Consider the following 144,179-nt stretch of genomic DNA (forward strand, 5'->3'; position numbering starts at 1 on the left):
AATACAACACACCATCATTAAAAGCCCATGAGACTTATCTCTTTTATGAAACATGTCTGTTTTCTGGTGAATTCTTTTGAGAGATTTGCTTCATTGCCAGTAGAAAATAAGTATTCAAGGAGAGAAAAAAAGAGTGTTCTTAATGAATTAGACTGATTACTTTAATTACATTTACAATCTGTTTCTTTTAGTGCATGCTTTCAAAAAATTGCTTATTTGATGAAGGATTGTGCTCTGCTGTTGAGTGTGGATAGAAGAGTCTGATAGAAAAAACCTATAAGCAGTGTGTTTGTGCAAACATATCGGTTGTATATGTATGCACATATTGCTCATTGTCAATTCATTAAAATTGTCAGTTTTACTCCATGAATTAGAGTCCCTGAAATCATCTTTTAGCTGCTAAGATTCAAATAAAATGGTAGTTGTCACCGGAGACAGATAACGTTTTCAGAAACATAACAATGAAGCATGTAATATGGTAAGATATAAGGCAATACAGTTTATATATATATTTATATATATATATATAAATCCTTTATATATAAAGGATTTATATATAGAGCACAGTCCAGCTACTGAAAAATTGTGAAAAGCTGTTATTAACTTTGTTGAATCAGATTCTTTCTTTATTTTTGTTTTGATTTTTGTTGGCATCATTGGTTACCAAAACTATTCTATTATTGGAAGGAAGTGATGCTTCTGAAGCGTTGCCTGCTTTAGGCATGCCCTGGTGCTATTACAGACACACAGAGAAGAGCCACCCTCTGCCCTGCCGCTCTGGCTGGGAGCAGAGCCTTGCGCAGGCATGGGGCTCAGGGCTCGCGGGCTCAGAGTGCAGGTAAAAGCCCAGCTCTTCTGCTTGGCATTAACTCCTGACAATTCCTGGGAAATCTGCCAGGTTTATGCTTAGGCATCACTGGTTTTTCCATAGAGACTGTGAGGAAAACACAGTCCTCTGTGGATGAAACAAAGGCAAACCCACAAGGGGATCCTGAGAATGAAAACTCAGAGACTTTGCATCCATCTTCCTTACAGCAGAGGTGGTTCAAGGCTCATTCTGTATTCCGGTTGGAATACCAATGAATTCATTATTTTAGCATGGTGGTTTGTGGGGTTTTATTTTTGTGTTGGTTTTGGTTTTTGTTTTTTTTTTTTAATAATCCTTTTAATTTTTATGAATGTATGCTTCCAATGAAAAGTTTGAAGTAACATCTTTTTACTCTAGAGAATCCCTGGAAGTTGTTCTGCACTACTGGTGCTAGGAATATTTACCTGGGGAACATAGAGCCTGGGTTAGCTCAAGGCATGTGATGTGTAGTAACAGGAGCCCACAATGGGCTCTGCTTCCCTGCTTAGGAGCTGAGAGATATGTTGTATGCCCCTTCCAGCCAGCATGATTCCCTTCCCATGGGAACCAAGTTTTGGAAGAGAGATGACAAGTTTGCAAATATCTGTGTCTCATCCCAACCTAAAGTCTTGAAAAACAGTTTTTCATCCAGGATCTGGAAAGTTTTCCCAGCTCCTGCTGTGTAGACAAAACCACCAGAAGCTACTGACTCAGGCAGATAAACACCATAACGTTGCAGGGGTTCCCTAGGTGTGTTTCTTCTTATCTACCCTACACGTTCAAGGTGGCCTTGTGAAAACTTCTAGTGTAAATATTCTAGGCACACACACACCCGAAAATATCTTTCATGCCTTCTTTCCATGAATATCTCTGTGAATGAAACATCACTGCAGCAAATACTCACAAAAACAAAACAGAAGTGTTCATAGTCATTGTCTGAGTGAAGTCTCTGATGCTAAAGCAAACTTTAACTAGCACTGGTTGGCTCTTCACCCCAAGGTCTGTGAGTCTATAGGGGTTTTGTTTGTACATGGACTACTGAATTTGGCCCATAACTCTCCCTCCAGGAATTCCAGATTAATCCAAAACTCTAAACCAACTTATTTTAGCTGTGACATATGCTTATTTCATTAAAATTTCCAAAGAGGTCACTTTGCAGAAGAAGAAAAAAGGCTTTGAAAAGGTACTGCCTGAAAGGTTAAAATTTACATAAGTCTAGCATTATTATCATTATTAATATCTACACATACCCCTCACAAGCCTCAAGGTGCTTCATAGAATTAAATTATACCCATTTTCAAGGAACTGGGAAAAGTCCCATCACCTACATTATCTGAGATGCGATTTTTCACATCCCTTAGAAACATTCAGATGGAAACATTATTGCTCTACTGCAGGCACAGAGAAGAGGAACTCATCTTTTTTATCAACCTTCAGCTTCCCTGCCTGTGCTCTGGAGAGACCCAAGCTAGCTGTACTCATTCTTGTTCACTTTTACTTATGCTCCCCTCAGAGATGAGGTTCCAGATAAACTGATTTGGGTGACAACATTTATGGTGCAGGGTCTGGTGTCCTACATTCTGGGAGCAGGTCAAGCATAGATGGACTTTTTGAAGGTGGTTTACAACACTGTCTCTTGGTATCTGATAGTCAATCTTTGACTTCTTAGTAACCCCCATTTCTCTCTTTTGGAAGTGTGGTTGGGGACAGATCCTTTTTTTTTCCATGGCTGGATTTTTGCGAATGTATGAATTCCCAATGTCTAAATTCTGAATTTGGTTGGATTCTTAATCTAGTGTAATGCTGTTAAAAGAGATCAGACTAAATAAGATCACTAGCAAGAGCATTCTCTGAATAAAAATGGTGAAAACAGAAGGGTCTGGATTCTCTGAATCAATAAATACTTTAAATGCAATGTTGAAAGCTATCCGTGCTATCACACAGAGCTATCAGTTAGCGGAGATGAACTTTCTGTGGAACCAGCAAACATGTTTAACCGAATTGTAGCCCATGCAAATCACTTTACATAGCTTTGAACTTAACTCCCCTTTATTCCTTACCCTGGTTTCCAAGGAATTTTCTTTCTCTCCTTTCTTATTTGCTTTTGTTTGGTTTTATTCCATATCATGGCATGATCTCTGCTGTAAGAAGGGGCAAGTTCCACATCAGACAGCGGTTCCAAACAAAAAAAAGCCAACCCCAGATAAACGAGTCTCTAATCTGGAGGCATATGAAAGTTCTCCAGACAAGGTCTGCTCCCTACTTGGGGTTCGTTTTGCTTTCTGGTTCTCATATACAGAGGCCTGCTTGGGAAAATCAGACAGACTGTGTCTGCTTTGAATTTATCAGGCGAACACACACAGAAAACAAGAGTGTTTAGACTCCAGGCTGCTGGTGAATGCTCAGAATTCCCCACTGTCCCAATGACTGTAGAGCTAGTTGGCACATCTTCAATAAAAAATTACATCAGTGATGCTCTGGAAACTCAATCGAGTTATAGGAATGACAAGAAAATAAGCAAATCCTCAGTGAAAGATTTGGCAAAAATTCTCTACTCCATTTCAACTGTAATAGCAATCCTTGTCTCTAATTTCTATTTTATTTTTAGTGACAAATGAATTACTAGTACAGCTTCTCATAATCTATTTCTTTCCATTTCTCAGACTCTTTTGGGGAGTGGTATAATTTTAGACTATAAAAATATAAGCCATCTGGTTTATATATAATTGAGCCACTCATACACACATTTTTTAGATGTAAAGCCATGCCTTAGACAAAACTTGAGACAGACTGTGAGAAGTTATGAGTTGTTGAGATCCATTCTGACTCCACTTTTTTGTCTCCCTAGACATGCCTCCCAGCTGACCATGGTGTAGACTCACTGCATAGTGTCACCTTGGGTAAGAAGTGACATAGAGGCAGAGGGGACATCCATGCTGTGCATGGAAATTACTATGGTGTCAAGACAGGCACTTAAAGAAGCCCTCTTTGGGCTACCAGCCAACATCTGAGACTAAGCATTTGAGAAGAACTGCTGATTTGATTGTGCCCTAAGTGGTCCAAAGCAGAAAGAAAGGTAATATCCTGATTCTTTTCTGCCCCATCAATTCATGGTCAGTAATCTGGTCAGTATGACCAGTATTTGGGATTGGTAAGGATTGTGATATACAGGATGAAATGGAAGAGCCAACAGCCCATTCTTCCTGCTGCCTTCCCCCATTTGCACAGCTCAGTGCAAAGGTTCTTTCTGCTTACGGGTGACAATGCAGCGGTATCATGTACCCTTTTGGGTTTACATCTCTGGCTCAGCATTCCCATAAAATACAGTGGGAGGTATTCCGTGAATAAAGCATCCATTCCATACATTTGTTTCCCTGCACACCTGGAAGGGAGTAATATCAAAGGTATTTACTTTTCCTCAGCCGATACCCTAATGATGTTATTTGCTGTGCTACTATCAGTAGCAAAGGACAAAGCTGTGAAGTTTGGACTGAGTTCCCAGTTTGATCCCAAAGATCATAGCAAGCAAGTGATCAAGGCAGGAACAAACAGCACAGTCAAAACAATGAGCAAACGTGCTGAGTGCTAGTAGTTAATGAAATACAGTTGGCTGCCACTGCCATTGGGCAAACACAGATTGGAGGCTTTCAGCACAGCAATACTATATTTGTTCTAAATGGCTTTACAACAATAATTGAAACACAATATGCAATTAAAGCATATTTACTGCATCCACTTGAAACTTGTGAAACCAATGAGGAACACATTCATTCAGTAAACCTATCTCACTCTGTTTGCACTGCTAGCTGGGCTGGAAGAGACACAGACAGGCAAATTGCTCTGAAGAAAACAACTCTGCCACTGAAAAATGCATATTCCATCATCCTAAAATGCCTACTAATCCAATCACCAGGACAGGATCCAATGAAACATCAAACAGATACTGGCTTCACACAGGTTTTTACATCTGCTACCAATCTGTTGTCCATTTATGCCATGTTTATGGCCCAAGGGAGCAATTTCTGCATGCAGGCTTTCCTCTCAATACTACTGCTTTAGAGAATGGCACTCTAAGGGTGCATATTACTTGGCACAGGATTTTTTACCTTGTATTCTGCTCAGAAACAATCTAATTCACTGAAAGGTTTATCAAGCATTAGAACAAGCTGCCCAGGGAAGAGGTTGAGTTGCCATCCCTGGGAGTATTTAAAATATGTGTAGTTGTGGCACTTAGGGACATGGTTCACCGATGGACTTGGTAGTGTTAGATTTACAGCTGGACTTAATGATCTTAAAGGTCTTTTCCAAACTAAATGATTCAATGATTCTAATTCAAGGCTCTGGAAGGATAGCTACTGACATAAATGTGCATTTGACCAAACCCTAGCCAGCCTACATAATGCCTAGGTGCTGGCAAATAACTGGGAGAACTCCTGCAACTGTTTTCAGAATTTGTAATCTCTTAATCTCACAGATGATCATGCACTTCATCTTAATAGTTGGAATGTATCTAGAAAGGCGACTTGGAGTTGGAGTGCTCACACTTGCTGATAATATGCGCAGCATGCTTTCCATGGACATTTGTGACAGATCTCTGAGGATTACAGGCATGCATTCCTCACCTAATCAGGAACAGGCACATAACCAATAAGGGAGACACTTGAGAAAATTTAGGCCTGCTCATGGCTCCAGAGATATATGAAGCATGAAATAGAGAAACTTCTTTGTTAGCACAGTGCTCTCTGTTCTGCCTCTCTCTAGCACTGTTTCTCAGGAGCCTGGCAAGAGATCTTTGTGGAATAACAGAGCCTGGGAACTTCCTGTCTAGATGTCCATCCCTGGTGCTCCCCAGGCCCCAGTCACTACAAAGCATAGGAGCTGAGGTCAGAAGACGTCACAGAACATTTAATGTACAATGCCACCACATGCCTGATGGCCAGGGATGTTTAAAACGCCTCCCTGGTGGAAGGTTCCCAAATGTTAAATCCTTGGATGATGGAATTATTTATTCCACCTTTTCCCATCATTGTCCACAGACAATTACAGACTGAATAATGACTTAATCAACTACAGAACAAATCAATATGGCAAGAAGTCCTGACACTTATCAAGTTACATTGCAATACAAAAGAATGGGAATGTCACCTCCACACTTCTGGCCAACTTAGAGGGATGCAGAGACATATACATAAGCTCCACAATCTTAGGGACAATTTTGATTATGCACCATCTCTACTAAGCACACCCCCATCAGTTGCGAAGTAAAATCGACAACTTACAAAACCCTTACATAAACCTATTCCTCCTTCAGGTCTGATACAAAATTCCTCCCACTGTAATATTGGACTAAGCGCTATGATAAATATCATTAATTATATTGGTTTTTAATGGCTCAGGAGGTGAACTCTGTAAAGAGGATAGAAGGGACAGAAACTTGGATTTAGAGAATAAAAGAAGGATTGATTTCTACTCATTTTAACCATCTAAAAGAAGAACATCTGGTCGAAGCTCATAATTTTTGTTTCTATCAGCCCTTTTCAAACAAAGGAGAGAAGCAGATGCTTTCAGAAGATAAAGTTAGATTACCTTAAGTGAGAAGTGATTTTGAAACACTTAAATATGACAAGACAAGGACACACTGTAAGAAGTATGTGGAAAGCAAGGAAATGTAATTTTTCCCTTTACGGAAACCAAAGTGAGAACAAAACAACTTCTCAAGGCTCCTGCCTTCCTCGGGGTCTTGTTTGCCAGAATTCGAAGACGACTCCAACAGTTGCAGATATTACGTGGAGTACACTGAAAGCTGGAAATAATAAGACACACTTCTTTATTCTAATCTGAAGAAAGAGCTCACATAGACATTTGTTCCTGGAAGCTAGGAGCAGAACTGATGTTCTGCTTAGTAAGCAGAACTAAAAAATGGGCCTAACACGGCAGAGGAGAAGCCACAACATAATACTATGGTCCAGGAATGGAGAGACCCTTTGGGGTCTGGACCTCATACAGCTGGGACTCATACAATTGCTTCTGTCTTACTTGGCTGAGCTTTACATCCGTTCACCCAAAAGATCACTTGTTAAAACTCTCTTATCAAGTCTGTGTGATGCTCTTTATTAATTCCTGCCAGGACTTGAGTGCATTTTTAAATCACCTCTGAAAGTCTTCTGGAAACAAGAATTTCCCTGACATCATAACCTGTGGTCAATTTATTAAATGGTGGGCTGAGAAACATTACAGAATGTGAAAAGAGCAATTTAGCTAATAAGCAAGAGTTTAGACTATAAGATATGAATTAACAGATCATCCAAAATGCATAGGTATGTGATGATTTCGGCACTAATGCGATTTTTATTTGAAAAATGATTCTCTAGCAGTCTGGGAAAAGAAATTATAGAAGTCTTTATGACTGGTGTATCTTCCTGCCCACATACCAGCTGCTTCTGTGACATCTAATAGAGGGAGGGTGAACACGCTCTTTAAACCCACCTTCCATTAGCATATCTCACTGTGTACTTGCTTATTCACAAATACAGCAACGTGACGGGGCCTGTGGAACCACTAAGAGGAGAGATGTCTGGCAAAACTGCCAAAAGCGTAATAAGAGCAGACAATCTAAAAGATAACTAAGAAGCAGTAGGGGAATGACCAGGAGTGTGTATTGCTGCTGCTGTGAGCCTGAAATAAAGCATTTTCCCTGAATGTAGGAAATACTCCATTGTTTGTTTAAACCCTTTATGCCTTTGCATAAGATCTTTTGAAGCAGTAAATAAAAAGCATTCCTGCTTACATTAAGAGGTCTGCTAGCTGGGAGGCAGGAACAAAGTCAAAACCTTTCATGTGGTCGAGTCAGTAGAGGTGGAAACATGGTTCCATCCTTTGTTAATATTAGTGTTAAGAAAAAAATATCTCTCTTCAACTTCTTTCTACAGTTATAGCTTTTCATTTGTGATGTGGAATAAGACTTGAAATTATTATGCAAAAGAAGGAGTTCAAGAGGAAGAATTCATGAAAGAGAAGGAGCCCAAGCAATAGGATCCTTGGGATACTCAAGCTCCTCCTTAAACAGGAAACCTGGGTTCAAAGCCCTGACACAAATTTACATCTCCCTAACTATCAAGGATGGAAGTCTGTCCTCTCCCTTCATCTCATCAATACCTGAAACTTTACGGGGGACCCCAAAACTCCTATAAATTACATTTATGCCAATTCTCATACTCCCCTGTAAAGCATTATGTTATTTACAAAGCAGTGTTTTTCAATAAAAAAGGTCAGTTTGGAGAAAAAAAATGGGGTTATTTTATACTTCTTTGGAAGGGCCTTTCCAGGATTCCTTACAGATCATTTTCTCAGCTGAAATGGATGGCCCCTCTGATCTCATCAGAGACGTGGTGAATAACAAAACTCTCCTTAGGTTGCCCAGTGGAAAGAGGAATGCCTAGAGGTAGAAAGAGAGAGTTAGGACTTGCAGTTCCTTTCTCAGCTTGGGATGAACTGGCTGCATCTTTATTTCAACACACCTGGACTCACCTTTCCATAGGTTCCTTGTTTTGTCTGCATGTTATGAGACTCCGTTCTTCAAGGTTTGTAGTGCAGGCTCCTTTGCCCTATGGAAAAATGAAGCATTATATATTGTGACTTTGTTTTCCAGTGGAAATAGTTTGGCAGGCATCTCTTCAAGGACAGCGACGATGTCTGTGTTAAATTACTATTCTTTATCTTTAACTTGTCCTGTCAGTTTTCTGGCAGACCACAGTAAATCTAAAACATTTGGAGTCACACAAATTATTTTCCAGACTGTCCTGTCGCAGTTCAGGGCTGGAGCATAGTAAGTAAATAGATGTGATTTGGAACTAGAGTTGTACTGTCAGACCAGCAACATGAGATTTACCATTCATAAGTATGCTTATATGCACTTGCTTTGTAATTTTGTCCTCAAGCTGTGTACGAGCCAAGGCGGCAGTGTGCTGGCCTGTGAAGGTACTACTTAAGTGAATAGAAGGGCCCTTATTTACAGCGTCTGATCAATGTGCCTTGTGCAATTGCTTTCTTATCCAAATAAACAAAGATGTTTAATCAAATGTTCTACAGGTTTGCTTCTGAAGATTATTTGGCATCATCAAATCAGCAAGATTACAATAAATAAAACAGGAATCTGAAGCAATGAGAAACAACAATTTCTTTTCCCAATGGAAGGAAATTATAAAGAGGGAGTTAGGATTATTTTATCATTCATAAACTGTAACAAAATGGTGTACTGTCTCTAGGGAGGCCCTGTGGATTTTAAGTATAATCAGGCATTAAGTAGGTCACTTGTTATTTCTTTTGTTGTCTCTCTAGTTAAGTTATTAGAGAGTAGTAACTCATTCCTAGTGAATATAAAATGACAATGTATTGAAGACTGGTGATTCTCTGATTTAAGGAGTGACTATCCTCCCATTTTGTAGCATTAAAAAGAAAAGAAAAAAAGAGAGGACACATTCAGTTGTGGGGTTTTGCCTTAAAAAATGAAATGTCTGGGGGAAAAAAATCACATTTCCATTTAGTATATCCTCTGCTACACTCCTAAGAAAGTAAAAAAAAAAGGGAGTAGTTCAGCTTAAAACAAAACAAAACAAAAAAAAAGCAGTGGTCTGGGTGAGTAACCATCAAGGAGTTTTAATTTTGAATCAACTAGAAGGGAAAAATTGAAATTAGGAGCATGTAGCTGAAGAGCTGAGCTGCCTTTGAGCAGGACACAAGTTCCCCTGTGAAAACCAAGAGCAAAAAGCTCTGTGGCACTTTGTCTAAGATTCGCTTGGGAACTCTTTTCTGCTATTAGCCCCTTCCCACTGCTTCAGAACGAAATTCTGGAAGAAACTGATGGAGGTTATGAAGGCATGATGCTGAGAAAGAGATTATATAGGATACACAGTGAGTTTCTGGAGGCTTTTGGTTTCTCTGCATAGGCAGGCAGCTGGATGACCCTCAGTCAAGTTAATTAAGTTCTGCATGAAATAATCAATACACCAAATATAATGGATCATCATATAAGTTGGATGTAAGTCTCTGCACTCCATGGCTATGTCTGGGACCATTCTTGAGCACCAAGCCCTTCTGATATGGGGGACTGTGTGTCCGTACTGTTAAATTCCCTCCCATACCAATATATGGTGGTTACAGGCAAATAATCTGTTGGGAATGACCCCTGGCCTGTGCTAACATCCAGACTATGTTTGGGAGTTGGCACTTTTGGAGCAGATCATGCCAGGGGCCATTCTAACAATTTAGCAGTAACAATAAAGTTCTAATGGCCAGAAAACACCCTTAGGCACTGAATTTAAGGGTGGGGCTATACACCATGAAAATCAGATTATTCTGTTCTTTTCAAAACCATAAATCCCTGCTGTAGTCCTCACCCTTCCTAATCCCAAGATTTCTGTGGGAGATTTTTCTCCACTCACTCACCTGGTCTGAGCATGCTCCAGTATTCTTGAACTGGTCAGCACCTACAACAAGATAAGGAGTAAAAACACTGGGAAAAAAATAGAAAAGAGGGCATGATGCCAGTATAGCACAGCAAGAATCACAGGATTTTTTCCTCAGTAGGGCTTCAGCCTTTGTTCCATGAGTCAAAAACAGTAAACACCTCAACACTTACCCTCATGAAGAGACAGGGGAATGGGATCCTCAGCATAGTGAAGATTCATCCTCTCTCTTTCTCCTAATGTTGCCCGCTGCAGGTGGCTATAAGCCAGAGTGCTGCACCTGATTGCTGTCTAATGCTGCCACTCCGGTCCAATTCCAGCACAACCTGCAATAATAATCCACAGTATACACCAGATGTTATAGCAGAGCTATCCATCAAAATGTTAGAACACACAGATGGCAACAAAATACTTTTGATATCTTTCTACCAACATTCAAAATAATTTGGAACCTTTCATGAATTTAAGGAAAGTTACGGAAGTCTTGCTCCATGTCCTTTATGTTTTCCTAGTCTTTTATTTTTTTTCCTTTAGTTGATGGAGTTCATCTATGTTTTTATAAATGCAGTGCTGCTTTAGGAATAAGTTTTCTTACACTTAATAACTTAGTAATGAGGTTTCTATAAAAGCCTGAACTTTCTCCTTACAAAGAAAAAATTGTATGTAACTGATGGACAAAGCAAATGGAAAAAAAGAAAAATGCCCACTCCAGCAACAACTGTTTCTAGGATTAGTCTTTTTCCTAACAGCTTGAGGTCAAGGTAGGAAAACAAATACATTTCTAAAAGCCAACTATTCAGCTGGTACACGCTGCCACAACTTGGCTAACATTGGCAGAGCTACGTCAGAGTTAACAGAAGTGGAAAAGCTGACCTATACCAACAACTTTGACCAATGAGCAGGCTTATTTCTTAATAAAACCCGAAAATATTAATAATCTTAGAATAGTGTTTAACTATTTATGTGCGTATATTACAGTTTGCTTGTCTGGCTTTCTGAAGTAATGCAAGAGCTATGTCTCTCATTGCATATTGGCCCCTCTAATGTAGCTAGAACAGAAATCCCTACAAATATGTGTACATGAATGTGTATAACACATATATAACATGCAAAATTATGGATAGAGAGAGAGACTTAACAATTCAACCCCTATCTGTAGCACAAAAAAAGTCCACTTAAGACCCTGAGAGACAACTTCACCAGTTTTGTGTTTTTTGTAATGTTACAAGTAACATTGTTACTCTCATGCAAATCATTAACTATTTGGGAATTTTCCTCCTGTGAAAACCCCCAACAGTAAAAGCAGGCTAAAATGAACCAGTTGTTTCTTTGCCCCATGCTCTGCTGATGCTCTGCAGAGGCATTTCAGTGGAGGACAACTATGTTGAGGTTGACGTAATCCAGAGAGTTTACTGTGAGTGAGGTCAGAGAGTGCAGGACACACTTTGGCCAGAAATGAGCTTGAGTTAAATTTTTGCCACATTTTGGGCAGGTTAGGAGACTTGCCGGTTATGTTTCCCAGAAGTGGTAGTTCTAGACAAGTTTCTTTGCATGTGAGCTGCAAGGATTTGCTCACAACAAAGCAGTAGTGTGTTGAGGTGTGTCTCTGCGCGTCTTTCCAGGTAAGTGTGTATATATATATGTATGTGTATATTCAAATATATAGAAAACTCTTAACATACTGAATTACTCCTCGGAATGCTGCTATTAATACAGCAAATATTTACATTGACCTACATAATCATATTTTTCTAAGAAGGGACCTAAGCAGATCACCTAGTCCCTCCCCAAGCTTTGAATTGGGATCAAGTAAACTTTGAGAGATATTTCGTATATATGATCTTAAATATCTGCAAAAGCAGAGATTCTGCAGTCATTCTTACAATCATTTCTAGAGTCTAAGGTCATAAAAATCTCATTCCTGAATGTGTAAGAACCTCACAGCGCACAGTTCAAATTATTCCTTCTAGAGTACATTAACTTTGCATTTGCTAAAGAACAGAAACTCTTTGGCCATAGTAACAACCATTCACTTGGTTTTATTACATCCCTGTAAAGCTCTTGGTTCTAGCTAGTAATGCAACTTATGCAAATCCTTGCATAACCTTCCAGATTTTGCACTTTATTGATCACTACCAGCTTCTTTCAAATTTCTAATACACCTAACAAATATCATGAGTGTAATGGAGTCCTTTTGGCTACCTAGTGCTTAACTTTGTCCTGCACTGGAAAAAATAAGTCTTTATTCTTTGTTTCCAACACTTTTGACAGTTCGACATTAATGAAAGAACCGGACATCTCATGCATGACTATTTCAATTCTTTGAAAAGTCTCCTGCAAAGATTCCTCTGAGACCTTTAGAAAGTCTGATAAATTGTAACTACTACTGTTTCTTTACCCACTCTTTAGCTGGTATGTTCAAAAGATGTACTTGTCACTATTTCCTCTTGCAGAAACTGCTTGTATTAATCTAGATCATATGAACTCCATGCAGGTGCTTGAAATACAATTTTTCATTTTTTGTCTCAACCAGTTCTTTCCCCAGTCATTTTTTGATCAACTTGTAAAAATAGTGACCTCTGAAGGAACATAAATAGCTTCAAGTTCTATTCTGCTTTCTTAAAAAAACCTAAACATGAAAACAAATTAAAATGTTGGTTTTCTTTTTGAACATATGTGCTTCATTTTAAATCATGTATCTTGACTAGATGATGATTATAAACTTGTCTACACAGCATTTCATAAAAGATTCAGGAACAGAAAAACAAATAAAAAAGACCTGTTCCAGTGTTTATTAATTCACGTAAGAGTATTCATGTTTAATTCAGATACCTGACCAAGGACTGGGAAAAGGGAATTCTGTGAAACAGAATCCACACCTTAGCAACTGAAAACTCAGGAATCGTCATCCATTGCTTAACTAAGACATGTTATCATAGACAAATAAAAGAAAGAAGAAAAGTCCCCCGAATACAAGAATTCTTAAAGGGGAAAAAAATGGAGAATGGTGACTTTTAGGCCTCCTGGTAATGAAGTGAAAAACAACAATTGCCTTCATTTGCCTCTTTCCAGGTCACCTCCAGCATTCCTCTTGTGCGGGCAAGGTACAAATGTTTTACCCAGAGTGTGGAGCTGCAGTTTGGCACTGTGAGAGATATGCAAAATATCTCAGGGGCTGCAGGCCTTCGGAAGTTCACTCAGTGCTGTTCACGTGGTAAATCACTGGCTTGTGCATGTCAGAGGAATTGCCTGACAGCCGGTGTTTCTCCCCTCCAGGCTGCTGCCGGAATTCTTCTGCTTGCTTACGAGAACATATGCTTAGAAAAAAAACAAAAACCAGAACACCCTTCACTGCTATTTGGCACCTAAAGCTGTATTTTAATTTCTGGGTGCAGCTTTTTCTCTGAACATATTGTGAAATACCAGCACATTACCCATCTGTTCCAACTTGGTGTCTTCAGGGCTGAGTCCTGTAGAGGAAAGGTTATCATTAACTTCCTTTAAAAAACTTGATTTGCTTACAAAAACAATAAATGGGGAAATTCATTGTATTCTACTCACAATGCAGGTTATTATTCCATGTTTTAACAAAAAGGGCTCAGGGACAAAATCCTCACTGCAGCCAGATGAGTTTGAGCAATCCAAACCAAATCTGAGAAATCTTTCCTTCCATTTTGGTTCAGGTTTATCTTTAATGCGGGCTCTGAGGAACTCTAAAAGCCACAGAAAGACCTGGGTTTTGCAGAGTGATTATATGCACACAAGCTGACTGAGGAGTCTTTGACATCAGTAAGCCTAACATAACCTAGAGTGAGCTTGTAAGACTGGTGACCTCCAAACCAAATCAGCGCAACAAAAGATGCTCAGAACAACTCCTGATACAGCTAATCCTGAGAAAGATCTAGTCATAGTGAATGGGCCAAATGAGTTTCTGTTGTTTAGCTCACATCTCAGTGGAAGCTCTCTGGGATATTAAGTTTCTACTTTTTCTACAGGCATGTCTGATTTGGGGTCTGCAAATCTTATCCTGTTATTTTTTCTGCCCTGTATGAACTTGCACAGCCTCAATGAGGCATATGACATTGCCCTGGGCTACTCCTTGCTGCTGGTGAATCACTTGACAGTGTAGAGCTCTTTGCCCAGGGATGTACAGGGGCAGACACCACCTGCACCACCCAGACCAGGTGCTTGGATCCACCAGGGACCCTGACACAGGTGCTTAGCCCAAAAGGATTCACAGCAATGGCTCCTCCAGCTCCAAACAGCACAAAACAAGACTCCTACATCTTACAGCCAGTCAGGGGACCAAGATTTTCAGTGTGTCCCAGCAATGTCTGGGATAATTAAAAAAATTGTTAAATAGAAAAGTCTGTGTGATCCTAGGAAATAAACCTCATGTCCTACTTTAAAAAAGGGCAAAACTTCCCCTGAAATACTGTCAATCACTGCCCTTGGGACTTGGGAAATTCTTTCTCAACCACATAAGTACAGGGAGATGTGATAAGATTTTGTAAGTTTTTGCAAGACTTTACAGTAAAGAAATGACATTTACATGTTCCAATTCCTTAAATGCATGTATAAGTTTAAGTATGTGCATGTATATCTATATATGCACGCATATGTTACATGTGTACGGGTATATGCATGTGTTGATGGGTAGGTGCTTAGGGATGTGGGTGCACATCTTCCTACCAGACAGTTCAATCCAATATAATGAAAACAGGGTAATTTTAAAGACACTATATTCCCACAAGTGTTATGAAAATCAGAAACTGGGTGGAGCAAAAATAGGCTATGGCTACATCTACAGTAGTGAATTAAACATGCCTTGCACTGTTCTCTGCTCCTGAAGCCAATTGGCACAGAACAGACAGTTTCCATACTATTAAACCCTCTTACCTTCCGAAAAAGTTGACCATGTGCAAGTGCCTATTTTGGTGGACCACCACCTTTTCTACCTCCTAAGCAGTTCCTGGGAATTGTTTAAAAGGGATCTAGTTTTCTCTGGTCAAAACTATGCCACCCAATATTCTCACAATTTAACAGCACAGTTGGTCAAGTTCCAGTGCTTGGGAACATTCCCTAGTATTGTTTATTTTATTAGTATAGATGCAGCTTATGTGTGTACCCAACTGAGAAGCAGGCTGTTCTGTTAATTCAGGCTTTATTAGACACTAGATTATGCCCAGAACAGCAATGTTGTGAGTGCCCCAGCAGCAGGGACCAGCTAGGATCTAAGCTCAGACTTTGCTAGATGTCAGAGGAGACAACCAGGTGGCACAAATTGGTGGGAAACTCTGCTGTAATAGTTCCACTGCTCACAGACCTGCTTGTTCCTTTATGTAACCAGGCACTGCATTTGCTACAGGGAAGACATGCAGTCAGGGTTGAGAGAGGTTATCAGATGGGCTCTGAGAAGTGCACACACTGAAATGGCTTGTGATTTCCCAGGAATAAGAGAACCCCATTCTCTGTGCAGAGATTGCCTAGAAGTTGGCAGCACAGACACCTGGCTCATTTGGGTGCCATGGCTTCTTTCTCAAGGACTGTTACAGGTAGTGCTACAGAGTACCCAAAAGTGCCTGTTGTGGAGCACTATGCACAGAGCAGTCAAACAGATATGTACAGAAAAAGCTAAATGACAGGCCTGGTTAGAAGCTGGGAAAATAGTGGGTTGGCAGGGATGCGACAAGAGGGACAAAAACCTATGACCTCAGGGAATGAGGACGCCCCTGTTGTCCCATCGGTTCTGAGAGCAGTACCTCTCCTTGTAGTTCTCTAGCACTTTCTGCATGTGGGAGCTGATGTTTGCAGGTCAAAATGGGGAAAAATTAAGAAAAAGCTTATGCTATCATCTAAAAAATATAATGAGAATCTTAAAGCGGAGTGAGAACAGAGACAAGAGCTGCAAGGAGCAGAACACTGGGAAAAGATCAGTCAAAATGCGTATAGTTATTTGTAGGACAACGGTGGTGAGAGGCCAAAACAAGACTAGTCCCCATCTATAGGCCAGGAACCTACTGGGCAGCAAAGGAAAGGTCCCGCTGCTGAGCTTGAGGTCTAAATAAACAGCTGTTTTAATGGTTTGAAGGAAAAAGAGTGACAGCCAAAATTACATGGCAAGTCAGTGACAAAACCAGAACTTTGGTTTCCTGAGTGCCTAACTAATGACTAACCCACTTGTTTAGAATGCCTATCAAATGGACAGAGCTAGACACAGAGGCAGAAAGATAGAGGCAAATATGAGTGTACCTACAAAGGAAATATTGCTGTACATGAGCTGGACACTGAACTTACTGCCACTGACGCTAATGGAAAACTTTCTGAAAGAAGAGATTTCCATGGTAGAATGATCCACAAGATCAGGATTTTCTGGGAAAATATCGACTTATTTCAAATGTGATAGGAAGTCATAAAAAGGTGGTGCTTCAACTTTTTAACCTCCTTTTCTCTCACAGGTTTTAACTTTTAGGGTGGTAGTGATAAATCTGAACAGTCAGAACATTGCACTGAAATAGTTTCAGAACATTTAATTTGGGGAAAATTTCATGAAACCTTCTCCATCTGAGTCAGGACAACAACAAAGCTCCAGGGATGTCTTGGGATTTTTTTCTTCAGTCAACTCCAGTACAACAAGGGGAAATGTACAGCCAGTGTGCACCAATAAATCAAACGATCAAAAGAGCTGCACAGGGATATGTGGCCATACCCTTTGCAAACAAGGCCATGCATGTACATACCAACACAATTGCTTTGCTTGGATTTGCCAGGAGAAAATGGAATGTAAAGTAGTCTGTAAATAGCCAATAAATCTTGCTCCCACTGTTTTATGTGTTTCTACCTTAGTCAGGAAGGAACTTGGGTTTTTTAAAACCTGAAGTTAATGCAACTAGCTCAAATGTGGTGTTTTAGTGGAAGAGAGAATGGAAAAGGCTTTGATTGTTCTGCCATTCCCTAGAGGGGGTCTTATCTCCAAATAAACCTTTTTAAGAGCTTCAATGTGATTTCTAAAGAAAAACAAATAACATCCAGAAACTTAGACCGGCTCTTTCCTGTTTAGTACAGCAGCACGCCCATCATTCCAACGCTAACATCAACAGTAAAAAGGACTGTGGCAGGTGATTGAAACAATCAGTCCTACACTCCTGTCTCTAACTCCACACACTGAGCAAGCTAGAGAATAACCCTCTGTACACCTACAATGAACCACTTGGTGTTAGGACTAATTGTTATTTTTAAAGAAAAAGAGACTACAGTTAGACTGTACATTCTTCAAGGTTTGGGGCTAATTTGGGGATAAGACATCCTTCCTCAGCTTACAATATGAGAAAAAACTTCTTCCCTGTGAGGGTGCCAGAGCAGTGGCACAGGCTGCCCAGGGAGGTTGTGGAGTCCCTTCCCTGGAGACATTCAAACCCCACCTGGACGCGCGTTCCTGTGCCCCCTGCTCGGGGTGTGCCTGCTCAAGCAGGGGGGTTGGACAAGATGATCTCCAGAGGTCCCTTCCAACCCCTGCCATTCTGTGATTCTGTGATCCTTATCCGCTGCAAAATAGCTCCTGGGTTTTCACTGAGACATGTAGCACGGTGTCCAGATATGTCAGAAATCTGGTGAATATGCTGTCTGCTCAGAACAGTTTGTTCAGCTCTGGGTCTAATTCTGTGTTGCAGTGTGCAGCACAGTCAAAAATTGCCACAGTGGTTTATAGAGAAACTCTGCTAATATTGAAAGGCTTTTTTTCCCCTTTCCTTGTGAGGGGAAAATTTGACTTTCCTAGAAGAATGATTCCACTATGCAGCGTTAAAGGCTGAATTGACTGTAACATATAGTTGACTTCAGAAGCCTAAACAGTTGGTGCTTCATCTTTCTGCCAGGACATTCGTCTTCTCCAAAAACACTATCAGTCTCTGTTGGAATGTGTGCACAGCTGTAACGCTTGAAGACTCTGAGTGAACTATCGTGTATTAAACATTTGTAATTGTTTTTCACTGGACTGTGACCTGAATTTAGGAACATCTGACTGATGGCTACTACCAACAGGATATCCCAATGAGTGAGAGAAGATCCTGTGTCAGTGCATTTGCTGGAGTTAGACCAGCTGGATTTCTCTTTTGTTTAATATGTTCAGAAGTCTGCAAGGAAATCATCTGCAATGGGGAGAGTTCTAGAGCTTATCAGAGAGATAAGAAAGCTGCCTAAATTTCCTGGACATCTTTGTACTTGGGAACACTCGTTGAGAGATTATGGCATACACTGGAAGAGTTGGGACAGTAAAAGCAACTGAGTCTTCAAATATGACTTGTCGGACACTGTGCAGTCCATGTTTCCTACTTTTCTGGCACCACTGACCCTTCAGTCAGAATCAAGATACAATATGAAGTGAAATTCCTGTGTTATTTTTATCTCTGTTCCTTTTCTCCAAGGTGACTTGTCTTTGTAGAGAATCCTGCTACTATCAGGCAGTATTCTCTAAGACTCATTCTTATTTTCTGATGAGCTGAGAACTGGAATGTAATAGCCATTTATTAGTCTTTTTCTTCAAAGTTCTAATGGTCAACTCTGTTGGCCATTACTCTACCACAATGATCTCAGAGAAATGTAATATTACAGGGAATACAAAGAACTTATGCTTCATCTTGACCTGAGAAGTTTGGAAAATACTTCAGGAAAGATACACAGTGTGACTGTTCGCAATAGCAAGAGACAGAACTCATGACCCAAAAGGCACTGTCCTGTTTCATATTCCTAAAAAAGCAAGAGCAGATCTGCCCCAGTTGGAAACCTTCTTTGGTGACAACACTGATGTCTTCCTACAAGGCCTCCAGCCATGTGAGGGCAAAACAATTGCAACAGGACTGTGTGAAAGTGAAGGACCTCTTAATGAACTCTTGTTTTTGGACTCTGCACAGGGCTTGATTCACATCCATGTATTAAAAAAGGTCACAACATTTGTTAGGAAAGAAATGAAATGTACATCTGTGCTCTGCTTAATTGTAAAGCCAAGAGCTGTTGAAAGGGACAAAGTTACATCAATTTACTATTTTGTCAGACTGGTGAATTAACAGTGCAGACTCAAACATAGTAAGAAAAAGAAATGGATCCTCCAAAATATAATTATTTCATTGGTATGATTACCCCAATTCCACCAAGAAAGTTTTGACAGGTTAAAGAACCCCCCAAAATGAACAAAATGTTTCCTATCCTGAAATGTTTTGTTCTACCTGAATTCCTTTTCTTACTGTTTTCAGAGCAGTCACCACACCAAAAAATGGTGAAACACACCACACTTTTCTTGTCGTTGACTTCCTTCATGTGTTTGCTTGAAGTATTCTTACAGCATTGCTCTTCCTTCTTCTAATCGATGAGCTTTTAGTGAGAAACAAAGAAATACCTTGCCCAAAGTGCACTCAGATCAAGGAACAACATAGTCAATCAGTCAGATGGCAGGTCCAGAAATAAGCACTAGACACAAGACAAGGTGATACAATGTCTGTAGTAGAAGATATATTTTGTGCTTAGAGATGACATTTTAGTTTACAGCAGCAATGCACTTCCAAAATGCATCTTCCAATTGTTTCCAGTTGATGCATTTCAGTTTAGCATTGCAGAGTGGTCTGAGAACGTGTTCTGCATTTCTTTTGGCCAAAACAAAATCAGAAGATTCAGTCTGTAAGTGTATCTCTTGTTCTCCAACTGGAAATGGTTGTTCAACCAACAGGGCAAGAAAAGGGCTAGATAAGACCTGTGAAGTGTATATGGATACAGGCTTTGGGAATTCAGCACCCAGTGTTTCTCTCTACAAATCTGCTGAATCTCGCCTGAATCTGCACTGGTCCCACTAAGCTCTCTTGGTAGTCAGAGGAAAGAAATAGGAACTTCTAGGACGTGAGTCATCTGACCTGATTTTTTTTGTCATCTCACATTTACATATTAAATGAATTGTGCCACAGAAGCACTCGTTTCTCTCCACTGAATCTAGACAACAGGCTCTGAGGTAGCTATTCTTGGTCAGATTAAACCCCCTTTAGAGAGTGTGGAAGTCCTAGTGCACTAGAAGCATTGTATAGGCTTAAAACCTGCTAACTTATTTATCAAATACCTTCTTAAATTCACTTGACTGATCCTCTCAGTGACTAATTTTATTTGTGTGCCCCATACGATAGTCATTTGTCATTCAACTAACTGAGGTATCTGGCTCGCTAGCCCTCTTTTCACTGTCTTGTAACCTTCTCATGATAGCAGATCAATTCAGAATTATGTCAATGCTAGCAATGACTTAAAATGCATCAAAGGCTTTTCTGAAGATTTCAGAAGCCTTAAGAGCAAAACTGGTTTTAGTTTTGGGAGACATGCTACTCCTTCTTGGAAGACTCAGTGGGAAAATGTTGAGGGGGTTGTTCTAGTCTTCCCTAGCACAATTAAAACATGTATAAAACTGTATTGTCCTACTGGTGTTGATCCTTGCCTCCTCTAGGAGAACTTGTCCTCCCTTTTATCAAACTCTCTTCCCACCTCACTCTCCCATCATCCATTTATTCCATACTGCTGCCCTTCACCAGTCAGATGGTGTCACTGTTGAGCAACGCAAAGCTTCCTTTCTGCGAGAGGAGCACACTGATAACCAAAGTGATTTACTCTTAGCACAGGAAGTAAAAGACTAAAACCCGTAATGTCATATCTGTGTTGGTAGCGCCAAGGCACTATCCCACTGATATGGCCTGCTTCTTTTTCAGCAGTGATTGATACTGAGAAGTTAGATCCGTCTCAAACAAGGACTGCAGAACACCTGTTAATATTTCAGGAACTGATTTGACTGTAGGCCAGAGCTACAGAAGGACACTTCTCCAGTTGAGGTCAAATAAGTTCCCTTCTCTGTGGACAAATGGCCCATCACCATGACTACCACAAAAGAATAACTGAAAGGCGTGCTTCAAAAATGGTTTTAGATGAATTAGTACGTTTTAGAATCAGAGGTACAGTTTTATGCACAGCAGTATGGGCAGAAGGAACTTGCCCAGGTTGACCATGTCAAACCTCTACTAGGGGCTCTGCCTTCCACAAACACACTTTAGTGTCAGGTCTTAACCACAGGTGAGTCCAGGAGAGAACTCTGTTTAATGAGATAATAGTGACCAATTATAAAACAGGCTATTAAGGACAGGTGGGCGATTGCTAGATTGTCTTACCTGGCATCTCTGACTCTCATCTCCCTCATTACATACCTTTCCATTCTAGGCAAAACATCTGGCCAGGATCATTGCCTTCTACCACAGCACTGAACGTGAAGTGCCTTAATGGACTCTAGCCACCTTCTGTATGGTACTAAACTTCACCTTTCAACACCGATGCCTGTGGCTTCACAATTACATTTCTATCCCCACCAATTTCTATCACATATCAGCTAACCTTGTTACAGCTCCACCACGTTGTACTTTTTTGATGCCTCTGCCGGTGTCTGGCATTTTCCTCAGATGCCTCCTGTTCCTCAAGCTTGCTTTAATTTTTCAGACTGTTTCCATGGTAGTCCTCCATTTTGGGTACTTTTTTGTCTGAAAGTGAAATATGACAGGAGCATCAAAATCTGCCTCTCAAAACCACATATTTCCAGTTATTGCCTTACTTTTGTCATAGCTAATTTGGACAGGTGTTTTAGGGTAAGAACTGCACATTTTATGTTCATATTCAAGGAAACATATCTTTGGAGTCAGGGAGATGAGGTACTGCAGATCTGATAAAAACGCCCATGAGCTTCATCATGACAATTCCTAATTAAAGAGTGAAATGCCTCATTCGCTTTAATTAACCTAAGAGGTTTTTACATGCCCATACAATCTGCACTGGCCCTCCTCATTGACAGTATAGTTACAGCAAGAGGGATTCACTGTTGTCACCATTTGACACAGGGACTGACCAGGACTCAATGAAGAGTGAGTCAAAACGTGGACAGCCCTGTGCCAAGAACAGGGGCCTTTTTCACCCTGAAGAAGTACAGCCAGATAGACTTGGTCTCAACAGTTTCTGGGGTTAAAGCCAAACTGATTCACAGGTTAAGTTCAGGTGGAGGAGGAAAAGTGAGAAAGGAAGAGAGAGACTAATGTTGAGTGACAGGCCAGTGCTTAGGGCGCTCACTTCAGCTGGAGAAGACCACAGTTCACATCCCTTCTTCAAATCACTGACTCTGCTGTCATAGCTGAATGCCCCAATGAATGCTTATGCCTAGTCTTGGTTCTTATCTTTATGACCATTTGGGGGGAAAAGAATGTAGGGTTTTGTTTCTTTTTCTTACCTTCAATGCAGAACAAAAACTGCTTTTGAAGCCTTGTCCTTTTTTATTATTTTTTTTTTTCTTCCTCTCTGTTTTGTGAAAGAGAATTCTTGCTTTTGGGCCAACCCCACCTCCAGTTCACTCCAGTTAGCACCATAGACCATTTGACTTCCGATGGAGTGGAACTGATTGCATCCCATAGAAAGCAGCATTGCACAGACACACTAGCCTGCTCCTGCTTATAGGATCCAGGGGGCTGATCCTCTATGTGATAAAGGCCATTTCTTTCTCAAACTTCCCTTTCCTCTCTGCTGAGTGAAACAGTGCTGTCCTTGAAGGAAGTGAAGCCTCATATTACCACTTAGTAGCATCTGATCCCTGCCCAAAAAAACACCGTTATATATTTTCTTGTGGCATTACTATTGCCCAAGCCTCTAATTAGCTGTACCCCTGGACTCTTTTGTTGGTTATTCTGCTGTAATGGGCCTTAGCTGAGGCCACAGGTCTATTGAAACAGACACTGTACAAACAGATCGCAAATTACATGTTCTCTGTCCCAAACAGTGACTTGCCAAAGGTCATGCAAGAAATTACAGCCAAAGGACAGAACCCAAATCTCCTGCATCCTCACTCCACTCCATTAACCAAAAGACCTTCTCCCTCTCACAGTAATTCCAATGGCTCAGTGACAGTTTTTCCAAAACACTAGATGCAATAAATTACATGTGAGATGGAAAATGTGCATTAGCAAGGAACAGAGCTAGCTGGGAGTACAACCACGTGTGTTGGTAGGAAGGTTGTTTTTGTTTTTTGCTGACACAGATGAAATGCAAAATAGGAGAAATCTGGTTAGCCTAAGATGTCATCTGATACACTGAGAGAAGCAGATCAATAAAAAGCTTTATGTTAGACCTTGCAAACCAAGACAGTAGCTATGAAAAGACAATGGGGTATCATGAGGAAAATAAACACATGGTTAAGTGGGTGACTGGAAAAAAGAACTTCATGAAGGTTACTGGAAAACTGAGGAGGATTTTACTGCGAGATGGAAAAGAAATACATTCCAAAGTAAAATAATTTTGAGATGGTTTTACTGAAATAAGAAAGAAAGCCTTCAAACAAAAACCTTCATTTCTGCCCAGAGAAAGAATCAGCTTCATATTCTCAGGCAGAAACAGACAAGGATAAAGTATTTAGATCAATTAAGTCTTCATCAGCCAAAAGGTTAGTAAAGGTGATATCCTTTTAAATTCATCTCTGGGCCTTGCACAGGTGGGAGATAGTAAATTCTAGACCATCTCAATGGTGTTTGCATATACACTTCTTCAGACCAAAAGGGGTTTCCCCCTCCACCAGGAAAAGTATTTGTGAATCACACACATGAGATTCTGAAACGTCAATCCCATGAACAGTCAAGGGCAAGATTAACACAGCGATCATAGATATCATATATAGGTTCCTGTTGATAAAACTGGCTTGAAAACCATAGAGAAGATAGAGAAAGTGGCACCTTTCAAGCAGCAATCCAAATTAGAGGAGAAGAGTTTGAGACAGTATTTTCAAGAAAAAAGTTACCATTACCCCACGAGAAGTTCCTGTAGGATAATAACAGCAGTATTTTGTCCCAGCCTACATTCAAAGCACATTTTGTCTCTCCATGCTGCTCAGAGATGTAGAAGTGCTAGTATTCCTCTTCAGTAGATGAAGCACCCAAGACAGAGACTACATGAGCTGTGCAAAGTCATACAGGAAGTGTGACCATGCCAGGAATAGCAGAAGGACTGCAGGACTCCTGAGCCTCCATCCAGAGGTTAAAACCAGGGGTGTTATTTAACCAAGGTTCATTTTTAGGGTTGCAGGAGCAGATCCCCCATTGTCCACCAGCATCAAATTACGAGGCTTCTAGTGTAGGCTAACAGTGTGGGCTAACAGCATATTGGCACTGTCAAATGTACATTTACAGCTGGGAGCTAGAGCATCCACCAGCACTCACTAGGCAGACCATGCTTTTATACCACGCAATGCATTGCTTCCTTTCGGCTGTGCAGACAACTATGGGGACAGGGCTGCATCCACCCCAGCTTGTTATGGTGTATGACACCAAACGTTATCCCCCCTCTATCAACCTCATTCACTCTGTCTGTCTAATCAGGGAAGCACTGCACATCTGTACTGACAGGAATATCATTATGTTTATAGTTTTAAGGCTGACTTGGTGTGTTCCCTGTAGCATCACTTAGTCCCTTTCTATTCCTTAGGAAAACAAAGGCCATAAAGGAATGCATGAAGCAATGCTGAAGACGTGTTAACATAAACCAGCAAGGACTAATCAGAAGGGGAAAGACTGAGCTGAATGCTGCTCCAGAATCATATTCTGCTAACAGTCTCTTTCAATATCTTGCACTGTCTCTTTCAAAAGCCTGACCTGGGAAAACTGCTTTTTTACTCTCCCTGAGGCTGGATTATAACTTTGCATCAATTCCTTAGGATAAAAGGATACAAATCTCTCAGATATCTACCTAAGCTATCTTTATATTGGTACCCACCACCAGTGGAAGTAACTTAGTGGATGCTGCACAATCTTTTGCCATTTGTCTATGCTCCAAAACAAGGGAGGGAGGAGAAGAAGGAATGACAGTCAGACCCTTGGCTCCAGTGGTTTCCTGTGCCTCGTCAAGGTCAGAAGGGCACTGGTCCCTCCCAAGTGGAGGGGAAAAGATATACAGCTTCACAGAACTGCTCTTGGAAATGGCATTTCATGCTCAAGGGCATGAATGAACCTGCAGAACAACACTCTTCCCTTCTGCAATGTGCCCATGGGCTTCAGTCAGTTTCTACCAGCAGCCCCTTTATCTTTCTTCCTTTTCTTTGAGCAAGAGTGACAGAACAGTGTTTCACACACACACACACACACACACACCCCCCAGCATCAGGGCTGCTACTGGTGATGGTCAAAACTATTGATTTCAACTACTCTTCAGAGCTCTTCGGCCAACAAGGAGTTTTACTCATTTCACAGGGTGGCAGGACCACAAAAGAACAAAGAGGAAAATGGGTTTCCATGTAATTGTAGAAGGAATGGGGAATGCAGAGTTTGAAAAGCAAAATTACAGCCCAAGGCTGTTGTAAGCATTGTTATGCAAATCGGCATGAAGGCAGCTAGGATTTCTCCTCCAAGTTGCTAGCAATGCCCACAGGCACCAATTTTTAATTAGAAATTATCTGAAATGTTCAACATGCCTGTACGTGCACTGGAATACCTGTGAGAGTCCCCATTCCTCCACTGGGTGTGACAATACACAGACCAGTGCCCAGTTCCGACCTGGAGATACTCAGTGAAAAGTCCTGCTGTGGTGAGCAACAGAAGGGTTTGGAGGAGTAGAAGTCACTTGATGAGGGAGTGTTGGACAACACATGGAGAACAGATTTGTTTCCAGCAGAACTCTTTGCACATGCTGAGCCTGAAAGGAATTTTTTGTTCAAGAAAGCAACAGTGACATCAATGCCTTAAAAATGCTCCAAGAATGTTATTCATGAAAATGGTTGATGTAAATTTATCTTCAACCATTTTGTGCAGGTATTGGCCAGGCTGAAGGCAGGATGGTCAGTTGTGCTGCTCCTTGCAGCTTCTGCTCCACTGAAGTTCAGTTCTTGTGATTCATCTCACAGGCGGATATTCCCACACCTTATATCTACCAGCATTTTCATCCCTATCATGTACTGGAGCATTTAAGGCATGCTGAAACCTGATGGTGCAGACAAATCTAGCAAAGCTGTAAGCATCTATATGCTTTCAGCTTATCTTTTAATACTAGTGGAGTATTTCACCTAAAAACTCTACCAGGTGAACTCACTCTCTCCCTGATATTAAATTTGGCACTTCAAACATAGTTCTTTCTTGTTCATTCTCACAGGAACCCTGGGCCCATCCTGGAGGCATAACAGAAGGGTTGCACCCACAGGCAAAGAAATGACGCTTCAGCTCTTTTTTCCCTACAAGATGCTTCCATCTGGAGATTTTTCTGGAACTGATCATGCACTGGTCCTGCTGTACCTTGTAGAAGGATTCCCACGTGAATATCCCATGTGCTTCTGAAGCACAGGAAAATTATGGTTGTCATGCACAAATAGTTTAACCAGCTTTGGATGCATATAGTCCATTCATCCCCAAATACAACAAAACAATCAGATGGCAGGTACAGGATTCAAAGTTAGCCAGTTGGTAGAGAAGCATAAATTGAATCAGGCTGAAGTTATCCTGTATTCACAGTGAGTTTTACCTGGCTTGCACTGGCAGGAACGCATCATACATGGAGTAAAATAGGTGATTAGGGAAAACAGAAAGGGCGGAAGCTGACTGTGAATTTGGATCAAGGTATAGGTTTCTGTATGACATTCCCAATTCCAAAGCTCTTTCTAGATACCTAAGCAATTACTGGACTTCATTATTATGAATTTTATCTCCATTACATCCCTCTAGGGTAAGAAGTATTCAGTTTCCTCTCCCAGATGGCAAATAACTATATTAGATATGTAGTAAGTGACCCGAATACAGGGACATAAAAAATCCATGGGTCTAGGCATCCTGCAGGTCCTTGTGCTGTCCTTCCCTCTACTCCTTGCTTGTTCCCAAGCAGAGTCAGAGCTGCAGCCTGAGCTGCCCCTATCAAAACATCACAGGTGTGTTTGCAGACTCAGCTGCACAGTGATACTGCTAGGCAAGGAAGGCAACATGCAGCTCGCTATCTGCCACACTGAGAAGCAACTTCTAGTGCAAGACAGTGATGGCTGCCTGCAGAGAAGTAGCCCTGTCAGCTCCTTCTCTGACTGCCCTGATAAACTCAGTCAATTACACTAATGGAAAAATTGCATCAAAATTCTGCCAGTTCTTCTGCTTTCCTGTGCTTTGCACCCTTTCAATTCGAAAATAAATGCTTGGAGGTCACCCTAGCTTGATTAAATCACAGTAATATACAGCGTCTGTTTTCAAAATTCTGTGACTACTAATTAATTTATGTCATCAAACAATTATTTTCTACCTCATTAGCCCATGAAATGTGAAGATTGTGTCAGCACTTTTGCTGGCAGTCTTGCTCTCATTAGTTTGTAACCTTGGCCAAAAAGAGAGGGAGAGTGTGCTATTCAACAACTTGCAATGTGTGTTTGAAGCAACAGGTGCTGCAAATTGGAGTTATTTTCACATTCCCCTTGGTGCTAGATGTCTGAAATACTGCAACATGGAAATTTCTTTCACTCATGATTTGATGACTAATATACCATGAAAGGGAAGAGTGGGGAAGTGGAGCAAAGAACAGTGAGGAGAGCTGTTCTAGTGCATACCACAACCAAGTGTCATCATGTGCTCCTCCTGGCCTTATTTCTCAACATGAACAACAGAACTCACACAAGGTATTTGGGTCAGGTGATGGGGGTTTCACTTCTCAGATTATATGACAAGGATCTGAAACAACTCTTCGCATGGGAAATTGTGGGACACCACAGTCAGGGTAGCGAGTAGAAGTGGAAAGGAAGGTAAATTTGAGCTACCTGGCCCAGCAAGGCCCTGCCAACAACCACATACTTCCAAGGAAGTTTCCCACACTAAGTATATATAAAAAGTAGCAAACAGTCATGGTGGTCAGTTAATGTTCCTGAATAAGAGTCAATATCCTTTGTTCTTGACTTTGCTGACTTTCAATATGTTAGTTGCTCACCTGATTTATTTTTTTATGTTTCCCTCTCCAATTTTTTAGTTAATCTCTGTTATAATTAATGTTTCTTAACATTTTAATTTTGAATAAGCATTGCTCAGTAGTAACAGGGCAGTGCAGTGAAGAATGTTGCGTGGACGGTTGGACTTGATGATCCTAGAGGTCTTTTCCAACCTTAATGATTATATGATTCTATGAAAATACTTTCATTAGAAAACATTTTTCTTTAAAAAAAAATCTGTGAGGGACATCTGTTTGTCAAGCAAATTGAAACATTTGGTCCAGGACAAAATTTTTCTCCTTGCTGCTGTGCTTGGGATCAATTGTTGGAGTCTGAGTTCCCATCACCCTATTTAGGATGATCATTCTTGCTGGACTGAATCATTACCCTGTTCAGGAGCCCTCAGTCATGGAAGATAAAGCCTACCCAAGAAAGGAATGCCAAAGTACAATGTACACAAGCTACATTTCTTATTGATCCTTTCAGACCAAACGATACTTCTGACAACAAAGTTTTTCCAGTCTTAGCTACAAAGCTGTAACTGGCCTGCTTTTGTGCTGGTGACAGTCCTGCTTCAAGCCGAAGGCCAGACAGATGACTTCCAGAGTTGCCTCCAACAAAGCATTTATGGTCATATAAATATCTTAGTGGTACTGAAGTGGAGTTTCACCATAGTTCATGCCATTTGCTGTTTTGTTTTACTCTAATTTGGAACAAAAATAAATATTGACTTATTAGAATTCCCAGAGAGCAGAATTTCTGAGCTTCTGTCACAATTGCTCAGGTTGTAAACAGAAATTTGGCTTGTTCTTAACTACCTTGTAATGGTTATGCCTAGTGGATAAAAATTCCAGTAAATATAGAGATTTGAGGGGAAAGAAGGTCATGAGTTCAAGGTAGCAGATGAGGCCCCAGGAGAACTGCCTTTGCCACAATCTGGGCAATCCTGACAGCTTTACTCATACTTTATTTATACCCTATGCCCAACCAAAATGAAAAAGGACAGTAGCCAAATAACATAATTAAATGCCTAAGGTCAGTAACATGAACACTATTCACCGTGACATTAAAAGACACTGGAACATTTTCAGTCAAATGAAATTTCTTCCAGATACTCATTGAAGACGAAACACTGCAGAAGGGTTTCCAGTATATGTGTATAAGGCTATTATTAAGGATCAGGACATTCTGGCCATGTCTGATGTGAGGGAGGAAAAGGCAAATTTTTTTCCCAATATTTTTTGGGACTTTTCCATTCTGTAAAATTCTCCAGGCTTTTTGTCCTAAAATCAGTGACAAATAAATACAAGTTTTGAGGCTTGATAACTGGCACATAATAGAATGGACAGTGTCAAAAAATAATTCTGAAGTTGAAATATCAAGTTTTCTTAATTACCTACATAGGAAAATTCCCCGGTTTAGTAGCTTAAATTCTAGAGAGATGTGAAACTCAGCAGTTTCAGTTCACAGAACGTGATGAAAACATTCTTAGATTTTGATTTGCATGGGGTCACATTTACTAAGCTTCTTTAGAGTTTCATATTCAAAGAAATTAGACATTCAGGTATCAAAACCAGGGTAAAGTATTGGCTCCACTTAACCTAGTGGTAGCTTTGAAACTCATTGTTTGGTTGGCTGAAATTTGCTGAGACTGGTAAGTTCACGTTGGTGAATTTCCCTGCAAGTCTTTTGATGTTACTGCTGAAATGTCAAATGATCCACCTCACAGAGAAGTCCAATAGACTTTAACTATAGTTAAATTAATGGTTAAAACAAGAAATAAAACAGCCTCTGGTAAAAATGACATAAAATCTAAAGGACTGTAATAGAGAATTATAACATGTCTCCACATTTTATGAGTTTGCTCATTAAGCTCCACAGCAGAGATAAACTTCTCTATTAAATTCTATTGCAGGACTTTAAAGAAAATCTATATTATTTTATCACACCAGTGGTTGGATGTTCATGGCAAGATCAGGATACATTGTGCTAACTACTGTATAAGCATATATTATACAGCTCAATATCTGAAAGTTAGACTTAACAAAAAATATCCCACCCTATTTAAAACATTTGAACAACTGAAATTTTTACTCAGCTCTACAATGCTCATATTTGCTTTAGCACAGAAGTTACTGAAAACCATATTTTTATAAAAACATGTACTTTTAAAAAGTATCTGTTCATGTTTTTTTAAAGCGTTCTACCTTCTTGAAACCTCTTGCCCTCTCAGGTTGAACAGCATGCCACAAAACCGTTACAGGAACAAAACTCGCCTTGGGGATGACAATAAACAATATCACTCCAAAGAATACTTTTGGTGGCATCATAAAAACATCAGAAAATATGGAGTTAATAAATCAGTATCTCTTTGACCACAATATGGTGTCATTTCTCCTCTACAGTAGGTGCTTTCTTCTTGTGGAAAAGCAGTCCATTTTCTTAAGCAGTGGTATGCTTTGAGGAGTCTGTGGGTGCTGTATTAAAAGCCCACAGGTTGGTTTTTCTGTTTCTTCCATAAATATTTATTTCCAGTAAATAGGCAGAATTTCCCAAATAGTAATGGCAAACTGATGAGTTTTGGCAAGGATTGACGTCTTCAGCACTGGAAAACCAGCCAGCATGACAAGGAGATCCCCTTGTTTTAAATTATGAAAAACAAGAGAGTTAACGAGGTTGGTGGCCCCTCCTCCACCATGTCCCATGCTCCCCCCACACCTCATTTAGTAAAAGCAGCGGTAAAGAATAGAAGCAGAAGTTCTGTTTTCTACCAACAGACTTTGAACCCACTTCAATCCTCCTTCCTGTGTATATTTTCTGATGCTTATTCTGAGCTTTGTACTTCCTGAACCATAGAAGTGCCTACACATTCAGTTTCCTGTGATTAAGATGTGAATATAATCTTTTACATAATCTGAGTGATCAGGCCTCTAATAGCCTAATTGTCCTCTCTCTCACACCAGATCTATCACACTATTATTGTTCAGATACTGTTGAGTTTTACCAGAGTAACTAGCATGAGAGTTAGACCTAAAGACCTCAGGTGAACAGCCTACATAAATTATGTTGTTTATAGCTATTCTTACTTCCGACATGCATGTAAATGCATGTGATGTGGTTTGGGGTGAGGAGATAAGTACACAGCATGACGTCCCTGTTGGAGGAGTATTATTTTAAGTTTATTGCTATGACCGATTTTTCCCCTACAGCTGTGAATTTACCAAAAGGTGCTCCAACCCATGAGAATTGTTTCAAGGCCGGTTCCACACAAAAAGAAAGCTGAATTACACAACTGTTCTGAATGAACTGGGGCTGGAGGTGGAAAATATTTCCCTCTGAGTCTTCCTACTGCACATGTAATGGGATTTTCTGTGTCAGGTTGGTCTGTATGAGATTACTCGGCAAGAGCAGCGATCAGTGCTTGCTGCGATTCTGAGATCTTCACCCACCTGACTCACAGAAATAAACAAGATCTCAACAGCTGCAAATATTTACTTTGAAGATAGGACCTTCATGGGTGTAAAGCAACGTAGCTCTCTGCTTGCTTCAGTACAGCTATGGCGTTTCAGTATGAAAGCCACTTTGTGACCGGAGGTGCATGGTTCAAGGAGAAGGCCAGACCACAGCCTCCTCTTTTCACTCTCCTCCCTCCATCACTTGCTTGTGGGACAGGTTTGCTCAGGGTGATGTGGGATGGTGCAGCTCTGGCCCACAACCCTTGAGTTGTGACCCAGTTACACCTCGTGCTGTGCACACTGCTGCAAACGTGGTATTTTCACCTGAACTTCAATAAATCTGGAAGTGTGCAGTAGGTGTCACCACTGAGACACCGCCCTTTTTTGGGCAGAACTAACCCTTGTCCTAAGCCTAAACTCTATTTCTTTTCCCAGCTCTAACCTGGGGCTTAGCCGGGGGACATGGGAATTATGGTGGCCTTCTGCACAGGCTAAATCCCAGCTTTGGTGAGGACAGAGGCAGGGCAATTTGGTGACCACTCTCTACCCGTAGAGAGCAATTTGTAATTATGATAACATGTGCCCAGAGGGGTTCTTAGCAGGATAAAATTGAAGATCAGGAAATAACCAAACAAAACTAGAGCAAGATGGCTCAGATAAACACTGAAATCTGCACAAAACCCACAAAAATTCCAACATCCTTCCTTTTGTAGTCCCCTGTAATAAACAAAACACAAAGACCTCAGAAGCCCAAAGTTCAGTGAGGTTGAAAGTGGACCAAAAGCCAGTACTGACAGAGACAGAGAATTCAGACCCAGTTCATGTACTGGGTTGTGGACAGAGGGGTTATATACTGGAAAAACGGCTCGAAAATGCTAGGTAGTATTGCAGTATATCTATATCTATCATGGTTCCTTCAAAAGGTTTATAACCACATTAATGTGTGAAATACTAAAATTAAATCTTCCAGCACACTTTCCTGAGCAACAGGAAAAATTAAGCACTGATTACCATCTACATTTTATCTGCCCACTCACCTGCAGTCACAGATCTTTGTAAAAGAGCAGGTAGAATATCATTAGGGATTTTTAACTTCTTTTTAATGGTGGTGAAGGACAGGTGAGCAGACAATGCTCATGAAAAAGTTTAATGCCTATTGTTCAAGAAATTTGGAGAGGTTACATAAATAGGTCCTGTCATGCACAGAAACACTCCCTACTGCACACGCAAAGAGCAGCGATGTGGTACCAGATGTGAGCTGTGGGAAGGCTGAGCAGGGATGTCACTCTTCTGTGGCATTTGTGTTTCAGTGCTTGCTTGAGTGCTTGGGTGCAGGATGTTGTTGGAACTGCTTGGCTGGATATGTTATATAGATAGAGCTATAGATGCAGTTGATGTTAATAGGGTTCAACAGATTCTCTCATCTTTGAAAAATTTTGTCATTATTGGCAGTGACTGTAGCTAGACTTCCACCAGAAAGTTCTGGAACCTTTGTTCTGCTGACAATGAAGGGGAAGTTAATTCTTATGTGGTATCTACTGTTTTGTCCCCCGTGTCTTTGTAGAGGCAACTTCATTAGCAGAATGGATACAGTATTGCACCAGACAGGGACTAGAACTACAGAGAAAGGAATGTATCTAACCCATGCAAATGGGTGTGCTTTTATAAGTTTTCCTGCTCTGCAGTAAGACACAGGGAACTGAAAAATCTTTCACACATAGGTAGAATAATAAGTCACCCCACAGCATTTCAGTGGTGAGAAAATCTGCCTGTGCTGTGGAAATTCCAGTTTCAAGGCCTTACTCTACCTGGTTGAGAGCAGGAACTTAAATTTTACTCTCATCCACTACAGGCAATCGCTCTAACCACTGAGTAATTTCTAGTGCAACAAATGTTTATTTAAACAAAGTTGGAAAAGTCCTGAAAAGAGGCCTGAGAAAGATGCATCTCAGAAAAGCCTCACGGCTGGAGTACACATCTAAGGCAGAAAAAAATCAAGTTTACATTCTGTTTTGAAGTGGGTAGAGCAGGAAATTGGACTGAACTGCAGGTTTAGGGGGTACATGCTGTTTCCCAGTGGAAGTCATAGAAAAGTTTCAGCCACAATGAATCATCACATTCTACAGGGAAAAAAAAATAAAAAAGGACAAAAACCCCACCACTTCCTTGGAAGGTTTCCCATCAATTCTAGTATGTGCCTGATCCACACAGTCTGCTGAATACTGTGGGCATATTTCCATTGACCTCAGAAAGATTTTTCGTCAGACTCGGGTTAATCAAATATGGTTATTTCAAGACAATTACACGAGGGGGAGAGATAGAGAAGGAGAAAATCATTGATTCTTAAAATGAGGGGGAATAAGAACTGTGGTCAATCACTCAGACAACATTTGAGTCAGGAAATATGCATCGTGTGTGGAGAAAACAGAGATCACTGGACTCCAGAGCACACTTAAATTTCCAGAGATACAGGAGGCAACATTCTGAAAATGGTATAACTTTGAGTCATTGTGTTCCAGCTCTTGGAAAGGAGTGAAGAGTAGATGATGAGGAGTAAAACAAATGGCTCTTTGCCTCAAAACTATCCCATCCTTCCCTCACAGTGAAGGCATGCATGACTAACAACATAAAGGAGATGAGGGTTTAATATGTAACATTTAAAAAGCTAACCTTTCACATAGATTGGGCATGACAGTGGAAAGCTCAGTGCACTTCATTCATCAAAGCTGATCGCAAGATAAATACTCAGGACTGACTCTTACAACGAAAGTATTTCCTTTTTATTCGCAGCAGGCAATGGCATTACAGAGGAATCTCTCCGGCCTTATCCTTCATATTTGTGGTCAAAGCAGCATTTACCATCTGTGGCATCTGTGAGGATGAAGTTTACTGAGTCATCTTTATGGCTACTGGGTCCATGAGAGAGTAGAGAGCCTAGCCATGGCGGGCAGCGTGTCTCCAAATCAGGTAGTAAAAGCTGGCTTATTCATTAAGAAAAATTTAAAAAGTCAGATATGAGTAACAGGTCAACCATGACATATCTGAGACATTGGTCCTAAAGAAAGCTTGAGAATGGAGACATACCAAAAGCTTGGGAACACTTCAAAGTCAGCTTACAAGGCTTACACTTGCTGTTGCCAAAAGCACTGATTCATTGGAGGTAAAATGCTTTGAGAAAGCATTTCCAGAAATATTTGCATTGTTTTCCTATCAGTTCAAGCCAGTTTCATGCCAGTTCTCAGGCTTCTAGCTTTCCAGCTTTGCAAAGCAGGGGACCCCTATACGCTATTCATTACAAAAATGTTATCACCCAGAAGAGGAGCTGGAAGGCTCAAGGACCAGTCAGGCTTTCACAGGTAACTGATAAAGAATGACATTTTCCAAAGTATTCACAAGTCAAGTACTTACAAATACTTCACGAATGAAGACAAAACTTGTGTTATTAAAAATGAATGGGGTGCAGCCAGCTGAAGAACTCTAGAACTGACTTTTATTGAAATCATTGCATAATATAATGAAACTTATATCTCCTCTGTTGTGCTTACACCACAAACACTGATCATAAAAAGTGAAAAATACACTTCTGCTTAATAACAAAGAGAAAGCCCTATGAAAAGTCCATCAAGGATTCTAATTTTCACTTCAGCCTGCTACTGCTGCACCAGGAGTCTAAAGTCTTAAAAGACCAAACTATCAAAGAGTTTCAAGAGAGAACTAATGGGAAAGTGATACTAGGACTGTTCCAATCCCATGTTATTGATGTAAAGAAACAGAAGCAGCAGAGTTTAAGTGACCAGCATCTGTTTTCACAAGAAGCTTGTGATAGAACAGAAAATTCTACCCATTTCCTGAGTCAGACACTCGTGTCTCACCCACAAGACCAACATTCTTCCCTATAGATACTTTCCCTTTAGCTCCTGAGGCTTGGTTATGTTTAAGTGGACAGAATTACATTTTTACTGTTCTGCTTTTTCAGATGCTCCCTATGAAGCAAGATAACCATGTGTTAGAGGAAGCATCATATTGTGTGATGAAGTCAACAGCAGAACTTCTGATGATTTTGGTGATGCTCTATCACACACAATACTACCAATCAAATACTTTTGCACAATATATGGAGAAATAATTTCTCCCCTTCACCTCAATTTTCCACCCGATACCTTGAGAGGAAGCAGTGTTTCCTTATAAAGAACATTCAGATTCTAGGAAGAAAATATTAGAAATAGATCATGCATTTGAATTTGGGATAATTATTCCTATGGGTTTGTTACCATGAGACCTGGGGAGAGAAAGATTTGAATGGAATGGTTGTTATTACATTGATATGTGGGGCAGTTCTACTGAAAAGGGCTGAAATTGACTGCAGCCTCATGAGGTACTGATTTCTGTTGAGGGAGAACCATGTCTTGGCTCTGGGTCTCTCCTAGGAAAAGCACAGAGGATTGAAAAGGGCATAGGCCCCATAGAAGGAAGGACGTTCAACTTGTGTCTTCTCCTTCTCTCCTCCCAAAATGTGTGTAGTATATTCTATGCAATTACAAAAATAATTCCTATGTAGCTAAACATAGCTAGCCTAGCCTCAACAGGATTGCCAAAAGATTGTGAGTTGTGAGCTCGTGAATGGCCCTAACCAGTGGATTAACAGAAACCAAGAACTTAGGGTGTGTATAGGGAAATCACTCCACAAAATCCTCCACGTTTTGGATTTGTTTGGTGAAATGGGAGTCTCGTTCTGTAGCCACCCCAGCTGAGAGTGCCATTTCCCTCTGCTCCACACGCTCAGGCAAATACCCACACCTGTAAGCTAGGCATTGAATGCCAAGAACACTTTTATTGGACAGGTTCCAACAAAAGGATTAAAAACTTTAAAAGAAAAAAAAAGTTTTTTCTCTTTCCCACACTCCGCTCCTGATTTCTGGGGAAGGCAGGAGATAGATAACTTTGACCTATACTTGTGCTGCTGCCAGTTTCTTCGACACATTAGTTCATGTTTGCTCTGTCTTTGTTCCAGTGATGTGTTGTGTAACGTGAGCAAGCAGAAAGCCAACTATGCACCAGCAGGAAGGCTTGGAGTACTCTGATTTTTTGGCACAATGTGATGTATTGTGAGCTGGGTTTTAAGTATCTGACAGTTAGTCCTTGGAATTGGCAGCCATACACTAGAGACCAGTACCCTGAATAACCTAACTCACAGAGTATAGCTGGGACGAAACCGCGACTTCATTCATCCCCTGTGCACATGTGCTCAGTGCAGTGAGCATTCAGGACTCGCCTGAGTGCTTGTCCTGTACTCAAGGGCAGCACCACACTCTGCCCTTAGCACATGCTGCAGGCCTAAGACAGGTAGCTCCACACAGAAAGATGTTATGCCACATGAACATTAAGAATGACTGACAGATAACAAGGGCTTAATTGTATCTTCACCCTGCTCCAGAAGGACACACCCCCACCCCTCTCTGACCTGGACACTGAAAGCTAAGCACTCCAGTGATGGAAATATTCAAGGTAAAAAAGATTAAAAGAACAAAAATGTGAATAAAAAGATCTGAGACCTCTCTTGAATCTGCTAACCAATCATAGTGATAGTACCCCAAAGTTGTAATATTGCTGTTTTCTGACCAGGCATCTGCAGCTTTGCTCCTGTATGTTTACTTCACGTCCACTGTGACCCTGCTGCCCTATCCTCAGTTACAGACCAAAAGGCTGTGAGGAAGGAAGAGCTTGTGACCCCATTTCCTACATGGGGGAAGAATGTATTTAAGGGTATTTACCAGCTTAAACAAACCAGCCTAGCAGACAGCTATGAGAATCGCACTGTGTGTTTCTCTGCAACATTAGAAGTCAAGATGTCAGTTCCTCATCAATAGCAGGGACAAGTAGGATTTCCTTACTTTCCAGGAACCTAGTGAGGAGCTCAGAGGTTGTGGTAACAGGGCATCTTAGATGACAGATTGACCTATTGTCTCTGGTGGGAAGAGCACAGGGCAGCTTTGAGCCATAGGGTTTGTTTCTCAGCTGATTTACTGCCTTTCTATTAATGCAGTTCTGCTGAGGTCCCTGCCATGACTCAACCAACCAGCCATGAAACAGAACTTTGTTCCATGGGATTTCACCAGTTACCTTTCCACAGAGTCAGGGATAACAGCCACTGAACTCTGGGAGGTGCTCAGGGCATGCCTTTTCCTTCTTGTGTCAAGGAAACAGTCCTGCACAGAAAACACTGTTGAGTCTAAAGGCTCAGGTATGTTATTTTACATGGTATGGAGAGAGAAGGGCTCCTGAAGTCAAAAGCTGGCAGTGCTGTCCAAATGAGAGCTCAAGTACCTGCTGCAAGATCCCTAAAGGGAGTTCATCCCTTCAGATACCTGGTCCTGGACTGTAAAATCCTCCATACAATTGAAAGGCCTTGTGCAGCTGTCGCTCTCACCCAGTTGAGTGTCCAAAAGCACATGTGCTGTCCAGGACATGGTCCACCCAGACACAGCAGCTCACCCAGCTCTGGATGACTGCATACCCCCGTCCTTCCTAACTGAAGAACCAGACTGTGTTTATACAACTGCATCCTCATTGCACCAAAAGAGATAGCTTAGTGCAACAAACTGGAAAATTTGGTCTTTTAAGTCCATTTCATCCATCCAAAGGCATGTTGCAACATAGTCATTGTAACATAACTGAGAATGGAGCTGAATTATAGTCAGAGGTTCACTACTTGCATTTTAAATGCTCCACAGCCAGTAACTTGCCTGATGTGCTCAGTGCAGGCTCTGGGCTCTGGGTTTGGTTTTTTTTTTTTTGGAAGTTTTGCAACCTTATTTAACATGGAGAAGCTCTGTCAGTTCCTGCAGGGACTCCTGATGATGTCTGCTTGCCACTGGCAGAGCCCTGTGTAACTGCATTAAGCTGGTTTCCTTTTCAAGTAGCTGTCAGTCTGCAACCAGCAGAAGTCTTGAAAGAATCAATTGAAAGCCTCACAGTCAAATGGTATCAATATGGAACCAAGGAGGAGATATTTTAATCCAAAACCCACAGAAAAATAGATCGGAATGGAAAAAGAAAATCCAGGACCACAAGTTAAAAGTAACTGAAAATGATGTTAAGCTTTGATAAATGGATTCAAGCAACAGGATCTGTGGTTGCAGTTTACCACGTTTCTTTCCTGCCAGAAGGCAGAAGGGTGAACTCATCTATTAGAAGTACATATGGCATGGTGTATACAGTAACCAATTTTGCATTTCTTAAGAGAAAATAAACTTCCCAAGATACATGTTATTTAAAGAAAACTATTGAAAAATACTAAAGGACATAATAAAGTCTTTATTAATAGTTAACAAGGGACAGACTCAAGGCTAAAACTTGCATCCATTTCCCCCTCACTGCTGTAGTCTGGCAATCTTTGATGTTGTTACACAACCACCCCATGAGGAAGAAAAGAAAGACTATTCCTCATTTTGTTCATGCACAGAAGAAGTGACTCCTGTTCAGAGAAGGTGAAGCTCTGTGCTATAGATCTTGCTCTTCTCTCTTCCAAAACTCTCTTCCTTTCCTTTGTCAGATCTGATGATCATCAGACCCTTTCCTGAACCAATTCAGCTCATGAAAACAGCAGAAACAAACCTGGAAAAAATAACATTTCTGCTGGTTTTGTGAGTTGAACTGGCTCAGCCAAATGTCATCTGAGTACCAAAGCATAGAAAGAAAGGAGGAAAGCACCATGTGCAGGGAGTGGAGTTAAGAGGGAATGGGTCTTCCATTTTTTGGCAGCAGTGAGCTGCTGGACCTGCTCAGCTGTAGTAAGTCAGTAACTTCACTCAGACACCATAACAGAGGAAGGAACTGAATCTGGTTCACGCCCTCAGCATGCAGCCATCCTACATTTCATATTAGTTATGGCCAAGGCTTAACCTCCTATGGTCTGAGAAGGATGTTTTATGGTCTGAACTCACAGGCTTTGACTTGCAGCTGGAAGATTCATAGGCACTATTCCTTCATGTGTGTGGGAAGATGTGTGCATGAGAGAAGATCCTACACAGTCCTGAGCAAAAGGGAAGTATGCATTTATGAGAAGAACAGGGAAATTTAGTCAAACACTAAAAGTTACTCAGTAGCTTACATGCTGTCAATGGCTATTTTAGACCCTAGAGGGAAAGGAGGCCTTTTTGAAAAAGCCCAGCTTCTTCATTAAGGTGTTAGAGTGGAAATATTCCAAGGGTCTGATTACCTGACACATGGAGATGCTTAACATTTTTTTTTACGCATTATTCCAGCGAGGAACATTATTGTGTGATCCCCCCAAATCAGGTTTGTTGCCACAAGTATCATGGTGTTAAACAAGCAGCCACCAGCCAGCCTCTTAATCTGACTTTTCCAAAGTAGCCAATATAACTTGTAATAACACACAAATAAAATCACATAGAAAATCAAAGACATCCCAAACAAAGTCAAGCAAAGCTAAGAGGAAACTGAACTTTGCAATCCTACTGTTTAACTTAATAAAATTTGGGGAAACATTATCAAATTGTTCAAGTACTTTTAAAAGTTTACATAGCAGAAAAAGAAAAAAAATGTCACAACCCACTGTTATCCATCCAAATAACTTTTAAAAAGGCCAGTCTGTTGAATGCAATTTTCCTGCCCAAAACTGCACAGTGAAGGGGTTGTTTCAGTTTTCCCCACTTTACCAGGCTTATGTCTTGGAGCCTGGTTTTCTAGCTTTTGTGTCATGCATGTAGCATAACAGCACTTGGTAACACCATCGCATACACCATGTTATTACAATCATTAGCCCTTTCAATTAAGCCACAATGGCTTTAAAGGAGAAACTACTTGCTTGCTTCACTGCTTTCTATTATATTTCCTCCTAGTTTCGGCATCAAAATAGCTGTACATTGCAGCTTCAAAATTGCTGGTCTTCTGCCCTTTCAGACTTCCCTTTCCTGTTCCGCAATGTTGTGCACAGTTCCCCCAAAGCACCTGCCTTGCTGTGGGATTTGAGTGCATGGTCCTGGGCTGTGGTTTAGCAGCACTCAGAGAAGCTGGGGAGGAAGATGGAGTAGCAGGAAGATACAAGGTTCAAAAATCTCCTGCATTGCCAGGGTCTTCTAGTCATTGTAAAGCACTTCCCAGTCTATATCTGCACTAAACAGAGCTGGACATGGCAGCCAGATGCCTTCCTCATCAACCAGGCATTGCTAGAATGCACACCATGATGCTCAGGTGAGTATTTGCCAGCTGTATGCAATCTAGGATATCTTACACCCTTTCAGGGACTCATCTAATCTACTGAAACAAAACTTCATCTCCTTGCTGACTGCAAATGATCACAAAGGAGGTGTAACCAACGTCTGGCTCTGAAACCTTTTGGATAGTCTTACTAGAGTCCTCTTTACTACTGTGTAACAGCTACTTGCTTGGATGAAAAGCAGAGGCTGCATTTTCTTTTTTGCCCACTGATAGAAGCCTAGGCACTATGTTCCATTAAGATCTATTCATTTTCATCTTGACCTGAATCATGAGGATTGAGTCTCATCTCACATGGAGTCCTATAAACCAAAAACAACTTCAGTAAGGTCAGTAGGATATCATTACATGGCCAAGTGCTCTTCCTTCTGACAAGGCAACAGGGAGTCATCTCACAAGGAGACAATACTCAGCCATACTTAAATGGATTTTTATACCTTTTTCACCAATGGAGTCATACAAAACAGTCATAATGAGGCATAGTATTACCCTGCACTTCTCAGGCTATTTCTTAAATAAAAGATGACAGGGAACATTCTGGCATTGTGTGGTCAAGCAGCACGGAGCGACCACAGCTGTACTATACAGCACTTTGCCCTCTGTGGCCCTAAAATGTAAATGTTATTTTGGGTTGCTTTTTCACCAACTCACAGTGCATGAACTAAAGTAACATTTTCATAACATGAAACTAAGAATATGTGTTACCTTCTTCAGTGCAACATGATGGTTCGCAGGTACAAAGGTAATGGTGGTAGTCCTCAAGGGTATAGGGGGCCAAACTCATGGCAGTCTTGTCTGTGTTGCCTGTTAGAAAATTTGCAGCATATTTTATACCCCAGCCATCACCTGAGATTGTGCTATTTGGCACATTCCCAAATCATACCACACAGCATGCTAGCGCTTAAACAACACTGATCAAGTGTCCCATGCTGTCCCTTCCCTAGCCATTTTTTATTCACTAGTAGCCCAGGCCTACTTGATTTTACAGAGGTATTAAACTAGTAACGGAGCACAGCTTGACCATCTGTACTTTACTTGCTGACTGAAGTACAATTGGTGAAGAGCTTTGAGAGTCATAAAGGAAAGATGCTCTGCATGGAGAAAATGACATGAGTGTACTTTTTTCATCAGGCTTTGACAAGCTATAACTCAAATACACACGTCAAATGCTGAATTGAATGAAAAGATGCTTTCTCTTTCTCAGGTTTTCTTTTCCCTTCTGATAAATTATAGCCACACTTCACTGTCTAAAGTGCTTATAGCACTGTTCAAAATTAAAACCACAGTAGCAGCTGAAGGACTTAATGTGGTAATATAAATGTCCCTACTTTTTGCAGTCTATGTTCCCCTCCTGTGCAGAATATAACCTAGAAGGAGGTGAACATTTTAGGCCTTATTATGATGGTAGACAGGTGCAACATCACCGTGTCTTGCTTACAAGTGAGAGCAGCAAAACAGGGAAGAGAAACAGAACAAAAGGCAAAATTAGATCATAAACATAACCTAAAAATTTCTAAGACAGGAAATAAAAAAACGTGATTTGCTTGAAAGATGTTGATAAATTCCATACCATCTATTAAAATATGCCTCTTCCTCCCCTTTCTTCCCACCATACAGAAGGTACTGCAGCCACCCAGCCCGATAGCAATGCAATTTAGACAGAAGTAACCTTTATGACCCGCTTGACTGCAACCCCCCAACATGGGCAGTTCAGAAGCACTGAATGAATCATTTCCCATAGATGAGAGACAAGAAATCAGTTCAGATGGATGGACTGAGCAGGACCAAAGTGATATCAGCCTGACAAGCAAAAGTAGCAGTATATCACATATCAAATTGCTTTTGAAAGTTCTGTAGGTGTTATAGGGGAGATTTTATGCTGTCTCTTCGTACTGGCTGTTGTGTGACATTTTAAAGAGAGGGACTTAAAGCTGTAATCCCTTTCTCAGAGCAACAGGGCATGTTTTAGCAGAAAGAGCTGTCTGCTACCTGCCATCTCCAACTGCCAGCCTCCTGGGCTAGATTCAGCCATCAGTTCACTTAAGGGTCTTATCCCTGTTTCTCACAATATCTTTAGTAGGTGATTCTCTCTTCTTAGCAAACACCTCTTTGTCCCAAGAACCCAGATCACTACAGAACTTTATCAACCTTGCAGGAAATCAGTGAGGGAGGTCACAGACTTTCTGAGCCTTTTTCATGTTTATATGGAAAATTTATGGGGTTTTATTATTATTATTAATTTTTGTTTGGATAGAATTTATTTCATCTTTATTTATTTGTGAGAAAAAAAATAATTATTTTTTCCATATTTGGAGAAATAGTACCGATCCCATCACCTGATTTAGGAAGCAAACATTCCCTTGGCCTTTTTGTCACATATCGATTCATCCTTTTAGAAGTATACTGCACGGAACATGACTCTACGGAGCTTTCTGGGTCCTAATATCTCCACATCTCCTGAGAGGGTCTTGGGAAGGTGCCATCTGTTCAGCCATTTCTCAGGACTCTTAACACCATCCATTATAATGGTTCAATGAGAAATATCCCTATCTCCTTTTTATTCCCCTTTGGACATAGGTAAGAGGGAAGGTAAAAGCTGGTGCTTTTCACACACTGTGACTTTTATGGTAATTGCACAAGGAAGGACTCAAAGGCCTTGCTAAGACACTGTGGCTTTGATTCCTTACTTTCCAGTCTAATTTCAGAATACTCAATAGTGACCCCAAGAGGCACTCCACCTCTGAACATCCCTTTTCTGTCCCTACTTAGCTCTTTTAACACCACATGTATTTCAAAAATATCCTGTGTTTGTCTTGAGCAGCAAGAGTTTCTTCCCCAGCAGGTGATAAATTTATGTCGCCACTGAATTTAACCCAGTATATCTGACCACTTTATTAACTACTTGGTCATCTTTCTCACCTTCTGATGAATTCATTCCACTAATTGTGAAAGGGTCACTTCCCTAATTATACCATTTTACCCTTGTTGCCCACACCACAGCTCCAGAGTTTAGCAATTAGTACAAACTGGAGAGTACAGATGAATCACCAAAAGGTTCGATAACTGCCTGACTTGCAAGAGAGGCTTTTTCCTTCTCATACCACACTACCAGACCTGCAAACTGCTCTTCAGCACGAACACTGCTCTACCAACGCTCAGTTTCACTGTCAGACCGCGGGTAGTGGAGTCTCATTCGTGAAGGCTGTCCCCATTTTCACCTTGGGTTGCATGCTGCACTAGAATAGAAAACATGAGTCAGAAAGGTTAAGGGTTAAACTGTTAAAAAAAAGGAGAAAATTCATTCAGAAAACTGTGGTTTGTAATGGGTGAGAGGAAGTTATGTACAATTTCTTGTAAAGTCACAATGGCCAGCTCATCAAAGGAAACCCCTCCTATCAGAGGCTTGCATAATGCCTCCTGAAGTCTGAACAGCTGCCAAGCCATGACCACGCAGTTAAGGGAGTGCAGCAAAGAACCTCAAATCAGAAGCATATTTCCATCTTCCTGTCCAGCTAACTCTTAATCTTCCTTTTTTGTTTCTTCCCCTTGCATTAATTATTTTATAACAATATAAGCTTTTTTAGTGATTCTCCTCTTTTTTGCATTATTCCTCTGGCTTTCTTACAAGCTGGAATGAGAGCTTCTCTACATGGAAGCAAAGCCATGGTTTTCACGAGACATGCCGAGCCAACCTAATCACTCACTGGTTTGGAAAAAGGGGTCCTGCAGCAGCTGTCCCATTCACTCAGCTTGGCTGCATGCTCTTACCGCTTACTTTGAGGCTGACACTCACCAGACCCCCGCCCTGTGACCTCATTGACTCAGGAGTCTGCTCAAAAATATCCCAGCATAAACCCAGCAGCTTTCTGCTGGGTCAGCCCACAGAGATGACACTGAACATAAGAACCAACACAGGGCTGGTCTGGGACCATGAGGCCGGAGGCCAGAGATGGATGGCCACAAAATTTCTCCCTTTTGGTTGTGAGAAACCAGTAATTCGGCTCAGCTCTTTAGGAAACCACAGCTTCAGCATATCTGTGATAGATGCTCATCCTAGATTACAGTGTGCTAAGGTCAGCACACTGTTTACATACATACATTTAGTGAAAGGCTGACTTTGTAGGCTCTGAGATAGGGACTTTCCTGGGATTTCTATCCTGGTAGAATTTGTGGAATAATAATTTTAAATTGGTTCTTCAGACCTCTCATTTCTTCCCTTTCAGCTTCCCCTTAAAAGCATTTTCTACCACAGACCTCCCAAAAAAAGCCAGTGTTGATCTCTGTGAACTGCAATTTGCCCTAAATGACCGGAGTTGCCCATCCTTGCCTGATCTAACCCATGTTGGCTCCTCATTGCCTTTTTTTACTACTGTAAACTCTTTGAAATAAGAATGATTGATTCCAACTGATATGCTTGGTATCCCATGATTTACTATTTTAACATGAAAAATCAAGACCCAGAAAGGAAGTTACATGGCAAAGTGTCCTCTCCACACCTTTCTCCAAAGCTTGTATTAGTCTAGGCATAAGTTTTCCTTACCTGATTTTTTAAATATGTTCAGAGATGAAGTTGCCATAGCCTCTACTACTTATCCATTCCAAGCCTTCACTCTTCTGACCATGAGACTGCCCCAACATCCGGTGTTCACCTTAATTCTCTGTTGCTGAATTTATGCCCATCACTTCTTGTGCTGTCTTCCACAGACATGGTAAATATGATTTCTTTCCTCCTTGTAGCAGTCTCTACATAACCGAAGACTAATACGTTTCACCTCCGTTTTCTCTTCTTTAGGGCTAAAGCCCCAGTTGTCTCAAAATTCCCTTGCAAGTCCATGTTGTCTAGGTCTTTGTCTGGGAAAAATGAAATTTTTTCACAGCTTTTCTCTGGAAGCTTGTCGATTAGTCTACCACTTTCTTAAAGTCCTGTCAAGGTGGACACAGCACTTCCACAGTTACCTGAAGGTTCAGTAGGTAGAACAGTTATCATAGATCCTAATGAGAAATATGAACCTTACCTTTCCTTTTTTCCCCCAACAACAGGACATTGTTATTTCATATATGGTTGAGGATGTAGTCTAGTTCCAAGACATTTTTTGCAGAATTGCTGCCTGATTAGTTATTACCCTCAGTGTATGTACATATTTCTTTATGTATGCAGTACACTTCCTGAAGGATGTCTCCAAAGTGCAAAACTCAGCACTTCTCCATTTTAAATAGTACCATATTTATTTGGGCAAGATCCTTTCAGACTTTATTCTTGCACTCCATCACACCTGTAGCCTCTTCTAGATCCTGCGATTGGAGATTTAGTGAGTATATTTTATTGCAGAAGATATTCATGTCAGGAGTACAAGATTGAGAATAACCCCTTGTAGAAACCACACTTAGTACAGCCTTCCATTTAGAAATGAATTGCATTTTCTGAAGTTTTCCAGATAGTTTTGCTTACACCTTATTATAGTTCTATCTTGAACTATCCATATAGTATCTATTTTCTATTTTCTTGTCGTCTTTCATTTATAGAAAAGACATGAGTCAGAATAAAAAGTGTTACTAGAAAATTAGAGTATTTTTTGTTTTACCCCTCCTCCCAAAGTGCCTTACTCTGACATGGAAGAAATTCAAAAGGGTTTGATAAGTTTTGTCCAGTTTTATTTTCCTTTCAGCTCCTGCAAGATACAGCACAGTTAATTCCCAAAAGGAAGTATAAGTGTCCCCAAATTGCTTGAAAGATGTACAGCAATATCAATACACTCAATGAGTGCTTTTCATGAGACTGTTTCACACACTTCACAAACATATCCAAATGAAGTAGAAAGCCATGTAACTTGGATGCTGACAATAGTCCCAGGCTTTTCCATGGCTCATTCTAAAGCTAACTTACTGGGCAGCCCTCTGCTGAGTTATTTTTAGCTTTTATCAACTCATGCAATTTCTTCCTGCAAGCTGAGCAAATTTCCACACAGTCTTCACAGAGCAGAGGTTGCAAATATAAAGACCAAAAAAAAAAAAAAGGAAGTGTCAAAGATTGCATGGCAGATACTCTTTAGCAACAGAGAATGGTGTGGGGGTGTCAAGAGATTCCATGTGTGATATGTTATTACTACTGGTTATGGTTTTAGGTGTAATAGCTCAATTGCTGAGCTTTGCTTTATTTATTTATTTATTTATTTATTTATTTATTTATTTATTTATTTATTTCCAATGCAGATCAGTGAGATTTGGGTGATAGTTCAATGGCAGGCAACAGCCTAAATGAATGCATCAGAGTCTGGCCTTCATTTAAAAAATAAAAATACAATCCTGATTAGATTCTGGGCATCTTTTGCAATAAAATAATTTTCACTGTCTTCACTTATTTGAATTATGATGATTGGTATGCAATTATTCTTGCATGCTATCAAGGAGCAGTTGCTAGGAAGTAAAGTAGAACAATGATTGAAACAGTTCAGATTCTTTTCTAGGCCTTGATAGATTTCCTTTATGGCACTGGATAAATACCTTTGTCTCTTGGGCTTCCCATTGTGATGCAGATACTCCTTTCCTTGCGGCTTTAGGCTATTTCACTTCTAAGAACTTTTTGAAGTGGGGATTATATCTCTCTGTCAGAATAGACTAGTTCAGTTGGAAGGGACCTACAGTGATCACCTGGTCCAACTGCCTGACCACTTCAGGGCTGACAAAAAGTTAAATCATATTATTAAGGGCATTATCCAAATGATTCTTAAACACTGACATGACTAGGGCATTGACCACCTCTCTAGGGAGCCTGTTCCAGTGTTTGACCAGTGTTCAGTAAAGAAACGCTTCCTAATGTCAAGTCTGAACTGTCCCTGATGCAGCTTTGAGCCATTCCCACATGTCCTATCATGGAATACCAGGGTGTGGCAGGTTGACCCTGGCTGGATGCCAGGTGCCTACCAAAGCTGCTCTACCACTCCCCCTCCTCAGCTGCACAGGAGAGAGAAAATATGACAAAAGGTTCATGGGCTGAGATAAGGACAGGGACATCACTCACCAAGTACCATTACAGGCAAAATATACTTGATTCAGGGAAATTGATTTAATTTACTACTGATCAAATCAGTGTAGGGTAATAAGAAATAAAACCAAATCTTAAAACACCTTCCCCCCACCCCTTCCTTCTTCCCAGGCTCAACTTCACTCCCAATTTCTCTACCTCCTCCCCCTGAGCAATGCAGGGGGTTGGGGAATAGGGGTTGCGATCAGTTCATCACACATGGTCTCTGCCACTCCTTCCTCCTCATACTCTTCCCCTGCTCCAGAGTGGGGTCCTTCCCATGGGAGACAGTCCTCCACGAACTTCAACATGGATCCTTCACACGAGCTGCAGTTCTTCAAGAATGCTCCAGCGTGGGTCTTTTCCATGTGTCCTTTCCACAGGCTGCAGTCCTTCAGGAACAGGCTGCTCCAGCATGGGCTCCTCTCTCCACAGGGCCACAGGTCCTGCCAGGAGCCTGCTCCAGTGCGGGCTTCCCATGGGTTCAAAGCCTCCTTTGGGCATCCACCCGCTCTGGTGTGGGGTCCTCCACAGGCTGCAGATGGATATCTGCTGCACCATGGACCTCCATGGTCTGCAGGGCACAGCCTGCCTCACCACGGTCTTCACCACAGGCTGCAGGGGAATCTCTGCTCTGGTGCCAGGAGCACCTCCTCCCCCTCCTTCTTCACTGACCTTGGTGTCTGCAGGGCTGTTCCTCTCACATATTCTCACTCCTCTCTCTGGCTGCAGGTTGTTGCACAGGTTTTTTTTCCCCTTCTCCAAAATATTAACCCAGAGGCACTACCAGTATCACTGATGGGCTCAGCCTTGTCCAGCGGCAGGTCCGTCTTGGATCTGGCTGGCATTGGTTCTGTCAGATATGGGGGAAGCTTCTAGCAGTTTTTCATAGAAGCCACCCCTGTAGCTCCCCCCCAACCTTGTCATGCCAACCCAATACACAGGGAGAAGAGATCAGCACCTCCCCCTCCACTTTCCCACCTCAGGGAGCTGTAGAGAGCAATGAAGTCACCCCTCAGCCTCCTTTTCTCCAAACTAGGCAAACACAAAGTCCTTAGTCACTCCTCATAGGACATGCCTTCCAGCCCTACCACCAGCTTTGTTGCCCTCCTCTGGATGCATACAAGGGCTTTAACATCCTTCTTAAATTGTGGGGCCCAGAACTGCACACAGTATTGCAATTGAGGCCGCACCAATGCTGGATACAGTGGGATAATCACCTCTTTTGACTGGCTGCTTATGCTGTGTTTGATGCCCCCCAGACTGCAGTTTGCCCTCTTGGCCGCCAGGGCACATGACTGACCCATACTGAGCCTGCTGTCATCCAGCATCCACAGATCCCTTTCTGCAGGGTTGCTCTCCAGCCACTCTTCTCCCAATCTATACTTGTGGACAATGTTACTCCATCCTAGGTGCAGAATCCAGCGTTTGATCTGGTTAAATTTCAAGCCATTGCATATGCCATTTATTCATACACTATCACAGAAGGTTCATACTGTTAGCATTTCTGTAGTATAACTGTTCGACAGAGGTCTAGGCACACATCAGATTTGGGACGGCCAAGACCTGAATGAAGGTGAGCTCTGCAGCCACACAGATGGCTGCTGGCAGTGCAGGGGAGCAGGATGCACCCACAGGATGTCAAAAGAGGAACAGCATCTGCATTATTTACTATCCTCACAATGGCTGCAGGTGATGCAAGATCAGTTTTAAGTGTCTCACACGAAACACACCCCTTCCACTTAAGCTGTACACTTGTGGAGGTGTGCTCTGAGGTGGGATCTTTGCAGGGTGCCTATGAGTGATTGTGCTGGTTTTGGCTGGGGTAGACTTTATTTTCTTCATAGTAGCTCGTATGGGGCTATGTTTTGGATTTGAGCTGGAAACAGTGTTAATCATACAGATATGTTTTCATTATTGATGAGCAGGGCTTATACAGAGTCAAGGCCTTGTCTGCCTCTCACACCACCCCACCAGTGAGTGGGCTGGGGGTGCACAAGAATTTTGGAGGTGACACAGGTGGGACAGCTGACCCCAATTGACCAAAGGGATATTTTACCATATGACATCGTGCTCAGCATATTACAGAATCACAGACTGGTGGGGGTTGGAAAGGATCTCTGGAGATCATCTTGTCCAGACCCCCTTGCTTGAGCAGATAACCCTACAGCAGGGTGCACAGGACTGTGTCTAGGCGAGTTTTGAATTTCTCCAGCGAAGGAGACACCACAGCCTCCCTGGGCAGCCTGTTCCACTGCTCTGGCACCCGCACAGGAAAGAAATTTTTTCACATATTCAGGTGGAACTTCTTGTGTTCGAACTTGTGCCCATTGCCCCTTGTCCTGTTGTTGGGCACCACTGAAAAGAGTCCAGTTCCATCCTCTTGATACCCACCCTTCAGATATTTATAAGCATTGATAAGATCCCCCTGCAGTCTTCTCTTGTTCAAGCTGAACAAACCCAAGTCTCTCAGCCTTTCCTCATAAGGGAGATGCTCCACTCCCCTGATCATCTTAATAGCTCTCAGCTGGACTTGCTCAAGCAGTTCCCTGTCCTTCTTAAAGTGGGGGGCCCAAAACTGGACACAGCACTCCAAATGTGGCCTCACTAGGGCAGAGTAGAGGAGGAGGACAATCTCTCTCGACCTGCTGGCCACACTCCTTTTAATGCAGCCCAGGATACCATTGGCGTTCTTGGCCACAAGGCCACAGTGCTGGCTCATGGTCTGCCTGCTGCCCACCAACACTCCCAGGTCCTTCTCAACAGAGCCGCCTTCCAGCAGGTCAGCCCCCAGCCTGGGGTTGTTCCTCCCCAGGGGCAGGACCCTACACATGCTCATGTTGAATTTCATGAGGTTCCTCTCGGCCCAGCTCTCCAGCCTGCCCAGGTCTCGCTGGATGGCAGCACAGCCTTCTAGTATATCAGCCACTCCTCCCAGCTCAGTATCATCAGCAAACTTGCTGAGGTTACACTCTGTCCCATCATCCAGGTCACTGATGAATATGATGAACAGGACTGGACCCAGCACAGACCCCTGCGGAACACCACTGGTTACAGGCCTCCAGCCAGACTCTCCCCGTTGATCACAACTCTCTGAGTTCTGTTGTTGAGCCAGTTCTCTGTCCACCGCACTGTCCTCTCATCCAGCCCACACTTCCTTAGCTTGCCTGTGAGGATGCTATGGGACACAGTGTCGAATGCGTTACTGAAGCAGAGATAAACAACCTCCACTGCTCTCCCTTTGTCAACCCAGCCAGTCACGCCATCATAGAAGACTATCAGGTTGGTCAAGCATGGTCTTCCCTTGGTGAATCCATGTTGACTACTTCTGATATAAAGCTGGGGGAAGAAGAAGGAAGCGAGGGGACATTCAGAGTGATGGTGTTTGCCTTCCCAAGAATCCATTACGCTTGATGGGGCCCTCCTTTCCTGGAGATGGCTGAACACCTGCCTGCCCATGGGAACTAGTGAAAGAATTCCTTGTTTTGCTTTCCTTGAGTGCACAGCTTTTGCTTTACTTAAACTGTCTTTACCTCAACCTACAAGTTTTCTCACTTTTACTCTTCTGATTCTCTCCCCCGTCCCACAGGGAGGGAGTGAGCCAGGGCTGTGTGGGTCTGAGTTGCCAGCTGAGGTTAAACCACGACAGTGATATGGATAGTAAATACAAGCCCAAGTAAAATGCAGCTACAGCAAAAACTAGGTCCCACGCTCATCTTCTCAGAGTTTAGTTGTGTCAGGGAAGGAGGAAGTGGTGCTGGTGTTATTGATGCAAAGGTATGAGCCAATACTTGCTTACTTGCCAGAGTTACTCAGTGAAAAGTTTCCCAGCAGTCCCACAGTTTCAGCCTTTTAGCTTCAGGACTCTGCTGCATTACCTCTAAAACCAAGCTGTTTTAAGTACAGCCCATGACCTTCATCACCCAACACCTTCTCTCTGAGCATCTCATTTTGTCAAGAGGGATCATCCCTAGATTCACATCAGGACTGCTTTACTCCCTTGTCCCCAGTTCATATATCAGGTCAACTCTTTGATGGGCTAATCATGGAGAATTAGTGAACCACTTCCCTATGTACAGAAACCTAGGATCTAAGGAAAGCTGAGGTGGTCTCTCCAGGGTTTCTTCCATACAGGTAGAATAAATTCAAGCTAGCTCATATCAAATTTCCTATGAGCAGGGCTCATTCCCTAGTGCAGCACACAAAGGTGATATGAGGGCATCTTCTCTTCTGGTTTTCCTACCCACAGTCTTTCCTTACAACCCCAGCAGACAGTGTCTGGGGAAGGAGACTGAGCTGGGCATATGTTAAAGGCAAGTCGCAATCCTCTCAAAGCACCAGACCTCCAATCATGAAGGGGTTAATACCCAACATTAGTACCACACTTAACATCTGGAAATCAGATTGTTCTGTAACTGGCTGCTGAGCACTGAAAAATGAGGGACTTAACACAGATGATAGAATCTTTTGAAAAGTGTATTTCATGTCATTTACTTTGACTAAACTTATTCTGACACTGGAACACAGGAACTGAAAGAAAAAGAAGCATATGGATCAATATTTGCTTACACAGTCTAACCAACTACTGTGTATTTGAGAGGTTAATTTTTCTGTCTTATAAGTTAATTAACTCGGAGAAGAAAAAATAGCTAGATTCATTGACCCAGTCACACTCCTGCTGAAAACAATACATGTTTTATATTGGACAGAAACAATATTTGGGTCTAAAAACTTTAACTGTAAAGTAAGAAACCCATCTTTTACCTCTTCTTGGGCAATGTAGTACAGAGTGCCTGATGTCTTCACTTACAATTCAAGAGAGGCATAAGGACCATCATGTAAACCTCTCTCTGTCATGACTAGAGTGTGGTTTTGGCATGATTTTGGGAAATGATGGACATTGGCTTGTTTTCGTTACTAGAAGCTAATGGAACTTCTCCTGGATAATGTAAGTGCATGCTACTGTTTAATATAATTTTGGTGGGGGAAGGTTGCTTGTTTTGTTGGTTGGGTTTTTTTAATGAAAATACTCACTGATGCTTCTGCTCTTAACAACTGACCCAAAAACCTGAGCTCCACAGGTGGTTATGGTGCATAGTACATGGTTATGAACAGGTGAAGGAGACCATTGCTTGGGTAAGCAGTTATGCCTGTGGAAGCAACAGAACTACTTGAGCGCTTAATGCCTTGCATTTGCTTAGGTGAAACAAGTACCAAAGCGCCTGCATGAATTTAGCTCATGGATTGTTCCACTTACTGAGACAATACTATTGAATATGTTGATAAAAGGTATTCTAGAAACTCTTCCTTTGCATTGATTTGATTCTTCACTGCTTTGATATTAAGGTGGCTGTGTGGAAAGATGTGAAGATGGGTATTAACATCTGTTTTCTCTGGATTTTACAAGAGATAGTGATTACTAGGCTAAGTTGATGGGTTTAGTGTTCAGAGACTTCTGACCAGCCCAGCCTGGGGTTGGGATTTAAGGGGAGTGCCAGCATGCTCCTGACCACACTTGGAGTTTAAATTGACCCCAACACAATCAGGGTGTTCCCACAGCAGGCTAACCTTGACTGAAGAGGAATTGATCCAGGATGGGCCAATAGATGTGGGGTAAATCCAAGTCTAACTGTCAAATGGTAGGATTTCCAGCAGTAATGTGGTTGGTTATGACTTGGGAAGCCTGCTCGTGGTGTCACTAAGAAGTCACAGTCACAAGTACTGGGATCTAAGGTAGCCTGGAGAAGAAATTAAAAGAAAACCAAGGACAACTGGATGTCAAGGGAACATTCATCTGAGAAATAAAGAATCAGCTCCTGTACTTAATCTCTTACTTTCATGTATATGACTAAAACACTTCAGTAATATTAAAAATGGTGTTCAGTGTGAGGTATAGCTGAATAGTATCTTAGTTCATGGATTATTGCTGGACCATGTAAGTTGAAAAGATAGGTTTTCTGCTGCCAAGATTTGTGACTCATCCAAAGCCAGCAGAACAGATAAATTGATGTATGCCTTAACTACAACAAAGAAAGCAATTGGGATGAATTCCCAAACAGGTGGCTATGTGAACAGTGCAAAAGCCAAGATGTATGTACACAGTGAAGGAAGAGCAGGTTGAGTTTGGCCCAGATTCCGCAAAGGCCCTCCCACAAGTAAAAAGTAGTTACTATGAAACAGATGCAGTGACGGGAAAATACAGTAGTTACCTGGGATTCAGCCCAATTAGTTTCTGTACATTCTCATATTCTCATATTCTACATGACCCAGGAACGTAATGGAAGCAACACACATGTGATAACACTTTATCTCAGCCTCAGTCAGCTGGGGCCCGTGCACACAAATAAGGAGCGGAAAAGGGTGAAGCAAGAATATTTTTATTCTCTTTTTTAGATCAACCACAGAAGTCTGTAGGTGTCAAACCTCATGGTTTTTCAAACAACCTGATATTCTCATTAATTCTTTTTTTTTTCCATTTGAGAATAGAAACACTGTTAGTTTCAAAAGGCAAATGTACTCATTTGCATTGTTTAAGCAGCATGTACTACTAAGTATTTTCAGTACATTTTCATAGAAAACAGAAACTTACTATGAAGAGAAAAAGAATCCTTTCCCATCGTAGACTAATTTATTAATACTTTGTTTAAATAGTATCAAAACAAGCGAACCTGTTATGGCCAGATTCTGAAATGGCTTATATCACATTCAGTTTAGGCAATTTATACTAAAGGGTTTTTGCATGTAATTACATGCAGATATTACTTAACTTCAGTGCTTATACAAGAGGGTTAAGGTGAGGCTGCAAACCCTAACATTTCTCACAATGAAGGGGAAATAATGAATTTGAATTTGTAAAAAAATAACCAAACAAATTGAGTCCTAAATGGAGCTGGCTCTCGTTGGACCAGTGGGAACTAATGGAGAATGCATCAAAAGGGAGGGTCCTGATCTGTGTCATTTCTTGTAACGGCCAATCCTTATTAAAAGTGCCTTGCTTGCTTACATCACCCTGTAATTTGTACCATACAACCTGAGTTTTCACAGGATGCCAAGCAGCAGATTTCCCCACAGACCTTGGCAATCCTTCAAGGGTACTCCGCCAAAATGTAGTTCTCCTCTCCAAATAAAAGTTTGTTGGTAACAACTCATTGTCCGTCAAAGCGATATTATCCAATTAGTCCCGTCAACATGACATTGTCTCTACAAGAAGCAGCAGGTCCCAGCCTTGGCTGGGGATGCAGAACTACACAGCGGGCAGAACCGGAAACTTGCTGCCTGTTTTTGCAACGTTGCCACTGCAAACTCCTAACCTGTCGTGCAAGAGCTTCCTTCACATCCTCCATTGTAGGTTTTTGGCTCTGCTTCTAGCTTTCCAGAGGAGCACTGCCCTGGAGCATGCTCTTGGGTGGGTCAGGAAGCTGCAAGGAGGGACACAGAGGCAAAACAGTACAATTCAGCACTTCTTGTGGCCTCGCCAAGGAAGGCAGCACATTCCTACTGAGTCTGCATTTGCTGCACGCATGTCATGACTCTCCATGTCACCCTTCCAAACTCCTAAGGGGAGGGTTTCTACAGCTCGTATCAAAACACATCCTCCTGGAACCTCCTAGTCTTCTACTGCAGCTACACTAACCTGGACCAGTTAAGCCAGGGAATGCGCCCCACCTGCACACCTGCTGCTGAAGCTGGTACAATTTGAGGCCTCTTGCTGGTCCTTGCATGCAATATCTTCCTTGTAATTCACCCTGATGGAGGATTCCGGCTATTAAAATAACAGATGTGAATGGGACAGCAAGGCCAGGACAAGGAAAGACTGAGTTGTTGCTAGATTTAAATGCAAATTATTATAATTTAAATGCATTTTCTTTGCAGGACATTGCACTGCTTCTTACTGTGTTTTATAGGAAACAGTTTAAAGTAAACCTCACAACTAAGATTCTAGCAATTGCAGAAAAAAGGTATACAAGGAAGCTGGTTATATCTGAATAGTATAAACGTACTTGATCTTCAATAACTCATTAACAGCTTGGTTGTACTGTTTATTTTTTCCTGCAGTTGGGATTTTTAGGATTAGGCCTATCAATATTTATTCATGTTTAACAGAAGGCAAACATCCGGTCAGTCCTGGCAAATGCTATTCACTGAACAACTTCGTTACGCTTAGGCACAGAACAAACAAAGGTTCAGTTTCTAATAGGAAGGTGAAAGTACAACAGAGGGAGAGTTGGTAACAAGTGTGACTAATGCCATAATAATTCATCTATTGCAAAAGACATATGAAGTTCTTAGAGAACCCAGTTATCTCCTGTCAATATCAGGGGCAAAATGTCTGTTCCTTGCATGGAGTCAGATGGAGCTTTTACTAGAAATGGGGACTGGGTGTGGGACTGTTTTTTCATAGATCGGGCAAAAACATCCATAGAAACCGAGGGAGATTACTCTACAAACTGCAGTTTCTAGGTGAGGTTCCTCTTTAAGATAACTGGTCTTGGTGTTGCTCAATAAGGTTGAATTGCAGAGAAGTAATTTTGTTCTTTTCAGGTGCATTTCTCTGGAAGTCTGTTCAGGAGAGACCCTGAAAGTCTCTTGCACTTTTCTGTCTACTGCCATGTCTGCTCAGGACTGCTCAATATCCAGTGCTAAGCACCTTTGACCTAATCAGAAGCTCTAAATACGACTACATATTTTAAAATAACAAAGCCAAACAACATATATACCAGGTGGAGCCTGCTGAACATGAGATAGATTTGCCAGAATAAACTCAGGGAAGATTCAAGGGGTGCTGTTCGGACTTAGCAGTATGTGCAATTCTTTGTAGTTACATAGCTTCATAGTATTTGAGAGATTGCCAGTGAATTTATCCTTACAGCACCCCAGGATGTGCAAAGTGCTACAAGCCTCCGGGGGAGACTGGGGAAAGGGAGGAGGTTAAACAACCCGGCCAAAGGAGCTGCAGGGTTATGCAGCCCAGAAGCACATGCTGCCCACACATTTCTGCATTCTTGGTAGCACTGCACCTTAGCATCCGTACTCACAGGCCTTTCGTAACTCGCCTCCATCACAGATAAACGCAACGTAAGTTATCCTTGTCTGAAATATTTAGAGATAGGTGATTTAATGTAAATGATTGAAAAAAAAACCTAAAAGGGTTTCTAGGAAAACCTTTCCTGCCAGGAGACACAAGCATATGTCACAGTGAGGCGAGTCTGACTTCAGGGGTTTGGAGAGGCTTAATATGGTAGAATTTCATAAATAGTAGTACATGAAGTACAAACCACTAATAAAATTTTAAAAAAAATCATTAATTCATTTTTGTCATTTCCCAAAACTGTTTCTCTGTCTAATATAAACTGCATGCTACTCAGGACAGACACTGCTTAGAGTCCGTTGCAATGAAAAAGAAAATTTTGTGTCTCCATTTACTATTCTGACTATCAAAAATACTCAGGGAAGACACAATAATGTGAGAACTAATATTAAAGTGAGGAAAAAATACAGCATATTTTACACATTTATTTTCATCTTGGGATGATTTTGACCACAGGAAGGTATTTGCCTATAATAGATGAACTGCATTGTCACTCATGTTAATATACTGTTTAATGATTTTTTTTTTAGTATTCATTTTAACACTGTTACTGTTTATTTATCAGGACATTAATAACACCAGGATATTTATCATATAGGAAATGGCTAATGAAATCTGCTTCATCTGTCAGTGGATGTTTATGTTTCAAAGCCACACTGGATTGTTTATGCAGGATTTAGGGGAGAATGGTAGTGTTTTGTTAGTGACTAATAATAAGAGGGAAGTTAAATGGCAATTAGTATGGATTTTTATTATTATCATTATTGTTTATATTACATTAGGACTCCCTTGGGCTTCAGATCAATGCTTGAAGCAGCTCAACTGTTGCTGAAAGACTTAAGAGTGAGATAAAAATATGCTTGATAGTGACGGGGACACAGGACTGGGAGCCGGAATTGTCCAGCTCTGCAAATAAGCTGACTCACTGCCTACTGCTTCTGTGGTGAACCCTCCTGCAAACAGAACTTAGGCTCTGACACATCTGTTTTAAATGAATGGAGTTTACATGATTTCTCTATATTCTTATATTCAACGGTTAATCAGGGCAAACTGCGACTCCTAGTTTAATGTTTCTACAAGTGCTTATTCTTAATGAGCTTTCTCCCAATGGCTGCTTCAAATTGGATACAGATGTGACAATTTTTAAGCATAACTTATACAGCTTCTGGGGAGTTTTGCAGATCTCTGCCACCTAAGAACTGGACCCCATGGTTTGAACACCAGTGGATTTGAGGTATTTCCTTTTGAAAAGCACAAACGCCTTTGCAATTTATAAAACAGGTCATGCATTTGAAAATTATATTTTCCTTCTTCCTTTGCAAGTCTGAGTTCATTATTTGAGGTTTTCCTTCCTTTCTTGCAAAAAGCTCAAAGTGGTACAACCTTGTTGCAAGGACACGTGAGAGCTGCCAGATTGCATCACAACAGGGACAGGCAGGAGTGTGGAAGTAAGATTCCAGAAGAGCTGGGGAGCTGCACTGGTCTTTGGCCATCCTTCACCAACCCTATGCTTGTTCTTCCTGAACAAGGACAAGTATTAATGCGTCCCAGTGATAAAGTGCATAGGTTTTGGTCAGGATGCATGTATGTATGTGTGGAATCTGGCATGCCACTGACCAATGTACGGTGATCTACCCTTTTTTCTTTTTATATGGTTAAAAAAAAAATCAGATTGAAATCACCGGATAATTGAGTCACTGTAGGTATGTTAATTTCACGCAAAGGAAAGTGTATAGTCATAGCAAAATATTTCCTTTGTTAGTTATTGCTAAAGAATGAAATGCAAATTCCAAAGGCAGTTCCCTTCTTCCTTTTTCCCTTCCCCAGAAATCCCTGGGAGTGCAGAATAACATTCAGAAATGCCAAATCCAGCCTCCACTGCACCCCTGCAACTACCTCCAAAGTCAATAGGAGTCATGGGTGCACAAGGAACTGAGTGCCCCGTCAACATATTACAATTTTTAACCATTATTAAATGTAAATCTCCCTCGCATCAATATTTATTCTTGCTAAATATGAAGAATGCTTGGGCTTATGAGTCACCAGTTCTTTTCCAGTTAGCGCTTGCTTTACCATTTCCACCCTTGAATGGAACTAGAGATTTATACATGATATCAGCACACAAAGTCAACTGTTAGGAGGAGGCAACCACAGAATAACAACTGGGGAGATAACAACATGCATGTGTCAGAGCCAGTGCACTCCACTGTTGTCTTTTCTCTGCTGTTGGTTTTGCAGCAGGCTTGAGTGTCAAATCACAAGAACATGAATAAGTACAGCAGGATTTGCTCACAATTTGTTCCATGCAAGCTCGAGGTTGCCATGGGAGACAGGAAGCATTTTTTGGGCACTTCCACAGTAGTAAACTATTGCCACTTTATTCACATGTAGCAGCACACTGTGTTTTGTTCAACAGCAGGCTTATGAGCTGACCAGTAAAACTGCTGGAGGTGGATAGAAAGCTTTTTTTCCCCCACTTTCACTTCTTAGTTGGGATGCAACTCAAGGTCCTGCTAAAAAGGGCAATCAGCTGTTTGCTGTAAGGCAGTAGGCTTAGTCTAGTTTCTGGTTGATGCAAGGTCTGCATAATAAAAACCCACATTGCAGTGTGCCACAATAGTCCTGAAGCAGTAAAGGTGTTAAGAAGACACTTTAGAGGATGCAAAAATCCAAAAGCCAGTTTGTATTCTTCACATATGTTATTTAGTGAGAGATTGCACACAGAAAAAACATAATGTTGTCAATCTGATTGTAGCACAGATCAGTGGCTGCCAGCCAAAGGCAAAGATCTGCTGTGCTAAAAGGTCTCCTTCAGTTTGGGAAATGGGAATGAATGGTCCCTGGAGATGTGGTAGTGTTCCTGTAACTCTGGGTGGTGACTGCACCAAGGTGCTGAGAACCTCTCCTCGATCAGGCGATACCTGAACAAGGGATACCTCATTTTAGAAGGCACCACTGTAACCCTGTTCTTCTGGGATAACAGGGTGAGAAGTGACTAATCACTGACTGAAAATGTAAAACAGAAGCAGGTAACAGGAGTTGTTGGCTGTCTTTACTGAAGCACTGAGAAACAGAGTTGAAGAACTGCACAGAGGAAACAAGAGAGAGGCACACTTCTAGATAGCTTCAGAAGCCTGGCTTCTTATCTTAAAGATCAGACCTTGTAAAAGCACTGTGAAATCTGAGTGGAGAGGTACAGTTCTCCAAGCCAGAGGGACAGAAATAGAAGTCCTATGGCTGCCATGAATCTCTGACTTCCTAAAGTGGTCCCCAAAGGTAGGAATAAATGCTCACAAGCAGGAAGTCTCATATTGCTATTGTCTTTATACAGACAGACATCACTTTCCCCGGTCAAGATAATACACCTTGAAGAAATAAAATATATTCTTTTACGTTATCCTTTTATAGTCCTCTTCCTTTTCTGTACCCCTCCCTGGATTACCAGACAGTTTTCTTGCCTGATAGTTTGGCTTGAGGGGCCATATATTCTCACATGTCCTCTGCTGATAAAACAGGGTATACCTGCCCCAACACAATGGTCTTACCTGGTTATACAAATACATGGAAAATGTTATTTCAGGCAACAGTTTAACAAAATTTATTGCTCAGCCCTAACTAAGTTGCTCCATAATGAGTAAATGCAGAACTCTGCTTTTAAGAATATGTCTGGTTTGAGTGGTATTTCCACAAAACTGTGAGGAGATCCTAGGCTAACTGTATCCTTCACCTGCAGGACAGAATCAGACAGCAATATAGGAAAGGAGAGGAATACCAGGTATTTATTTTTTAGAATCTACCAATCCTAGAAATTAACCAGAACACAGTTTGATTTACACCTGGATACTTTAAATCAATTAATCTTCTCCTGGTGAAAAGACTTAATGAATGAAAACTTCCTTAGAGCTAATTAACATGTCAAAGGCAACATCAGAATAACAGCAGAACAGCCCCCTGGAGACAACACATCTAGTTACAGCACACAGCTACAAAATTAAATGAAAAGTATTGTCCTTTGCATCCTATTCCTTATTCACACCTACACGCCAACAGGCACTGCATTGCCTTTTCCCAGCTGATATATTCCCAGAAGGTAACAGCAGCAAGATCCCAAGTTCTGCTTCTACTTATAAGTGCGGTCACAGCAGCTCTGGATTTCAGGGAGACCCCTGCTGATCAGGCACTGTGGAGCACAGCTAAGTACTCTGGCAAATTCCTCATTACAAGCCAAACCAAGATTTTAGGAAAGAAACCTCAGTGAGGAGAAGGAAACTTCACAATGTTCTTTAAGATTTTTCCAACCCTCTTGTTTTAGAAATCTCCCAAACCTTTCCCGGAGGAGACTCTGACTTCTAGGTAGAGATTTTTTTCTCTCAGAAAAGACTTGTTCTTCACAGTTATCCTTCATTTAGCCTGTGGACACTGAAAACCACTGCCCCACTCTAAAGATGGAGGAATCACTCTGAAGTTGCACAAGTGTGTCACAGAGCTGGGTAAAAAACTTGATGCTGAGTGCCTTGGGCTAAACATCCCACCACATCACATTCAGCAGCCACTGCAGTTCCCTTGCTCTATCTGTGCACTTACTTCACACTGAGACACGTGAGTTCAAGATGCATCTAGGAAAAAAAATAGCCCTTCTTTGTGCACCAGATTAGAGGCTTTTTTCTCATCGGCAAAGAGAAGTTGTTTCTTCCACTTTACTAACAATAGACCTGCTGGGCTTTAGACCGCAGTTAATCCGCTTTGACTGCTGCAGCTTTGTGGGATCACACAGGGGCACGATGCCCTCCCGTATAGTGATTTTAACTCGGCAAGGCCAAGATTAAATGCTTAGACAATGCAGACTTAGAAAGTTTTATTGGTCTTTCATTTTCAGTTTGAGGAAGGAACTAAACTGGCACCGAAGACAGTAGCATGTTTTGTCAGTTAAAGGCACCAGGGGAGGGTTTACTTTTTCAGAATCCATTAGAAATGTCATGAAAATAGGACCACAAGAAATGAAGGGTCTTCAGAAAATATTCATCAAAATAATCAATGTGGTACAACTGAATTGAATGGAAGAACAAAGCAAAGCCACCTGAGTTCAGGTGCATGACTGCCCATCAGGCTGCATGAGGACTATCATTCAGTCTCCTGGGTTAGTGGAGAGAAACTCTTCCCATATTCAAGCATGCAATGAAGAGAGGATGCACAAACTCTCCTCTCAAGGTTCCTCTCTCTGTCCACTGGAGAGGCAGTCTGTAAGGCCTGCTTAGATTATCACTCTGGTTTAGCTTAAGTTTATTTTATTTATTGCTTTATAACATAATTAAGGTCCATCTGATATTTTCTTCCTTCTCCTCTGTATCAGGGACAAAATCTGTTTTGCTCTGCCAACAGGATATGCAGAATTTTCAATGAATCCATTACCGCAATATTATTTTTTCAGTCAAGAAATCTGTTGCCTGACAGTGACTAGTCCTGTTTCACAGTTTTCCACCAATTCCATAAATTGCATCAAAGTTTCATCATTTCCTAATCCAGGTTTTCTCAAAAACATTACTCATCATTGAAGAATGTTCTGGTCATTAAGAAGGTTAAGAGATAATATTTTCTTACATTTTTGTGGCTGTTTTTTCTTTTGGAGAGAAAATATTACTGGAGAGGAAACTTCCCTTCTGATTTCAGTTGCTCTGTTTTCCTGTCTTTCTCCACTTTTTGCTTCTACAATTTTTCCAATTCAAAATTTAAAACAAGCTGTTTTACAAAAAACATTGAAGCTGCAAAAATATTTTACTAAGAAATGTCATTGTAAAGCCTGAAGGATAAACCCTCCTTTGTTCTACCTACACTCAGTGTCAAACAACAAGGCAGGAGGGTGGTGGAAGGTTGTGAGTAATGCTCTGAGGTCCTTCCATGGGTTTTGAAAGAAGAACATGCTACCATCTGAGCCACTGCTGACCCCAGAAAGAAGGAGAAGTTACAGGAGGAAATGATCCATGGCTGCCTGCAGCAGCTGGACAGCAGGGAGGAGCACTCTTATACAGCTTATTTATCTGAGAATGCTGTGGAGCTTGCCTGCTGTTAGTTTTCTTTCTTTTCCAGCTTACGCGGCTAGACTTTTCCTCAGTAATTCTCTCACCCTTTTTTTAAAAGTAATCTGATTTATTACCAGAGGATCCATAACAGCAGAAAAATCTCCCCTCAAGCTTTCCCTCCTTCCCTTCATGCCAAGTTCTTAGCCTTGCTCCTTTTTCTCTTGCTTCTTTCCCTGGCTCTTCTCCCATGCCTTGCAGCCAGCACCTTTGAAGAAAAATTTAGCCTCCTCCACCTCGCTGGTTCCCCTGGCTGTTCCTCCTGCTATAAAAAGTTGCCCGTGCTCTGAGATCTGCTCTCCTTCAGTGAACTCTCGTTGTCCTCATGTACCCTCATTACCCTGGGCCTCTATTCAGTCATCTCCTTCCAGTTGCAACCTTTTCTCCATGTGAGGAACATGGGCTCAGCTGGTCTAAGCAGATGTTACCAAGCCTGGATGCAAGTCAGGGTGTGATAGAGTGTGGACATTGTCTGTGCAGGTCTCTTCTTATGAACCTCAAGGAGCTTGTCCAGCTCTAGGGCTGCTGTAATTCTCCCATCAGAATTGTTGTTGTTCAGTGTGTGACCCTAAGACTCAAAAATGCTGTTGGCTAAGCTCACCACTGCCTCCTGGGACTCCTGCAAACCCTTTCCTGCTCTATCAGAAACGTCTCTTTCAATCTTCCACCCCACGTCTCTACCTCGTGTTGGGCCCTGCTCACCCCTTCATCGCCATCCTGGTTTCCCATATGTGTTCTTACCTCTGCTATTGTCTCCAGCTCTTCCTAAAGCCCACTTTCACCCCTTGCGACAGGGTTTTTTTATGTGTTCCCCATGCTACACACACCCCAGCCATGCATGGTAGGGCTTCTGTCCCCTCTCCCACTTGTCTCCTGCTCCCACTTCTATATATCCTTTCAGTTTCTACCCCATATTCTCATTACAGCTTCTGGGGCTAATTTCAGATCACCTCCAGCCAGACTTTGCCTCACACGGCACAGTTATAGCAACCCTCTACTTCTCCCTGTATGACTGTGGATATCCTTCCTCTTCGTCTCTAGGACCTTCTCGCTCTAATCCCAACCTGCCATCCCTTTCCTACACACTGATACAACTTCCTCACACCCTCCTTGTAAAATGTTTTCTCTAGGAGTCCAGGACACAGGCACTGTTCCTGGGCAATTTGTAACATGGTTAACACTAACTTGGCCAAGCAGATTCAGAAAGGGGACGAAGACACCATCAGGAAAGCCGGGACCTTGGTTTTTCTCTGAATCAGGCTTCTCCAGGATTCTGATTTGTACCCACTTTGGCAAGGTTGTTCCTACTGATGCTAAAGAATCTCTTGACATTCTGGAATGGAAAGTTACTGTGCTAAAGTCAGACAAAACCCTGTGAGTTATCTATTTTTTATGCAGTGTCCTAGGCATCTGAGTGGGAAGCAAAAGAGCAGTTGGCACGTCAATGGCTGTTTAGGTGGAAAATATTAGTTCCCTCTTCAATCCCTAAAGAGCAAACACATAAAAAGTCCCACCTTAGTCCTCAAGCACATTTGACAGCACTGGCATCAGCTTTGTGACTGCATGATCAGAAGGTGCCTTCCCACCTTAGTCCCTGTGAATAATACCATTGCTAAAACATTATGGTACCAGAAATCTCAGCAGCAGAGCTCAGCAGTTGCCTTCATATTCATTCAGAAACAAAGGAATAAGAGGAGGTATTGCTTCCCTGTTGCACAATGGCTTCTTTTATGCTTTCCAAAGAGAAGACTATTTGCATGCATCCCTTGGGTCCTTAGCCTGGGCCTCCATGGAGCCACCATATCAATAGGTGTGTTGTCTTCACATTTTCAACTGAAATTTTTTTAAAAAAACTTGGTTCCTAGAGCTCAAACTCTACAACATGCTTCAAACTTTATTTATGATAGGAGTTATTTACCTGAATATTTCTCTTGGAAAGGATAAAATTAATCTGGAAAGGACCTCAAATATTAGAACAGTCTTCCTGTCTTAGGGCAAGATCACCTTTACCCAGGTTGTAAGGATGAAATTTTTCACTCAAGCTGAGGTATGTGCAACAAAAATGTCTACATCTAGGCTGATCCCTCCTTGGGCTCAGGAACTCTAATCTGTCTGGCAAATAAAGTTGAGAGAACAACTGGTACACTGAAAACCCCATGTCTACTTTAGGATGCAACAGATCACTGTCAGGACCCACCGATTGTACATACTAAATTTCCACAGATCAGACTGGGAACCAAAAAAGGAAGATCAGGTGCTTCCATTTTGCGAGGAGGCAGCACACACATTGCCTGGGAAACCCACCCTGTAGCGTTTAAAGCTGGGGGAAGAAAACCTCACTCAAGCTGATTGGGTGTATGTGAACTACCTATCTGGTTCCAGTGCAGCTGGTGAAGCCTTGGCTGGTTTAGATGTTTAGAGTGTTTTAGGATGATGACAGAATTTAGGATGCAGTTTGTCCAGCTAGATGCAGGCACCTATGTGATGATGACATAGGTCACACCAGAACCCCAACTGAGCAACCAGTTCTCAGGGTGGACTGCTCCAATGTCAAAGCCAGCACTGTTTCCAAAATTTTGTTTCTAAGGGTCCTCACATTCACCTTATGCAATTCATGGCACCACTTCATTCCTTTTTTCTATTTCTTTTGGTTTCCACCCCACGACCCTCAGCTTCCAGTTTTCCTCTTCCAGTGAAAGCCTGTCAGTACATTCCCAAGCCACTACAGACTCAGGAAACTGAACATATCTTCCCCCCCTGCAGCAGTCTTTGTCATAATTGAAAACTGTATAATCAAAATTATAAATTAGTAGAATTTGTGCTATTTAAAAAGTTGGTCACTTAAATGTATGTCTTCATCTAATATAAAACTGATAGAACTGAAAGCACATTCATTTTTTTTTAATCCTGTGAATATTTCAATTCTAATATGAAAAAAATAATAAATAGGAAAAATCCTTTGAAAACTACAGGAAGTTATTTCCAACTTCAATTTTGTGCAGTTTGTGCAGAATCACATGTTACTCTGGCAAAAAATGTTTCAAAGAACCCTATATTTCTGTACTAAGGGCATTTTATAAGAAAATTATGAACACCCTGAAAGTCTGTACAATGACATTTCTAGCAAAAGAGCCAGCACCATGAAGTTGTTGTTAGAATCAGCTTCTGTTCCTTCTAACTTCTTCCTGACTGAGCTGTTCTTGAGCCCTGCACCTTAGACTAAGCTATAACTCTTTCCTTAACTTCTGTGACTTTGTGCCCCCAACAGAAATTACAAAGTAAAGAAGAATTATTTTCTGCATGGGGTTTTGCCAACTTCTCCAAACAGATGTTGCTTAGCCCAGGAAAATTTAAACTAATGAAAATAATGTTTTTAGACCTATGCATATATTACTTTTTTAAACCTATAGATTTACTTCTTTAGGCATGTGTATAGACATACATAGACATTTTTATTCATACACAAATAACGCATTGTCTCCTAGAGTACAATATACTATGCATATAAAACACACCTTTAAAAACCTATCGCATTCCTTCCTTTGTTATTGAGTATAATTTGCTTCAATCATTCTGAAACCTTTTGCATGTAGTTTACTGGTAATCAATTGATTCCCCCTTGTCTATGTTTTTGTTCTTCTCAGCATTTAGCTATGAATTTAGCCATGAGTCAGTTTTATCTTGATCCTGTTTAATTTCCAATCATTTTCCCTAAACTTGCTATTTATCAGGTCAACACCACACTGGTTGAATTTATGTTCTCTGGGAAGCTATTCACCCGGATATATATTTTTTTGTTGGCATGAAAACCACCCCTGGAAATGCTGGCATTGGCAAACTGCTGTATTCAAGCATGTTCCTACCATCTCTGCATTTGAGGCCATATTTACCCTGAGGTACTGACCCTCAAGGATGCCTACTATGTGTGCCTTCTCCACAAACACTACCAAGAGAAACTCACATATAAAATTATCTATTTCCTATTGTTAATAAATATTTGCTTCCACTTTGTGAGGAGGCAGCACACACATTGCCTGGGAAAACCAATTAAAGTTCTGTGAACAGACGGTTTCCAGAATCAGGCACATATGCTCTAGACTGATACTTGGAATGTTAAATAGAAACACTTGGTAAATAAATATGCCTGCATCTCTTTTATCTGAGCAATCCAGTCGGATTATGTGGTAAAACTGCAACAAGATTGCTTGCAAAAGAGAATTGATCAGAATGCTGCTTTGCTTTTTTGCAGTATTATAACCATTCTTCTTTCATTTTTCTAGCCTTTTACTTTGAGGCTTGCTGGGCATTATTTTTTTAACGGAACTACTGGATTAGGTCTATATTTAGGAAAGCATTTAAGCACATGCTTAATTTAAAAAAATATACAAGTACTCTCCTTGAAATCAGTGGGCCTGCTTCTATAATTAAAGTTAAGCATCTGCTTATATATTTCTTGGCCTGGGTCTGCAATCCATAACATAGATGGACTAAGAGTGGTAGTGAGTTTTAAGATGTCATAATGGCAAAAAAGCCTCCATTATATCATTAATTTATCTAGATATTTATATGCCATCCATCTCTATAAAAATTGCAGTATCTATTTTAAAATAGCCATGAGTGAGGTTATATTTTTCCCCTACATCTAGTCTAATTACTGGCCTTCCAGAGCAGTTAGCTGAGCCACCCTGAACAACTGCATGAACATACTGCATCCGCTGAAACATAGCTGAGCCCACTGCTACTGGCTGCTTAAAACAACCTCACTGGCTTTACACTGAAGGGAGACAAGTGTTTGTCAAAGGAACGTTTGCTGCTCAGCTAAGGACAGCTTCCAGCTGAGGGACAACAACAAAGTGTTGGGGACAAGACCTTCTTAAACCACTCCAGCCACAAAAGGCTGTCTCAGTCAGTCCTGCATGCAACATCCCTCCAAAGCAATGAACACGTTTCCTGAAAAGTTCCCCCTGTTCCCACCTCCCAAGTCTGTTGTCTATAAATCATTCCACAGATAGCTAGTTATCTGGCCTCACATCCATAACACAACAAATATTTTCCCTCCAGCATCAAGTTGTTCAGGCTCCATGGGGGATAATTCCTGAAGTAAAGCAGCGATTTTCGAGACAGAAGTTGCTTTCCATTCCACAAAGGAGAAGGGTTTGTTAATCATGCAACTATTTAAAAGTTGCTCCCAAGATGTGCACCTGAGCTCAGAGCCTATAATTTATAATCTACCCACCCACACACATACACTGCAATCAGATCGCTGTTCCCACAGAAAATAAACGTGCTGAAACACAAGACAGAGCACTGTTCCAAGCAGTGATAAAACATTTAAAGGAAAGATACAAGATAGTTTCATAAAGTCACTGGGTAGCACAGGGCAGGGGCAAAGGTATCCTTCACCTGCTGCAGAGGGTTAAAGTGCAAATGTACAGTTGTAAAGGAAAGAGAGTTTCCTTTGATCTCATGTCACCTTCTTTACAAATCAGGCCTTGATATCATGGAAGTACAGTTCCCGATGGCAAAAGAATCACAGAATCACAGGTTGGAAGGGACCTCGGGGATCATCTAGACCAACTTTTCTAGGAAGAGCACAGTCTAGACAAGATGGCCCAGCTCCCTGTCCAGACGACTCTTGAAGGTATCCAACGTGGCCGAGTCAACCACTTCCCTGGGGAGATTATTCCAATGGTGACCGTCCTCACTGTGAAAAATTTTCGTCTTGTGTCCAATCGGAATCTCCCCAAGAGCAACTTAAACCAGTGGTTTAAATAAAAATCTCTTAATGAAAGGGCTGAGGGTTACTCAAAATACCCTGAAAAATGAACTCCTCAACATGTCATTTTCCCATCAGATACTACCTCTAAAATCAAGCAGATCTATGGGGGTGGGGAGGGGGACATGACACACAGGGCAGACACCAACAACAAACAAACCAATAAACAAAGATTTTGATGGGACTTTCTAACAGGAAACTCAAAATAAAATATAGCTTTTGGAATTAATCTTAATGCCCACACATTCAGTGGAATGACTAGAGCTTCATGGCAGCCATAGATCTTGGTCATTTATAATCATGTTCTTCCACATAAGCTTGTTTGGCATTGAACTACACCTCCCAGGAGGCACTAGTTCCTTCCCTTGGAAGAGTGTAGTACATCATTTAACAGCCAGTTATATAATGTACAGCTAGTTTAACTTTTTATCTCTCTTTAGGACGAAGACATGTGCTGATGTACCAGCATTTTTCAAAAGGCAGTTATTCCATTTTTTTCAACTAATTTCAAACAAGACACTGCCATCTTCCTGCTGGCATTCTGGTGTGTGTCCTCACCAAAATAACCATGAACTTGAGTGTCCTGTAGTAGGGGAGGTAGATATAAAGGTTCCTGGCACTGGAGTACCCAAGCACATCATAAATATTAATGGAGTTATCCTTCCAACACTGCTACGAGATTTTATTACCCCCATTTTGCAAACAGAGAATTGCATTTCAAAGTCACTTGCCCAAGGCAACACCAGAATTTTGTACTGGTGCCAGGACTTAGCCCACATTTCTTGAGTCCTCATCATAAGTGTCTTTTCTACCCTCTTATGCAAGACACAAAAGCAATATTTGTGCCCCAGTATTTTCTGTTGGTCTGATTCTAAGCTATTTTCTCATACATGTGATCATAAAAGATGCCAAGGTGAGCTCTTATTTTGGGATAAGAGTGCTTCCATACAAGGGGACCAGGATTTAATATGCAGTCTTGCGCTCTCCTTGGTTGTCAGCAAGCACAGCCCCTGCAGAAAAAAGGAGTGCTCTGTGTTGCACAACCTACAGTGATTGCTCTGGATGATTAAGAAATGGTATTAATACATTCCATGGATGAACTATCCAATCTTCCTTAGCCTGAGGGATAGAAACTAAAATCCTAGGCCTTACTAGAGAATTCAAGACAGTTGAAGAGCATCCCTGGAGAAAAAAATAATAGCACTGGCTTGCACTTGTTTGGTCTTTCAAGTGCACTGACCAAATATGCAAAAGCATACCAAATGCCTTTTCAGCAGGAAAAATAAGCAAATCTCACCCAAAGAGCCTCGCGTACATCATGTTTTCAGTTTGCTTAGGTTCACATCTCCCAGGTTTTGCTCTGAATGTATTGCACTCAAAGATGCATGTCAGAACCTACACAGAACTGTTGTATTTTACTTAGTTCAAGACCCAATATTCTAATTTTCTTACTATACCATAACTCTAGCTAAATTTGCTCAAAATTTACTCCAGAATTCAGGCAAGAGTTTTAACTGACCCACAACAAGGCTGAGAGTTGTCATTCTAGGCACAATCAGAAGTGTGAGCTAGAAGAACCTACAGATCTCCAAGGTGACATGGCAGTCCTCACATTGCTGAGGGGCTGTTAGGCATCTAATGCACAAAATATTAAAATATTTGTGTCAACATTTTAAAATACGCATTTAAGACCCCTTAAGCTGAATATGCACATCTTAATGATAGGCTGGTGTTTTAGCAAATATTGCAGTAAGTTGATACTGAGATTTAAAGCAAGATTCCATGGTTCTCACTTTTGCAGGGTAGGGCATGATTCAAATCACATGTGTTTGAAAGCAAAAACAGCCTGGAAAAATTTGCAGTGACAACTAGCCTTCATCTTCTAGGTACTCACCAGAGTGTCATCCCTGCAGTCCTCATCACTAGACATCTTAAAAAAAATCTTGCATGGTCTTGTGACTTCAAACCCATAACTTTTCCCGTCTCATCTAGACATTAAGAGAACAAAAAGGAGAAGTATTTCCTAAATTCCAACTTTACTAACAGCTCTAGCATAATGAGGTAGAACTTTCTTTTTCATTAATATGAAGCTATGAAAAGGCTTTTTTCAGCTAGGACATCCAGATATCCTGACACAAGTATCTTGATGCTTCTTGGCTGATCTTCAAATCAGATTTCTGTGCTGAGTTTCAGTGTGGCCCATTACAGTGACGGAAACCATCTGTCAAGCTAGGGTGTAGAATGAGTAATCTTCAGTATTTGAGGATGCTTTTGCCCTTGAACACTATTTGGTTTCAGGTCCTCTCTCCAGTGGTTAAAATCACCCTTAGAGAAAAATGACCACAGTTAGAATAAAACTTTGCACACACTTTGAACTCCTATAGAAACTGGGAAGTGTTCCTTTACAACAACACTAGACAGAGTCTGTAGGGCACAACCTACTCCATAATGCTTAGGTCATGTGGGGATATTTCATTGTATACCTATTAATTAAGGTGTCATGAATTAATTAGGCACAATGCCACTAAAAAGCTATGATAAGCAGTGCATCTTATACGCTAATAGTATGGGCGTCTCTTACATAAGTGAATCATCCCTATTTCCCAAATCAGCAATTACACTGTGCCCTGTGGGTAAATGCCTTTCATAGAAATTATTCCCAGAACTTCTTCAGAGAACATCTGAGACAGCACTGGAACATCCCTAATTTATCCTTCCACACCTATGTTGGAACCGTTTTGGCCAATAATTCTTGGACTCATGTCACCACCCCAGGTGTGAGATCCTACTCTTACCTTTGAATTGTCTTTGGGATCATGGCTCTGCCACAACTCCCTCCCTGCAGTCTGAAACCACTGCTCTTGCTGGTGGCTTTGTACCTACGCCCAAGTGTTCTCAGAGCAACCTCCCTGTTTTCAGAAAGACTGCCCAGGAAGGGGCACAACTTAAGATGAGCTTGAGTACCCATCCCTTTCAAAGCTAAGTTTTCTGAGAAGATGAAATAGCAAGCTGCGATGATAAAAAAAAAAAACCGAGCTTCTAAGAAAGGTACATAGTAAAGAAAACCACATCCAAGTGAAAGAAAAATGCCTAAAATGTAACAAGGTTAAATAGAAAAGCCCCTTACTAAGTTAGACAGGATAAACCGTCAAGTCCTGTCAGATATTTCAAGGAGTAAAAATGGCACCTGTAATCACATCAGCCAGGCAGGACAACACATCCTGCTCCGGGCTGCAGGTACCAGCCGGCTCGCAGGTGTTCAGCACCTCTAAAAATGAAGGCAGTCACTGGGGCAGACAGATGAGGCTGCCTCAGCCCTGGAAGTTTCACCCTGTTTTTTTTCCCTGAGGGATTAATGAAATGACAGTAAGGTAAAAGATTGCCATGTTTCATCTGCTGTCCTGTTATTCTATACTGTCCAAAGTCCAGGTGAGGTGACTTACTCCTCTCTCAGGGAGAGGCAGGTTTCTTTGTGTTACCTGATGTTATATATCATCAGCATCTCCAGAGGTTTGGAATAAACTCAACTCTCCTTTCATTGCAAGGCACCTGTGGACATCTACAACGTGGGACATGAGGCATTTTGGCAAGCCCAGACAGAAAAAACTAGGCACCTCTGTACTATGAGGTGCCACAGCAGTTAAAATTCTGTGTGTCACTCTGAGGGTTGTGGACACTTAAAATCTGCCTCAACTGGAACTTCAGCAAGTAAGTAACTTTTCAGCTCCCATCCGGAATCATTTGCTTTAGATTGCGCAGGAGAGCTGCAAAAATGAACTCTAAGCCTCTGACACCACGGTTAAAACCCCTGCCTCTAAACCATCCTTTCCTCATTTATAGCTAACTTAATCTCACTAGCTGGACTGTGCTCAGCTACGATTGACAGTGGTGTAAATTACTGCAATAAGGCCGCTCAAGATGCTGCACCCAGTAAATTCTTACTCTGCTCACTAATACATCAAAGCAGAGAGACAGAAGATACAAAGAACATTATTAGCATTGACCTAACTAACTGCTTTGCCTAACAGGCATCTGCAGCAAAGAAATGTGGAGTAAGATCTTAAAGAGCTGCATACATTGCATTCTTCTAAAGCCAAATCCAGTGTGGTCTGCAGGCTTCTCTACTGATTTTAATGAGATTTGTATCAGACCTCCATACCGAATGGTTCAGAGCTGCTGGGCAGGGTGAGCTGTCAAGGAAAGGATGTACTTACAATTGCATTTTGACGAAAAAGGGAAAACAGGCTTTCCAAAGTACAGAATGTTTTGCTGTTACCCGGATGCTTTTTAAGCCCTCCTGTTCCCTCTGTGCTCTAATTCCTTTGTTACAAAAACCACAAACACCTTCCGGGCCAGGAAATCCAATATCTCTGCAAGTAATTATCTTTACACACAATAGACACAGAAGGCATTGTCACCACTTGAGAAGCACATATGGCTAAAATGTTTACATGTAGATATTCCTGGGCCAACAGTGCAGGATGAAGCAGGCTAATGAAAGAGCTAAAACAGAAAATGAGGTAGATGCTTTTGTGAACAACATATTTTTCAGTCTAATTTTTGGTTTTGTCATTAAATTAGAATTTTAGTAACCTGACCAAATTAACAGATCAGCTGGATCCAGCCAAGTTCACACATGACAGTAAAGCAGAGCAAGAATAGAAAACAGTAATCCTGCCCGCTCCATCCACGAGTGATTAGTCAGACTCTCAGTTCTTCTGCTACACTTTTCCACACCCTAGCTCTCAAAACACTGTTTAAAGAAGAGCGATGGATCACTGTTACAGGAGAAGAAAGAAGCTAAGTCATGCCAAAGACCAATGTCAGAGTAAAATATAATCCTAAACCAGTATTCAGGGGCCTTAACTGTTCCTGACTGTGCCTCTTCTAATAGCAAAAAAAGAGATGCATTTACTTTCTGAAGTCATAAAATGAAGAAAACAAAAATACATGTTAATTAGTAAATAACCTAAATCCCATTTTTGCTTCTCTGACTACCATTCAGCATTACCTTAATGTTCTTTAACAGCATGTACATTCCTCAAACCTGAATCACCTTCTGGTCTGCTGAAGCATAAGCTGGGTACTCCATGGATGATTGCAAGGACATAAAAGCTGTCTCCATATACCCTTCTACTAGGAGCATGTAGGAGACACATCTATCACCCAGCATTCATGTATGTATGGGTCTGCAAATGGTTCACAGAACCAGAAGCTCAAATTTAGAGTCATAATCCAGGAGTGCAGCACAGACTGGGATCCACCTGGCTGGAGAGCAGCTCTGTGGAAAGGGACCTGGGGGTCCTGGTGGACAGGAAGCTCAACGTGAGCGATCAGTGTGCTGCTGCGGCCAAGAAGGCCAACAGGATGCTGGTTGCATCAAAAAGGGCATCACCAGCAGAGATAAAGTCATTATCCTGCTCTACTCAGTGCTTGTCAGGCCACACCTGGAGTCCTGTGTACAGTTCTGGTCCCCGATCTACAAAAAGGATGTGGACAGGCTGGAAGGGATCCAGAGAAGGGCCACCAAGATGATCAAAGGACTGGGAAGCTGCCATATGAGGATAGGCTGGGAGAACTGGGTTTGTTCAGCCTTGAGAAAAGGAGGCTCAGAGGGGATCTCATCACCGTGTACCAGTACTTAAGGGGTAGCTACAAAGAAGATGGAGACTCCCTTTTTACACGGAGTCACATGGAGAGGACAAGGGGGAATGGACACAAGTTGCTCTTGGGGAGATTCCGATTGGACACGAGAGGAAAATTTTTCACAGTGAGGACAGTCACCATTGGAATAATCTCCCCAGGGAAGTGGTTGACTCGGCCACGTTGGACAGCTTCAAGAGTCGTCTGGACAGGGTGCTGGGCCATCTTGTCTAGACTGCGCTCTTCCTAGAAATGTTGGACTAGATGATCCCCAAGGTCCCTTCCAGCCTGTGATTCTGTGTCATTTTTAGAAAATGGAGTCCCCTGAAGGGAGATGATGGAGATTTGGCTGAGGAAAAGTGTTGTTGGTAGAAAGATATCAGACCCAAATGTTAGTCAAAAACCTACTGGTTAAAACACAGATCTGAAAGCTGAAGCTCTGCTCTCGTACAGAGCTGGAGTTCCCAAGGTGTATATATGGGGAGACAGCTTTGGTGGATGCTCTCTGCAGCTTCAGGACCTTAAAGCTTTCAGACTGCTGCCACCCTGGCAGCCTTGGGAGACCACACTTTTCTGGGACATCTGAGGTTTTGGGTGCCAGCACAACTAAAGGAAAGCAGAGGTCCTGACAAATTGAACTCTGTTCAGAGATGTTGAGGGCATCCTGAGAGAGGAGACCACTCACTATCCATGACTAATGGGAAACTAGGAGCACAGAAGCCCCAAAAGGCATGATTAAATCAGGAAGTTCAGCTTATATGTGCTTATATGTGCTTTTTTCCCTACTAAAACATTTCAATTCTTTAGAAAACAGCATGAAAAATGTAATTTTTTTTTTTAGTTTTCTAGTCCATAAGAAATACAGAACTTATATTTTTTTGTTTGAAATAGCAAGGGTTTTCCTCATTCTCCACTCTAATTTATGCCCAGGGCTATGTTATACTAAGAGGCTATTCATTTAGTGGATAGACTCAGCCCCCTGATAAACTAAGAAAACATGAGGTCACTGTGAGGGCTTGAAAACTGCAGTATGGCAATGGAGTGGCAAGTGGCTGGAGAACAGAGAAAATTTTAGAAAACAAGCCCAAGAGAGTCTGCTTCAGTGCTAGTACCAGCTTTCATCTTTGAACAATACTCCTTACCCAGGTCTAAACGCTGACACCATTTCTAACTCAGGGAATGCCTGAGCCAAAAAATCCTGAAAGCAGATAGGAGGGAGGGATTGCTGCAAACTTACCCTGTTCTTACTCTCTTGTGTAGCCTATACACTTCCTTTTTGCTCCTATCCAACCTCAGAGAGAGGATGCTGGGCTGGAGAGCCCTTCGGGCTGACCCTGTACAGCTGCTCTGACACTCTTCTATTTATGATACATTTCAGAGGAAGTGATTTGCTCTTATTCCCAATCATTGTCAACAAACAGCAAACCCCTCCAAAGCCATTTTTGATAGAGTCAACCTAAGTGCTTGCATTGAGGGATTAGTCACACGCTGCTGGAGTGAAAACAAAGAAAATGTAAACAGCTAATGCTTTTGCCAGAAGTATGCAAGAGTCTGTGTGGGAAAGGATATGATATAAGAGCTTGTGTGATCACACATGCTTTTATTAAAATAAAACCTTTCACAGCAATTCCTAACATGATTTTTTTTCAAGTATCACCATTCATTAAACAAAGCTTGCCTGTGCAATTATCAAATATGTAAGACTTGTGATATCAGGTAGATCCCTCTATGGGCGTATTTCAAATTGGTGTTGTTTAATTATTAACTGACTCCATCGTGCTTTCTTTCAATATGTGTTCTTTATTTCAGGAATACATCCTGCAATACTAAATTAAAAGATAAGCTCAGTCAAGAATCTGAGGAATAAGATCAAAATCAGCATGTATATTTTTTCTCACCTTCTTTTTCTCAGCTACCCCAAATTATCGTGACAGCCAAGCCAATGGAAAGAGAATTTTCTAGGGCTTTGGGGCAGAAGATACCCCTTCACCCACCTCCTTCTCATCCCAGCCTTAGTGATCTCACAAGTGTGTAACAAAAAAAGTTGTGCCATGAAGGTTTAAAGAAACTTTGAACTGACTGTTACCATAGTGACGGGCAAAGTTTATTCTAATTTGCAGGGTATTTTTCAGGCAGTTGTTTATTTGTCCCAACACATAGTTCAGGTGATCTTTTCATAAAATGCAGAAGTCTGGCAAATAGAAAAGTCAAGGAATGGTTTCATAAATGTCAAAAGGGTTTATTTTGACATTGCTTAATCAGACCGGTTTGGCTCAGAGTGGGGTGGTGAAACAAGGAGACATGGGCAATGTTCACAAAACTACCCCGCAGTGAGGGACCCCTTTCCGGCATTTCCATGGTAAGGTAGCCATGCACTTCTGCATGCAGTGCAGAAGACACACATTCACTCTGCTCAGAGTTTACCTGAATCAAAGGCTTTTTCTTTTTCAGAAGAGGTGCCGACTGAGAAGTTTGCCACTCTTTCTGAAGTGGTACTCTTTTATGTTTAAAAAGTCACTAGAAAAGCCACTGGAACGCACTGGTGCTCTTTTCCAGGTGAGTGCCCTGATGGCAGGCTAGGACTCTGCCTTGAATATAAGTGTAAATGTACATGACTGTAAATGAATACTTAGAGGTTGATATAAAATGGAAGCTCTTCAATAGGAGTGGAGGATAAGGCACTATCCCAGAATACCTACAGAGAGTCAGTGTTCACCCACAAAATGAGATATCAGATTTAAAATCCCTGCTTTATTTAAGGTAAGAAGACTGTTTAAACCCCTTCAAAGTATACTAAGTGAGGGTTTTAAAGAAAAAGTTGAGCTACTTTCTGTGAACTTTTATTTTCTTCCTTCCCAGAATAATTGTTCCAGAAAAAGCAAAATATTTCTTCGGTCTATTTTACCAAAGGTTAAAAATAATTAGTTTCAGGAGGAGCCAGAATTTTGGGGTGTTCTTGGCATGAAGTTTCCTGGGAGTCAACTAAACCAAGAGAACCCATGAGGAGTATATTTTCCCTTTCTTTATATCTTCTGTCCCAGCAATCCAACACACACAGGGGGCTCCCCCATAGCCCAGACGGCCTCCGAAGCAGGCAAATAGCACATTGAGCACCTGGGCTATGGAGTTGAAAGAGACCTCAAGATGAATGAAAAATGGCTCCATCCCATCATGAGGAAACCTTCTAGGTGAGGAAGACTTGCTGCTTAATAGTAGGTACAATCTGCACTTACCGAGGTTAGCAACTAAGTTTTCTAGATGTGGAAGAAAGGCAGCTGATCGGTTTCAGTTCCACAGACCAATACCTCCTCACCAATGAGATAAAATATTTTTTCTTTTGTCTTGAAAACATTTTTTCCAGACCATCTTCCTCCTTTCTCAACAAATTCAGATCATCCCTCACATGCTCAGAACAGCAATACACTGAATGTTCCACTCTGTCCCTTCTGCCTTATCAAGTTTCCAATTACTAATTAAATATATAAATTCTAAAAGTACATTTTAACCACTGACAATTGATTCCTTTTGGAATAAAAAAGCCTCCCTCTAGAGCAAGTTACATGAAATCACTTGACTCAACAAGCTAAACTAACTTCCTTTTGCTTAACCCAACCTTTTAGTGGTTGGCAATGCTCCAGCACCTTTGATTAAGGGAAAAGATGCTGAAGGGCCAGATTTCTGAAGGTGCTGAACACCCATAGCACATGCTGATTTAAGCGATGCTGCAGATGCCGGGTCCCTGTACCATCCTGCCCCATGACATCTTCAAATCACTTTCTCTTGGCATGACAGGCTATCACTTTCACTTGTTTTTCTTTTCTTGGACTATCAAAGTTAAATTCCACAGAACAGTGATGTTTATCTCTTTTTGAGCTGAGCTGCAGAAAAGTATTTGCATTTGAAACATCAAGTACTTCTACACCCACTTCTCCAAACAGAACCACTACAGGGTTTTGAGTTTGCACCTGTACTTTCCATTGCTGCTTTGATTTATTCCTTCTAAAAAGGAAGATGAAAACGAGTTTTTTATTTCAAGTGCTGGACTCATCCTCTGAATGGGTGGGTTCAGACTTTGGCTCTGCCATGCAGATCTCACACATGAGAAATGCATCTGTGAAATTGAGATGAAGTGGTTTCCTTTCTCCTGCCCTTCTGCCCTTCCTCTTGACTAGTTGGGCAATAAGGTCTGCAGGAGGTCCTCAGCTGAGGTCTCCAGGCTCTGTAAAGCTATAAATTACAGATTTGTTTGAAATTATTTGAGGAATTGTGTAGGAATATTGTAGGAATAGTGTTCAAAATGCTGTGTGCAACCCCTATGGGGGCTTGCTACAGAAATACTACCCAGAAGGCCCTGGAAATGCAAAGCTGTCACTGGGCACTCAGTCATGTTGCTATCACACATCTCAGGCAGACCACCCCTACTAGAACAAATAGCATGTGCAGAAGGGTTAAACAGAAGGAAACTGATTACAGAGGGCCAGAGAGACTAAGTGTCCCTGAATGACTTACTGCTCGCTGCTGGCTGAATCATCTACCACTTCTTTGGAGAAGCAGAAGCTCTCAGGACTAAGTCAGGAAAAGGCTTTGTCATAACCCAGTGTTCTATATGTTTTATAGAAAGTCCATGACAGGATTTACTTTTCACATTACAAAAGGGATGGAAAAAAAACCGATGAAGAATCTGAAAAAGCAAACGATAATTCCTTAGAAATCACTGGGAGTGCCTCACTGAAAGCCACAGGGTCGGAAGGAAACACTGAACGTTTGTGTCTTCCTGTGCTTCAAAGTCATTTTCTTTCCATTTTAGAGAGCGTCATTTTGGCTGGCTCCGTGCCTCTTACATCAAGACAAACGGTGTGCCTTTCACAATGACTGTGCTGGTATACACCTGAAAGCTAAAGGGGAGCAAAAGGGGAGTGGAAACAAAGCTTTAACTCAGAAGAAAGTCAAAGGAGGATTTTTTTAGCATGTTCATATTTTTTCCTTTTCTTATTGATGACAAGGGTTGGGGGCAAAAAAAAAGGTGTTGGAGTAATTGATTTTCAGAGGAAATTACAAATGAGCAGTAGAGCTTAGCAGTGCTAGCCACAGGAGCACAAATACCTGAGAGAAAAAATACTCAGCTTCATTGTTGCATATTCTGCTTATAATATAATCTCTTTCTACTAACAACTCATGGATAATAATTTTCAGATAAAAGTCAATAAATAGGAACAATGTCAAAATTGCTGCAACATTTGACAACACTCTCAGTACCATAAAATCTGAGGGTGCCATTTTTTTATGTCTTGCAGGCTGAGTGCCATAGAGGCTATGTGCAGTGTTAGCGTGAGTCAGGAGATGGCGATGTTGGAGATGGTCTTAAGGCTCCTCACCTGGTTATGTAACAGGTAGATTTGGGTGGTGGGGATGCGGGAAATGCTCCTCTGTAAACTGTGGTGCAGGGCTCCCAGACGCTAACCTTCAGGCTGCCTATGTCCCTCCTGGTCCAGGAGTATTTGCAGCTGAAGTTGCTGTATTCAGGTTGCATTGTGCAGCCAAAGAAAACCTACTTTGCTGTGAACTAATAAGTACAGGAAGATGGATTCAGTTCCTCATGTACTGAGACTCTGCTCCAAGGGTCACTTTTTTGGAGGCAAGGCTAAAAGAATATATGTCAGGTTGCTACCTGAGAGAACCGAGAAAGCTCCGAGATACTTAGACTGACAGACAGGAAAATGTTAAAAATGGACATTGGCTCTTTTTCATGTGCTATAATATTATTTTTCAGGAGTTCCTTGAGGTTGGGTTGCTCTGCATCCAGACTTGCAAGACAGATGGGAAGGGGGAGATGGGGCCACAGCCCACCTCTCCCTACCTGGTTATGAGGTTGCAGAGGTGGCTCTAGATCTCAAACCAACACCCCATCTCACTTGCCAGCTTTTTCCAAGCCTGTAGGTAGAATTTAGGTGTCGAAACACCTAATCCTGCATTGCCACAGAGGTCTGGGTGGGGACTTGTCATTTGTCTGCCTTGGAAAAAGTCCTCCTGGGCACATGTAAACGCTTCAGCTGGGAGGTCAAGAACTGTCAGGCTAAACTGGCAGATCTCTACAAGGTCAGGCAGTCACATTGCTGTTTGCAGCTTGATGGGTTCCATGTAGCCAATTTGGGCTGGTTTTAAACTGACTCTGTCCTATCCATGGTCATTAGGAATTTGGGGGAGAAAGAAGATACTATACTCCTTGCTGCATACAGAGTGTTTGGGACAGACATGGCTAATGATTGCACAGACTCCCAGATCATAGAATCATAGAATGGTTTAGGTTGGAAGGGACCTCTAGAGGTCATCTAGTCCAACCCCCTTGCAGTGAGCAGGGTCATCTTCAACTCAGAGCCCTGTCCAACCTGACTTTGAATGTTTCCAGGGATGGGGCCTCCACAACCTCTCCAGGTGGTGTTTCACCAGTGTTTCAGTGCCAGTGTTTCACCACCCTCATTGTAAAACACATTTTCCTTATATCCGGTCTAAATCTACCCTCCTTTAGCGTAAAGCCATCACCCTTTGTCCTGTCACAACAAGCCTTCCAAAGAGATTGCCCCCATCTTTTAGTACTGCAAGGCCACAATAAGGTCTCCCCTCAGCCTTTTCTCTTCTCCAGGCTGAACAATCCCAACTCTCTCAGCCTGCTGAGATGCTAATGAATGTCACTGCATTAACAAAATACTGGTTAACTCCCACCAATTTACACTTTCATTTGCACGTGACTGAGATCTGTGCTGAGATTTTGGGATTGTTTGAACTTCAGACTCAAAGTGAAACCTGTGGGTGAATATCCTGGTTCATAACTAACTGAAGAGAAAGTTCATGCAGCATCCTGGGAAGGAGAACTGCCAGGTTTTACACTTCCTTGTCTCTAGCACAAAAAGCAGCACAGCGAAAAAACTTATAAAAGGGGAATTATCAGATTACAGGACAGAAGAATGTTCTTCAAACCCTGGTTCATGAACCTTTTCACAAACATGCTCAGAGGTGTAAGTCTGAAGTGCAAGCACAAATCAGTACATTTTTTCATTATTCCTGTCATCTTGCCAAATTTCCCAACAGCTTGGAAGAGCCCTCTGCTTTTGTCTGACCCAAGGATTCTCACCCTGGGGATTACGAGCAGCTGGCAGACGACTTTTATCACCCTGCCTCCTCTCAGGACTCACTTCCACAGGACAGATCCTGCAGTAGCAGGTGGGAATTTTTTCAGTTAGTTCATCCACCAGAGAAATCACATGCTTAGACCCTGAAGGTCTGTCTTATAAATAGAGGGCTCAGTGCAGCCAGAAATGTGTTACTAGGCAAGAGGGAGTACCAAACTGACCGAAGCCAGTAGTGGGTGAAGGCATCTTTACCCATTCCTTTCCTTTCCACCCTGGAACCCTCTAAGAATCTGGCCCTTCTCTGACTCTCCATCCTTTATAATACATCCTGAGAGATCTACGATGCCCAGGTACTTCTCTCTAAGGGTGAATATCTCTGGAGCAGAAGCATATTCTCATCAGCTGGAATGCATGCTCCAGAGTTGTCCATCCTGTGCTGCTGCCTCAGTGGTGGGAGTGTGCAGGTCCAGCAGAGGAGCAAGGAGGGTAGTCAGTTCCCTTACTCGTTCCCATATGAATATGCTGCTCTTGTGAGTCAAAGCCTTTAGCCAGCTAAACCTAATTTTCAAGAGCATCAGGGTGCCTTTAAGGTTGTCTGCATCCCATAAGTGTTTTAACATTTTTATGAGTCTCTGTTCCCCATCTCTAATAGAGGATAATAACACTCCTCATTTACTGGGGTGCTGGGGGGATAAATATTTATGAAAGACATTGTAATCATAAGATTCCACAGGATGCCGGGTCCACATAAATACCATAAATCGACTGCAAATATATTGTGAAAAACAAAGGAGGTTTGCTTCTACTGCCTCCAGCCTGGCATGGGGAATCAAAGTGTGTTTAGCTACCAGTGCTCTACAGCATCTTGTGATGTCAGGCAATTTTTAGTTTGTTTTTGTGTGTGTGTCTGTAAGGTTTCTGGAAATACCACAAAGTCAAATCCTGTCATGATCTTTCATTCACTCCTACTTCCAGTCTGAGCCAAATGGAGAAAGTTTAGAGAAGCAGAAAAGTACACAAGCCAAATGCAACTGAGCATTTGTGTGTCTATTTAAAGACTTATTTTGGGGACCAGCATGGAGGATATGGTTGGGGCAAGGTTTTGATTTCACCCTTGCTGGCTCCCACATCCCTAATTAGATCTGGGCTTTTTGTAGGTAAATAACATTTAAGTGGAACTATTTCTGACCACTGGGGTCCTGCACTCTGCTGTGCAGTGCCCTTTCATTAGGAATTAGCCAACCTGATGCTGAATAAACACATTGTGTGTTTTGCAAGAGCTGTGTTGTGGTCTCTGTTAATTACTCTCTTTAACCTATTGCAAACATTTGCTGCTTAGCCACACACACCACAGGACTGCTTGGGAAGGGGAAGATTATGGGGGATGCAGGGAGAAACTCTTAAAGGGAGGGACAGCATAAAGACATGTTACGAAGTCTGTTTGAACTGGTGTCAGATACAGTAATGAGTGGGTAGGAATAATAAATAATACATAGCACTTCAGGAACAGTTCACGTTCTCTAACTGCCATGCCAACATCAAGCAATTAATTATATGACCAGGACCTTCTCTTTCACCAACAGTCTCTTGACTCCACCGGGGAGACCAGCCTGGCTTGCTCATTTACTCTTTTTCCTGCATCACCGTTGGCAGTGTTTTGTACTTGGAACCTCTCTCTCTCCCCTTCACCCTCAAATTACACTCTCATTCATGGTAACCTATTCAAAGAGTGCTTAGATGCATGCTTAGCACTTTATTGCTGAGTTTTCCTCAGAGGTGCCTAAGGGCTTTCATCAATGGAGCAACAAACTTGAAGTCCACCATCCTATGTCCCTGCTCTGGGCCTCCACGTTCTATGAGATTTGCAGGGAGTCAGCCAACAGTCACCAATGCAGTGGGATCGTCACCGATCCAGGGATAGCTGTGCATCAGTAATCGCTACCTAATTTTCATTACCAGCCACTTTAATAGAGCCCTTACTTAGCTCTAAGTTATAATTATGAAATTTGTTCTGTCTTATCAGCTTCTCTGGAACATGTAAATGATCTGAACCTCTGAAAGTTGGACTATTTTGGCCCGTACTCCGATGGTAAGAGTAGGCAGGGACCTGTGGGTTTTTTACATGAGTGATAGTAGTCCCGTAAAATAACTCTCTTGTTTAGTAGTGGAATAGTCTGTCTTCATTGGGTGTCTCCAGCAATGCAATCATGCTGTAATTACAGCAACACCAACTCCTCTCATCTAAACATGCCCCAGCTTCAGCTAGCCTTGTTTAAGCACTCAGCAGCCTTTCTGTGTCTCAATTCCCACATTGATAAAGTAGGAGGCATTACTATTGACACTATTAATTATTAATATATTTATTAATTTTCAAAGCCCCAAGGTTTCCAGATGAAAGGTTCTGGGTAATTGTAAGGTGTTCTCCACACAGCCATGGGCTGTTAGCAACGAAGTCAAATCAAAAAAGATTATCAAATACACACACTGAAAGATATTGGGCCAATCAAGTAAAGCATTGCTGTGGGATAATGGTCTCCCACTGCTACAGAAATTCTGAATCATTAATCTCCATTAAATATCACAAAGGATCCAAAGCCTTTCTCCTCAAAGAAGGAGGCATTCACCTTGTCACAATGTCTGAGGGCTGTGACACTGTTAGGCCAAATCACTTGCTGAAATTGAGTAATTTCGTGCAAAGGCTGTCTGCAAAGCAGGGTCACAGTTACTACCTGGCTATTGTAGGACTCCTTCCCATCAGCCAGCCAGAAACCTTGCAAAAACATTGACAGTTTCAAATTCTTTTTTTCTTGAATATTTCAGTCTTGGTACAGTCCTAGGTCTACGTCTCCTGGGGTAAGTTGCTATCAATCAGACTAGACTACAAATAGATGTAGTGTCGTCTTTGTGGGAACACTCCTGGGGTGCAGAGAGAGATATGTCCCAACTGGCCCTTCAACCATGTTTTCAGTGATACTACGAGGAGGCCAAGATTCAACCTGACAGACTGAAGGTGCTTTATTGTCAGTGGAGACAGTCAGGCATTTCCAAAGGGCAAGTTAGCTCACACTTACAAAGACTTGCCCTCTGTAGATACCTAAATTCCCTGGGATGTCTTCATACACTGTATGCTAGGATCCTGAAGCACCCAGCCCCAAACCGTGTAGGTCTAGGTGCTTAAAGAAAGCGTATCAGTTATGTGCACACAACAGGGTGGGATAAATCTAGCATCCGTTCCCAAAGCTGTAATGTGTACAGCTGGACTGTGGAAAAGAAAACTTTCAGGAGATACCACCGGGGTTTCTTTGCCAGTGAGAGCAACATCAGGATCCATCATGACACTGATTTGGAGCTGACACAAACAGGTTGTGACATAATGACTGCAATCTGTATAAGGTGTAAGCCTGCTCCCAAAACTTTCCCACCACTTTCCTACTGCAGTGGGTTAACCTTGGCTAACGGCAAAACTCCCACCCAGCTGCTCTATCGCTCCCCCTCCTCAGCAGGACAGGGGAAGAAAATAAGATGGAAAAGCTCACAGGTCAAGATACAGACAGGACAATAATTACTAACCACTGTCACAGGCAAAACAGACTGAACTTGGGCAAAATTATTTTAACTTATTGTCAGCTAAAATAGATTTAGGTAGTGAGAAAGAAAGAAATAAAAAACCCTTCTCCACCCCCATCCCTTTCCCCAGTCCCACCTTCACCCCTTCCCTCCCAACTCCTCTCCCCACCCCGCGGGGCGCAGGGGTGGGGATGGGGGTTGCAGTCAGTCCATCCCAGCCCCTCTCGGCCGCTCCTCCCTCCTCACACCCTTCCTCCGGCTGCTATCCTCCTGACTGCTGGAAGGAAGTGACGGCTTTGCAAAGAGATTGAAACGCTCTGGTCAGGCTTTGCATTCTGTAACAAATGGCTTGTGCTAACCTTATAAGTAGGATTTGAAAGCTGCATGCATGCATTTCTGCTTTTTGGACTGGTAGTGATAATTGATTGCCCACAGCTCTAGCTTAGAAAGCCAGACAGCTGGAACCATCACGGACTCTTCTGCCTAAATGAATTAAGTAAATGAATTAAGCAATCAGACACAAAGGAGTGGGTGTGCAGCAATTGCCTATCATTTGAAATGCAAGGCAAAAGTAATTGATCGTGCAGTTATCGTACCACACGACATACACACACACATATCCCCTGCTCTTGTTTATATCTTCACAATGTGAGAAAAAAACATAATTGCAAGACACAGACAATAATTTGTCTTCCCCTGTGTGGTAGCAACATCAATAGTTATTATACTAAACTATTCCTTCAAAATATGCTGGGCACTTCAACAGAAAAGCAATTCCTTGCCCGAAGGACTCAGTCTGTGCTGGATTCTGCCCCAGTGGGATAACTCCTAGCTTCATCACTGGGGTTTAATGTGGACAAAGCAGTCAGATAAAAAAAAGAGAACAGAAGTGAAAACAAGGCAAGTAGAAAGAGTACTTGGTTATTCTTTGCATGCTACCTGGTTGTTTTTATAGGCTATGTCTTAAATATATTGATGCTGGCAGGTGAGGAAGCACAGCAAAGCAAAAAGGAGGTGACAATTATGGTTGTGGCAATTTGACCATTGGGATTTGATGACTGGCATTATTGACAGAGGAGATTGCAAGTGTCCCCATGGAAAGAGATGACGGAATCCACTGAATAAATAAGACATGCTGAGAAAAAGTTATGAGGCTATATATCTTGGTTTACACGCAAGAGCATCCAACCCAGCTCTCCTTAGAAGGTTTTTGCACTAGCTTTATGGAAGCTGGATGGAGACAAAGATATTTGTGCAGAGGTCAAGTTCTTTCTCGTATATCATTTTTATTTAACGGTGATTTCTTTCTGGAAAACAGAATTCTCTGAATACATAGAAACACTACTCAATGTGTTGCTTCAGAGAAAAACAGACATAAGTAGGTACTGAAAGTATGTCATTTGCACATAAATCCATCATTTTTTAAGGACAGCAAGCCCTTAATCATATACCGTAGAACTGCATCCTCTTACTCTTATGTTATCTCAGACAAAAATGATTAAGAAAGATTGAACAAACACCCAAACAGCGTTGGCAGATCACCTTTCTGTGAAAGAAGTCTTTGGGTTTTGGTTTCTCCTACCCAAGTGCCATTTCATTTACATCACCATAAGTTCTGCACTAATATCTAAATCCCAATGTAAAACTGGGGCTCATTTCTGAGACACAAGACACTCTTCAACCCCCAAAACCTAAAACACAAATAGAAAAGTTAAAGAAGAAGAAAAAGAACATTGTTATTTCATATGTGTTGGACTCCAAGGCCCAGACAATGACAAATATTCATGACCAATAAATCAATTTATGATAAAGGTGGGGACTGAATATTGCTCAGGAGAACTCCTTCATTTCAGTCATACTCTCTTCTTTCTTATACCCACCCGCATTGTGAGTGACTCAATGTGCGGCCATACAGCCATTGTAAATAGCAGGGGGAAACGACCTGGCCATTATGGACACACATATATAGACACATATATATGGACACACATATAAAGACACAAGTTGGTGTGTATATGGGAAGGAACACGACAGTAAGTTTGTGTAGGACAGAATGCATTTGTGCTCTGCAGGCCTTGTCTAGACAGGTGGGATGGGAGGGATTTGATGGGAGCAATTTGATTTTAGATAGGAAGCATCCAAGTCCTTATGTGAAGGTTGAGAACTTCAGCTCAAAGACTTCAGAAGCCTCAGGCTTAGGTTTGGTTATGGATTTCCTTCATTTGCATTTTCTTAAACTCTTTGATATTTGGCCAAACTTAAGAACTCAAACATCCTTTGCCTTGCTAAGATTTCTTATGTATGTATGTACGTGTGTTCACACATAGCTGTGTGACTTGTTATCTCGGAGATGCAAATGCCTGTGGGATGGGGAGGTCTCTGCCACAGCTGATGATCCAGCATGGTTTGTCATCCACCACTGGGAGACAGTCTGGGATGAGAATGGAGCTGTGCTTGCTTTCCATAGTGCAAGAAGGAACTGCCTGGCCTCAGGTTAAAACAGAAAGGATAACCATGTATTTCTTAAGAAAAGGAGAGAAACTGAGTTTTCAAGCCCATTTGAGGGGTGGAATTGTGCCCACTTTGCCAGAAATCAGAGGTAAATCATTGCAATGTCCTGTCTCCCATAAATACACACATGCTGATAACACAGGGTGGCCTCCAGCCAGTTCAGCCTGCACAGTTGGAACTTTAGTTTTTAGGGTTCGGTCAAAAGTGGAGTAAATATTTGCAAGAGAATATTTTCCTAACAGGGACACTCTCAACAGTACATTTCCTGGAAAAGATCTCTGCCATCCTCCTCTTTTATTGTACAGTCCTGCAAGCCCAGGGTAGGCAGAGACAGAGAAATAAGTCAAGTGCTCTGAACCTGCATGTTCAGCCTTTACAACAAACCCATGTAAGCCCAGTCAGGAGACCTGACTTCACAGAATTTTGAAGAGCCATCCTTTGAACTTTGAAAGCCTCATTTGTAAAAGATAAGATTTACAGCCCTAAAACAGGCAGGAAAGACCTGACAAACTGTTGTCACCCGGGGAAGCCTTCCTGATAATTTTCCTTTCCAGTTCCAAGAACAGAGCATTTTAGAAACACAAGTGGACAATAACCTTTTTGCTGAGCCTATTTGACTTTGATTCCAGTCAAGTTGACATTTTAGGCTTTACTTAAGTAACTTTGATGTACTTTTAAAGATTACATCCTGATAGCAAAAGAACCTGTACACTTCAGAAGATTTGGTCTGTTCAGATGCTAAAAAAAAAAAAAGGAAGAACCATCTGCAAACTTTTGAAACAGCTTTGTCATTTGCCAGATACAAGCATTATTACTATTTTGTCAGTATTCATATTTCACTTGCAGTCCCAGTGAAGATTGGGACCCTCTGTGATAAGTAGTGTTTAGTAATGAAAGACAGTCCAGCCTGGATTCATCTGACCTAACTTGAGACATTTAACTGAGAAGTCTAATTTAGGACCAAAGTCACTTGAGGCTTCTCCTATAATCAGTGGGGCACTATGCAGGATGCTTCAGACTTATGTCCCAGTTGCCCTCTGGAAGTGGTTCTCTGCCTTGCCTATACATAAATAGTGCTGATACCTGAAGTGCTGAAAGATAGGTAAGATAAATCGAGGCCTTCCTTCTCATAGAAGAGAGTAGCGTAAAAAAACAAGGGAGAAAAAGAGCAGAAGATAGAAATTATTCAATTCTTTCCCTACAAAAAGAGTATGAGGTACAGAGCTTAGGTGATCTGCCCAAGGCCAGAGAGCACAAGACAGGTCCAAGTAATGATCACAAGGATTTGAAAGCAGCGTCTTAATTATAAAAAAAGCTTACCCCTCTTGCAGTGGCCTCAAGTTTTTCCCTAATATAAATAAAGACATTAAAACAGGAAAATGCTTAAAAAAAAAAGACACTATTCATTCAAATTATTTATTTCCTCTTTCATAAAAATATTGAAAATTATTATAGATTAATACTTGTCACTTTTCCTGTGAAAGTTCTCAGGAATATTTTTTTCCTTCCATAGGATATCAAATATCACACAAAAGCTAATGTAGCTATGCTGAATGCTGTTTCTTATCTGTTGTATATTACAGTTTTGGCCAAAAACAGAGGACCACGTCTCTGAATGGAATTGGAGTTGTGTGGCATATCCCGGCCCTAAAACATGACAAAAAGTCATAATTGTTGATTTCCTTTAGAAATTATTTCATTTTCATTTAGTGAAATATTGAAGTGAAGAATTGTCATGTTGCAAGGAACAGAAATGTTTCATTCAGACAATGACAATTTGGGGTATATTAACATTTTTTTTCCTAACCATTGTAGATTCCTTACAACTCAGTATCATGAAGTTTGACTTCTGATTTTTTTTTCCCAAGGAATAGATACACACAAATAGAGGAATGATTATAGTAGATCAAAGCAAAGGTCTGTCTGATTCAGTACGCAGTCCCTGACAGTATTTATTTTTCATTAAAAAATACCAACTAGATTGATTAAGACAACTGAAGAGCCAGAGACACAGTTGGCACAAATAGCCTGTGCACAGCCAATAGATTGAAATATTCGTGCATAAAATATGCAACAAACTGTTCCAAAGTTGTAAAAAAATACACATCAAACAGAGTTAGAATGAAACTAATGAAATAAATTATTTGCTATAAATACTTTGGCTGGTTCTTATGGATATAATTTGTGCTTCAAGGAAGAGAAAGAAGGTTTCTGGACTATATTTATACAACAGAATCCAGTTCAGCATTTGACAGTAAGAGTTCAAAATTGTACAATAATAGGAAGGAGAAGTTCACAGCTTAGCAAAAAAAAAGAAAATTTGTTGCATGAGCAATGGATTATGGAGAACATTTTTCTGGAGCACCCTATCTAGCTTTGATGCCCACAATTTAAAAATACATATATAAAGAGAATGTATGGAGGCTAAAGAGAAGAGGCAGCAAAATCATGTGAAAATTACAGAAAATATACTGCTCTGAGGCATTGAAAGAGCTGTGATTGCTTAGCTGCTTCTTCAAACAGAAAACAAGCAGTGAAAGTCCTGACAGTGGAAAGTTTAACCACTGGAAGACACTCTTAAGGGAAAATGAGGGATTATCTCTTTCTTTATTTCTTCTAGTCAATGTATGCATTAGCAAAACACAAATTAGTTAACTCGGTGGAGAGTTGTGCAATACGGGAAGCAAAGCCAGATGTAGCAGATATTTGTGAGGAAGACAGTATTTGTTTGCTCAATAAAAATAGAAACTAAACAGCCTCCTTCTTGCTGATCAAGAAATTTGGGTATCCAGCATTCAGGGTGCCTAGAAGCCTGGCAGAAAGAGAATTTTTATGTGGACAAGAGCATTTGTTTTTTTGATGGAAGAAGGCTTGATATAGACACACTCCAGAGAGTTCACTGTCCTGCTGTACTGAAGTCTCTTCCACTCCTAAGCAAGCCTCAGCCATAGGTGAATTTGCAGTAAACAGGCAGCTGATCACAGGGAACTTTGTTCTGTGTTGACATCAGAAATACTTTTTATGCCAGTGACCTAGAGAGCAGAGAAACCCAGAAGTGGCAAAACTTCCAAATCACTCCACCACAGTCCCATTAGAAAAGGCCATGAGCACACAGACCGTTCATGTCTCCAATGATCTGTTTGTACTTGGAAGGCCAAATGTACGGATTGCCCAAATAAACACTGTCCTTTAAAAACAAAGCCAAAGTCAAACCAGGCTACACAGTCCTCTGCAAAACTACTCAGGAAAAGCATCCAGTTCCTTAGTAGCTTTGGTGCTTCTCACCCATCCACAGCTCAGAGAACACTTCCACCTCTCTGAGAGCATTTGCCTTTCCCACCTCACATAAGGTGCCCTCAGGACCAGGCTGACAGGGATCTTAGATAGCACTGTTATTCCAAACAAAACTGTGGAAAAAAATCACATGTTGCAAAAGAAAGTATTTAAAAGTCATTTCTCCACTGGAAGAAGGAAAGAAGAGAAGAGAAAGGAGAGAAAATAGAGAGAAGGGGTGGCTCTCTGGGTCACTGTTTAGTTTAGGTGACTAAACTAGAGAAAGTTAAATATTAATTCACTTTCCAGCTCCAGTTCACAGTCAGGCATTTAGTACGAAGAAGAACATGAGCAACTGAAGCCACTATAAGGTCATGTTAACTGAAGCTCAATCATGGGCTGAGTATGACCACCAGATTGTGACCTTCAAGAGAGAACTGCAGGAAATGCTTTGTGAGTTTTCTGGGGATCAGGCAAAGAAATCCCTAGCTTATGATGTTCTGAGGATGCCCTTCTTCAAATCTCTATTCAGACAGCCCCTTGGGTTTTCACAGCAAAATCTCAGGCTAGGTACCTAGAGGCTGTAGACACTTCTAGGTTTAGTTGATAACAGAGCAGCTGTCCTGAGGATCTGAAGTTTGGACTTAGGTATTAAAAGGGGCAGTTAAGAGACAGCTGAGCTTTGAAGAGCTCCAACATTATCTATTGCATACTTTGTTAAAAAATGTAATAAATAATACTGCATTAAAGAGCTTCAGCTTTTCATTCCCATCATCTTATTGAGTGGTCCTCCCATTCTATCACTGCATGGTTAAAGCTAACAATCCGTTCTCTTTTATTTCCTAATCCCTTTGAGTGTCTATTTTGCTCAACTAGAATTGTTCATGATGCTTTGCCTCCAATACAAAACAGCCCTGATGTCTTTTTTTTCTCCACCTTTGCCTTCAGTATCCTTTATACCCCCTTCTTTTACTCTTTTCTCTAAAATATCCTTCCATGCTGACCTTCTAGATGTCAAAAGCAACTTAAGAAGCAGCCACAGCTAAAGCTAATATGTTCAAATTATTTTGCTTGCTGTCGGAGTACACTGATAACATTCTCTTCCTACACATGTTCACGTAAACTAGCAGGAAGTTGTTTCTCAGCTGTCACATATCTGAAATCATAATGAAATCACATTGCACAAGACAAGTAGAGCTGAATGAAACAAGCTTTTTTATTCTATGTGAAACATCAGAGTTTATGGTGACTATCCCAAATAAAGATGAAAAACTTCAAAATTATCAATATAAGTTGCAGAACAGGAATGGTATTTGAAGTATTAATGCTGAAATGTCATGATACTTCTTTTTGGATGTGTCCCACCACCGCTGCTTGCACAGTTGGCCAGATTTCTCCTCCATTTGCTTGCCACATCCATAGGATCCCGTGTTACTCAGCAAAAAGTCAGGTAGGCAAAAGACAGGATCCCACCATATGATGAAATACTTATCCTTTCCTGTACTGCCTCTTTGTTTCTTTCTTCTGTCTTCTCTCTATGTTGAACCCAAAACTTGGAATTCTTCAGGGCACTGTCTGTTTTATAACTGACTTGTATGCTGTTCAAAGAAAAAAACCAAAGTAAAGTTAACTATAAATGAAATAATGCCTCCACAGCTAAATAAGCTACGGAAATCATTCTGTTGCAAACAATTCCTACAACCTTTCTTTCCTGGAGCAAAGTAGTGAAGGCTTTAAAGCAACTTATTCTCCCCAAATGCCAGGACAGTATAACAATGTTATATAGCTTATCTGCTCTGCCAACTTCCCCTGCCAAGGAAGTCCTTTTTAAGGAACAGGAAGTTTTATTTAACATTTACATTAATTTCATTTAGATGTTTCATAAGTATCAAGGTAGCAACAGACCTGGAGTTAGTTCACTGTGGCATGAGGCTTCCTTGGACCTCAGCTTGTAAGTTGCAGATAACATTGGCTCTCTTCAGCTACATGCCACCTTTGTAAAGGACAATAGACGTTCTCAAACCTTTAGTGTCATTCTCTCTTCTCTGCTCTCTCCAAAAGCCATCATTTATAGGAGAAATAGCCATCTTATTCTCCTGTCCATTAGGCAGAGAAAACACCAACTGAGATTTCTTTTGAAAAGAAATGTAACTACTGTCACCTAAAGTGAGCCACCTGTAATATGGATGTCTACGTCTGAATGAGTTACCTAAGTTCCTTTCATAGGCATTGAAAAGAAACTGTCAACTACAGAGTATGAGGTTCATCTTTTTCAGACATCCATCTGAATCACCTGCTAATGACTGGTTTTCCTCACTGGTTGTAAAGGGAATTAATAAGGCTAGTTCAGACAGACTCTGTATTGGAAATATTTGTAGTGAGACAACATGGAATTGCTCAATACACAAGGCTTTCCTACTTGAACAAGAAAATCACAGAATCACAGAACCACAGAATGGCAGGGTTGGAAGGGACCTCTGGAGATCATCTTGTCCAACCCCCCTGCTGGAGCAGGCACACCCAGAGCAGGGGCACAGGAACGTGTCCAGGTGGGTTTTCAGTGTCCCCAGGGAAGGGACTCCACAGCCTCCCTGGGCAGCCTGTTCCACTGCTCTGGCACCTGCACAGGAAAGAAATTTTTTCACATATTCAGGTGGAACTTCTTGTGTTCGAACTTGTGCCCATTCTGTGCCCATTGCCCCTTGTCCTGTCGTTGGGCACCACTGAAAAGAGTCCAGTTCCATCCTCTTGATACCCACCCTTCAGATATTTATAAGCATTGATAGGATCCCCCTGCAGACTTCTCTTGTTCAAGCTGAACATACCCAAGTCTCTCAGCCTTTCCTCATAAGGGAGATGCTCCACTCCCCTGATCATCTTAATAGCTCTCAGCTGGACTTGCTCGAGCAGTTCCCTGTCCTTCTTAAAGTGGGGGGCCCAAAACTGGACACAGCACTCCAAATGTGGTCTCACTAGGGCAGAGTAGAGGGGGAGGATAACCTCTCTCGACCTGCTGGCCACAATCCTTTTAATGCAGCCCAGGATACCCTTGGTCTTCTTGGCCACAAGGGCACGTTGCTGGCCCAGGGTCAGCCTGCTGCCTGCCAGCACTCCCAGGTCCTTCTCAACAGAGCTGCTTTCCAGCAGGTCAGCCCCCAGCATGTACTGGTGCATGGTGTTTTTCCTCCCCAGGTGCAGGATGTTAAGTCATAAATCATAAAAATGAAATTCTGAATCTGTGTTGGATTCAGAACATGTTGGGCTGCCTTTTACTGCTGGGACTGTAGATTTCAGTTATGTTATATCTAGTTATAGCAACATTCACAAAATCAGAGCCAAGTCTTAGATTCCCTGACTTTATGCAATAACTATTGATGAATTTCATTATGTTGGCCACTCTTAAGAGAATTAAGTTGACTGCATAAGCCAAATCCTAGCAGGGTTTGCTGAGAATTCACTAGTAGGTGTAGAATAAAATGAACGTACATCACAGGTGAACATAAACTACTCAGGGTGATTTGGATAAAATAAATACTTCGAGCTCTCTGTCTCCTTAGTGTTTTGTAAATTAAACCACTCTGATTTATGGTTCTGAATATATATCAAGCCTGAAGTTTACAATTTGAAAAATGCCATATTTAAATTAGTAAAATGCAATATTTAAATTATTCTAAAAACCAAAAATTTGTATTGCTCTCAAGCATCATTTAGGACATACTGTTAAGTTAAATGTGTTTAAGTTAACAAGTTAAAGTTAAGTTAAACATGAAGTTAAAAATTAGGGGCCATAATATTGGATGGCACAGCCTGAAGGACTACTGTGTTTCTATCTGGAGAAGATACTGATTAAAATGTAGACCAAAATATCCATGAAACATGCTAAGTGCTTCCCTCACAGTACTCTCTGAGTTGTTAATGTCATGATCTTCTTGAAAAAACTCTTGTTGGGGACTTTCTCCTCACTTCAAAAAAGGAACAAAGTGCAGGGGATAACTATTAACCTGGTCATTCTTGCAGCGAGGACACTGGTTAACCTCAGTTATTTGCTTCCAAGATGATGATTATATTGTCAGTGAGGGTGCTTTTCTTCTTAAAGTCACCCTGAACTCCCACTTTTTCTTGATACTTGAGGCACGCAAATATCTCTTGAAGAACAAACCAAATGAGAATCAAGTTTAGTTAAGAAGCTTTGTGTTTGATGCTCCAAAATCAAGAATTGTTTAGAATGCCATGGACAGTGGTCATTAACTCCATTTCCAAAGGAAATAATGATGTGGATGCATTGCAGTTCCTTACCAGTAGCACACCTGCATGTCAGGCTTCAGACTTTAGAGTTAACTGGTTATAATTAAAGCCACCGCTGCATCACTAAGAGGCAGTATGGTCTACCAGAGACCTGAGTTTTAGCCTAGGCTGTCCAACTGATCTGCCATCCTGAGTCACTTCATCCCTCTTATCCTCCTACTCTTTGTTTCTTCACGCTGTGAATGTTATGGCAGAAAAGGGCTAAGGAACCTGCAAGGAGAATTCATCCATGTTGTGGGTTGTGGATTGCTGATGGCCATATACTGTCTTTGGGAATGGGCAAGGAGCAGCTTATAAGATGAACAAATAGTTCTGGTAGCAGCAGTTTTCTCTCTGGCCATTCTGGGATGCTGCAGCCGCTACCTGTCACGTGACACGGACATCTCTGGGCATGGGAGGGGTACAGGCTATGAAGCATGGCCATGAAAGCCACTAGAAGCCAGGTGTCCCATCTGGCTTGTGCTCTGTCTTATTCTGTGCCTCTTATTTGGACTGCTGTGGTACAAATAGTTGGTAATTTATGAACAAAAGATCTGACAAATGCTGAACCCTCCCTGTGGGAAGTGTTTTACTCCAGCATAAGGACCCTTGAACTGATTCTGTGATATATGTGGCCCAGAAGTACCTGTACCTCCAATTACATGTGCGCATAGTGCCTAAGCTGAATTCTGTATTTAATCAGTCATGTAAATCATACTGATTTCCAGGTATTGATATTACACATGAACAAATTTGTGATGAAGGAGTATATAGAAAAGAAGGATATCCTTGAAGAGAGATGCAAAATTTCAGAACTGCCTCTCTGAAAGAAAATGTCAGACAAAGAACACACTATTTAGGCTAAGCAAAATGGGCTAATTTAGCTCCAAGAAGACAGAAGTTCAAAATATCTTCTGTAGTTCTAATAAGGAAAATGGAATTTCCATTCACAGGAAATCCTAGCATATCAAAAATAATACTATGCTCTTAGTATAAAGAAGACACATTTTCAGGTCCTGAAAAATAAATAAAACCCCCCTTTTTTATTCTTTTCAATCTGAAATAGCTTCTTGAAAACACAGAGACACATGGAAGAAATCAAAGCTTTTCATTTATAACACTTATAATGCTAATATATGTATATGTTACATATAATATATGGATCCATGCAGTTATATGCTTATTTTAAAAGAAACATGTAAATATAATTAAATAACTTATCATCTCTAAGTTTAACATAGTCAAATTGAAGGAGACTGTTTTGGATGTACTGAAGTACTTGAAAAAGTAGAAATTACTCTTTTCACTTGTTTCTCATTTTGCTTTTATCAAAATCAACAGGCTCCCATGACCTTTTTCCTTTTTTTTTTTTTTTTCTTTTGAAGAGTCATCTGTTACATTGAGAACATTTTGTTCAGCTCTGCACTTGAAACCTTCTTTTCTTGGCTGGTAATTTTTCCTAGAAGCACCAAATCCCTTTTACCAGGCTTCTGTGTGCAGATAAGCCACTGGACAAATATTAACTAATTCTTTTTGCCTATCTCTTGTTCCATCAGAAGTCTCGAAAAAGCAAAGGATACTTTTCCTTCAGCACAATGGATCTGGCAGGACATCATTAACCTGGACAGGAGTGTCAAGCCAACTTGTACCACTGCAAAGCAAATTCACAGTCAACACATTCTGCAAAGCTGACTAGAGCAATTCTGCACAGCTACACTGATCTGATAGTGGTAGCCCACTTAATCTTTTTCGATAGCTGCCCACAAATATCAACAGAAAAGGATAGAGGTCAGTTTGGATGTACAGGGAGAAAGAGAGCTCAAAAGCAATCTGTGGCTGTTGAAAGAAGTTGTTCTTTGGTTACTTGAAACAAATATTTAAACCTCTGGATTACAGAATTTACACTGTTGAATAAGCATATACAGCAGCTTCACCAAAGCCAGATTTTTCCTTCCTCTCATTTAATACTCAATAAAAATGTTACACACACACAATCTATCTTGTGCATTTTGAAAGCATGTGGGTGTATGGCTAACAGACCACACAGATGTTTCAGCAGGGGTTGTTTCTTCCTAACTCTCTCCTTTATTTTTTTCTTCCCCTCTCTTTTTGGCCATGGTTGCAGAAGGAGTAGATAGGGAGAAAAGATTAATAAAAAGACAAGGTTGGAGAATTTTTGTTTATTGCCCAGAACAAGTTCACTTTATAGCCTCAGCTGACCTCATCTGAATTAAAAATGCTTCCCTTAAAAAAGGTTTCCACAGAAAAACTAGGCAAGATGGTCTTAAAATAGGGTTGAGTTGGTCCAAGTGATGGCCCGTGGGATGCTTGGTCTCCTGCCCATGACTGGGGTACTGCCTTAGTGCTACCCAGTGCTAACCCACAGACTAGCTCAGTGCATTGCTGCTGACTGCTTCCATAACCAACACAATGTGTCTGCAAAGTGCAAACACTGGACAGCCCTGAAATGAACAGATGCAATTTTACAAGTCATGCAAAATGATATGAAAAACCCTCATGAGGAAGAAAGGCACAACATTGGCTTTTATGGGAACACGATCAAGCCCCAAATAGCCTTAGAAGAGATCCAATGCATAAACCATAAACTACTGTTAAGTATTATGGAAGAACTGACAGGTCCTTTATTAGGAAGGTTTAGAGTCAGGTCTGGTACGGAACTGTGTTCTCATGATTATGGAGGCTCATAAAGTCCTAACACTGTTCCTAAACCTGGAAAAGTTCAGCTGTGATGCCCTTCAATAGTCTTATTTCATTAATAAGCACAGATGCTAAAATCTTGGCCCAGATAATGGCAGATAGATTAACTAAATAACTCCCACACCTATAAATTCTTAGACCAAGTGGGGTTTGTATGTGGGAGTTGAGCTGAGGAGACTATTTAGCCTTCTGTATTACACAAAGCATTAGAGAAAGCCAGATTTAACAGGGCAAATGAAAAGGGAAGAAAAAAAAAAAGGCATTTAGCTGTGTGCAATGGCTTTCCTCATCACAGTATTAAAAACAAACAAACTTTGGAAGACAATTTATTGCCTAAATTAAAACTCTTCATGCCTCCCTGCTAGGTAATGTTTAAAGGATGTAATTCATTCTCCTCATTCAATGTAGACTGAGAAAATAAGGCAAATTTATCACTTATTCAGTACAGTTTGATTGGATGATCATTTTTTTAACAGCTTCATGTATGGAGTTTGGCATCAAAGAAAAAGCAGTAGCATGAATTGTCACAAAGAGTTTTGAAGAATTTTGGATTTTAATTCCTTGAGAAAACAATGCTGGAATTTACGAATGAGGAGTTGTAGGGGTAGTCTCACTGTAAGACCTAAAGTATTAGGGAGTGTATTTAGCCATGTGTTAACATCTGTCTGTTCTCCTTAAGGGGTTCTTGGAAAAGTAAAAGGAAAAAATTCAGGACATAGAGGTGTATATTATTGTGTGTAACACAGGAGTACCTATGGAATCAAGACCAATGTCTAATTGACTCTAATAATCCTGTGTGACAGACACTGAGGGATGGTCCTTACTCCGAGTTCACTTTCTGACTAGAGAACACATTTGTTAGAAAGGGAGCAGACAGTAGAGAGATTTGACGATCCTAGAGGTCTTTTCCAACATTAATGATTCTATGACTCTATGACTTAGTTACTCAAAAGCCTCAACCCAACAGCATCAAAGCTGAAGTTAAAACCAAAGTCGTAAGTCCCAAGCGATGTCTGCAGTAACACCTAGCTACACACAGGTTCATGCCCACGTTCTGGGCATCACTGGGGCATTACTACATCATACCCTAGTTTTCCTCCAAACATGTAGATCTATCACAATCTGTTTTTACAGGTATGCACAGTCACTGCAAGCTGCAGGCAAGGATATTGAAAGGAGTGGCTGATACACCATAGAGACCTCGATGGCTGGAGAAATGAGCTGACAGGAACCTCATGAAGTTTAACAAGGGGAAGTACAAAGTCCTGCACCTGGGAGAGAACAACCCCATGCACCTATAAGCATTTGCTAAGTTGCATGAAACACACACTTGATTTTAATGGAAGAGCAAGAAACAAAGGCTCAATCTGAACAAAATTAAGTCTGGGTGCAAAGGATGGTGTTAACAGATACGGTAACAGGTAGCATTTGAATTGCTCCAGCAGCTGCCCAGTCAGTCAGAGACGAATGCAGCAGCGACAACACTAAGTTCCACAGCCGGGCGCTAGATTGGGGTGGACAAGCGGGTTCCCGGAGCCAGGGAGGTCCGAGGAAGCGCAGAGCAGCCCGGCAGCTCTCTCGAGGGAGGCTGAAGTGGCCTGGGTGCTGCCACGAGCAACGGCAGGAGATTTACACGGCCCCAGGGAGCGTGAGCGGCCAGGGGCGCGCGGACAGGACGGGCAGCCAGGGCGTGGCATGGCACCCATCTGCCGACCTGACAGGGAGTCGCAAGAGGTTTGCTGTCTTCTGGGAGGTAAGATCTGAGACATCAATGAGAGGGTGCCACAGCTTGTCAAAAGAGCTGATTACTCTCCTCTGCTACTCTTCCATGTGGGCACACATGATGCTGCAGGCCAGAGTCTGGGCAGAACTAAGCAAGACTCTAAAGCCCTGGAAAAGCAAGTGAAAAATATTGGTGTCCAAGTTATCTTCTCCTCCATACTACCTTTTGGAGGAAAACGGGTGACTAGAAATAGAAAAAATGATACAAATCAACTCCTGGTTACATGGCTGGTGTCAACATGAGAGTTTTGGCTTTTATGACAATTGGACGTTCTTCAACAACCATAGACTGCTAGGGAGGGATGGACTCCACCTGTCTGGAAGAGGCAAGGGAACCATTGGCAGCAGGCTGGCAAACTTGGAGAGGAGGGCTTTAAACTGAGGAACATGGGGGGAGGGGGACAAACTGGCAATGCTAATGCCATCACACACAATGGGGGAATAAGACGGGACAACCTGAGCAGTGATAAAGGTGCCGTGGTGGCCTCATGCGATTGCAACCAGGAGACCAACTACCTCAAGGGTTTGCGTGGCTGTAGTGGATCCTCCTACACCCCTCCAGGGAAACCTGTGTGCTCAAGCACCTTTCTGAACTGCCTGTACACCAATGCACGCAGCGTGGGGAATAAACAGGAGGAACTATAGGTCTGTGTGCATTCGCAGGGCCATGATCTCATTGCAATCACAGAGACACGGTGGGAGAGCTCACATGACCAGAATGTGGTCATGGATGGCTACAGGCCTTTCAGGAAAGACAGACCAGCAAGGTGAGCTGGGGGAGTTGCTCTTTATGTGAGGGAGCAACTGGAATGCATCGAGCTCTGCCTTGGAGTGAAAGGAGAACAAGTTGAGATCTTGTGGGTAAAAATTAAGGGACAGCCACATATGGGTGACACTGTTGTGGGCATTTGCTACAGGACACCTGATCAAGAAGAGGAAGTTGATGAAGCCTTCTACAGACAGCTGGAAGTAGCCTCACAATTGCAGGCCCTCATGTTGTGGTTTAGCGGCAGCTCAGCCCCACACAGCCGCTCGCTCACTCCCCCACCGGTAGATGGGGGAGAGAATCAGAAGGGTAACGCTCGTGGGTTGGGATAAGAACAGTTTAATAATTAAAATTAAAAGAAACAACAGTAGAAATGCAATGTAAAGGAGAACAACAAGAGGCGCAAAGCCCCGGGGGAGGGGGGAAGGGAGGGGAGAGGGGGAACGAACCGCCGGAACAAACCGCACGCGCCGCAGCCGCCCGCCGACCCGACGCCGCGCCGCCCCCGCGCTGCCACTGCCCCCCCTCAATATATTGGCCATGGTGTCACATGGTATGGAATGAACCTGCCATTGGCCAGTCGGGGTCAGCCGCCCCCACCACGGCCCTGCCCCTCCCAGCCCCCCCTGCCACGCCACGCGGCAGAGCGCGGGAAGCTGGAAAGGTAGCCGACCCCCACAGTGAGGAGAATTAACCCCTTCTCAGCCAAAACCAGCACATTCTCCACACCTTATTCCATACCATTTACACCATGCCCAGGTCCCATATGATGCAATACAACCGTACCAACCACCTCCCCTCCCCTTCCCATCCTTTAACATAATACACAGACATCATTCCCTTAGTTCATGGACCTTCCCTGTAAAATGTCCATTAAAATGTCCATTGAGTTCACCCAGTCCATGACTCTGGGCTCCATCTGTTGTATCAGTCTTTCCGGGTGGGAGAGATGGTGTGTGGCGGTGGGTTGCTGCATACCGAGTCAGTCATTGTTCCATCACTGCTGCACGGCTTGTTTCATAGTTGATCTTCCATGGGTTGGGAGGCTCGTACTCTGATATCATTGATACCACACAGAGGTGACACACAGTATTATATAGCAGTTCACATTGTGCCATTCAGTTCATTGACTGTTTTCACCCAAAATCAAATCCCCTTGAGGCACACATCGGATTTCTCCATCCTCCCGCATCACCCACCAAATGCACCCAGGTCCTCGAGCAAAAGCAATCCCACGAATGGGTTTGCCTTTGCCGGAGGCAGGAAGAACCCAGACTGTTTTGCCCAGCATACTTTTTGTGTGCACTACAGGGACTCTATCCCCTTCCACAGTATGTAGGATTTCTCACTGGGCAGGGCCAGCTCGGTTGGCAGATCCCCTCGTGTTGACTAACCACGTGGCTTTTGCTAAATGTGTATCCCAGTGTTTAAATGTTCCACCCCTCCATTGCTCTCAGTGTAGTTTTTAACAGTCCATTGTACCATTCAATTTTCCCAGAGGCTGGTGCGTGATAGGGGATGTGATACACCCACTCAATGCCGTGCTCTTCGGCCCCGGTGTCTATGAGGCTATTTCGGAAATGAGTCCCGTTGTCTGACTCAATTCTCTCTGGGGTGCCATGGCGCCACAGGACTTGTTTCTCAAGACCCAGGATAGTGTTCCGGGCAGTGGCGTGGGGGACAGGAGATGTTTCCAGCCAGCCAGTCGTTGTTTCTACCATTGTAAGCACATGGCGCTTGCCTTGGCGGGTCTGTGGGAGTGTGATATAGTCAATTTGCCAGGCCCCCCCATATTTATATTTCAGCCATCGTCCCCCATACCACAGAGGCTTTACCCGCTTCGCTTGCTTGATTGCAGCACATGTGTCACATTCGTGGATAACCTGTGCAATAATATCCATGGTCAAGTCCACCCCTCGATCACGAGCCCACCTGTATGTCGCATCTCTCCCTTGATGGCCTGAGGTGTCATGGGCCCACCGAGCTAGAAATAGTTCACCCTTATGCTGCCAGTCCAGATCCACCTCAGCCACTTCAATCTTGGCAGCCTGATCTACCTGCTGGTTGTTTCGATGTTCTTCAGTGGCCCGACTCTTGGGGACGTGAGCATCCACATGCTGTACTTTCACAACCAGGTTCTCTACCCGGGCAGCAATATCTTGCCACAATGTGACAGCCCGGATGGGTTTGCCTCTGCGCTGCCAGTTGCTTTGCTTCCACTGCTGCAGCCAGCCCCACAGGGCATTTGCCACCATCCAGGAGTCAGTATAGAGATAGAGCACTGGCCACTTTTCCCGTTCAGCGATGTCTAAGGCCAGCTGGATGGCCTTTACCTCTGCAAACTGGCTCGATTCACCTTCTCCTTCAGCAGTTTCTGCTACTTGTCGTGTAGGACTCCATACAGCAGCCTTCCATCTCCGGTGCTTTCCCACAAGGCGACAGGACCCATCAGTGAACAGGGCATATTGCTTCTCATCTTCTGGCAGTTTGTTATACAGTGGGGCTTCTTCAGCACGTGTCACCTCCTCCTCTGGTGATAATCCAAAATCTTTGCCTTCTGGCCAGTCCATAATCACTTCCAAGATTCCTGGGCGACTGGGGTTTCCTACTCGAGCCCGCTGGGTGATCAGTGCAACCCATTTACTCCACCTAGCATCAGTTGCATGGTGTGTAGAGGGGATGTTTCCTTTGAACATCCAGCCCAGCACTGGCAGTCGGGGTGCCAGGAGCAACTGTGCTTCAGTACCAACCACTTCTGAAGCAGCTCGAACCCCTTCATATGCTGCCAATATCTCTTTTTCAGTTGGAGTATAGCGGGCTTCGGACCCTCTGTATCCCCAACTCCAAAACCCTAGGGGTCGACCCCGGGTCTCCCCAGGTGCTTTCTGCCAGAGGCTCCAGGTAGGGCCATTCTCCCCGGCTGCAGTGTAGAGCACATTTTTTACATCTTGTCCTGCCCGGACTGGCCCAAGAGCTACTGCATGGACTATTTCTCGTTTAATCTGTCCAAAGGCTTGTTGTTGCTCAGGGCCCCATTTGAAATCATTCTTTTTCCGGGTCACTTGATAGAGAGGGCTTACGATCAGACTGTAATTTGGAATATGCATTCTCCAAAAACCCACAACGCCCAAGAAAGCTTGTGTTTCCTTTTTGCTAGTTCGTGGAGACATGGCTGCTATTTTGTTGATCACATCCATTGGAATCTGACGACGACCATCTTGCCATTTGATTCCTAAGAACTGAATTTCTCGTGCAGGTCCCTTCACCTTACTTTGTTTTATGGCAAAACCAGCTTTCAGAAGGATTTGGACTATTTTCTCTCCTTTTTCAAAAACTTCTTCCGCTGTGTTGCCCCACACAATGATGTCATCAATGTATTGAAGGTGTTCTGGAGCTTCTCCCTGTTCCAGTACAGTCTGAATCAGTCCATGGCAAATGGTAGGACTGTGTTTCCACCCCTGGGGCAGTCGATTCCAGGTGTACTGGACGCCCCTCCATGTGAAAGCAAACTGTGGCCTGCATTCTGCTGCCAGAGGGATTGAGAAGAATGCATTAGCAATATCAATTGTGGCATACCACTTGGCCGCCTTTGACTCCAGTTCGTATTGAAGTTCTAGCATGTCTGGCACAGCAGCACTCAACGGTGGAGTGACTTCGTTCAGGCCACGATAGTCTACTGTTAGTCTCCACTCTCCATTAGACTTCCGGACTGGCCATATGGGACTATTAAAGGGTGAGTGGGTCTTACTGATGACTCCTTGGCTCCTCAGTTGGTGAATGAGTTTATGGATGGGGATCAGAGAGTCTCTGTTGGTGCGATATTGCCGCCGGTGCACTGTTGTGGTGGCGATTGGCACCTGTTGTTCTTTGACCTTCAGCAACCCCACCACAGAAGGGTCCTTTGAGAGACCGGGCAAGGTAGACAGCTGTTCAGTTTCCTCCGTCTCCAAGGCAGCTACACCAAAAGCCCACTTGTAACCTTTTGGGTCCTTGAAATACCCTCTCCTGAGGTAGTCTATGCCAAGGATGCACGGAGCCTCTGGGCCAGTCACAATGGGGTGCTTCTGCCACTCATTGCCAGTTAGGCTCACTTCGGCCTCCAATACAGTTAGCTCTTGGGATCCCCCTGTCACTCCAGCAATGCTGATGGGTTCTGCCCCTATATAGTTTGATGGCATTAAGGTGCACTGTGCGCCGGTGTCCACTAAAGCTTTATACTCCTGTGGGTCGGACGTGCCAGGCCATCGGATCCACGCAGTCCAGTAAGCCCGGTTATCCCTTTCCTCCACCCGGCTGGAGGCAGGGCCCCTCTAGTCCTGATCATGGCAGTCACAACTCACTTCCTGTAAATGTGAATCAGGAGTCCCTCTATTACACTTAGAAATAAAATCTGTGCTTCTACTCCTCTGTCTGGGGACTTGCTCGCTGGAAACTGGAGCAGCAGCTTTCCTGGAAGAGCCTCCCTGAGTGACTGTTCTTCCTTGCAGTTCATGTACTCGTGCCTGTAGGGTCGAAGTAGGCTTGCCATCCCACCTCATCATGTCCTCTCCGTGGTCACGCAGGTAGAACCATAGGGTGGCCCGTGGTGTGTATCCCCTTCTTTGAGCCAAAGGACGCTTATTCCTAACAGCTGAGACACTGCTCTGTCGAGGTGGGGAGTAGGACAGATCTTCTTTGAGTTGCTGGACCTCTTGGGATAGTTTCTCCACAGCAGAGACAAGCGAGGAAGAGATATTTGTGTCGTAATCCCGGAGTCTATCTATCACCTCTGCCACCGTTGGTGTCTCATCATCTTTCCAGGACATCACTGCCAATGAGTTTGCATGCGAAGATGGTGCGCTCCGTACAAACTTCCGCCACATGGGTCGTGTGCACTCGGCTTCATCTGGATCTTTGGATGACCGTTGATCATCCAGGTCACCATAAATCACCTCAAACACAGCTAATTCCCTTAGATACTGGATGCCTTTCTCCATAGTTGTCCATTTTCCTGGTCGATATGTAACATCTTCTTTAAAGGGATACCTTTCCTTCACTCCAGACAGGAGTCGCCTCCAGAGGCTGAGGGCTTGTGGTTTTTTTCCAATTGCTTTGTCAACGCCCCCTTCCCCAGAAAGGGATCCCAATTGTTTGGCTTCTTTTCCCTCTAGTTCCAGGCTACTGGCCCCATTATCCCAGCATCGGAGCAGCCAGGTGACAATGTGCTCACCTGAACGACGGCTATAATCTTTTCGCATATCTCGCAACTCGCTTAAGGACAGGGATCGGGTGGTCTCTATTTCATTTATTACTTCTCCCTCCTCTCCCCGCGATGGCCCTGGTTCTTCATCATCCCGTTCTAAACGAGTTGATGTCCGCTTCCAATATTTCGTCTTGTGTATGGGGGCAACTGATACTGGTACGGGTTTATTTTCTGAGCTAGCTCCGGTACTTGTTGTGGGGGTTTGAGTGGCTGCAGTGCCTGTTGTCAGGGCTGGATTGTCTACAGTGCCAGTCACTTTGCATTTCAATCCAGAGACATTCTCTTCCCCCTGGGGGCACTGAATACTGTTGAGCAGGGCTCGGTATGCATGGGCCAGACCCCAGCATGTTGCCGTTATCTGTGTCTCTCTGGAGTTCCCAGCGTAACAACATACTTTCTCCAAATATTCTACTAGTTTTTTAGGATTCTGCACTTGTTCGGGGGTGAAACTCCAAAACACTGGGGGTGCCCACTGCCCTAGGTATTTGCCCATGCTATCCCACATGCCCTGCCATTCGTAACTATCAAGCCTCGGGGCAGATTTCTGGGTGATATTCTTAAGTTGCTTAGTCAAAACCAAAACAACATGCCCAAAACCTAACAATAAGTGCACCTTAACCACCCAAGGATGTTCAAGATACAAAAACGTTGTTGTAACAAAGGCACAGACATCATAGAACAAAGTTGCAAAGGTATTATTCTGTATTTCCTCCATATAAAATCTCTCAGAGGAGGAGGTATAATTGCTAACTGCCTCAACAAGGTGGCATCCGAAGTACAGTAACGGTTTCAGCAAAAACCCCAAATACCAGATAAAGCTGAAAACGAGTGTTTGTATAACAAATCTTGTAGGCAAAACATTACTAATCACAGCAGAACACAGCAGAATCAACAAACCAACACCGATCTTTAACACCAACTGTAAAAAGGACAACATGGTGCTGGGACCAGCAGCTGTTGTTATCTCCAACCCTTGAGCCCCACGTTGGGCGCCAAAAAGACCGTTGTGGTTTAGCGGCAGCTCAGCCCCACACAGCCGCTCGCTCACTCCCCACCAGTAGATGGGGGAGAGAATCAGAAGGGTAACGCTCGTGGGTTGGGATAAGAACAGTTTAATAATTAAGATTAAAAGAAACAACAGTAGAAATGCAATGTAAAGGAGAACAACAAGAGGCGCAAAGCCCCGGGGGAGGGGGGAAGGGAGGGGAGAGGGGGAACGAACCGCCGGAACAAACCGCACACACCGCAGCCGCTCGCCGCCCGCCGACCCGACGCCGCGCCGCCCCCGCGCTGCCACTGCCCCCCCTCAATATATTGGCCATGGTGTCACATGGTATGGAATGAACCTGCCATTGGCCAGTCGGGGTCAGCCGCCCCCACCATGGCCCTGCCCCTCCCAGCCCCCCCCCCCCCACCACGCGGCAGAGCGCGGGAAGCTGGAAAGGTAGCCGACCCCCACAGTGAGGAGAATTAACCCCTTCTCAGCCAAAACCAGCACACCTCATCCTCATGGGTGTCTTCAACCACCCTGATATTTGCTGGAAAAGCAACACAGTAAGCCATGTGCGATCCAGAAGGTTCCTGCAAAGCATCGAGGACAACTTTTTGATGCAAGTGGTAGAGGACCCAATGAGGCGAGATGTGCTGCTCGACCTTATCCTAACAAACAAGGAAGCTCTGGTTGAGAACGTGAGAGTTAGAGGTAACCTTGGCTGCAGTGACCATGAGATTGTCGAGTCTAGGATACTGCAAGGTAGAAGCAGGGCTATGAGTTGAGTTAAAACCTTGGACTTCAAGAGGGCCAACTTTGGCCTCTTCAAAGACCTGTTAGGAGGAATCCCATGGGTTAGGGCTCTGGAAGGCAGGGGGGTCCAAGAGAGCTGGACAGTATTCAAGGACCACTTCCTCCAAGCTTAAGATCAGTGCATCCCCAGGAAGAAGTAGTCAGGCAGAGGAGCCAGGAGACATGCATGGATGAGCAAAGAGCTTCTAGAGAAACTCAAATGGAAGAGGGAGGTTCACAGTATGTGGCAAAAGGGACTGGCCACTTGGGAGGAACATAGGAATGTTGTCAGGGTATGCAGAGATGCGATGAGGAAGGCCAAGGCCCACCTGGAATTAAGTCTGGCAGTGCATGTCAAAGATAACAAGAAGGGCTTCTTTAAACACATCAGCAGTAAAAGGAAGAGTGGGGACACAGTGGGCCCACTGCTGAACAAGGAAGGGGCTTGGCAGCGCAGGATGCAGAGAAGGCGGGGTTACTGAATGCCTTCTTTGCCTCGGTCTTTACTGCTAAGTCTGGTCCTCAGGTATCCCAGCCCCCAGAGAAGAGAGGATAAATCTGGAGAAAGGAAGGCTTACCACTGGTTGAGAATTGGATCAGAAGTCACCTATGCAAAATGGATCCTTGCAAATCCAATCTATGGGCCCCAGTGGGATGCACCCGCGAGTGCTGAGGGAGCTGGTGGATGTTCTTGCTGAGCCATTCTCCGTCATCTTTGAAAGATCATGGAGGGCAGGAGAGGTGCCCGAGGACTGGAGGAAAGCAAATATCACTCCAATCTTCAAGAAGAGCAAGAAGGAGGACCCGGGCAACTATAGGCCAGTCAACCTCACCTCCATCCTCGAAAGGTGATGGAGCAGGTCATTCTGGAGGTCATCTCCAGGCATGTAGAGGACATGAAGGTTATCAGAAACAGTCAACATGGATTCACCAAGGGAAGACCATGCTTGAACAACCTGATAGTCTTCTATGATGGTGTGACTGGCTGGGTCGACAAAGGGAGAGAAGTGAATGTTTACCTTGACTTCAGCAAGGCTTTTGATGCTGTCTCCCATAGTATCCTCACAGGCAAGCTAAGGAAGTATGGGTTGGATGAGTAGACAGTGAGGTGGACAGAGAACTGGCTCAACAACAGAACTCAGAGGGTCGTGATCAACAGGACAGAGTCTGGATGGAGGCCTGTCACTAGTGGTGTTCCCCAGGGGCCTGTGCTGGGTCCAGTCCTGTTCATCATATTCATCAGTGACCTGGATGATGGGACAGAGTGTAACCTCAGCAAGTTTGCTGATGATACCTAGCTGGGAGGAGTGGCTGATACACCAGAAGTCTGTGCTGCCATCCAGCGAGACCTGGACAGGCTGGAGAGCTGGGCCGAGGGGAACCTCATGAAATTCAACAAGAGCATGTGTAGGGTCCTGCCCCTGGGGAGGAGCAACCCCATGCACCAGTACAGGTTGGGGCTGAACAACTGGAAAACAGCTCTGTTGAGAAGGACCTGGGAGTGTTGGCAGGCACACCCAAGAGGAAGAGCCCAGCAGGACTGACCAGAGTGAGCAGCAGTACACCAGGAGACACCTTCTCCTCAGCTCAGGTGCCATAGTAAAGGCTCTGGGCCTGAGCTGTAGGGTCAGAAGCAGTAGCTGGGAAGACTGGCCAGGAGTGAATTTCACCTTTGTAGTAGATGCACTGTTTTCTCTTATACTGCAAAGTAAGCGTGGTCTTGTTGGTACAAGTCACAAGTGCAAGGACAAGAAGGCAATCACAAACATTAGTGACACACAAACATGCGTGTCAAGCAGATTGTGCTTGACTGACCTGATTGCCTCCAGTGATGAAATGTCTATTTATGTTGATGAGGAGAGAGTGGTGGATAAAGTGTGCTTGATTTCACTAAGACTTCTGACCCATCTCCACAGTCCTCTCATCTGGAAGCTGAGGATTTATGGTCCACTAGATGTCATGAAAGCTGCCTGGACTGTCATTCTCAAAGGCTACCTATCAATGTCTTGACAGTCACCTGTTGGTCAGTAACAAATAGAATCAATGAACTGGATAATAAGACAGAATGAATCCTTAGCAATTTTGAAGATGTTAAGAAATTAGGAGTAGTTGACACACTGACAGGCAGAGCTTCATCTGGGATGGACCTTGATAAATCTGAAGATAGGGCTTACAAAAAATGTTATGAATATCAATGAAGTGCCATGTTCTGCACTTGGCTGGGACAGTCCCAGGCATCAGTACACTGACTGCCTAGGAGAAGCCTGGTGAAAAGAAGAAGTAGACACCAGACTGAATATGAGCCAACAGGGAGCTCTCCTTGCAAATAAGGCAAACCACATACTGGGCAGCACTAGGAGGATTGTGTCCAGCAGATCAACTTATAGTCTTCCTCTGCACACCTGGAATACTGTGTCCCGATGTGGATGCCTCCCACGCCCAAGTTCAAGAGAGATGTGCAGAAACTGGAGCTGATCCAGCAGAGAGCTACCAAAATGGTCTGGGGGTTAGAGGACATAGCATACAAGAAGCTGAGAGAACTGTCCTTGTTTTATCTGATGAAGAGAAGGCCATGGAGTGAATAGTCATACTGTAGAACAATTTGAAAGGTAACAAAGAGGTAACAAAGACGATGTAGTCAAACTCTTCTGAGTAGAAGTAGATGGTATAACAATGGACAAAGGTCACAAGACGTGGCTGGAGAGGTTCAGATCAGACAGGGAAAAGCTTTACTAGGAGGGCAGAACTGGTGCAGGTACCCAAAGATGTTGCAAAATCACCGTCCTTGGGGATATTCATGACTTGGTTAGACAAAGCCACAGCTGACAGCAGGTGTTGGCTATAGTCCTGTATGAGAGAGAGGCTGGTCCCAATTAACTCCAATCAGTTTCTCTGTGATTCTGTGAAACCCATCGTAAATTCTAATTCATTTCATTCTGTAATAATTACTAATAAAGAAAACCCACTGATTGGTGACTTTACTTTGCTGTTTATAGAAAACGTAATTACCATATTTGTTTAGCTTTCTTTTGTCTAATGATCATTTAAGCTATTTATTTTGCTGCTCTGCATACTTCTAGTTCAATTGATAAGTGCATATGGCTATATTTAGCAAAGGCTGTAACTGTATTAACAGCCTCATCCACCTGACATGGTTATCTTTCACATGAGGCAGCACATCATGGTCCTGATGACTCATTGTCATTGAAGATATTTCTGTCCAAATTACTTATGCCATTTCACATGGTTACTGTATGGTTATTGAGCAGCCCTGCAGAAAGGGATCTGGGTGTGATGATAGACAGCAGGCTCAGTATGGGTCAGTCATGTGCCCTGGCGGCCAAGAGGGCAAACTGCAGTCTGGGGGGCATCAAACACAGCATAAGCAGCCAGTCAAAAGAGGTGATTATCCCACTGTATCCAGCATTGGTGCGGCCTCAATTGCAATACTGTGTGCAGTTCTGGGCCCCACAATTTAAGAAGGATGTTAAAGCCCTTGTATGCGTCCAGAGGAGGGCAACAAAGCTGGTGGTAGGGCTGGAAGGCATGTCCTATGAGGAGTGACTAAGGACTTTGTGTTTGCCTAGTTTGGAGAAAAGGAGGCTGAGGGGTGACTTCATTGCTCTCTACAGCTCCCTGAGGTGGGAAAGTGGAGGCGGAGGTGCTGATCTCTTCTCCCTGGTATCCGATGGTAGGACGCATGGGAACAGTTCAAAGCTGTGTCAGGGGAAGGTTCATATTGGACATTAGGAGGTAGTTACTGAGAAGAGGTCAAGAACTGGAACAGGCTTCCTAGAGAGGTGGTTGATGCCCCAAGCCAGTCAGTGTTTAAGAGGCATTTGGACAATGCCCTTAACAACATGCTTTAACTTTTGGTCAGCCTCAAATTGGTCAGGCAGTTGGACTAGATGATCATTGTAGGTCCCTTCCAACCGAAATATTCTATTATAGTCTGGTCTGTTCTGTACGAGTCTTCATCTCTTCTCATAAAATGTCACACACAGCAATTGTTTTCATATGTATTAAAAGTTACACAGAATGGTCCCCCTTTGAACTTAAATCTCATTAGCAGGGACCAAAACAATCTTTGAAAACATAAAGTAGAGGAAGAAATAGAAAGGCAAAGAAACACAACCACTCATATATGAAATACATGCCAATATTTCTTGAGGTTTGCTGATTCCCAACAGAAAGGTGCCTCTCCACAAGACCATATAACTACTGATGATGCTGCTGTGAAGTAACTACTATACTTCTTCCCTGAGCTGGCTTTCTATCAGCAGAGGATGAGTTTTTGTGCAGAGTCTGTTATAAGCATAAAGTAGTTTGGGATTCTCAGGAAGGCGAAAAGTAAAATTCATTATAAAGTTTGAGGCATTTACTTGAGTGCTGAAGCACTTATTAACGACCTGATTCAGATCTAAAGAATCTCTCCAACAAAGGAGACTCTTCTGCCAATGAAGCACAATTTTAGACTCATAGCTTGTATACACAGGGAAAATTACCAGCATAATTATGCCAGTATAATTATCCTAGCTTAGCTACGCCAATAAAATTCTCCCTCTATGGACACTGCTGTCCCAATACAAAAATACTTCTTTTCTATGGAGATCATCTCAACAAAATGTAAATCAGGACATTTATCTTGAGATAAGTAGGGCATGGAAAGTTTAACTGGCAGGATATACTGGGATAACCATACCAGTATAGTTAGCCATTTCCATATAGGCATCTTTCAGTTCACAGGAGTGTGAGATTGTGTCTTCTTGATGAAAGCTCTGGGTTTAAGTGTTTTCACATTGCTTCATCTACTGAAGTCAGAATAAATAATTATAAAAGAGAATCAGCTCAGTAATAGGATCTGATAAGCATATATCTCTGCTCAGCAAATTGCTGTGCTTGCCTCATTAGGATTAACCACCCTGCAGACAAAGAAGCCAAGTCACAGCTTCTAAGGATGCAGTGCCAGATGGAGGTTCCTATTCAAAAAATGTCTCAGGAGATGTCTTGGCATCTGTTATTGAAAACTGTATGGGTAAAACCTTAAGAACCACTCCTAAAAAGGGGCAAACAGATGCTGGTGAAGCTTTTGTGAGGATCTCACAAAGAAATTCTAGAAGTTCATATTTTTTAGCTGAGCTACTGCATTTCAGAAGTATGCATTACACAGACCCATAGCCTGATGAAAACCCTTTACCTGGATCTTCATGAGTAAAGCCTTCAGAGTTTTGCCATTAAAGCTTTGTTGGCTCAACTCTGCCCTGTGGTTACTCACGGAGACTCATAGCTCTTTAAGATCAGTCATGTTAAGAATTTTGTTAGGCACTGAGAATCACTCCTGCAATGTGTGAAAGAAAGAAGCAGGAAGGACACTGTACTACCTGGTTTTCCCCTACTGCTTTTACAGAAACCACTCCAATACAAGACTGAAGGTCTCAGAACAGCCACCATCCCTGATTTTTGCACTACCCTAACAGGAACAATTTCGGTCAGGGACTTATGAGAAACATCAACTCCATTTGCCCTCTGTGAGTGCACCTACACAGGCAACATAATGTGGATTTGAGTCTAATCTCAAATTCTGGCTCCTCTGGTTAGTATACACTCAGGTATGGACTTAAGCCAAGGTCTAGAGTGCAGTAGAGCAAGAGCCAAAAGGAAGAGGCCAGCGGGACTAAGCAGAATGGACAGCAGTGCATCAGGAAACACCTTCTCCTCAGCTCCTCTCAAGTGCCACATGAGGGCTCCAAGCTTGGGCTGAAGCAGGACTAGCATCCAGCAAAGGAGCAGGCCATGGGATCGAGCATATTTAAACTCATTCTTAGGTTAATCCTTTGTGTAAGGCACAGCCTGTGAGAAATGGAAGAATTAAAACCAAGGCACTGAAAGTACAACCAAAAACTATCTCCAGCCTTTGTGAGTGGTATGCTTAGTCTCCAAGAAGTACGTTTGATGGACCTTGCTCAAAGGCCTGGCTGACTAAGAAGGCAACACTCAAATTTACTGCTCTGAATTTAAGAAAATGGTATCATGCTTTCCTCATCATTATCAGTGTAGGGCCTGACCCACAGAAGTGACCATCTGCTTCCCAGAAGATGCCCACAGAGGTCTGCCCAACTCTCAGGGCATGCTAAATTCCTCACCAGATGAGGCATCCCTACTCCGTTTTGTAATTCATGATCCAAGACTCCTCTGTTCAGGATTGCTCAGCCACTAGATGTCTCTGCATACTACAGGGCAAAGCAGAGGAGATGAGCTTCAGGCCAAATCCAAAGAAAAAGCCAGAGAGCAAGCAGCATGAAAGCCTCCCTGTTTGTGTGTCAGATCTATGGCTGGATGATGTAGCGATGGAATTATTTTCTCTTGCTGACAAATTGTGTAGTTGTGAGCATACCTCAAGGAACGTGCTCCTTACATGTCCTGGCTTGAATTAGTGAGCTGGAATTTGGGAATATCCACAGAAAAAGCGGGAAGAAAAATCTTGTCCCCTTAAATCTCTGAAGAGGCAGATCCACACTCCAATTTCTCCAAAAGACGCTTTTCTAAACTAATCAGCTTCATCATCCCAGCAGCCTGTCCCAGAGTGGAAGGAAAGCCTACAGCAAAGGCTCTTATCTATTCTTTCCATTGGGTAGGTCATAAAAGGGCAGTAAGTGTTCCCCTCTGATCCTTTCCGTGTGTTAGTTCTGCCACGTGTTCTCGTACACACTGTTATTTTCTAACAATATTCTTGTGTTCAGGACTTGTATTTAGCTCATCAGCACTTTGGGGCATGTAAAGTCAAAAGCCATATAAATAGGTTGTGCAAATCTGATGGGGTCTGCAACAAATGCCAGTCTGTGACCTAACTGTAGAGGTAGAAATCAATAGATGAGGAATGTGTTCAAGTGGCTGCAGGAATCCAGGAATCTTTTATCTTTTGCCTGACAAAAAACCTCTTTGGCTTGTGAGAGCAGGGCCTGTACCACTACACAAGTGCTGGGGCCAAACTTTGAGGGGGAAAAAAACCCACTTTTGTTGTTGTTGTTGTTGCCTGAAATACAAACATTGTTTTATAGACCCAGCACCACAAGTTGCTGACATCAGAGCTAGGCTGGCAAGCTGTGCTAATACAGAGACTGAACAGCAACAGTACCCAGACACAACTGTGGATGTCAGCTTGGAAATGCTCTTATTTGAAAGACTTTTTGAAAGTCAGTTTTTCTGAAAGTCTTTTGAAAGGACCTAATTTTTAGAAGACAAGAACAAGATAGATGTGTCAAACTGGGCAGCCATGGAAGGAAAGCTCCATAAACTACACTTTTGACAAGCTTACGCAGATACCTCATATCTATTTTATGTTCCTAATCCCATTTTGTTTGTAAGGACCCAAGGCAGCACACGGTGGGCCTGACCTGCAAACAACGATGCACTATATCTGCAAACTGAAGTTCTCTGATGGTATTAGGACCACCACACTATTTCATAGGAAGCTTTACATGTGTGAGTGAGGGAATTAAAGTACGAAATAAGCTGGTACATTAAAGGAGATTTCCAATAGTATATCTTATTACTCATCACTGACTCAGCTTGATAATGTGAAGTCAATGAGAGAAGTTGCCAGCATTCCTTTGTGTTATAATCATTAAAGAGTAACCGCCAGTGTTCCCACACTTTCAACTTTTGCAAAATTGTTGCTCTTTGCCCTTTACCACATCTGTGTTTGCATAACGAAGTGGTGTACAGCTTGTCAACACCTCTTTATGCCTTACCTTCCTCCCTCCAGGGTTTTGTTTATGTGTCATCAAAGCAAATCCACTTCTGAGGATTAGAATCTCCTTTTCCATAGTATACAAAATGGATCGATAATTGCCATATTAATACCCAAGCATGAGCTCTGAAGGAATGAAAAAGGCCTGTACAATCAAATCCAATTTTAGGAGAAACAACTCGGCTAATTGCCCCACATCCTGGGCTGTGGAGGCTCCTTTCTGGTTGTGTTTGGTGTCAAGTAAAACCACCCAATATGTGGGCAGGCAGAAGGAAGACACCAGTGCTTAACCTCCAGCCAGGGTCACTGCAAGTTCCCTTACCCCCATTAGCATACGTGTTGCACTGCCTGTGGGCTCAAGTCACAGGGTGCAGGGTTGTGCCAGCCCTGCTAGCCAGAGAATCTGGGCCATGTCTGTCTTTGGTGGAATTTGGGTGCCTAGGGCCATATTCAGTCACCTCCTTTGCACCCAAGTCCCTGCACTTTCCTTTCCCATTGGCATCTATCAACAGCTCTCTGCTCTGTGCCTTGCTTACATCTGCTGAATCATTCTTCACTTCTCATCAAGTAGGTGCAGGGATTGCAATGAATTTAGAACATCTGTGAAAACAACCTCCAGATCCAAAGCGATGACCTGGTCTGGTATTCAGGACTGCGTGATATTGGAGCTAGTGAAAAATCTATTCAGCTTCTTGTGCTCAGAGCTCCTGAGGTGCTTCAACCTTTTCTCCTACGGGTGCTCAGGAGCAGCCAGGTTTGCTCTAATGGCATCTAAATTTTTACAGGTCAGACAATGAGGCTCTGACACACTACCTCAGAGAGGCTGGATTTATTAAATGTGCTCAGATTATGCCTAATACTGACGGCATCAAAACAACACTCACACTTCTGACTCCTGTATACATCAGGACATTTAAAGACCAGACTCCGGTACCTGTCCAGACAGATACCTTTGCCTACTGTTTCCCAGAAGTTAGCCAGATGTCCACTCAGTGTCTTTCAGAAATGAATCACACCTATAAATGTTCAGTAAACTCACTATATTGGCAATGAAGAGCAATATGTTTTTCTGTTGAGCACCTAAATTGTCCACTGCCTGTGTGGGGAATCCTGGGTGCCCAGCTTAGGTGGCATGAATCACCCTGATGGACCAGGTACTGCTAACTTTATCATACTTAAATTTGATGTCTACAGTAAAGCAGTTTAAACATAGATTTTATCCATTATTCAAACTGAAGCAGCCTATACAAGAACTGGAAGCTCTGCATTCAGTCCTTGGTAAGAAATACATGAAAGTTGGGATGGTTTCCTTGAACCTCAGACTCTGAATTTCCTTTTAGGGAAAACTTTCCTTGACAGCTCAGCTATAGTTGCTGTTCAGCAGTATTACTTCAACAGCAAGAAGACATTTTCTGGTCTTGATTTCTAAATGCTATTCCACCTCCTCTCTAAATTTCCTTTTTTGATGTTATATAGGATATTTGCATAAAATTGAGGAACTAAGCCAAATAGTTCTCTTACCACTTCAAAGCTGCTGACCTCCATGAAGCAGGACTGGTGTAAATGAGGGAAGAATCTGACGCAATAGGGTGGTTCAGTATAATTATATATCCACTGTCCAATACCACCAGAAGCCAACTAGCTGCAGTTATGTCTGGCCAAGCCCAAGGTAAGCTTGGACTCAGCACCATACTAACACTGTCAGGCATCTTCTGGATCACAGCTGATTCATGCCCTGCTGGCTAGAATCACAGCCAGAACTTGCTTTCATCTGTCTACAACTGACTCTAGTAGACATTTCCTAAAGATGGAGTTCAGACAACATTTTAATACAAAGGAAGTCGCAGCATGTTTCTTACACTTTTGCATTCAAGCTGCTGGGAATCCTACTTACTGTTTGAGCTGTGACATCACAGAAAGTTGTAGTTAGGCTGGGAGGCAAAACAAATGCAGGAAATAGTTACAAAACTAAAATGGTAGTTTTGTTCTGTAAATCAGAGCGCCTCAGTTCAGTAATCAGGAGAACAGGGAAGTGGCTGAAGCAGCTGTGTTTCTCCACATTCCTTAAAACAGGTCATCCTGGTTGATGTCTCAAGGTTGTCACACAAGCAACATCCTGAGTGCTCAATATTTCAGGTGTATTTCCTAGAAAAGTTAACTGAATGTTAAATCCCTTCAGCCACCGAACAATGACAGAATTTCACGGCTTTACTATTTTGGAGTACAGCATTCTTTTGACTGCATTACTCTGTGCCTCCAACAACTGGTCATTAATTCTGATCTGTGAGCATAGTTCAGATTGATCTTAATTAATCGGATTCATACTATATTAACACTCAATTCATCAGTGTATTTCAATATGCATAATAATACTAATAATAGATCTGGACTTAGATTTGAAGTAGATCTGAGTTTCTGATACAGACTGCATGGTAGAAGACCAAATGTGAATACTGTGACCAAATAAGCCAGCCTTGATGAAAATTAAAAACCAATTTTGAAATCACATGTTTATAAATAGGATGTTTGGGGATAAGGGGTGTTACTGATTCACATTATGATACAACATTTGCATTTATTTTCAATTGAATTGAGATATGACAACCTCTGTGAATGAGAAAATAGATCAAGGCTGCAAAGTTTGATTCTATGTTATTTTTTTAAGTTACATTAGACACTGTTGACTCTAAGTTCTCATCGACTGTGAGCCTGGAAACCCAGTACTGCAGTCAGTATGGTTCCACTGCTCACTTGCATCTGAGATCACTTGGTCTGATTTCTGTTCGAAGCTTTGGGTGAGAGACTTTTTTGGCCAATAGCTAGTCACCACAGTTACGGATCAGATAAGGTTCTTGCTCTTGACAACACTGTATATATGTGTTTGAATGTGTTTAAAATTTTAAAAATAGACTGCAGTTAGGATAAAACTGTATTCCATGTCAGTCAATAGATGTTAAATTACTGCAACCTGCTGTTTTATTGTTAGTTTAATGTCTGTTTCCAACAAATAACCTATTAATTAACTGCTAATAAATTATTCTACTTTTCCATATCTTCTTTGTATTCTACCAGGTTCCCTATATCCTGTTATTTCAGGGCATGGTCTTGATGTGCCATAGCATGATGTAACTCATAGTGACAATATCAAATGTGCTACAGCAAAATATGAAGCTGGAGAAAGGAGAGCTCACACTATGATGGCATGTAATTATTTCAGATAGCAAACTGCTGCAGGCAGAGTCTGATGTACTTTCATTAACCATGAGCGTGCATACCCTGCATGTTATCCACGGCTCAGGCAATGAGGCTTTCTTGAGGGAAGACATGCAGTCTAGCGGCTGGAGGAGAAGACTAAGTTTGGGTTTGAGTTCTCTACTTACAGTGACCTCGTGCAACCCTGTTGCATTCACTCTGATAACTGTGAAGTAGTGACAGAGAATTACTAAACCATCCTTTTAGGGAGCATTAGCAGGCTTGACTCATCAATATCAATATTGCCTGTAAGGTTTTGGAACATAACAAGCTATTTAAGGAACACATGAACATAATAACAATAAGGATGTCAGGGAGCATCAAGAGTAGGACTGTTTCCATAATGAGAAACCGTCCTAAAGTCTCAAAGTCAGGCACCTTCTTTGTCAAGCTGAATTTCTACCTTTTGTCAGCTGATGGCCATTCATTCTCATGCCAAATATTGCCTTTAGTTGAAATGTCTCTTTCTGAACTTTATGTTGTTCCCAATCCTAGTTTGTTTTGTGGGTTTTTTTGAGAACAATGGTATCAGTACTTCCTTATCACTACTCAGAATACCTTATCTGCTATATAGCATTTGCCCTTTTACAGCCACATCACAGCAGTGATACCTAATTAGCCTGTGACTGACTAGTGCACACTACTTTTTCTGTTCCCTGTCCTTTTCAATAGATGCAACCACGATTTATAGTGGAAATCCTTGTGATTATTCACTAAGCACATGACCTTGCACATCACATAGTTACTCACGCATCCATTTCTATTATCTCACTCATCGAAATTCTTCATTGCCTCCCATATTCTGATCCTTTGCTGTTTGGATCCTCTCAGCTTTGTGTCAACAGCTAATTTCATTTTCATGCTCTTATTGTTTATTTAATAGTCACTAATGAAAAACTTGGCAACATGTGTCAAGAGCAATCACTGATGTTTTATATTAGTATCTTCTTTTCATAGAGTCAGTTGATAAATTATTAGAAGAATTCAGGTTGGAAGAGACCTCTAGAGGTCCATTAGCCCCTTGTTCAAAGCACCAATAATATAAAAGTCAGATCAGGTTGCTCAGCCCATTAAATCTGTTTTCAGCATGTTTACAGTGGTTTCATCTTTGCCTAATTTCTTGTGAATCCTTTTTGTCGTCTTTTCTATATTAAAAATAGTTCTCATTTGGCACTATATTTAAAGGCCTAGTGAAGTCCAACAATCATAGCTCTGTGCCACTTTATTTCTCTGGAAATGAAATATTTTTATTTACTTCCCTTTTCGCTATTAATTCTGAATACCTAAAATGGGGCTTTAGCCTGTCCAGAGGTATGGAGGTTTCTTTCATATTCCCATTTTCTCTAGAGATTATGAGAATTCATGAAATGGAAAGTATGGGCCTTTGAGATCTCAGACTGCTATCATTTCTTCCCTCAAATCATATGACATAAAATTTTAATTCATATTCCTATCTTAATTATTATTCTCCCTCCTTCCTACAAATGCTGCAGTCATGCAGTCTGTTTGTCCTTAAATGAAACTGTCTGCACTGGAGACCAACTTTTCCATTCTTGACATTCTTCGTAAGTCAGCTGGAACCTACTAGGAACTTAACACCCACATGCAATGGTCTTATCCAAATACACCATTTCTCAAACTTCCCCAAAGTGTGATATTTTGGCAGAATATCATACCTATTTCAGCAATACAGGGTCATTTGGGAGAAAATATCCATGCTCAAAAAAGAAAAAAAAAAAAGAGCCTTTCTGATCATTATCAGAGTCAGTGGATAACAAGGTTTCTAGTTTGGACTATGCTTCCTGCTGACTACCGAAATGTTTGCCAGTGCATCAGGCCAGTTCTTCCACTAGCATAAACTGCCACAGCTAGATTAAGTTAATGCCTATCAGCAGCAGGAAAAGGTGCAGCTAAATACAGGCCAAACTGTAATTGCTGTGCACAGCTAGTAAGGGTTCAGACAGCTTGAAAGAACAGCAGTGAGACCAGAAGACTTTCATCTCTATGTCACTAGTGCAACTAAATGTAGAATAGATCAATGATGATCAAAGCCTTCTGAAAGTGCCTAATAACAAACTGGTGGTGCAAGCTGTACTGCTTTGCTCAAAGTTACAAGGGCAAGTTACAGTGGCAGAACCTGGTCAGATTTAATCCTCCTTGGTGACATCAGGATTAGGGTTTTTTAAGATAAAGATCATAAACTACATGCAAAGTAGGAATAATAATGTATATTACATGGTATGAGAACACGGCTTTCTCCTCTTAGATGTGTATCCCAAATTTTTAAGAGATGTGGGTTTGAACTTGACACCAAATGCAGAATTTACAAATCATTCACGAAGCTCCTATTTGCCAGTAGTGTCCCTATCAATGCTAGTGTTCTGCTTTTGGACTTCCAATCTCAGTCTTTTGGATTTCCATTGTTTTAACAGCTGCCCATGGATCACAATCCCTTGGAGCCACCAGAGCTACCAGAGGTTGCTGATGCCCAAATCCCACTACAATACAAGCTTAGAAGGAGCTGAGAGCCAAGAGAAACAGAAATTCTGACTCTGTCATAGGGCTGGGGCAGAGTAGAAATATCTCCCAGCATAGAGGTAAGAAGTAAGCTCGTCCCTGCTTGCTAAATTGTCTGCTTGCTTAATGCCAAAAAACAGGGAGGCAGGCAAAGCTCGATAACAATGATAGCAGGTAATATGGAAAAACTACTGTAAATATGATAAAAACTAAACCCAAATTGGATGCAGTTACAGATGTGGAAGCAATAGATTGTTTGGTCAGGCAGGTTTTTTTTTGTCTAAATAGCAAACACACTGGAAATACAATTAACTTACCTTTTTCTGTAAGTACAGCTAGTACAATGCTAGACACCTATGCACAGGCAGGCACGAAATGGGATCTATTTAGCCACCAGGCAAGAGTGAAAGGTTATTTGAACACTGGGGCTTGGGGTAAGCAAACAGGTGCAACATCAAACTATTTCAGACATTTCTTCAATGGATATTTTGTTCTAAATCAAAGCATACTGCCAACTAATAGGGTAAGCACAGTATAGGTCAGTTAGGGAAGAAGTAGGTTAAACCAGCTGTTCATTTACTTTCTCTGTGTCAAGAGCAGGAACTCAGCAAGTTCCTTGAACTCATCATTCTCTTTTCTTTCAGCTTTACATACATGCCTTCACAATCTCCTGCTTCATTTCTTTTTTTTTTCCCCCACATACTGCAGGCAATAACTGTGAAACTCTTTAATTTAACAATATGTTCTTTGTCCTGCAACTGTTCCTGTTTTGCAACCACATAGATTATATGTATGGGCCTGTTGGAATAGTCAAACAGTTAATAAGGGTAGGGTTTGGCATGCTTTCACTATGTACAAATTCTACAATCAAGTCCTGACAGGAAAACACTCTATCTCCTGTGATTCCCAGTCCTGACTAAAATATGCAAAATATCACTACTGGGAATGATACCTATTTCCCAGAGAACCATAATACCAGTTTTTTCTTATCAATGCATTGTTGAAAGATATTTTGTTTATAGTTTATGCCATTTATTTTCCCAGGCATATTAGGTTTTCAAAAGCGATCCATGGTTCATTGTGCCTGTCAAAGGTACAGAGATGTTATTTCAAATTGCATTACACCCTTAATACAGTATGACTGAAAGAACTAAAGGCAGACCTGTAGCAAATAACTGTATTGACCTCTGAGGTTAAACGTCCACCTGCACGAGTCTTTGGATATTCTGTTTCCACCATATACCCCCCTACTTGGGTGTAGTGTACATCCTTCAAGAAGGCAGAAATGCACTGTGCAAGGGGCACCACAGCACAGAGGTACCACAGCTGGGATTAGAAGAGCAAGGGTTTAATCTGCAGAACAACTGTATAAACTCAATTACTGATGCTGCTGATGAGACAGGATCCAGAGTGAAACACAGTATGTTCCTCTAAAGGTACATCAAGAGCAGCAGGAATACGAGGAGGGGAACACAGTAAACAAAAACCACTATATTTGTATCTAATAAAGTAAACAGTCATCAGTGTGAACTTGTACAAAGCCCAGATCTGGAAGGTAAGGAAGTAATATCTTTGCATAATCCCTTTTTACACAAGAAAGGTATTTAAAACCCTTCATGTGGGCTTGGGCCTTGAACCTGAAGACTTACTGAAGCAGAATCTGAAGAAAGAATTCAAATGTGAATTTTCTGCTCTTTAAAAATTACCTTTTAGACATAGAAGCTCAAAAGACTTGGAATTCTTGCTCTGACCTCAGAAGACTTTAAGAAAATGGTTACTTACTCAAACCACTGGAATGCACAGGAGCAATCTGTCTCATGAAGTTCACGGTCAGCTCAAAACCAGAAGGTAAGGAAATCCAGTCAAACATTTTATACCTCTACAAGGCAGAGATTTAAGTTTTAAATAAATGTGAGAAATCTATCATTGGACTATGCTTCGTTTATATTGTAAATGGGAACCCAGTTCCAAATGCAGCGAGGCCAGAGCCCTTCACATCTTCTGTCAAGGTCCATCCAATCTGCTAACCAGGGTGAGACATGGTCTTTCAAAAGAAGAAAGTGCTCTCCTGTGATACAGTGGCCTCTAACCACAGCAGAGCTTGGAGGAGCACTCTCACTGATTTTGTCCATTAGCATTCAGTTAGCTTTACTTTCATTGAAGCTCATTAAATTTCCTGGCAAGTTTTGCAAGAATACAGGACCATCCACCCTGAAAATCATAAGCACCAAAGAGCACAGAATAATTCATTCTTCGTTCTGCTTTCAAAATAGCTCTTTAAAATAAACACTAAGAAAAGGCAGTGAGAAAAGAGCAGTCTAGAGAAAACAGAATAAAACTAACACAAGGGTTAAAATTGGTGGGAATAAGAGAGACACCTCACCACACAGCTAGTGCATGAGCCACCAGAAATGATGGTGCAATGCTGGTCTGCCCTCCAGCCAAGGAGAAGGCGCAAAGCGCTCTTTTTTACAGCAGGAGAGAGCCAAGATCTCCCACTTTCCTTTTGCTTTAGGGACAAGTCCTGCTCACCATAAAAGTCTTCTCCAGGAGCTTACCAAGTCAGCACAGCCTTGGCAGTTTTGCTGTAGGAGGAAGGAAGAGGACAATTCAGGGTATGCTGTATGCCTTATTCAACAAGTTCTCTGCCCTCAGAAATTCAAAAGGGTGGACAGGAGTAACCAGCTCACTTCTCTCCCTATGATTTGAGTTTGTGTATCTGGTATGGGACTTGCGCAGATGCCATGTAGCTCCTGAATCTTTGCCACCTGTGGAGAGAGCAAGTCTCCACCCCTGTGCTAAGCCTTTTCCCCTTTGGGCTTGGCAAAGGACATTTATTTCTCTCATAACGAGTCTCTGAGAACTCAGAAAAGCAGCATCTATGTGCAGTGCATATCTCCCGACTTTCCTAGACCTGCTGCCTAATTAAACCTGCTTCACTCCTATGCCCCAGGTTGTCTAGGGTCATTAAGCCAGAGCTAAATGCTGTTCTTGCCAAAAATGCATGCATCCATCTTCTTCCTGCTCTTTCTTTAGATTCCTTCATGCCAGGGGACACAGACAGCAGCAGAAAGTTACACCTCCTGGCTAATCCAGTGTTTTAATCAGTATGGACTATTGTTCTGGCTCAGTGGTGTTTAAAGAGTTAGCTTTCACGACTCCTTATTTTCCTCTGGATAGACCTGTTACACAGATGAACATATTTGCCCAAAGCACCACAAGAGATAGGCAGATATTTTTACTTTTCTGTTCTTTCAAGCTCACAGCCATCATGTGAGGTGAGTGGTCCCTGCAGAACTGTTACCCTGCTGTGCACTATTGTAACAGTACTCAGAATCAGGATAGCACATAATCATCCATGACTCCTTTAAAAGCAATGTCTCAAGGGTGTTTGTATACATTTACTTCTGTCACTGAAAGGTCCCAGTCATAGGAGGCATGCAGGCACTGCCCTTAGTGATTTCCGTCCAGAAGGCAAATCAAAAGGACCTAGCTAAATTACAAATATAAACAGTAGACCTTATCTGCTTATATCATTTGGCTGTCTTCCAAGTTCTTAGACTTAATATTCCCAACAGTTAGGAATATCGTTATCTGTAAAGTGCCATGGACATTTATGGTGCTATATAAATGAATATTATTAATTAATAACTACAATACTCCAGTATTTTAAAAATTTACATGAGCAGCCTCTTGAACAACAGCACACGTCGCTTTTTTTAAGCTTGTAATACAATGAGCAACACCAGTGGAACACAATCAAAGCCCTCTTTGGACATGTCACAGTCGGGGGGATAGCTTTCCCTCTCCCCACACCCCTCCCCATTCTGCACCCTTTCAACCATCAGGCTTTGAGCCATTGCTGCTCCTGTTGCTCAAAAGCTGAGTCCCAGGTGGAGGCCACAAGAGCCTGGATATCAGGTGTGCTTAGCCCCAAGATCTGACTCATTGCCAGTACCCGCAGTTCCTCCCTGAAGCAAGTTATGATCAATGGCGTATGTGATGATCAGAAACCCATTTAAGTAAACCATTGTTTATTTAGTACTAGGAACAAAACATTTAGAGACAAAACGGTTTCAGAACAACAAGTAGGCTACACATGTCTATCTTGCTTAAAAATATTTCTGTCCCCTAAGGGTACTGCAGAGTAGACCTCACATCTCTAGAACCTTGCTCATCACCCAGCCAATGCTCCTCATAGGAGTCAGTCTTCTAGAGAGTGTAGACTCTCATCCTTAGCATTCAGAGCAAAGCACTTCAGTCTGCAGGTGTATCAGTGGTAATCAACAATCTTTTGTATTGATGTGTTAATGCATTAATGGAACTCGATCCTGCCTGGTGGAGTCAATGGTGAAATGCTGAATTCATGTGAATGTGTTACTAACTAGCCACAGATCTGCAGCCTGAAAAATATTACACACAGCTACAGAGCACAAACTCATCTGCTAGTTTTCAGGCTTTTCCTACCACTCACCTTCACGTGAGCTGTATTGTGCAGCTTAGTCCCCCCTACTGCTTCTATATTTTCATCTATTTTAAAAACTGACTAGCAACAAATCATCCACTAGATTCTCACCCCATACAAAGTCCTAGATAAGAAATCCTACACTGAGCAGGACAATGAGAAAAACCATGCTGAGAGGTCTTCCTTGCATACTGAGGTTCAAAATGATAAATCTTAGATAACTGATGCCCCATTGCCTAGAGGCACACAAGACAGGTCCCTCATGAGTACTGACTCCCCATTTTTCCAGGTTACTCATCCTGCTCACAGCACGGCTTTCCTTACAAAACACGGAGAAGCCAGCCCCTCACTGAACAGTGCTTCTTTACAAATAGCTGATTCATACTCTGCAGCATGAAACAGGGAGGCCCTCATGGTAAAGCAGGTGGTTTAGTAAAGCCTCAGAGAAGACTTTTAACTGCTATCAAAGAATTTGGCCACAGGATCAATAAAAGGTGGAGCAGGAAGCGGGAAATTTGGAGAGAAGTTCAGAGGCATGTAATGGAGAAGGAAAAAGAGACTGCTGAGAGGAGCAGAGAGCTCCCACCTAGGGCTAGGCTGCAACATTTTGGCATAGCTGACTGTACCAACCCTGCAGCACCTCCCTGTAGCATGGGGAGGCTGAGCAGACCCTTTCTTTCCTTCTTCACTGAGTTCTGTGGCCTTTCTGATGTCCCTGGTTCCTCTACAACATTCCCTCCTTAGCACTACTCCTCTTGGATGGCTTGTTTTCCCCTCATGCCCAAGGCCCCAAATTCCCAGCATCTTAGTAATGACTTCATGCCCTTTGGATCAGGCCCTCATCAGGCACTAACTGTTTAAGCAGAGAAGAAATGGGAGGGAAAGTAAGAGATGCATAATGAATCACAATGAACTCACAGGATTTTGATTGTGTAAATAAGAGGCATATTTAGTCAACAGAGTGCATAAATTTATGATACCATGACAAATTGAAGAGAATGGATATATCTTTGCTTAATCCCAGTGTAACCTAGATTTATTCTGGAACAAAATGTCTCCCTAGCATTGTCAGCTTGAGGTAATATTTGTAAAGTCATAAGGTGTCATGCAGATTACATGATCGAGTTGCATAAGATAACCTCCATGGAGTCAGCTTTTTCTGAGGTGTTGTACGTATATGCCAGGTTAATTTGAGCTAGATGAAAGGCAGATTTTTAAGAACTCCTGACTTCTGTAATGGTAAACGTTAACACCTAGCAGGCTGATCATTAATAAGATATAATTATATATAATAATGGGACTATATAAATACTGCAAATAAAATGCTGGGGAAACCCAGGGCAATGACAAGCAAGAGTCCCAGAGACATAAGGCTCCTGTAGACAAGCAGATACTGATAAGCATAGTGCAGTGCATAGAGAAGATCTTGGGGCAGAAGGACATCCATTTTTAGGTAAGCATGAAACATGCCTAATTTTAAGAGGCTCCCTTCAGACATTACTGCTTTTCTTTTTTTGTCTACCTAAACGTGTAGTTTGTTCCATATAACAGCAATTGTGGGAGAAGAGTAGAAACAGTAGGCAAGATTTTTAGAGTATATATTCACAAGAAGAATAATGAGAAAATAAGAAGCCACTCTTCCAGAAGGAAATGAATAAAAATAGGAAGCTCAAATGATCGGAAAAGGTACTAAGTTCCGGACATACCTTGCAACGCATGTCAGATTGTGAGCTGCACAGCGTAACCACAAGACAGAGTGGTTTAAGGAGTGGTTTCACCAGGATCTCTTAGGGTGTGTTTAGATGGCATAATGTGATTCCAACACATTTCTCAGATGCCTGAGCATATTTATCTTGGCCACTGTATGCTAATCACCTACACATTTACTATAGGCCCTCAGCCCAAACTATAGATATGGCAACTCCAGCCTACATTTCTCCTGAAAGCAGACAATATTCTTTTAAACTAACATTGACATGCATGATGCCTACCTCTGACTGTAGTCAGCAAAATGTTCTAAAGACTAGTCAGCAAATATTCTGGAGACTGCATTCAGAAAAGAAAATATCCCTTTGGGTTAGTATTCAAAACTCAGGCTATGCTTTGGAAAGAAGGCAAAGGAAACAAAGGAAGAAAGCATGCAAGCAACCAGGATAGAAGACAAGAAAGGGGAAAAAAAAAGACAAATAACAGAAAGAAATGAAAAAAAGAAAGACACTTCCTACAGGTGGAGAGGAAGAAATGTTTTAGTCCCTTTCTAGCTCCAGCAATAATAATTTCATAACCAAACTCAAATGTATAGAAGTGTTAGAAGCTTAAGGTTGTTTCTACCAACTAGTGGTCTCCAGTATGACCATACTAATCTGAAAAGGGAGTGTAATGCTCTTTTTGGTGGTTTCCAGAAATGGCTCACTTTCAGGCTCATTATCCCAGTAACTCAGGGCTGCATCCTTTCTAATCCCCAGGCTCTTGTGAAGTTTACCCATATATCTCAGAGGTATTGTACCTCAAAAGTAAATCCTGGAGTATTTGCACCCAGAGAGGTCCCTCACAAATTAGATGTGGAGCAACACCAGAGTGACTAAGAGAGGAGCAAGAACAGACTGAGTGGGAGAAGGGAGTCAGAGGCAGGACAAGTACCCAATGTGGGTCAGAAAGAGGGAAGCTATCAGGTACAGAGCCATTTCTGGGTAAATTTATTTTATTTACACACCTATTACATATGCTGCTGCTGACCTGAAGAAGGGATTTTGGTTTCATTGGTTTTATTTAGGGATTACAGACAGCCCAAAGTTCTACATGTGGAAATACCATCATTCTTTGATTTCTTCTGTGGGCAAAGTTGTACTAAGTGACCTTAGACTGATGGTCTGTGGGCATTAGATGCATCTACAGATATTTGTAAAGCTCTATACAGCCTTTCTACCTCTTCTTTACTGGGACAGTCAGGTTGGTAGTGGACTGGCTGGCTATAACCTGCTTCTTGACTTCTCCCAAGGTATTATGTTATCCCTACTATGTAGTACATACGGTTTTTTTAGCTTACTCTAGCCCAGAATTTCTCTCTTGCCTGGAGCCTTTGTCTGAACTTTCACCCCTCTACCCCCAATCAAACTGTCTTATCAAGAAATATTTATACTCCATACACAGAGAAAATTATGTCATGGTTTCTGAAACCCAACATTTCAGTATGCAAAGAGTGTCTCAAAGACATGTTGTCTTCCAAAAGCATAAATATGTGCTCTTTTATTCCAAATCCATCTACTGGTATATCCACCTAGAAAAACCCCTGTTACCACAAAAATACACATATTGCTCTTTGTTTGCCATAGAAAATGTTCCCATCTCACATGTCTGTACACAGGAAGAAGATTTCAGTTTTCAGTTCTACCAGATATCTTAACAGATCTATTAATCTATCTACCTATCTATCTCCTCTTCTAGCTTTAGGGTAGAAGAAAGTAGCCTCATGGTAAACTCTCTGACATCTATACCCTGTGGAGAGCATCTCCATCCTCTGAAATATGTCCTTAGGCATGTCCTGAAAGATTGTGATCCTCCCTTCTTCCACAAAACACCTTCTTCAGGAAAGTAAGAGCAAGACATACTTCTAACCCAGGACTTGTTTTCACACTACTGTTAAAGTGTTGCAATTTACAAGTTATTATTTTTCCTGCACATGAAACGCAAATATATCCTGCAATAAAGATAAACGTTTACTTTTCATCACAACGCCTCCTGTTTTAATGCCAGTCTTTTCAGCAACATCACAGCCTCGTGTACTAGCATCTAGTGTAAAGTTAATAAATGGACTGCCTTAGGTAGACAGCCCTGGTACTTTCTGCTACAGTGAAGTCTACTGGCTCTGTGAAAAGTTAATTCAAGCTGGAGTTGCTGTTGCTATCATCTTCACACCGAATCTTGTAGAGTGATATCTTCTGTGTATCTTTTCTTGGGTACTGAGTTTATGGTGACGAACTGATTGTCACAGCATAAGGAATACCTGGAGCTGGTTTCCTCCAAGCCAAAGTTGACATGCTTTCATGCCCCTGAACTCTTTAGAGATATTTTGCTTCCTCTATCAAGTCCAGGCTACCAAATTGCCACCTGGTCACTATAAAAGTCACTGTGGGCTCAGATTTCACTTGGCCAGCAAACTCAAAACAGTTTTTTTGGGTTAATTCTGGGTGTCTTACTAGTCTCTGTCAAAGTTTTTTTTTGAGTTTTAGTGTGTCCCATTCTCTCATGAAGAGATCCACTGAAGTTTCCCCTCAAACAGGTCTTCAGCATCAGGTCAAAGTCACAATCTCTTCTACAGTTAAACTTTCCTTGTGAGCCTAATACTAAAAAATCATCTTCACTGTGTTCCAGTTTGGGTTTCTTTCTTTTTAATTCTACATACTTTGAATTTCTGTAGTGCATTATCATACATAACCTCCTCCACTTGAATTAATGGAAAACTGTTAAATGTAACAATGATACTGTTATTTAACATATAAAATTTATATTTACCATATAAAGACTTGATACCCAGCCCCGATCTTGTGACAAAAAAGCTTCCTTTTCAATTGCACCCCTTTTCTTTGGCTCTTTGCTTGCAGATAGAGTAAAGTATCATCTAAACCTCTCTAATTATCTTCCATAGTTCCAACGAGTTTCTATTTTAGTGACAAGTCATTCAATTTTGCCATTAGAATTATTTCTTCTAATATGTTTTTCCTTCTTATAGCATTTGATGTCCAGCCACATTTGGCTCTTCCTGTGACCTGATTTAAATTGCTTCCTCTTAAGAGGTGACATATTTCTACAGAGCTTCTCCCTCCAACTCATCTGTGAATAGGGCCACAGAGCACTTTAAAGGTACAATTAATTCCCGACCAGAAGCAGTCACTTAAATCTGACATCCATCGTTTTGAAGTTTGCTCATTAATGTTTACTAATCCTACTCTCGCTCATGTCAAGAGAGTATCTAGAAAACAAGGATTAACATCTGCAATATCGCATTGTGATTACTGTGTTTGGGAGTTAAGTTTTTTTTAACACCTGAATTGTTGCAGGGTAAAAGAGGCAGCCTTTGGGTGGCAGCCTTAGGAAGTAATTATGAGGCTGCCTGTCAACAAGATAAAAATAGTCCTAGACAACTTTTGTATATCCAGACAGAAGTTGATTTAAGTGAACAAATGGATTAAACATCATAATCTTGCACAGGCTACGAGCAGGAGCACTGCTGCTTTATCACAACAGAAACAGGGAAGAAGATGCCTTAGGAGTCAACTGATTCAAAACTGCTTTAGGCAATGCATTTGGAGCCAAAGTTACATGATGTCCCATTCCTGAACAGTGGCATTTTTCTGTGTTTGTTTGTTTAAACAAATAATTGCCAAATTTGAGCCCTGCCAGAGAACAGCATGCAAAATCCTCTCTCAAACTCAGCTCCAAAGGGCAGGCTAGATTTCAATCTATCACCATATCCCCAACTGTTGGTGATGTTCATGTAACACACTACCTTCCTTCTAGTCCCTGTTTGATGTTTTCCAAGGTGCTCACAGCACTTGGATCCTTTTTGGAGCCACAGGTTGTTTACTGTACCAACCACGGGAATACATTTCATTATGAATTTCCCTGCCCATTTATAGAAAATACGTATACTGTCTGTTCTTGTAGCGTTAACAGGCTTCCTTAATAAATTAAAAAATAATGTAGAAAAACAAAGCATTATCCTTCAATGACTTAATAAGGTTTTGCATCATCATCACCATTATTATTATTATTATTATTATTATTAAAGTATCCCAGCAACAGAGTAATAAAATTACACTGATGTGAGCAATTCACACACCTTTGATTAAGGATGTGTCAGCACTTTCCCGCATGAATCCTTCTTTTTGGTGGAATGAGAAGGAGTGGGAAAGAGATAAAAATCGCTTGCTGTAATTCTTTGTAGGCTGCTCCCTGCCAGATGATGTTTTAACAGAGGAGACGCTTTTTTATTAATCCAGTTTTACAGAATAAATTATCCTGAAACATTTATGATCCTGATTTTTAGGACTGCCTTTTCATTTAATTTGCAGGCCACAGTGACTGTCTGATGGATCAGTTGGTTTGCTATCTGCTTGTCTGAGGGCATGTTTACTGATGTCATGCGTGAAGTTGTGGAAACCAGCATGCTTTAGAGGTGTGACCAGACACACAGCCTTTTCACTCATAAGCAACCAAATCCAGTACAGAATAAATCCTTCTGAGAAGACTCCGACAGTTTAAACCATTAGTGCTCTATAGCAGGCATAACAAAAACTTGTATATGTGGAAGTTAAAGTCTGGAGTGGGACCTAAGTCACACCATCCCTCTTCAGGTACCCGATTTATCTCCTCTGATGTCTGAGAAGTACGTAGTTAGCCTTAGTGGAATAGCTCAGACACCTACACTTCCTAATACAAGCAAGAACGAGATCAGACACCTTCTGAGGGCAATTCAGGACTCCTATGTGCTAAGCCAAGAGTTTTCTTGAGCTCCTGGGTAGGAAGTGGTTCTAGTAAGGAGAGGAAGAGGCAGACAAAAGCTTCATTCTTCTGTGGCCTTAACCCAGGCCATGCAGCTTTAAAAGCTCTTCAGCATCAAGACCTCTTCTGAGAGTAGTGCCCTTGAAAACCAAAACAATAACAAAATAGCTTGAAGAAGGGACTCTACCAACTTTCTGTATGGCAGCCTAATGGCTAAAGTACACTTCTGGGAATGGAGAGTCCCAGGCCCTCTTCAGCCTGAGAGGTTTCAAGCCTTTGTCTCCCACCTCTCCAAGGGGAGGGTCTAACCGCCATGCTTCAACACAGGCCACATGGAGATTTCTTCCACTTCTACTGTCCACATTGGCCCAGTTGGTACATCTAAAATGGCAACATGAAGAGATTAAACAAGAAAGAGTGTGACCCTGCAGCCATGTGGGTGAAGTGTGCAAATGGGAGAAGAAAAACCTTATTTGGGGTTGCTATGTTCTGGCTCACCTATACATTTTCTACTAGATAGTCTGTCAATAAAACCCATGAGTTATCTAGGCAGTGAGTCAGAGCTACTCCTGTTGATTGACAAACCCAGTTTACTGCTCATGGAATAAGATATATTGCAAGGCAAGTAAGGGTACCAGTAGCTTGTCTATTAATATTTAATGTCTATATTAACTTCTAGTGGTAATAGACAAAAATCCTATGTCTATGCCAGTAAATTAAACAGTCCCATGGAGCACTGCAGGACACTAGAAGTCCATCATCTCTACCATTTCATTGTGAAATGGCTCCTGGCACATTTCTGGCCTGGGACAAGTAACACATTCCTAAACAATTCCAGTGGAGTTAACACAGCCCACTGACCACTCCCAACAGGCAGCCTGGATGCAGCCACCCCCTCTTTTAGAGAGAAAAAGGTTTTAATAACAGGGGATCTGTGCCAGAGTAGGGCTGTAGGCATGTTTTTAGTTCTAGAGGTGTTTCCAGTAGGAGTTTCAGTGTGCAAGGCACTGTATGAACAACTGAGAGATTGTCTCTGAAGAGAAAGAGACTCTGTCCTAAACAGTCTCCAGTTCAGCTGTGTTCTGGTACTTCTTAACTTACAGATGGCTGTTCAAAATAAATTCCACGTGCTGCATTTCAGTAATTCTTTGTGCCTGCAAAACAGTCATGCAGTGGCGAGAGCTGATGAAAAGAGACCAGTGCAATGTGTCAGTTCAAAGGGAAAAGGGTGAAAATTTCAGATAAACAGAGATTGCCTCAGAAGAACACAATTCCAGAGGCTGCCCCACATGCAATGCCGCCAATAAGGATGGACAGCTTAAAACCACAGTCTGAATTACTCTTCTGTACTGAGTGGTATGATTACTACATATGCAACAGAGCTTGTGGGCAACGCAGAGGAATCCTGGAAGTATTTTAAGCAGCGGTTTTCACAATTTATGGTTGTGACAGATACGAAGCTAATCAACATCAGAGAGAAAGTAACCTTATTAACTCTTTCATAGATGCTTATCCAAGACCTCTTGGGCACAGAGAGGAGTCTTTTCTGTAAGCTTTTACACAGATTTGAGTTGAACACAGTTCTTAGGGATAACAACAACAAAAAATATTTATTTTTAACTTGCATATGGGAAGGAAAACATTGACACATATTTAAAGTCCAAGAGTGGAGCCTCAGTAAGGAACAGTAGTCAATGTTTTCAAAAATCAGCTGGATACCTATATGCCTACTTTGGCAGGTATATACATGTTCTGATTTTCAAAAGTGTTCCCACTGGCCTGCAGGGACAAACTCTGATTTATAGAGCTGATGACTTGGTCTGTCGCAGCTTCCTAGAAGACTCTGGGGATCTCAAAGAATCCCAGAGCTCAGAGACCGTGAGAAGACACACTCAGCTTACAAGTGATAAAGCACAATACAGACAGCTCCTCCTAAAGGGGGTCACTGAGGCATCAGACATAAATAATTGGATACACAAGTGGAAGCAGGGAGGAGAAGAAGGAGCACGGGGCTTGGGAGCTGGCAAGGAGGGCTGCATGATCTATGAAGGGACTGCAAAACTCTAAGACCCACAGTGTTGCATTACTGGACCCAGACATCAGAGATGTCTCAAATCCAGTTTCCCATATGAAGCCTGCTACATGCTACATTTCAACAGAGCACAATACGTAACTTTTGTATTCCTCCAGCTGTACAAAATGTGAAGCTGAAAGCACACAACAATACAGGCATTTTTCCCATTGGCTTGTAATTTTAGTCTCAGTCTAGTAACTAACAGGTCAACCTCTCACTTCCAACATCCAGTGCTCCACTATGGCACTTTCATCTGAAAAACAGCAGCTTCCAGCAACAGACAATGGTTTACTCATTTAATACCAGTAGCAAGCATAGAAAGAGTTCACGGATTTGAAACTGCCTTTCTGAATGTGGCAGACTGTGCCCAGGATACCTCCCTAAATGAAAAAGATGAATGTCCTGAAGCATACGATAGATTCACTTCCCATGCTAAGAAGATGTAATCTTCACTCAAAAAGGAAAAGGATTTTGTTTTCTTTGTTATTGTTCCAAGTGACATAGTAACATTTACCTGAATGCAGACAGTAATTGTGACTGATACCTATCAGGATAAGTAACATTATACAACAGGATTTGACATAGCACATAGGGAATAGTAATTTTGTTAAGAGCTGGGTGGTTACCAAAAATGCATACAATAATTTAGGGTCTGGATTCTTGTCTGGCTATATGTCCTTCCAGATAACTGTGTTACAGAACAGTTAGCTGTACTCAGAACTTTGCAGACTGTGGACTTTTTAATTCAAAAGCTGAACATAAATGTTTTGTGCAGTTGTCTCATATTAGCCCCAAACATATTTGCCTGTGTAATTGCTTAATAAAATCAAATAACTAAGTATCACTGGGAAGAGGGATGTTGTACAACTAAGATGTCTTGTTCTAGCTGTAACAAAAATTTTTACTTCATTTTGCTAACACTTGTAATTTATTTTATGTTCTTAGTTTTCCATTTTTCCAACTTTCTAATTTCTAATTTCTTTTAAATAAGTTTTTATTTTTTCTAAATCTCTCTTTTCTTATTCAACTGAAACTAATCCACAGATTTAATTTTAATTTGTGAATAACTTCTGTAACTTTTTATCAAAAGATATTTTTCTGAGACAGATCCACAAGCCATCCTACACAGCTGTATCCATGCCCCTGAGGGCTCCAGAGATGGCACAGCCTCACAGGGCATTAGGTATCTGGAAGTTGGGAAGGACTTAGAGAGGCTGCTAGCTCCCCATTGCTGCTTAGTCAGTGAAGAAACAATCCTCAGCTATCATCATGGCATGCTGCAGCCATCAGGCTTGCTCTCCCCACAGTGAGGGAAGCTGGCCAGACTCATCCCATTGTGGTGTTTGGGCAAATTCCCCTTTCTGAGGAAAGAGCCTGATGATACATGTTTCTTCCCTCTCCTGGCAGTCACTGTTATAAATGCTTACGTTTCGCAATGAGTTCTGAATTATCTTCTAAAATTATACGTGGCATCTCCCATCTGGCACTGATGTCAGCATGGCATATGTTTACCATGGGAACCTGAAGAACACCCTGAAATTCTACAAGGGGAAAAAAACCAGCTTATTTCACTTTTAATGTCAAACCTGCAGCAGTGTGAGTTCTGCAGGTGGCAGTCAGGCGAAACAGCTGCTGATCTGTCACCTGCAGGCTTGGATACAATTCCCCAAGCTTCACTGGGACCCAATTACCTGGGGCAATCCAAGGAGGATCCAAATCTCCCAAGGCTTTCTTTGCAGTCTGTCACTCAGCCCACCTACTGCCTGAAACTCCCTGGGGAGGAGGAGGCGAGCCCAGACCTTCCTATGCTTCTTCCTCCTGTCACTCTACCTGAACCAGCAGGGAAAAATTGCTAAAAATCTCATATAAAATATCAATGCTCAGCTACAACATTTTTACCCCAGTTGTCACGTGCCCAAAGCAGTCTACAAAGAAGACTCCAGTAGTCTCCAGATAGAAACAGCATCCTTTGAAATAAAAACATTTAAAAAAAAACCCCTAGGTAGTAATTTTGGTATTTTACAACCATTTTCAGTCATCTGTTCTCTATTAATTTTTTATGTCAACTAGCTAGAAGTAGATAGTCCTGACAGACAGTGATGGTTCCTGAGACAAACTGGTCCCTCGAGTATTTCATGCATTGGTCTGTGATTCTGTCTGACTTCTGGTACATTCAAAAGACTTAAGTAAATGAGGAAAAAGCTGTTTTGGCATTTGCTTTTAACCTATTTCCTTGAAACAGTAATTTTTTTTCAAGGGCAGGGACAGTCCCCTTTGTTCTGTGTTTATACAGCACCTGTTTCAGTGCTGCTACATACATGAGACGGCTCCACTTACTAATGGCTTCATTTACTATTTGAGCTCGTTAAAGTCATCATCTTTCAGTGAATTTAACATCTCTTGATACGGAGTATACGGTTCTATTATCATTTACTACTCCACCCATGCAATAATAGTATATCATCTCATTTAAATAGGGCTTTCTTAACCAAGTTCTTAACCAGGGGGTGCCAACATTATAATGCAGAAATAGATTAACCACATGAGGGAGAAAACAAGGTTTAAAGCACCCAAAGGTCATTGTAGATAATTTTAGGACTGCCAGAAGTGAAGAACATCATAATATTAGTAGGTAGAGACACTCACACTTTCATGTTATGCAGTCACTCACGTAGAAACAAAGAATATGTACCTAAATATAGTAAATAATCCTTGAGCAGGTTCCTAATCCTGCAAGTTGGCAAACATTTCCAGCTCCTTACATTCACAAGTTACATGTGTTTCTGTTTCTCACTAGAACTGACATGTTACGTTCAAAAACGTGAAGAAGAAGGAAGAAAATAATGCAACAAAGTTCTAGACTTCATGCTTTGAAAAATTTGTAAATTTTAGATTTTAAGGACACAAGAGTCTACCTGCAATCACCTGGACAGATCTCATGCATACCACAGGTCTACTCTGGACTAACTCCTGTTTGGGGTCCAGTTGTGGAAGTAAAGCTACTCTCAATTGGTTTAAATCTGCTTTACTAATATTTGTAAATCACTTAAAAGTTCTCAGGAGTCTTCCCCTAGGTATAAGAAATTCAGACCTACTGTTAGATATACTTTTCTGCAGTGTTTCTGAAGCAGCCCATGTATCCATAGCAGTCCTCCAAACACAGGCTGAAAACCAATGAGCTGGGTCATATCTCCTATTTTAACTAAAAGCTTCCGAATGATAGACAATCCATAATAATCTTAGGAAGTTGCTCTCTTGTTGAATTACCATCCAAAAAGTGTCCATTATTTTCAGTCCAAATTTCAGCTTCAACATTTAAGCTTCAAATCCCATTAAAAATCTGCATGCTGGATTGAAAAGCCCTCTGTTTTCAAACAACTGCTCCCCATGTTGGTCACCAGAGTATATATGTGATCAAATCATACTATAATATTCCATGTATAAACAGGTGAAGGGCACAACACATAAAATGTGCTCAATATCCACTGATCACCCATTGTTAAAAGAGGTTTTCAAAAAACCTGAACACAAAACCATCAAAACCTTCACTGAGTCCTGTGCTCCATTGCTTGGTAATTTGCCAAGAATGTGTTAACATACCTGTTCCCATATGAGCAATAACTCCTGTGATGGGAGTGTTTGAAATGTCCTGACAGGAAAGCTTGAACTGTGGCCAAAGGAAGCTTTCACTTCCAAAAGGCTGGGATTTGTGAGCTCTGTGGTGAATTTAGTCACACATGGCGAGCTGTTCAGACCTGTCACCCATCAGATAATGAAAGCTAATGAGGAGTTCCAATCAGTGCTGGGGCCAGCCGCCAATGTTTAGAGAGGCATCTGAACTGCCCCCAAATTTTTGATGGGAAGGCAGGGGGTAGATCCACAGCAAGGATAGGTGTTGATTGGAAGCCCATTTCTAAGTTGAATCTCATTTTTTGAGCTACCAGAAAATGCAAACAGGCATGAAGTAAAGCAACGTGATTTGTGTTACGGTCAATATTTGCATAACACTGTTACGCATGTCTGTATGTATGGGTGTATAACAAGCACATCTAATAGTCTGTAATTATGCCTTGGAAAATACACACACCAAGGAATTTCCAAAGAGTCTGACCTGGCAGAAAATGCAGTCCCAGGAAATCTTCAGCAGTTTTCTGAGACAATCCTGACATACAGTGGAGCTGCATGGCTAAGAACTGGGTGGGTCATATAAATCAGATGGGACTCTGCTTTTTCCCTGATTGAACTTGTGTGCAATAACCTCTTGGCACAAGTATAAATTTTAAATTTGGATTCATCAGATATGCCCATATACATCATTGACACTGACTTTCAAAAAAATCTCTGCCAGTAAAAATTAGCTGCTAAAATATTCCTGGAAAGTAAATATATAGTGGCACAATCCTTAAACAAAAGTGAATTGCTTAAAACATTGGACCTAACAATGCCAACACAAAGTGCTGAGATGTCTTCACAAATAATTCAAAATTTTATTAGGTCTCTTGAAGGTTTCTCAGCTTTTCAATATGGAGAGAAGGCTGATTCTGTGATTAGGTATTTCTGTGTATAGGTATTTCTTTAAAACATGTTAATACCCATTTGATAAGGCTGTAGTAAAATATTCTGCCACTGATGTGGCCCCTCTGCAAATGCCTATCACTACTGACTTCGGTTCTGCCTCTGTGCAAGTCATACAAGAATTCAAAAACGGACTGAATGTGTCACTTTCTGCTGATATGGAACAAGGATCTCAATTAGAAGAAGGAAAACAATATTACCTTGGAATCTGTGGGGTATTTTTATTTCTCACTTAATTTTAGAGCTTTGATGTAGAACCTTTCCTAGCTGCATTCTTCTCCCTAAGTTACCTCCCCACTGTTGTCTTTCCCTCATGCTTTTCAGACAGCCAGGTTTTACTTCCATTAGAACATTTTGTGATTTCTCAAGCCTTCTTCAGTTTGACAGGGTTTTATTTGGGTTTGGGGTTTTCCCCCTCTGATTATTTATGGCATTTCATCCCAGATACAAATGAATTTGCTGTAACACAATAGATAGACATTTTGTGGATCCCTCTACATCTGAAAATAAATGGCTATTTCAGATAATATTTTTCACTATGGAAATGATAGGTGTTAGGATATCTCTAGGGAATGTAAACCCAGTGACCAGGTGGAGGAAGCAAGGAGTTTGTTTTGCTCTTGGGGTTGCAGCGATGTTGCAGCAATGTTTGTTAATGTGGGAATATGGAGAGAGAGGACACACAAACACCCAGACCATCCCACAGTTAGTGAGGTGCAAGAGACAGGAGGGAGAGCTCAGGTCTCTGAAGGATGGGGTGTTAGGTGGGGGGCTGGAGAGCAGTGATTTGATCCAGGGCAGTAGCTATCCTCATTATCTGTGGGCTCCTCCTTTACTGCTGCTGGCTCTGAGGCGGCCATGACTTCTGCATGCCAAAATGATTGATTAGAGAAGGCCCCGTCTCCCTTTCCTCTGTACAAATGGGTTTAAGCAATTTGCAGTGTGCCATCAGCTAATGAGGAGAGAATAACCACCTTGAATCATTAAATGAAAAGATTATGGCTGACTTTACAATGTCTGAGTTTTGAGGAGAAAATAGCCAAATGTAATCATCATTGGTCCTTTTCTTGAAAACATCATATTTCTGTTCACTAGACACTGTCTCTCTTTTTCTTCTTTTCCAGGACAGACAGACTACAAAACATTTTTCCAGTGCTCTACACATTACAGACAGACAGATTTTTTCCAAAGTGTCCTTAAAAGGACTACCAAGACCTCCTTCTTTTGCAGTTTAATTCTGTCACCTGTACCATTACTCTCTGCTTTTTGTTCTCCCCCAGCTTTTCAGTGTTGTTAAACTTCTACATGAGTCTGCAAAATCTTCCTGTCTGATGAACACTGAGCTATTTACATTATTTTTATGTTTAAACTCTTTCAATTTGCACAGAACAGTGATTGTGGAAATAAGCATCCTTTTCTTTAATGAGTTGACATTAAGCCTTTATATATTTAGATGGTACGTGTTTAAGAATAATGAAAGAGAAGATCTTGATAAACTGCCTTGACTTCTTTAGGGATAGGGGGCTCTGAAAGATTAATTTGATACAAAGTACGTCATTCATTACAGAATGAAGTGCACTTTTTCAGACTTTGACTTGGCAAGGGTGGAGGAACTTTTTTATTTTTATTTTTAACCTTTTTATATAAGACATCTAGCACTGAATGCCAGTTCCTTCCCACGACAGCTGCACAGAAGTAGTTAAATGTACCCAAAAACACACAGAAATACACACACAAATACACAGAAAATAAATGAAGTAACAGTTGTTTACACTGCTAAGGTAAACTTAGCATGATGTGCTTCATCATGTGATAAGGTGACACGCTGCTTCACTCACTGTGGAGTTAATTGTTTTTACTGCAGGTCTTGTGTATCGACAATACCTTTAGCTGGTGAGCATATAATCCAAATGGCACCCGTTGTTGTTCTTACAAAGTCTATTTTTTTTATACTTGACACCTTTTCTGCAAAGTCAGGTAAGCTTCAACACGAGGAGGAATTCCCGGAGTGGAGTGCACAGTGCCAGATGGAAATACGCAAAAACGGTTGGCTCATCTGGTGCACTCCGCAAACAGCCAGAAATAGAAGAAGCCACTTGCAAAGAAGGTAGCCCATTGCATGGAAAGGTTTGTTAGCACATTTCAAGTCTGCATGAAGCTCTGATTCACCTTCATTAGCTTGTGCCCAGAGGGGAACTCAGCATTGTTGAGCTGCAGTGGTGTTATCCATGTAGGGATATATGTCTACGTTGCACAAAGGTGTGACTTGCTAGACTAGAAACCACAGGTTATGACAGGCCAGACTCTCAGGTTACATCTTATTCTAATCAAAAGTATGACGGAATTGCATGCAGACATACCCAACTGAGCTTTCAACACTTTTATCTGCCTTCAGCATAAGATCCAGCCCAAGTGCTGTGAGATTTGGAAAGAACTTCCCTCCAAAGTCTCAAAAGCAAAACTTTTCCTGTAAAACTTAAGGTGGGAGGTGCAATACTTCTTTCCTGGAAAGTCTCCAGCCAAAATTTGCAGACTCAAAAGCTTAGAGATCATAAATGGGCTCATGGATGCAAATATGAACCTCTCAAAAAGGTGATGCTGCTCCTAGTAAGTTCAGACTCACCTCTAGTTCAGGTGAAAGCTTCCCCTTAGGGTGTTTATCCAAGTTAAGTTCCAGTGACAGCTATTCAATATCATAAGAGTTTTGCATTTACCTTTTATATTTAAAAATTAGCAAATATCCTTTTTGCATATACCTTTTATGGTAGAAAGGATCTTTAAGATAACACTTCTAACCATTGCAGCACCAGTTCAAGACCTAGCTGGGAGCCTCAATACAAACACAGAAGAGCTGTAGCCTTTTGGACATGAATGACAATGTAAATGGACAAGGCAAACATAACTGTGGGAGGAGAGCATTTGCAAAGATGTGACCTGCAGGGCCATATCGGACAAGTCAGGAACAGAGACAGTACGACTCGAAGAACAAATTCCATTGAAGTCAAAGAATTTTACCGCAGAGTTCAATAAAGTCACGATTTCAGCCAGATGGACCTAAAAAGGATGGAGTGCCCAGTATTTACTCCACACTTTCAAAGTTGAAGAGTGTAATGGTTTTAGGATGTATTTCTTCTCCATGCCTGAGTGGTCAAAGGTAAAAAGGAATATATGTCAGCAGGTGACACTAAAAAAGACAGCAAGCCAGTTGGTGTATACTAATGGGTGCTAGTCAATGTATTTCTGTTGATTTCTACTTTTTTACACACAACTATACCTTCTGAGAATCTCAGTCAGCAAGTTCATAACACCAGCAACTCAGTGTTCAGCATCACCAGCTTAAAATGATAACTCTCAGCTCCAAGAGCATTTAGAGGCCTTTCATGTTGCTATTTGTATTTGAAGTTTTAGGATTGATTTGAGCTCTATTTTCAAGCTTTTTCTGTCTATGAGGGTAGAAATCATTAAAAAACCTGAAACAGTATTTAGAAATGTGAGATTCTTACCTCCTGCAGAACTTCAGCATTCTGGCCTCGAAGAGAAAGTTGAAGTGTCACAAAGTGGAGAAATGACAGCTGCATTGGTGAGGCAGAGGAGTACAAGAAAGCAGTACTAGCAGTGGAGGCTTCTGCATTAATTAGAAATAGTGCAGGAAGATCACAGGTTAGGTTTTGGCACCAGGAGCTATTCAGAAGTTCTCACCATGATGTCCTAAGGCTGAATCAGCTGTCCATATGAGCAATCAAATATTTCTGCTAAAATGCCTTCCCTGATCTTCTTTCTTTGTTGATATGCTTGCATCAGTTCAAATTTTCCAAGAAAACTGGAAACAACTTCACATACAATTTACAGATTTTGCTTACCCTGCTTTCTCAGGGACCCAAGGCTTATGTGAACTTTTTGAATGCATTTTGTCCAGTTTCACCCAAATCTGATAGCAGGGTAGCGCTCTTAATGGAAACAAGTTTTTATGAGACCTTGATAAAACAGGTATTGAGGTTGCCTGTAGCCCAGAAAGCTACTTTTTCAGCCCACCAACATTAAAGGGACATGGCATTTATTTCAGCTTGTTTCTTAACAAAGAAGTGTTGACTGCCTGGTCAACCATGCAGGTCTGGACCATCTGCAACATCTGTTGACTCTTCCAGGTCAAACAAAAGGGAACAGAAAGTATCATGGCTCAATCAAAAGGCTGCTTCATTGGTCTGCTGCTCATGGAACTATTTATTTAAATCACTCTTTCCAAACATCTCTGGTGTTAGGCTCCATGTCTTTTTCTAATGTTAGAGCATGTCCTTTCCCAGCTATGCATCATATTTCTCCCTTGCAACTTCTGCCTTTGAGCTACCGTCTTCCATGTATTCCAGTCAGCAAAATGACGGAATTTCCAACTGTGGAACACACAACCTTTCCTAAAACTACTTGAGTTCACTTGCAGAGTGAAAGGCAAAAATGAGCATCTCCATGAGCCTTCTGCAATCTAAGATACATAGACAATAAACAAGATCGTCACATGGTAACAGAAATGAAGTACTTGTCTTTTCAGAGAGCACTGTATTTTACAGTGTAGCAATTTCACTCAGGATCGGGTGCCCCAGGCTATGCGGTTGCTGTGTAAAAAGCAAAGCCACACCTTATGAAAGCATGTAACCCTGTATGACAAATGGGAAATTATTACACAATAATTATATGCCCTTGCAAGACCTAGCTGCTGGTACCTATCATTCCAAAATATATCTTCTAAGATTGCTATCAGGTGGCTCATACTGTAACAGTATCTCAACTTGTGCCCTCCCTTTAAAACCTGCAATGTGACAATTTTCACTGGCCCTCATCCATACACTTTATTTGAAGGATCTGAAAGCACCTGCAGAAGAAAAGCCTAGTGCCTGCACGCTAACTATGAATAGGATGCAAAGATGGCTACAGCTGAGGCTTCAGAGATCTACCTCCATACCTTCTCTTTGCTCTCTAACATCAAAATAATACTTCTGTTTGAGCTTTCTCAGCTACGTCTTTCCTCCAGGACAGAGAAATATTTTTCTTACACCATATTTCTAGTACGTAGTGCAATAGTGTCCTAAACTCAGTCATACATATAGTCCTTGTTGTGCTATAAGGAATAGTAACAACCTCACTGTCACTTGGAGCTGCACCTATTTATGTCAAAGGGGTTCATCATCACTAGCCGATTAAAATAGGTTGCTGCTAATCAGAGGCAAGGAAGTTGTTGAGGGGGACGTGCTGACATGGGGAAAGAAAGCGATTAAATATCATTAGCCATCTTTTATGATATCAGAACAGGCTCCCTGTCTGAGCCAGGTTAACTCCCACTTTCTCATAGATGCACTGGAGGATATTTTCTGAAGGATTCAGCCATATGGCTTTCATTCATTGTAACTCTTCCTCCTTG

At 41.9% G+C, this 144,179-nt stretch overlaps 4 long non-coding RNA genes across 5 annotated transcripts; 3 read left to right on the top strand and 1 right to left on the bottom strand.

Annotated features, from left to right (window-relative positions):
* Window positions 1–10,290: 10,290 nt before the first annotated feature.
* Window positions 10,291–11,108, bottom strand: LOC142053983 (uncharacterized). The gene is made up of 3 exons (XR_012659409.1): window positions 10,907–11,108; window positions 10,485–10,637; window positions 10,291–10,332 (listed from the first exon to the last, which is right to left on the bottom strand). It is a non-coding gene; the product is annotated as an uncharacterized LOC142053983 (long non-coding RNA).
* A 503-nt stretch (window positions 11,109–11,611) lies between these two features.
* Window positions 11,612–20,756, top strand: LOC142053739 (uncharacterized). Of its 2 annotated transcripts, XR_012659308.1 has the most exons (3): window positions 11,612–11,933; window positions 13,384–13,525; window positions 18,186–20,756. It is a non-coding gene; the product is annotated as an uncharacterized LOC142053739 (long non-coding RNA). The 2 variants fall into 2 exon arrangements; XR_012659307.1 differs by having other exon boundaries at window positions 13,384–20,756.
* A 4,504-nt stretch (window positions 20,757–25,260) lies between these two features.
* On the top strand, window positions 25,261–27,552 carry LOC142053740 (uncharacterized). The gene is made up of 2 exons (XR_012659309.1): window positions 25,261–26,351; window positions 26,491–27,552. It is a non-coding gene; the product is annotated as an uncharacterized LOC142053740 (long non-coding RNA).
* Window positions 27,553–56,612: 29,060 nt separating this feature from the next.
* LOC142053984 (uncharacterized) lies at window positions 56,613–97,326 on the top strand. Its single transcript, XR_012659410.1, has 6 exons — window positions 56,613–57,076; window positions 72,485–72,647; window positions 77,034–77,138; window positions 77,624–77,770; window positions 79,877–79,972; window positions 96,901–97,326. It is a non-coding gene; the product is annotated as an uncharacterized LOC142053984 (long non-coding RNA).
* The last annotated feature ends 46,853 nt before the right edge of the window (window positions 97,327–144,179 follow it).

This window comes from Phalacrocorax aristotelis, chromosome 2, assembly GCF_949628215.1.
Source record: "Phalacrocorax aristotelis chromosome 2, bGulAri2.1, whole genome shotgun sequence".
Classification (NCBI taxonomy): domain Eukaryota; kingdom Metazoa; phylum Chordata; class Aves; order Suliformes; family Phalacrocoracidae; genus Phalacrocorax; species Phalacrocorax aristotelis.